Consider the following 144,179-nt stretch of genomic DNA (forward strand, 5'->3'; position numbering starts at 1 on the left):
TTTTGCTAATTTTATAGCACAATGTACAATGACAGAAGGTATATACTTGTTAAACGTGTAGTCCGCCAAACTCAGTTCACAGACTTTGCAAGCCAACCAATTCAGCTTCTTTGTACTAGAATCTTGGTCTTCAGAAGCTCCGTGCTTTTTCCATCTAATTCTATCCTGTGTAGTGACCGAGGGTCCACTAGGTTGATGACCAAGAAGGCCACGACTGGTAAAATAGTCCAGAAAGAAAGCTAGGGTAGGTGCAGCCAGTCTAAAATTGAGTCTAAGAAGAATAAGGCACTCAAGATTGCATAGTTGTTCCCTGGAAAAAGAGTTGCAGCAAAGTGAGAGAAGTTCTTTGATGCGAGGTGAACATACTTCAACCTGGAAAAACAAAATACAAAGATTCAAATAAGGCTGCAAACAGTATTTGGACACGTAGGCCTTGCTTAATGTCTGAATGTCATGGCTTTAGCTAACAAAATATCAAACCAAGAGAAATCTGAGCCATATTTGCAATGATTTTCAAGCAATTGGTGTCAATGGAATTTTTAGTGGGTGTATGAAGTCAGTTCCCCTCATGTTCACACAGGTGTCCTAGCAGAGTTACAACAGATCTAGTTCATCACAGTAATTATGGACATGTTCCACTAACACTCCAGGTGTCCAGGTACATTTTGTCTCTTCTGTCATTTTGAACACTCTATCTTTTATAGTCCAAAACTGATTTTTGTGACACATTTAGCTTGAGTCATGTGCTTATGCTATCTTTCTTTAAAATAAACACTACTTGGTTTGATATTTTGTGATCTAGTGCAACAACATTCATATTTTTAAGTGTGTCTTAATGTGTTCAAATACTACTAATGTACTGAAATTCACTGTCTATAGACTTGACAGGTCCTAATACTAATTTTCCAGACACAATTACCAGAAATTTTTCAAGTAAAATGTTTTTTTTGAAAGATTATTAAGAAGAATTACACTGAAACTGAATTAAATGAAACTGAGAAAAAGAAAGAGCTATTGCCTACTTGTTTTGTTGCGATCAGCAAAGATGTCACTCCCAGTAACTGGAAACAGTCGGCAGCAACTGAGGTTGTGATCAAAAAACGGTCCATGATATTAACGGCCAAACAGCATGATTCAAAGGATAGTTTGAGCTGTCTGTGTACAGCTATGAGCCAGCTGACCAGTCTGCTGCGAGCGTCTGCGGTGATCTGTAAGGATATACATGTTAAAATGAATAGACAAAATAGCACTACCACCAACAACAATAATGGCGATGAATGGATCATTGTCAGGAAACCGTGACATTTGTGGGTTTATCATTTCATTTGATAAGTTACTGTTGAACTTTCCAGAAATCATATTTCCCCACCTCTTCCCCATGTTCAGTGGGTAAATGCTTCACGCCGCATACGGATTCATTTGGAGTCATGGATTACTTTTATATAATTTTATTTCAGTGTGCTTGTGATGAATAGCGAGACAGCAGGTGTTTGAAGAAAACAGTAAAAAGGTAAATATCACTTTTTATTGGGCATCATTTCTAATCAAGCTGTAGTTTTACTAAATTGCATAAAATGTGTGAAAATACTATTACATTTTTGTGTATTTAGGATATATATATAAAATGTTAGACGAAATGGACTTGACAAGACAAACGATTTGGTCATTATTTTCCAAAGACTTTTAAATGTTCATTTCCACCTCAGAATTTTATTAAACAAAATGGAGAATTGGAGATGGAATTTACATGACTTTCAGAAGAAAATATATAAATAACAAGAATTACATAAATCTTCTCTATTGCATACACTGTTGGACGTTGCTAGTAAAATAAAATACCTATACGCCTCCAATACAAATGGCATTTTTTCCGGAGCAAGAACTTCCGGTTACAATAACACAAAGACTGTTTGATTGATGTATTCGAGGTGTGCATCATGGTCATCTCACCTGCGGTTGATTATCCAGACAGTTCTGCGCCAGAAACTGCTGCTCATTGTGTCTCTGAATGATGAAGCAGCACTCTTCATAATCGCACCCATCCCAGTCCAGTGTCAGTCTGATGCTATAATCTTCTGTCCACTTGACTGCCGGAGAACTCTGAAGGTCCTCTTCAAAGCCTGAGTCACTTAATGTTGACATCTCTGACAAATACAATTCTCTTCTCTATTAATTTGTCTTTTACTGCTCCAGATACGAATTTGAACTGCTTGGAGTGATGTTGTACTCAAAGACCTGTCCCACATTATCGGCATCCTACTGTAGTTTAATCGTAATGCTGACGTCGTCAGGTGAAGCGGGATTTTCCCCGGGTGTTTTAGCGCTCATTGTATGGCGCTATAGAGCCCGCGTACACGCGTTACCATGACAATTGTCCTTCGGGAGGCGCAGGTGTCACTTTTGTGTTTATAGCACTGCACGGGCAAAAGTCACCAATGTATTATTATTTTATATTTTTTTTTGTTGTGAAATATATAAAATATAGTGAACTTGGCGTACAAAAGTCACAACTTAAGGAAAATGTGCTTATTTTTTGGTCACAATTAAAGTGTTTTTTTTGTTGTTGTTTTTTAGTAATAAATTAAGATACTACAAATATTCACTTCAGAAAAGGGTTAACCATGTCCTGTTAATTTCAGTGACATTTGGCATTTCATAACATCAAGTATTCTATAAACAAATTAATCTCCATTGTGATTCAGTTAGTCAATGGGAGCACATTTTGAATATTTGTCATAACAAATCTAATCGCCCCACTTAAGAAAATCAATGTATTATATGGAGGGGCCTTTAATCCCTGCAGCAGGGGGTCTTTTTACCCTAAATATCTTTTCACTTCTTGGACCATTATAAAAAATGTTTTTTCACCTTAAACAAAACTGAAATGACAAATAAGTATTTTGGCTTAAAATAAATTTGAATTTCAGGGATTTTCATTAGCTACATAAAAAAAAAACATTTTATGTTAGATCAAATTACCTCAAAATCAAACTTTAGACACGTGTATAGATGTGTGCGGTGTATAGAGACAAACAGGTATTTAGTAAAGTACTGTGGTGGTTCTTGTCGCCGTTTAGTGTTTTGGGAGAAAATAAAATCAAGATTGCCTTTAGCCCTGTTGTATTGTGTTGTAGTTTTTCCCTGATTCATAAATAGTTTTGAGTTTCATAATCATTTTACCTGTTAAAAAACTCATCAAGCAAGAAACGTCCTCTCACTTTCAACTGCTTTTATTTTCAGCAACATTAACACGTTGATGAAAAATTTTGTTATTGTTAATTTTCACTTTTTATTTGATTAGTGATGCTACAGCCTGTCTAAATATCAAAACAATATATAATATAGGCTAGTCTCAGCTGGATAAAACTTTTTCCTTTTTGGAACTTGGTAAAAAATAAATGCTTTCAAAACAGCTTCCTGAATGCACAGTTACATTTGTTCAAAAGTTAGACAGTCCCGCCCCCAACTCACTCAATTGGTTTAGTAATGTTGTTGTGGCAGGTTTAAGTGGGTCACTCACAGGACTTTTTAAAGCACCACAGACACAGTTTTTTAGTTTGAGAAAATTAAAGGTGCTGCAAGTGATTTTTTTAATGGAAAGGTCCGCAAACAATTTTACTACTCCCTGAAAGATATTACATTAGTGTCCAGAGATATTTCCCTGCCTCTGTGACAGCTCTAGACTTCATAAACAGCAAACAAAATGTCAAACATTTTACATGTTCTAAGAATCTTGTAGTTGCAGCGAACTGAGACTTAATGCCATTGTCAGTTCAGGGTGCCATTTTGCTGCTGTTGTTTTTTAAAAAGAAATTCTGCATGATGTCAGTCTAAATAAAACTCATTTGTCATCTTTGGAGTTCAAGGTTATGGAAAAAGGGGGCCTGGCTAATCCAATGGCTCAGTTTGTGGAAATTCTAGAACGGCAAAAATCACTTAAACTTTAACAGCTCAAACTTTAGCCTATGAATGGCTTACTTAGTTGTCTCTGCATATTAAGATGGGATAGAATATTTGAACACTTAAAAAGATACATTCTTCAGCTAAGAATTAATGACCATTTACAGCATCTAAAATACACTCCCTAAGCACTGTATAAGGAACACTATATTCCTAATAAAATTCCAGACATGGTCTTCAGCTGTTGTAGCCCAACTGCCTCAAGGTACGAAGTGTTGTGCATTTAGATGCTATTCAGCTCATTATAATTGTACAGAGTGGATATCAGAGTTACCGTAGCCTTTCTGTCAGCTCAAACCAGCCTGGCCATTCTCCCTTGACCTCTCATATCAACAAGACGTTTCCATCAACAGATCTGCCACTCACTGGATGTTTTTGGCACCATTCTGAGTAAACTCTAGAGACTTTTTTGTGTGAAAATCCCAGGAGATCAGCAGTTACATTAATACTCAAACCAGCCCATCTGGTTCTAACAATCATGCCACAGCCCATTTTTTCCCCATTTTGATGGTGGACGTGAACATAAATTGAAGCTCCTGGCCCATATTTGGATGATTTTTTGCATTGCACTGCTGCCGCATGATTGGCTGATTAGATAATCGCATAAATAAGTAGGTATGCAGGTGTTCCCAATTAAGTGCTCAGTGAGTGTATATTATACATCATATAAATTATAACTTAACACCTTGAACTGAAAATGTTCATGGACATGTTCTTTGTCAACAATACCCAGATATATTTTATTTTTCCACATTTTATACGGTTAATTGAATCCATTAATTATTGTTCAAAACTGAGAAAACCACGTCTTAGAAGGTAGTTTGTCATCTTCATTTTGCCAATATCTGGAAGCAAACTGTATATAATAAGAGCTACGATGTAAACTGATGTTACACTGCTGCTATGTTGACTTCAGAATCAAAATTAAAATATATGAATATTCTCTCAAAATCCAAGAACACTGCTTACAGTATGTCAAAGCAATGGAAAACAGACAAAGTGCTGCCTCACATAAGCAAAATGCAAAACTGTAACAAAATGACTCTCAATTTTCAATGTTTCTCCCAATCTTAGGATAATTCAGACAAACCCATTGATAAGATCACAAGACAGATCATATTCTAAGAGACCTAATTTCAGTTGTTACTCAATTTTGACATTTGCAGTTACTGCATTATGCCATTGCACTGAAGAATAGATTGTTACTGCCACACAGGTCATAAGAAAATTAGAGCATTTAATTTAATAATGGGAAAAAATAATAACAACACCACACTTATGTATAACATAAGTTTATTTGTGCGTTAAACGACAGTCGACAGGATTTACATTGTTATGTACACATTATACTCATACTTAAAACACCAGATAACAAGTTGCATTTGATAAGTTGCATTTGAAAATTCTCTAAATGGCATCTCTTCCTGTGCTGTATTCTTTTCCACTACCATGGAAAGTGGTACATGCGGCAACATACTGTACAAAGATTTATGTCAATTATTCCTGGTCCACAATCCACCAAATGTGTGTGCAAAGTAACCAAGTGGAAGCAACTGCAAGGCTACTGTGTTGTACATCAAGGCCCTAGTTTTAAGAATGAGACATGTTACGACATTCACCAGGTTTTCACTTTTCAAGATAAGCCTCATTAGATCTCATTAACTGGGTTAACAAATATGAATGGGTGCCAGCTCAACTGGATGAAGTATAAAGTTCTCAGAAGAGAACAAAGCAATTTATTAAACTCCTTCAAACAAATATGGAGTTCTAATCTCTCCCTGAGATCTGCGTGAGATGGCTGTACAGGCACATGTTCAAGAGACACCATCAAACACAAAATATTCTTTAAAGGAATAGAAGTTAACCCTAAAATTAAAGTTCTGTCATTATTTCCTCACCCTCTTGTCGTTCAAAGCCTGCATGTTGTTATTTTTTTTTATTAATTATTTTCTAATATTTTTCTACAGAAAGAATATATCCTGTATAATGACATTTAAAATGTTTGGTTTTAATTAATTAAATTTTTTAAAAGCAAAATTCATCATTTTAGATTTTTATGAGGGAATTATATGCATTTTTTGAACCTCTATTGAAAGATATGAATCGCAAGCATGTTTCTTTTTCAGAAGTATCGGTGTATGTTGACGTGGCTGGAGGCAGCACAGGAGGTGATGCCCAAACATTCCACTAAACAGCAGTGTCTTTCTCAGTCTCCTATGTCTTACACTTCTTCAGGATGGATCTCTGAATCTTGGAGTGGATGTCCTGAAGGAGTAAAGCTTTAGGTGCAGTGACACATGCAGCAAGGTTCATATGTTGAAGCTTTCCCCACACCCACATGTTCCTTTGATGTTCGGATTGTTGAATACAAACTCGCTGGAAAGTTTCGTTTCAACAAAATCCATCTCTGTGCCCAGCAACGTCAGCTGTGCCTTCTTCTCAATGAAAACCCTCACACCTGTAAAAATATGCAACAACACTATAAGTAAACAGGTCTCCATGGTGATCTGGCAATAGATCACGACAGTCGGGTTACAGAAGTAAAACTCCCATTGATTTTCTTTTAGGCAAACTGATTTTTACCAATAACTTTAGAGACAGACCTACCGTGAGCTCCACGTTATTTTTTTTTTAAATAGAATGTTTAAAATTGAATCTTACCATGTTCTAGTTTTAATCTGGAGGATGAAAACTCTCTACTTTGTTTACATATATACAATTTTCTTAGACAATGACAATTTTCTAAAATGCCACTTCAAAATCCTGCCAGATTACCACATTCAATTCCTTTACAATATATACGCATTCACTCTTTATCTTCAGCCCGATTCGCTGAAAACTACTCTCTTAATGTTTTCACATTCACAATTATGAATGGCATACCAATCACGTACTGTCCGTGACATATTTTAAATTCAAAATGGCGAATTTTTGGTACAACATAACATAGTGGTCAAATATTGCATATTTATTTAGATACATCTCACATAACACAAACACTCTTAACCTGAACTGCTTGCTGATGCACGGCGCTGGAATAATCCATGAGGTTCCTGCTTAGCATCTTAAACTTGAGTCCTGCCTTCATCGATTTGATTGGCTATCTCAAAAGACATTGAGCGGTGTTATTCTTGCAGCAACTTAATTACATTTAGACAGCGGTGCATAATGGACTGCAGCAGAACAGCAACAAGGATATCAATTATTGGGGGGGGATAATCTGACAATATCGGATTATTGGGGGGGGGGTGGACTTGTCCCCCTCAAAGTATATTGTGGTTACGGCCCTGATTAGAACACTCAAGCCGTGTCACAACATCCCTCGTATCCATTTTAATAGCAAAGTTCCTTCTATAGAGATGTATACCTTCCGAATATTGAATATATGTGCAGTAAAGTATGAAATGCATTTTATGTCAATGCATGAAGCGTTATAGTGCAGGAATTAAGTTAAAATGTTGATTTATTAATTAGAGAAAAGGGTTTTTAGTTGAAGACCCAGCAATAATTAACCATGGTTTTACTACAGTAATATTGTAGTAACCATGACTGCTGTCACCATGGTTTTCTTTGCAGAAATCATGGCTTACAACAGTAATACTGTAATTTCTATAAAGTAACTATGATTATACTATATATTGTAAAAATGACAGTATCCATGTTGATTTTGTGGTTACAATTTTCTTCCTACAAGTACCCTTTTTTACCAAACCTGTTGAAGTGTGTTCCCAAAAAGAGTATTCTTACTTTGGATTTGTCAATAATATACTGTATATTTGTTTCTGTATATTACAAATACCGAAACAAAACCGTGACCCTAAAACCATGATACAAACTCAACCGTGAGAAACTTTCAAGACATACTAGGCCGATTTGTTGTCTGCTAAATCAAATAATTTAATGCTAATGTTGTCATGCACTCACGACATGCCTGTCACAGACTACCAAAAGTGACATTTATAACCTAACTATATTTTCCAGTAGCATGACAGTACCTCAGCTGTTTTCAAAATAAAGAACCAGTAGCTTTTTCAGTCAAAAACTAGTTTTTCCAACGAGTAGCTGTGCACTGTGACAAAATGCTGTTTTAAAGAGATAGTTAAACAATAATCCTTTACTCCCCCTCATGCAATCTTAGATGTGTATGACATTCATTCTTCTGCAGAACACACAAAAAGAATATATTTTTTTAGAAGAATATCTCAGCTATGTATGCCCATACAATGCAAGTGAATGGTAGCAGAAATTTAAAGGATCAAAAAGCACATACAGGCTGCAAAAAAGTAATACATAAGTGGACTCCAGTGGTTTAATCAATATCTTCTGAAGTGATCCAATCGGTTTGGGTGAGAATGGCGATCATGATTTCAAGCTCGATTACACTTCCTAGCATCATCTAGCACTCTGCGCATGGATGCGTCAAGCACAAGGAAGTGTAATAGAGATTTAAATAATGATCATGCCTTCAGACTGCAATGCAAGATGTAAAGTTAAATAGTTTATTTAGAAAGCGATATTTCAGTCTGTACTCACCCAAAACTGAAAGGATCACTTCAGAAGACATGGATTAAACCACTGGAGTTTTATGGATTACTTTTATGCTGCCATCATGTGTTTTATTTTGTTGTCGTTGTTTTTTTGGAGCTTCAATGTTTTGGTAAACATTTACTAGCATTGCGTGGACCTACAGATATGAGTTATTCTTCTTAAATTCTTTGTTTGTGTTCTGCAGAAGAAAGTCATACACATCTGGGAAGGTATGAGAATTTTCCTCTTTGGGTGAACTATCCCTTAAGATGCAATGTGTTCATTAATTTTCTTACTTACCATCTTGCAACACCTCCTCATCTGATTTGTCTTTCTCCTTAGTGTAGTCAAGAGTATAGGTGAGGCCATTACAACCTCTGGTTCGAACACCAACCTTGAGGCCAATCTATTTAAGATAAGAGGAATATTGTACAAAATGAATTAAAAGAATGCAAAGGAAAATATGTCATTAAGGCAAATAAAAAGACAGCAAGACTTTCACTGCTGATGATAAACTCAAATAAATACTCACATATTCTGTCTTATCCTGTAAAAGCTGTTTGACTTTATTCACAGCTGAAGGTGTCTGAGAATGAAGAAAACACAGTCAATTTGAATCTCCTGTAATTGATCCCAACAGCATTTTAATATTATGGTATGGTTGATTTAAAACCAAGTGTTTTTCTTTTTTAATGTGACTATATTTGTCAAGTTCCAAAAAAAGATAAAATAATAAATGAGGAAGTAGTTTTTATATTGACTGAAATATAATTAAAAAAATAAAAGACAAATGAACCAATTTTTACTGATTTTCAAGATAAATATTATTATATTGTGATGTATATCATAATTCATATGAAATCAAAGAACAAACAAATATTTTAATTAGGCTACAACAGGAATCATCTATGCTCAAATACTCAAGTGCCCATTTACTCATGTGCAATCTGCAGCGAAAGCCATTGACACATCTGCCCAAAGTCTGAATATTAACACTCTTTTATACACCCATTTTTGCAGTAGTATCAGTGTCATCATATATTACAATAACAGTGTAGCATGTTAGCACACTAGAATCATGATTTCAGAATCTAAACTGTACAAATTCATTTTCTACTGTATATACATAACTTTAAATCAACTACGAGTAGTTAAAACAGCTTATTTTACTGACCTCATGTGAATTATACTCATAGATTGAGGCATAAAGTAATTGATAACACATTTTAATGTCACATTAGAGAAGGTTTGTGGCGGGTGTCTGAATGCTCGCAAATAGTATACCGTTGCTCAGCTGCTCAAAACGTATTTTTACCCCTGAATGAAGAACTTTTCCGAAAGTATATCTGTGCCTTTAGGGATGTGTCATGGTGGTCAACTAATAACATTAATATTTTTAGTAGTGGTGGTTTCAATGTTAAATCTACTGCTGTGAGTAAAGTTCCCATATTTGTGAGGTGTTGTGGAGAGATTGAAGACTTGCTGATTCTTAAAAAATAGTTGCAGTAAAATATGTTTAAACTGCTCGATGTCATGAACTAGATAGATGTACCAGCGTTATCTTGCGGTCCTGCACTTTTTGTTTTGTTCTGCTCTCTACTGAAGCCTTTCTTATTTTATGTTTACTTTTTTACTATGACAGTTTTTTGCAATAAGATGTTATAGTTATTTAGCCTATATATTTGCTGAATATCTGTTAATTACCATGTTGAAGTGCTGCCCTTTGCGTCTGTATATACCTCTGAAATGTGTCTGATCGGGGTCACGTGATCGTAACGGAGCCTATATTATACATTATTTTCTTTAACACGACTACTCATTCAAAAAACCAACCAACAAGACTATTATGAAAATGGGGAGTTTTCATAAGTATGATACTAAATTATCCGTATCGTAATAGAAAGTTCTGATCATATCGCCCACCCCTGAAATACACTCAAATTAATCAGAATAACATAGAATGTTACAGCATAATTTAAATGAATAAAACCTGATTGAATACTGTTCACAAGACTCTAGACTGCCATTTATCAGTTAAACTTCTGCCTCTGGTAAGAAACCTCTACGTTTTTTCATTAAAACCTGTTTGGATGTAAAGAGTAGCATCTCTAGTTTCATTTGATATGCTGTCTTAAAAAATCTGTTCATTTTTCACGCATCAGTACACCGATAAACATGATGTCCACATATGTGGAAACTCGCACCGCATTTCCTCAAAAGTAGAAAAAATAGGTTAGTTATTTTGAACAACTTTCAACTCTAACACAACTTTGGGTCATTTTGCTTCATTTGAATATACATTTTGTTAGGTTTAATTTTGTTATCTCTGTGCAATACAGTTCTATTCATTAACATTAGTAAATGCATTCCTAATAAATATATATATATATGGTGCATTTTCACATTGAAATAATGGGTTCATCCAAAAGCTGAAATTTGTTTGCTCTCAGAGGCTTTATATGGAGTAATGCGGTGCATTTCAAACTGTTCTGAGACCAGTGCAGACCGACAGTCGTTCACTAAATAGTGAGCAAGGGAGTATCCTATAGCTGCATTTAATCCAAACTTCCTATTTAAAGTTCAGTTTCAGGCTGCAGATGATGTTTGGACCACTCAACATGTGTAGCAGACATGGGACAATGATAATCAGTACATAGATTCAGAATTTATATGGCTAAATTTTTATTTTAACATGATTGGCAGTGATTGGATGATGCCGGACATTACTTGGAATAATAATAATTTATTCAGCTTTAGAGGAAAATCAGCTTAATTATCTGTAATGTCTCAAAAACATGCATATCCAACACTCCTGGAAACAAACAATCATTTTAAAGAAGTGGTTTCGGTCACATCCCTACAAATATGAAAAAGGAACATTCTTGTAAGTTGCAACCCACTCGTGTTGTCATCATTGAGAGTCTCAAGTTTGTTTTTCTTACATAAATTTACCGTTTTAGCAAAGTAGAAACATTTCCTGTACACAAATAATTTAGCATTTACAATAACTACTCAAAAGTAAACATTTTCGTTACAGTTCCTGTGGAATGCTTCCATCTGTAGAGAGTTCAGGCTCATCTTTTCCAGCAAACCCAAATTAAAGTCCTCTTATCTGATCGGGAAAGTACGGATAAGTCATCCAAATCTTGATGTACTGACCTCACCCAGTCCATTCCAACGGAGTAGAGAGAAAAGCAAAATAATATAGATGAACAGATAGACAGACAGATAGATAGAACTACACAGTCCACAACGACTCAGCTCTAGAAGCTTCTTGATGCAAAAACTTAACCCATAAACATTGCCACAAAACTTATCCAAAATCTTGCTAACAGCTAACCTGCCCATCGACTGACCTTGATGTCACATTTATGTTGCTCAACACATCCACGATGTGAATCAAATCTGTTCTACTCGTAAATTAGAATAAACCTCTAAATGTTCCAGAACGCCAGACGTCTCTTTTTAGCAAGCTATTGATCAGATAACCGAGCTCTGAGTACAAGTAAACACATTTGACACATATGGAAGCTCGCGCTGAGGAGTATTTTAAAACGAACGAGTTGTTTATGTTCGCTATTGTGGGATTTGTTGAAAATAGTACTCACCATTGTTAGAGCGGCTCTTGAGGGCAAGAGCTTCCGTCTGTTAACCGCCCTTACTGTCGCCCGTGCTATGGAGGCTGACATGTTGAAGTTACTTAAGCACTTCGCGTTGATGTAAACATGAGAACACTGCTAACACAGGCGGAAAAAACAGATTTACAGAAAGCACAGGATTGGTTGGTTGTTTGAGTGACAGCCTTGGAAACCTATGAGCAGTCAATTCTGCGCGTGTGTTGTGTACGTGACGTGTACGCTATTACGCAACTAACGTAATGTCAGAGAACGCCTTGTGTTATAAAAGCTTATGAAAAATAACGGTGTATTTATTGGTAACGTGAACTAAACCTACAGTGGTGACTGTTAAACACTTAAAATAAGCACTAATAGATATTGTACACGCCTTTTAATTTGTCACTACATAACTGGGGTCCTATTTTAAGAGGGCAAGTGTTATGTGCAACGCAATGCCTTAAGTCATAAGTGCAAAGTCAATGGGCATGGCTATGAAGTTTTAGTATTTTCGTGCAAGCATGCACTAAGTTCAGGTGCAAAATGCTAGACCAAGAGCCATTTAATTCTGAGGTTCTTCTCCGGTTATTCCATCATCTGCATCATTCCCACAAGCTCCAACGATTTAAACAAAGACAGCACATTCATAAGATGTTGGTAGTGTAAATAGACTGTATGCAATGAATTCTCAGAACAGAAAATATGGACTTATGTAATTTTGTTCATTAACAGCATCCTTGTCGAATGTTTGGCATATTTCTATGACAGTGATTGCTTCTTTTATATGAATTTCCAAACTGCAAATGCAGGAACTGAATTTGGAATTTGCACTGAGATAAGATGTGATATTGAAACGTCTTAGCGCAAGGACCAAATTCTTAGGAAAATAGCAAATTGTGCTTGTGTCACTTCATTTACATCCAACACACCCACAGTTTGCGTGCCTACACACAAGTAGAGCAAACACTTCCACCCCTGCAATTTGCATTTTGCGCTGACATGAAAATTGGATAAGAAATTGCGCACGGTCATAGCACGTAGCACTGTTTTGATTTTCAATACTTTACACATTAAATATATTGAGATTGTGTGGTTCATAATTGCTGTAAAACCTAAAATACAAGCGGTTTCTTTCTACTTGCTTTGATCCCCGCAGGAATCTGAAACATTTGGAAAGCTATGGGGTGGGAATTTGATTTATAGTGCTGGCTTGAGTAAAAGCAGGGGAGTCATTACAATGATAAATAAACTTCTACACTTCAAATGTCTCAAACAGAGTAAAGATAAATTAGGACGAGTCATTATCTTTTTAGCTGAAATTCAGGGACAAAGTCTTATTTTGGAAAATATTTTTGCACCTACCATTGATGATCAGGGCTTTTTATAGATCTTGACTGGATGTTGCAAGCTGCTGGCACCCCTTATGATATAATATTGGGAGGAGATTTTAATCTTTTGATGGACTCAAGAGTCCTTGATCATAGTGAAGGAAAAGTGTGACAGCCCCCTAAATCAACAGTGACACTTCACAGGATGTCTAAAAGTCTTGGTCTAGACTTTTGAACCCCTCTGGTAGGGACTATAAATTATTTTCATCAGTCCACAAGATTTATAAGATCTAAGATATCTAAGTCCCTCATTTCATCTGCTGTTGATTACTCATTTGGAAAGATTTTAGTCTCAGATCATGTCCTGGTGTGTTTAGAGGTGTTGCCACATACAGAGAAAAAGAAATCGTATAGTTGGCACTTTATTGTATCTTGAATTCCAAAAAATGCTTATGGCTGAAATCAATGTCTATATGGAATACAACTGGTCCTCAGTATCCTCTGTAGGCGTTGCTTGGGAGGCACTTAAGATGGTTCTTAGGGGCCGGATAATAAAGTATGCCTCATTCACCAAATAACGCAAAGCACGAGAACTCGTGGAAATGGAAGGGAATATTAAAAGTGCCGAGGCAGAGCTAAAGCACCGAATGTTGTCTAATGGCCTTGAATTTACCCGATTGAAATACAGATATAATACTATTTCTACAAAGCAGGGAAGCTTTTTGCTAGAGTCTTTTTTTTCTACCATTCCTTCAGAGAAATCTGCTGGTGGTGAAATATTTACCTCGGCCATTGATACTAATAATGCTTTTACAGAATTCCATCTTGATCTCTATAGTTCCACGTCTTCATCTACTGATGAAGATATTAGAAACTTTGTGGAACCATTAGAACTTACTAAACTGATGGCTGAGCAAAAAAAAATATCTTGATTCAGAGATAACCTTGGAGGAGCTTGGCGAGGTAATTAAGGCCTTGCCTACAGGAAAGGCTCCGGGGCCAGATGGCTTTGCGGCTGAATTTTTTAGATCTTATGCTACAGAACTGGCTCCACTTTTGCTAGAAGATTATACGGAATGATTAAAGAATGGAAAGCTTCCGCCAACCATGACACAAGCCTGGATCAGTCCGATTCTTAAAAAGGACAAAGATGCAAACAAGTGTAAGAGTGTAGGGAATAAAGGAAATGCAACATTTAGAAGTGAACTTTAAATTGCCCTCATTCTCACACCATTATATTCAAGGATATCTGGTATGCTAAATTTAGAAGGGAATTTAGGGTCTCGAAATATGTGAGCTATGAACTCAGTTAAACTGTCCTTATTGTACCTTATTAGGTAACGAAATGTATAACTAAATTAGTCGCGTTCGACAACCATTATAAATTAGATAAAAGACAAATAATTTGATTATTTGTTTTAATAGATTCTCCACCATTCAAATTGTAACACAACGTTTCATTGTATCGGCTCACAATTTCTACTGTAAGGAATTAGCTTTAATAAGTGAATTATGATTAATTCAATTATTGGAGTGATATTATTAACATGGATTATTGAAAATAATATCACACGTATTTAGGTCCAGCTTTGAAGCTAAATCTTTTAGAAACGGGGATGAGATTATTTATCAAAATATACCACTGTCATGTCGTCTTCAAACACAGACAAACTTTACTATTCTAATCTAACACATATATAAAAAAGACAGGTTGGTGAAAAGTGACAGAATGTGAAATAAAATGATCAGTACAGGGAAAATGAACTTTATGGAGTCTGTTGACAATACCTTAAGAACCATTTATCCTTCTTTGAGTCTAAATCGATTTGCTATCGGATTACCCAAATTATTTAATTAATACACCAGCACTTTGAGCACAATATTGGAGATGTACTTGCTTGTCTTTGTGGTGTTTCCTTGTGTTCTTTGTGTTGCTTGGTTCTTGGCATTGCTCAAAAGTTCGTTCCGTCGATGTTTGTATGATCTAATTTACTGTCTGTATGAATGATGAGTTAGCTGTGAAGTGAGGCCTTCTCATTCTTTCTCGGGACGTCGAGTCCAGAGCTTCCTTGGGCCTCACATGGCATGGACCTGGCAGTCAGCGGAGCGACCAGCACGTGCAGGCAGAAGAGAGAAGAGCAAGAATGAGCCAAGAGAAGAGAGGATGAAGGAAAGAGCGCATGTTCTTCCTGTTTGGAAATATTTGAACTGAAATTGGCCGCATCCCCAAAGGTGTCCTGTGCCAATCAGAAGTAACTTTTCAGAGTCACATGGTCAACTGGGCTGTCTTTTCCAACAGTTGATTTATAGTTCTTTGTTCCAGAGTCTTAAAAATCTCCTGCTCAAAAACAGTGCATATTTAATCATGAGCATTTATATCTTGAGAATGGTACAAGAGACATGATATTCATTGTCATCAGCTTTCTCTGCATACACCAGTGAGCGCTTACATACTAAACATGACATTTTTTTTATGGATGTTATACGTGTAGGTAATAAAACATGAAAATCCCTGGTTACAAAATCATATTGGTTTTACACATCATTGTATTTTATCAAGTTAAGCCTTCTAGTTACCATTCCTAGTAGAATTAGTATGAATCATACAAAATTAAAGATTCTATTTATCAATTATAGGTGATCGCACATCTCTACTCACATTTTAAAGAGGTCCATCAGTCTATACTTTACTACAGTTCAAATCGATTTTCAGCATTATCTAGATTAAGGCTAGATTAAGATGAAATGTCTTAGGAGTTGTGCAAATCTGATGGTCCTTGTAACCTTACACAGAACAGCCTGGTTTAACTGTGTGGGGGTTCCGGCTGACGGCCTGTAATTTATGACATTGACACATTCCAAACTGAAAGGCTGGGTTTTTCCATAGATTCAAATCATGTTGCTGGAATTCTTCTGCATATATAATCTTACAAGAGTTACCATCCATTTTCCCTGATCCAGCTAGACGTTATGTATAATTTATCTCAAAAATAGATGGACCTCTGGGCAACAATGCCACCTAAAATGACACAATGGCCATAAAATTCAAAATGTTAGGGCAAAAATGCACCCGTAATATTTTATTCATCCTGTTTTTAACTGGTAACACCTGATATAATCTTAATATTCTATTCTAAGCCTCGTTATACTAGTTATCACATAAAATATGGTTTGATGTTGACTTAAATTTTATGGGCAGGAGTTAATAAATTCTCTATTTCTAATTATATCTAAATACAATGGCAAAGAAAAGTATGTGAACCCTTTGGAATTAGCTGTTTTTCCTGCATTATTGCTTATAAAGTGTGAAAACATCTTCAATAAAGTCCCAATAGACAAAGCACAATGTGCTTAACCTCCTCCAACATTACACATTTTGGATATCTCCCTAATCAAACACACCTGATTCTACTCATCAGCTCGTAAGAGGAGACTCCAAGACCTGAATTGGTTGTGTCAGAAAAAGGAGATATACAAAATGTGCAGTGTTAACAGGGTCTCCAGGAACAGGGTTGGGAACCACTGCCCTAGGCTAAAGGTGACAAAAAATAGATAGAGTCAGGAGTTGGCAAACCTAGCATCCAATTAATAAAACTAGATTTATGCATTTAATGCATCATATCCTGCAACATCCAGACAATGAATTTCACTTTTTTATTTGATATATTTAATACAATTTATAAATGTATCTGCATTTATGACAGAGTCTGAAGCCCTGGCTAGAAGTCATTATTTATGAGCAGGATTACTGCTTTAAAAAAAAAGTTGAAAAAAGTTCACAGAAAGGAAAAAACATCACAGGTCTACCAAAGACTTCAATTACTAACACAGAGGGAATGCATTTTGTTAAACGAGTTTATTGACATTGATGCAAATGCAATGTAGCCTGCCTGCAAAGAAACATACAACTCATTTAGCAAAATCAAAGCACAATTATAAAACAAAGTATAAAAACTAAAACCATGCCCAACCAAACAGAAAAAAGCACTACAAACAGAATTTGTTAACAGCTCTACTAAAACTTGCATTAATATTAGCACAAATGTAAATACACAGACCCCATCCAACATTTAATTATGTACATATTTATACAAAATAAAATGCTTCTAGGAACACACACAATATGCACAATGGTGCAAACTTTTGATTTACTAAAACAATTCAAGCTAATTCAAAACACACAGTAGGTAGGGCTGCAATCTAAATTACAAATTCAATCAACTGGACTATTATCATTAAAAATAAATAATAAAAACATAAAATGCGAAACTTCCATAGTTCATTCTATATATAAAAAAAAGAACAAAAAAAAATTAGACAACTTTAAAAAGGCACATTCATCAAGGTAATCTAACTTTGATTGAAGTTAATACTCAGCTTAGGTTGTTGTGGATTAAACATGGTTCACTGTTGCCTGTAATGGTTTACTGTTGAGGTTTTACTTGAAAGGGCTCTACTTCTGGACAGATTGATTTACAAATGTGTTCTGTTGGCAAGACTACCTACAACAGGATAGAGAAACACAATGGAATCAATCAAGATTATGTGATTAAGTTTGACATTTTTAAAGTCTATACTAATATACAGTATTATAATATATATATATATATATATATATATATATATATATATATATATATATATATATATATATATATATATCTCACAAAAGTGAGTACACCCCTCATATATATGTAAATATTTGATTATAACTTTTCATGTGACAACACTGAAGAAATTACACTTTGCTACAATGTAAAGTAGTGAGTGTACAGCTTGTATAACAGTGTAAATTTGCTGTCCCCTCAAAATAACTCAACACACAGCCATTAATGTCAAAACCGCTGGCAACAAAAGTGAGTACACCCCTAAGTGAAAATGTTATATACACACACACAGTGATGTGAAAATGTATTTGCCCCATTGCTATTTTTGGGAATTTATTACAGTAAATAGTTTTAGATCTTCATAACATAAAACAAAGGCTATCTGAATACAAAATACAGTTTTCAATTTTTTTATTTTAGCAATAAAGTAATCCAACACCTATATCACCCATGTGAAAAACGAAATGCCCCCTTAAACTTAATAGCGAGTTGTGCCACCTTTAGCAGCAACGTCAGTCTTTCACAATGCTGTAGTGGAATTTTGGCCCACTCTTCTTTGCAGAACTGCTTTAGTTTGACCACATTGGAGGGTCCTGCATAGCATCTTAATTAGGTTCAAGTCAGGACTTTTACTAGGTCACTTCAGAATTTTAATTTAGCTTCTTTTGATCCATTCAGAATTGGACTTACTACTTTGCTTTGGATCATTGTCTTGCTGCATAATCCAGTTGCGCTTGAGCTTCAACTCAAGGACTGATGACCAGACATTCTCCTTAAGGATTTTCTGGTAGAGAGCAGAATTCATGTTTCCCTCAATTACTGCATGTTGCCCTGGCCCTGAAGCAGGAAAGCATCCTGTAACATGGTTCAATGGAAAGGAGGTGGCGGGAACCGGATGAACCTTCAAAATAATGTTTAATGAAAACAAAAAGACACCAAACATAAACACACACAATGCAGCTGCACGTGGCTCTCTCTATCCCGAACTACTGCAGTCCCACTGCATTTATCCCTCTCCTCAGTTGATTAGCCTGATTGGGGGCAGGGTATGCATAGTCACGGCCCAGCCCTACCACCACCATGGTTGACCGTAGGTATGATGTTCTTTTTGTGGAATTCTGTGTTTGATTTACAACAGATATAACGGGACCCCTGTCTTCCAAACAGTTCCACTTTCGACTCATCAGTCCACAGAACATTCTCCCAAAAGGTTTGAGGATCATCAAGGTGTGTTTTGGCAAAATTCAGATGAGCCTTAATGTTCTTCTGGGTTAGCAGAGGTTTTCGCCTTGTCACTCTTCCATGGATGCCATTTTTGGCCAGTGTCTTTCTGATAGTTGAGTCATGAACAGTGACCTTTATTGATGTGAGATAGGCCTGCAGTTCCTTGAATTTTGTCCTTGACATTTTTGTGACTTCCTGGATGAGTCATCACTGTGCTCTTGGAGGAATTTTGGAAGGTCGGCCACTTCTGGGATGGTTCACTACTGTGCAAGTTTTTGGAGAAAATGGCTCTCACTGTGGTTCTTTGAAGTCCCAGAGCCTTTGAAATAGCTTTGTAACCCTCCCCTTCCTCATCATTTCTGGAATTTCTTTCGACCTTGGCATAGTGTGCAACAGGGCAAGTAAGACCTTTTAGCCAACTTCATGCTGCTGAAAAAGTTCAGTTTAGGTATTGATTTGATTGAACAGGGCTGGCAGTAATCAGGCCTGGGTGTGTCTAGTCCAGCTGAACCCCATTATGAATGCAGTTTCATAGATTCTGGGATTTAGTAACTAAGGGGGCAAATAATTTTTCACAAAGGCCCAGTGGGTATTGGATAACTTTTTTGCTTCAATAAATAACATTACCATTTAAAAACTGTATATTGTGTTTGCTCAGATTTCCTTTGTTTTATGTTAGATTTTATTTGAATGTTTGAAACAATTTAGTATGAGATATACAAAAGACCAGAAGAAATCATGATGGGGCAAATACATTTTCACAGCACTGTGCACACATAATCTATCTATCTATTTATCTATCTATCTATCTATCTATCTATCTATCTATCTATCTATCTATCTATCTATCTATCTATCTATCTATCTATCTCTATATATATATATATATATAGTAGAGAGAGAGACAGAGAGAGAGAGAGAGAGAGAGAGAGAGACAGCATAATTGTTGCAATTATGAATCCTTGTTTGGTGGAGCAAGAAAACATTTAACAATGTCAGATTTATACAATACCTATAGTTAAAAATGAAATTTTAATATTCATGTCCCTTCTTATTATCAGCTTAGATAAGTACACATATTGTAAACTGAAATGCGTAACATTTATAGACCGAATTGAAGGGTTAAACAAGTAGTTATTATATTAAGTGCCACATAAATCACCATACACTGAAGTACTGCGCTCACCTGCTTCAGGATCCAAAACCACTCTTTTTGCTTTCTGCTTCCTGTTCCTGTACTGCTGAGGACTGCCCTGTATAGTTCACACATATACACATGTTTAATTGTATGTGTATTAATAAGAAAAACAACACTATTTTTAAATAAGGATAATCGGAAAAACAAATAAAAAACAGATATACTTGTCTGTCTCTGTCTGAAGCAGGACTTCTTTGGTATGTGTGTGGGGAGGACTCTGCAAAGAGAAACATGCAGATGTTTGTATGATTCTTGACCAAAGCCTCAAACACCCAAAACATGTCTTTATTGTAAACATACTAGGGCCTGTATTCAGAAAGATTTTTATCTTACCACTAGGAGTTCTCCGAAGAGTTCCTAGCTAGGAGTTTTTCTTAAAACCTATTCACAAAACTGCAAAGAGCAAGTCTTTCTAAGGAAATCTTAAGATAAGAGTAAGAAATCTGGGACGTTTTTCCATTCCAAATGAAGGACTTTGCTATGCTATCATATTGCTTGAAATAAGAGAGGGGTACATCTATATGGAAAGACTGTAGCAGGTAGTTGAATTATGGAATAAAATTAATTTTAATAACATTAATTTTCAAAATCATACATAAATGTAACGAAGCCCACCTCCCACATCGCTCGAAAACCTTTTTTATTAAAAGGTCAAAATTGACTAACTAAATCACACATATTTGCTGAGAATAAAATACCCAAATACTTAATGCCCTGTTTGGGCCACTGGAAGGCACCTGGCTGAAAAGCCGTTACCCGGGCAATACGCTGTCAGAGCCAATTAACTCTGTATCCCGAGAACTTAGAAAAGGATTGAATAATTCTGTGTAGGCAAGGCATAGATCTAGTAGGGTCAGAGACGAATAATAAAATATAATCTGCGTAAAGCAAAAATGTATGCAGTACACCTCCCGCCATCACCGCTGGAAAATCATCTTCCTTTCTTATCGCGGCTGCTAATGGTTCCAGGGCAAGAGAGAACAATAATGGGGAAAGAGGGCAACCCCGCTGAGTGCCCCTATCCAGAGTAAAATAATCTGGAATGAATCCATTCATTTGTAAAAACCTGGTAAAAGGTATGGTACATGAGACTACCTACTATATAGTATGTCAAAACCAGTATGCCAATGGAGTAGTATGTCGAATACTCATTATTTATAAAACAGAAATCAAGAAATCCCCGGATGACCTACAACACTATTTCTGGCAAGATTTTGAAGTGCGGATCGACTGAACACTTAACAATCCCATAATACCTCTGGAGCTGAAGCCGCATACACACATGCAGTGACTTTATTGCTTGACGTTGCTAGTCTCTGTACTATGAAGTCCCTAGTAGTCATTCCTACTGCTGTTGCTCAAACATTATTATTGAACTTCACGTCTGTCCATATGTTTAGAAAATTTGATCACAGATGAAATGTATTGCTGGTAAAACTAAGATATCATTCTAATTGACAAGAAATAATTTCTACTGTCCCTAAAAATAAAACATTCTGCTGTGGAATGTTTTTATGTAAACCACAGCAATGCTCAATGCATTATATCATTAACAAGTCAAACAATCTGTTGTTCCTTAAGCTTAAATGGTGCTTGTTTAACAAAACAAGAGCGGATTATATCCGCGGTTGTTGTTATAATCTCATATAGTCGGGTCACAGGAAAATACCTACGTTCCCATATGAAGTATGTCTGAAAATTTTAATCGACTGACAGCCCTTCACACACACAATATAAACACATTATAAAGAAGACTGACACCCGCATTCTATAAACAAATTGACTGCCTTACATTTTCAGGATTTACAACTGCATTTTGAGAGAGTTTGGTAAACCCGTGCAGTGTGAATGGAACCACACTGGATGACTAGTTGTTGGCTACGTCAAGAATATTTGGAATGCAAAAAGCATTCAAAGCCACTGTTGGTTACAAAACATTTGATCGAAAAACCGGTGCCTCGATTTGGCTAATTAATTTAATGATGCCTTTTCAAATTCGACAAGACTTTCCTTTGTTGATATTTACTTAAGTCACTGTCGCTATGGTTACAGGCGTTATTTATGGATATCGTGATTATAGAAATAGGAATTGCCAATTCAAGAGTCACGTCTGTTAGTAAATAAGGATGTCAATCCCAACATATCTTAGGAAAATGTCCAAATCAAGCACAACTAAAAGGAAACAATGCAATGACCAGAGATGAAGAAATACCTAAAGAGTTAGACAGCAGGCAGTCTCTCTTTATGTGAGAATTGGAGCCACACAGAAAACAGCATCTCTCCTCCTTCTGACGCCATCTTCCATCCTTATAAGGGCTGCAGTCATTCATTGCCTTGTTGTACTTTGTGACGTCACGCCTACTGAGCAATCAATCAGTACTGTCACATCTCAATATACTGTCAATATACATTTTATATATACATTTTTATACATACATACATATATATAAATAAATATGAACAAAACTAACTAAAAAGCATCAAGAGTCTTCTTTAATTCTCTTTTGGCATCTGCAAAGGTGTAAGTGCTATGGATAATGTATTTATTTTCAAAGTCCTGTAAGTTGCGAGGTGGAGCCACCGTGGATCGGATATGTTGGTCCAGCACATCCCACAGATAGGATTTAGATCTGGGGAATTTGGAGGCCAGGGCGACCTTGAACTTATCATCCTGTTCCTCAAACCATTCCTGAACAATGTGTGCAGTGTGGCAGGGCACATTATCCTGCTGAAAGAGGCCACTGCCATCAGGGAACACCATTGCCATGAAGGAGCGTACCTGGTCTGCAACAATGTTTTGGTAGGTGGCACGTCAAATTGACGTCCACATGAAAGTCCGGACCAAGGGTTTCCAAGCAGAACATTGCCAAGAGCATCACACTCCCTCCATCTGCTTGTCGTCTTCCCACAGGGGGCACACAATATTAGGCAGGTGGTTTTAATGTTTTGGCAGATCGGATAAACCACACACACACACACATATACATATATATATATATATATATAGATACATACATACAGTATCTCACAAAAGTGAGTACACCCCTCACATTTTTGTAAATATTTGATTATATCTTTTCATGTGACAACACTGAAGAAATGACACTTTGCTACAATGTAAATTAGTGAGTGTACAGCTTGTATAACAGTGTAAATTTGCTGTCCCCTCAAACTAACTCAACACACAGCCATTAATGTCTAAACCGCTGGCAACAAAAGTGAGTACACCCCTAAGTGAAAATGTTCAAATTGGGCCCAATTTGCCATTTTCTCTCCCCGGTGTCATGTGACTCGTTAGTGTTACAAGGTATCAGGTATGAATGGGGAGCAGGTGTGTTAAATTTGGTGTCATCGCTCTCACACTCCCTCAAACTGGTCACTGGAAGTTCAACATGGCACAGAACTCTCTGAGGATCTGAAAAAAAGAATTGTTGCTCTACATAAAGATGGCCTAGGCTATAAGAAGATTGCCAAGACCCAGACACTGAGCTGCAGCACGGTGGCTAAGACCATACAGCGGTTTAACAGGACAGGTTCCACTCAGAACAGGCCTCGCCATGGTCAACCAAAGAAGTTGAGTGCACGTGCTCAGAATCATATCCAGAGGTTGTCATTGGGAAATAGACGTATGAGTGCTGCCAGCATTGCTGTAGAGGTTGAAGGGGTGGGGGTGGGGGTCAGCCTGTCAGTGCTCAGACCATACGCCGCACACTGCATCAAATTGGCCTGCATGGCTGTCAAGATGCCATGGCAAGATGATGCACAAGAAAGCCCGCAAACAGTTTGCTGAAGACAAGCAGACTAAGGACATGGATTATTGGAACCATGTCCTGTGGTCTGATGAGACCAAGATAAACTTATTTGGTTCAGATGGTGTCAAGCGTGTGTGGCGGAAACCCGGTGAGGTGTACAAAGACAAGTGTGTCTTGCCTACAGTCAAGCATGGTGGTGGGAGTGTCATGGTCTGGGTTGCCGGCACTGTGGAGCTATAGTTCATTGAGGGAACCATGAATGCCAACATGTACTCGACATACTGAAGCAGAGCATGATCCCCTCCATTCGGAGACTGGGCCGCAGGGCAGTATTCCAGCATGATAACGACCCCAAACACACCTCCAAGACAACCACTGCCTTGCTAAAGAAGCTGAGGGTGAAGATAATGGACTGGCCAAGCATGTCTCCAGACCTAAACCCTATTGAGCATCTGTGGGGCATCCTCAAACGGAAGGTGGAGTAGCACAAGGTCTCTAACATCCACCAGCTCCGTGATGTCATCATGGAGGAGTGGAAGAGGACTCCAGTGGCAACCTGTGAAGCTCTGGTGAACTCATGCCCAAGAGGGTTAAAGCAGTGCTGGAAAATAATGGTGGCCACAAAAAATATTGACACTTTGGGCCCAATATGGACATTTTCACTTAGGGGTGTACTCACTTTTGTTGCCAGCGGTTTAGACATTAATGGCTGTGTGTCGAGTTATTTTGTGGGGACAGCAAATTTACACTGTTAAACAAGCTGTACACTCACTACTGTACATTCTAGCAAAGTGTAATTTCTTCAGTGTTGTCACATGAAAAGATATAATAAAATATTTACAAACATTTGAGGGGTGTACTCACTTTTGAGAGATTCTGTATATATATAGGCTGTGGCTCAGTTGGTAGAGCGGGTCGGCCACTAATCGCAGGGTTGATGGTTCAAATCCCGGCCCACACGACTCCACATGCCGAAGTGTCCTTGGGCAAGACATTGAACCCCAAGTTGCTCCCAATGGCAGGCTAGCAGAGCTGCCATTGGTGTATGAATGTGTGTGTGAATGGGTGAATGAGTCACAGTGTAAAGCGCTTTGAATATCGTCAAGGTTAAAAAGGCGCTATATAAGTGCAGACCATCTACCATATTTATATATATTTTTATATATTTATATTTATATATATATATATATATATATATATATATTCACTGCCGGCCAAAAGTTTGGAATAATGTACATATTTTGCTCTTATGGAAAGTAATTGGTATTTTTTTTCACCAAAGTTAAATACAACTGACCACAATGTATAGGAATGACATTAATAAAGTGAAAAATCACTATTAAATAAAAAAAAAGAATTTCAGAACTTATAAAACTTTTGTGAGATACTGTATATAAAAAATAAATAAAAAAAATTATATATATATATATATATATATATATATATATATATATATATATATATATATATATATATATTTTATTACATAGTATATACAGTTTCCCCTATTTGTATTCAGGAGTGGCACTATTATCTATCGACATTTCACATGGTTCATTAATATCATGACGCAACATAACACTTGCCAGCGCCAGTCAGTTGCACACTCATACTGAGGGACACCCGTATGAAGCGAAAGGGACTTCACCATATACACGCATATATTCAGTGACATCATCGTATAGCAGCCCATCAAAGGCTGTTATTTACTGCGAGTGCGTACACATACATAACAGAGAAGGAGACCCGGCATGATACCTCTTCGAGAGGAATGCCAGCGCAGAGCAGTCTCACCCACGCAGTGCAAGTCATTATAAACAGCGCTGCATGAAGGATGGCGCGAGACGCGAACTCATTTAAATTTGGCTGTCGAAAAACCCTTTGAAAACCCTTAGTGTCTCTTGCCTTGGCGATTGAAATGAGTGTCAAACCATGTTTAATGGCACACCATTATAAACAACACTGACCAGAACATAAATTATAAGGCTGTCCAATCCACACATCACCACCCTAACAAAATTGTACCTTGGATTTACTATAGTAACACTTAATGGTATTTTGGCAGATGTGCAATGTGTTATATTCATACTAAATCATAGTCCTATTAAATACTTTTTTATAGTTTCTAAAAAAGCTTCTATTTTGTTTTTATAGTTTCTAAATGTATAGTTACTGTCATGTCATAACAAAAATGTCATAGTTTGTTTTGTTGAAGTTACTATCGTAGTAAGGAGCCATGTTTGCTTTTTACCAGAATTATTATGGACCAAGCAATCAGGTTTTATTCAGTGTAAAATCTGTTCTAAAATCTGCTCTTTGATTGTTGGAAAAAGTAACTGGCTTTGTTTGCCTCCAGAAGTTCAAAGAGATGACTTTACTTAATCAGTAGGATCACGCAGAATATTTCAATTTAGCCCTATATAAATAAGGTAGGCCTTTATAGCCACTAGTGTATAAATAAACCTTTTTACAGATGTTACTGTTGCATCAAGTCAAAATCAATGCTACAATAATATGAAATATATAATATAATCCTATAATATGTCACTATTTTTATTAGTTTCTATCATTAATTAGTATTATTTTATTTTAAACAAAAAATATTTCTTTTTCCACAGTTGCTACCAAATCAGGTGCTTGGTGCTACCATCTGTAGAACTTGGTGGCACCAGTGCCACTGCTCTCATATGTAGTCTGGAGCCCTGTGGTGACGTATATTCTGTTGGAGAGATTTATATTTTCTATTGGTGTTTCTGCTTCATAAAAATAGTGAAAGTAATTTTCTGAGCGCTTCCAGTGTCAAAAGCTCCCAGTAAATAATAAACAGACGCATTACAAGGCGAACATGAATAAACCATATATAATGATTCTAAGGTCATTTGAAGCTATTATTCCACAGACTTGTGTAAATACGGGTCCGGTCTTACAGGCTCGCGGACGCGTGTACATCCTTTACCCTTAATAACACCACATACATGTTTCAGGTAAGTGTTCTCAGGCTTTGGACACCCCTCTATTGGAATTTTTACACATTTCTCAAGCAAAAGCTTCCAGCTCATTGACATTCTTTGGTTTCTGTGCTGCCACTGCCACTGAATAATTGTGATTGCAATTGTATACATTCACTATATAAATGTCCATGACTTAATAGACAGTGTGGAGCTGGCATTGAATAGTAGATCACTAATACTATACAATCTTTAATATGCAAAACATTCACACTATAATATAAACATTACCAACCATTTTCGTGCCATTTCATAAAGATGATCAAATATTTGTAAAAACAAATTTAGCCGAATTACCTCTTTCTCATAGGACAGTCTTTCATGAAATGTCCAATCTTCCCACATATCCGGCAGCAGCGGTCACTGGGGACGAGTTGGCCCTCGGTGAGCACCTCTGGGTCAAAAAAGTACTCCTGACAAAAACAAATCTGACATTAGACAAAATCATTTGACTTGAAAGGCATCAAAGAGAATTTAGGTGGTCAAGATGAAGGACACAAACCATTTTATTTGAATACTCTGGAGGGTAAACTATGACAGGGTTGCCAAAGACTCTGCGTGCATTGATAAAGGCCTTCATGATGAAACTGGCCACTGAAAACAGAAAGGAAGACGAGACAAGTTATTGCAGTGTAGTGATCTAATCAACATTAAGTCAATAAATGTTCATATCTCTACATGAAGTCACTCAAGCCAAGTTAAGCTGACCTTGATCTGTTTTCAATGTGATTTAAACTTGTGGTCACCTTGTAGTCATCATATTCCAAAATGATGGGCAGAAATATGGATTTGGCCATACTATGCTTCCATAATAGATTTAGCTCTTTTATTCAGCTATGGCATTGGAATGGTATGGTGTGATAGCATGACATAGGACAACTAGTATACTGATAAGCTGTACTGAATGTACACTCGCCTAAAGGAGTATTAGGAACACCATACTATTACTGTGTTTGACCCCCTTTCGCCTTCAGAACTGCCTTAATTCTACGTGGCATTGATTCAACAAGGTGCTGAAAGCATTCTTTAGAAATGTTGGCCCATATTGATAGGATAGCATCTTGCAGTTGATGGAGATTTGTGGGATGCACATCCAGGGCACGAAGCTCCCGTTCCACCACATCCCAAAGATGCTCTATTGGGTTGAGATCTGGTGACTGTGGGGGCCATTTTAGTACAGTGAACTCATTGTCATGTTCAAGAAACCAATTTGAAATGATTCAAGCTTTGTGACATGGTGCATTATCCTGCTGGAAGTAGCCATCAGAGGATGGGTACATGGTGGCCATAAAGGGATGGACATGGTCAGAAACAATGCTCAGGTAAGCCATGGCATTTAAACGATGCCCAATTGGCACTAAGGGGCCTAAAGTGTTCCAAGAAAACATCCCCCACACCATTACACCACCACCACCAGCCTGCACAGTGGTAACAAGGCATGATGGATCCATGTTCTCATTCTGTTTACGCCAAATTCTGACTCTACCATCTGAATGTCTCAACAGAAATCGAGACTCATCAGACCAGGCAACATTTTTCCAGTCTTCAACTGTCCAATTTTGGTGAGCTCTTGCAAATTGTAGCCTCTTTTTCCTATTTGTAGTGGAGATGAGTGGTACCCGGTGGGGTCTTCTGCTGTTGTAGCCCATCCGCCTCAAGGTCGTGCGTGTTGTGGCTTCACAAATGCTTTGCTGCATACCTCGGTTGTAACGAGTGGTTATTTCAGTCAAAGTTGCTCTTCTAGCAGCTTGAATCAGTCGGCCCATTCTCCTCTGACCTCTAGCATCAACAAGGCATTTTCGCCCACAGGACTGCCGCATACTGGATGTTTTTCCCTTTTCACACCATTCTTTGTAAACCCTAGAAATGGTTGTGCGTGAAAATCCCAGTAACAGAGCAGATTGTGAAATACTCAGACCGGCCCGTCTGGCACCAACAACCATGCCACGCTCAAAATGGCTTAAATCACCTTTCTTTCCCATTCTGACATTCAGTTTGGAGTTCAGGAGATTGTCTTGACCAGAACCACACCCCTAAATGCATTGAAGCAACTGCCATGTGATTGGTTGATTAGATAATTGCATTAATGAGAAATTGAACAGGTGTTCCTAATAATCCTTTAGGTGAGTGTATATACTGAACAGTGTGTGCATAATGTTTTGATCATCCTTTAGTGAAACAAAGACGTTTGGCCCATACAATGACATTTTTTCCCCAGTACATTTGGTCCTCTGGCATCCCAGAAATATTTATGAGACAATAATAACAGTAGAATACTATTAACTGTGCATGTTGGAGTAGAGTAACAGCAAAAGGAAAAAAAAACATTACATACTTCTCCGCGAGAGACCAGCTCCAAGATTATGACTCAAATCAAAGGGATCTAAATCAACAAGAGAAAGACAATAAATACACAACTGATCAACCATGATATTACACCATATACTGTGTGTGTGTGTGTGTGTGTGTGTGTGTATATATATATATATATATATATATATATATATATATATAGCATTGATGAACACCACATGTTAAGGTCGGTTCACACCAAATCCGTGACGGTCTTGACAAACCTCTGACGGAAGGTCTATTCACACAGTGTCCGTTATAAGCATGAAATGAAAAACTATTTCACCCCAGTACAGTAGGCTGCACTGTTGTTATACCAGTCTCCTCCCCACACATTCAGCTGTTAGAGATTAGTATAATGAATAACAGTTTAGTATAAAATAGGATTGTATATATTAAAAATAATATAAAAGAAAATAAGGTCTCACTGCCTTTTCTTTCTTTATATTATTGCAATTCTTTGTTATATTATCCTTGCAATAAAAATAGCAGTGTGATTCTGCAATTCGTTTGTCTAAAACATTGCATATAACTAAACATTTTATGGGATTTTCCTAACAGCATAGTGCAAACGAATTGCTGAACCTCGCTGCTATTTTTAATGCCATGAGAATATATCAGGCACAGTGATAAACATATTAAATAATGAACATTTAAGGCAATAAAATCACAAGGAGACATTCAACAACAGACCGGGTTTATGTTTGTAGTACCAAGGGTTCATGAACTGCAACTATTTATTTTTAAGAACATCATTTCCGGGTGTGTATCAGCTGCACGTCTAATGCCGGTGTTTGCCAGTTGATTAGCACCACCGATGCGCTGGATTGAGCAACTGTAGCGACTGTCAAAAAACGATTTTCTTATTGGTCAGTCAGTTTTCATCGCAGTCCGAAGAAAAACAAATCGGAACACTCTCCGTAAAAAACCCTTCGGATTGTCGGAGGATAATTTGTCCGACTCGGTATTAATAGAATCCATTGTTACGTTCAAAATATTGGTACCGGTATAAATGGGTATTTACACTATTGTGTAACTTCTAATAAAAGAAAATATTTGGATTGCATTTTTGCAGTTTAACCCTTCCAGAACTCAATTATGCTCCAGGGATGGACGCACGCACACACGATCGATTCAATTTAAGATTCAATTTATTATTCAATACTGTATTATGATTTGTTTAACTGCATTTGTCAGGAAATTAAATAGAAAAGTAATGTTACGCATTTTAACAAATTATCTTTAATTAAAAATTAAAATTGCATAATTTTTGTAATTCTATCATGTAAGACATTATCCCCAACACTGCATATAATATATGGGTTCCTGGTCTGGTTCCTGCCACTTTTCTTATGCTCACCCTCAATAGCAAGATTTTTGGAGGTCCACTGCTTCTTAAAGGTGGTGAGAGGCTCCTTCCTGCGGATACAGATGACATTCTCCTTGAAATCAAATGTCTCAGTGTAAAACTGCAGAAGCCCGAGCCACAGTTCCCCCACGGACTCCTTATTCTTCTTGTACTCCGGCCAGTAATTACGCTGTGGAATAAACAATCCCTTATTACTCGGCAACAATTAAACCAGAAATCCAAGCCACATCTTTGTGCTGCCTGTTTAAAGGAATAGTTCACCCAAAAAATTACAATTCCGTCATCATTACTCACTCTCTCATGTACGTTACAAAACCTTATGACTTACTTTGTCATGGAATATAAAAGATGTTAAGCAGAATGTTAGAGACTGACAGCCTCAATCACCACTCACTTTTAATGTTTGAAAAAAAGATGCAATGAAAGTTAATGTTGACTGAGGCGAACTTTCTGCCTGGCGTCTTCTATTGTATATACGGATCAGAGCATGTGAGCGAAGCGGAGCGGTGTGACCCTCCGCTCAATAACCCGCTCCATGCGTGTGTGCTCCACTCAGCCACTCACGGCCAAGCCAACGCTGAGGTACCATTCACGCTCACCGGTAAAAAAGTGTTTGCTCAAATCCCGCACCGACATAAAATGTCTCTGTAGTATACTCGGTTCTAAGCACATTTTCGCGATGTCGAAGATGTTATTTGCAACCACTAATCTAGAGTCCGTTTTTTTATGTTTCACTTGTCGTTATGGTGTGGATTTAACTTTGGGAAACTGACCAGCAGCAGTTATGTGCCACTTTATCCAGAAGCAGAAATCGAAAGCAACAGGTGGTCGATTAAGTGAGATAATTCCGCTACGAAATTCTCTATGCGCGAGCGGAAATGAGGACACCCTGATCTGCAAGATTATACAATTTTATTGGTTTTGATTTTTTTGTGTGTTCGCTGGGATTCATGGAAAAATGCTTTAACAACTTAGAGTGTTATTAAGTTACGTATTCGATTGAGGGTGCTCTAACGTTTGCAACCCCGCAGAACCGGGCCTGCATCTAGCTGGCAGCTGCACTAACATGATGGCAAAACAATAAGATACCTTACTTATATATATATATATATTAATATATTATCGAATAGTAGTGTAGCCAACTAGCTCACTTCACTAAAAATAATGTTTGAGCTCCATGACCTCAGGCCTATTGCTTCTTTCACAGATTCCCAAACCAGCATATCACGAAGCGCATTCTGGGCTAAGCGAGTGGCACTCAGTGGCCTGAGCGAGCGGAGTGGAATGGAATCTTCGAAAAGGTGCTTTCCGCTCAGGTGGAATGATTACCTATTATGTATATAAACATAATAATATACTTTCATATCATTTTACTCATATGATGAACCATTAAATTCACTCACCAAATTCTTTAAATCCTTAAAGAAATGCACATCCCAGCCGTCTACAAAGAATACAGGTTTCTTCACCCCATTATATATCTATCAAAAAACAAATATATATTCTATTACAATTTACATTTAATCATTTCTGGCATTTGGATCAGTGTTAAAATGCTTTCTCAATTGTGCCTTCTCAAACTCGTATGACTTACTTTCTTCTGTGGAAGAAAACCAAACAAAGATATTTTGATGGAGATATTAGGTGAATATATCCAAACACTGCAAGTCAATGGTCTCCAAAAAGGACATAAAGGCAGCATAAAAGTAATCCATTTGACTCAAGTTGTTTAATACCATCAATTTCGAGTGAGAAACAGACCAAAATGTAACACATTTTTTACTATATCTTATCTACTGCAGTCTGCAGTACATGGATTACTTTCTTGACGCCCTTGTGTGCATTCTGGATCTTGGAAGTGTTGAACCCCATTGACTTGCATAGTATGGGCAAAAACACCTCACATCAAAATATCTTTCTATGTGTTCCGCAGAAGAAAGTGTTTGAGACAGCATAAGGATGAGAAAATGAAGAGAGAGTTCATATTTTTGAGTACAGTACAAAAAGTACTTATTAGTAACAAAAAGCACACCTCTTGGAGAACAGGGATAACAGGAGGGTCTCTTTGTTGAAGGTAGTACAGCACCATCAGTGTGTAGGCATAGGAAGATAAACTCCCACGAGATGCATCACCAATGTCACATATCTGAAGAAACAAGTATAATTTTATTCTTATGATCAAGATATTTAATCTACGAATTAAATGTAAACAAGTTTTATCTGGATCACTGGTCATTAATAAAAAAGCCACAGCTAAAATCATGATTGATGGTCACATCTAGATAATTCCATGGTTCTCCCCACTACTCCAAAAAACTATTAGGACATTTTCACCAAAACAAAACAAAATAAATAAAATACTTTCTTGACTCTCATAAACCAAGTTTGCAACTTAAGACACTACTGTGTACTGTGTTTCTATGACTGAGGCAATGATGGCACCACAATATGATATTTATCAATGTTTCAAACTTACTTTGGAAAACACTTTCATGACATAGCAGAGGATCTTCACACGAGCATCAATCGCAGCATATGATGCCAGTAGTTGTGTGTTGTGCAAAGCCTGAGGGGACAAAGTGAGAAATTTGACCTATACGTTTACAATTTTACAACACTTTTACATTACTTGTGTGAATTCATAACATATCCTGTATTTACCACAATTAAAAACTGAAGAGATACAATTCACCAACGTGAAGGTCCCAGCCACAATTATCCAAAATAAGTCAGCATTTCAATAATTCAAGTCGATTTTCAAAGCATTTACAATAAAAAAAATAATATTAGGGCTGTCAATCAATATTTTTTTTAAAATCAAATTAATTACATTGTGTGCCAACTAATTAATCGAATGAATCGCAATTAATATACATAGATTTGCTGAGAAAGCCCCTCAAATAACAATAATTCAATATATAATGATGAAATAATTGTAAATAGTTATATTTAAATAATTAACAATAATGTTGTCATAAACATATTTAGGTCACTCTGTCAAGTTAAACATAGTTTAATACTTAGAAAAACACCTCTTAAGATCCATACATTCAGATTTGTGCTCCATCAAGCTGTGTTTTGAACATGTCGCATGTCTGCTGAATGGTTGGTTTGTTCTCTGTATAAGCTGTGCATTGCCTATACAGCTGAAGTTGCGCTTACTGCCCCCTGGAGAAAACAGGTGGTACTTAAGCCTTATTTCTGCGAGACTGTGGCACTGATGCTCTGCTCTAACCTACTGTACAGTTTACATACACTTATGTTGAAGTCATTAAAACTAATTTCAGATTTCATATTAGCAAACTATAGTTTTGGCAAGTTGTTTAGGACATCAACTTTGTGCAAGACAGGATTACATTTTCCAAAAATTGTTTACAGAGAGATTGTTTAACTTTTAATTGACTATATCACAATTCCAGTGGGTCTGAAGTTTACATACACCAAGTTAACTGTGCCTTTAAGCAGCTTGGAAAATTCCAGAAAATTATGTCAAGCCTTTAATTAGTTTCTGTTAGGCTAATTGGAGTCAATTGGAGGTGTACCTGTGTATGTATTTTAAGGCCAACCTTCAGTCTCAGTGCTTGACATCATGGGAAAATCAAAAGAAATCAGCCAAGACTTCAGGAAAAAAAGGACCTCTACAAATTTGGTTCATTGTTGGGAGCAATTTCCAAACGCCTGAAGGTACATTCATCTGTACAAACAATAGTATGCAAGTATAAACACCATGGGATGTTTATACACAGTCATCATACCGCTCAGGAAGGAGACGCATTCTGTCTCCTATAGATGATGGTAGTTTGGTGCGAAAAGTGCAAAACAATCCCAGAAAAACAGCAAATGACCTTGTGGCGATGCTGTAGGACACAGGTAGACAAGTATCTATATCCACAGTCAAACGAGTCCTATATCAACATAACCTGAAAGGCTGCTCAGCAGGGAAGAAGACACTGCTCCAAAAAATAAAAAAGCCAGACTACAGTTTGCAAGTGCACATGGGGACAAAGATCTTACTTTTTGGAGAAATGTTGTCTTTTCTGATTAAACAAAAATGTAACTGTTTGGCCATAATGTCCATCGTTATGTTTGGAAGAAAAAGGGTGAGGCTTGCAAGCCGAAGAACACCATCCCAACTGTGAAGCATGGGGGTGGCAGCATCATCTTGTGGGGGTGTTTTGCAGCAGGAGGGACTGGTGCACTTCACAAAATAGATGGCATCACGAGAAAGGAACATTTTGTAGATATATTGAAGCAACATTTCAAGACATTCAAGAAGTTCAAGTTTGGTCGCAAATGGCATTTCCAAATGGACAATGACCACAAGCATACCTCCAAAGTTGTGGCAAAATGACTTAAGGACAACAAAGTCAGGGGCCTGGGTAGCTCAGAGTATTCACGCTCACTACAACCCCTTGAGTCACGAGTTCGAACCCAGTGTGTGCTGAGTGACTCCAGCCAGGTCTCCAAAGCAACCAAATTGGCTTGGTTGCTAGGGAGGGTAGAGACACATGGGGTAACCTCCTCGTGGTCGCAATTAGGGGTTCTCGTTCTCAGTGGGGCATATGGTAAGTTGTGCATGGATCACAGAGAGTAGCATGAGCCTCCACATGCTGGGATTCTCCGCAGTGTCATGCACATCGAGCCATGTGATAAGATGCACGGATTGACTGTCTCAGAAGCGGAGGCAACTGAGACTTGTCCTCCACCACCCGGATTGAGTTGAGTAACCGCGCCACCACGAGGACCTACTAAGTAGTGGGAATTGGGCATTCCAAATTGGGGAGAAAAGGGGATAAAACAATTTGTAAAAACAAAGTCAAGGTATTGGAGTGGCCTTCACAAAGCCACTGGGGTAGAAAATTTGAGGGCAGAACTGAAAAAGCATGTGCGAGCAAGGAGGCCTAAAAACCTGACTGAGTTACACCAGTTCTATCTGGAGGATTGGGCCAAATTTCCAGAAACTTATTGTGAGAAGCTTGTGGAAGGCTACCCAAAATATTTGACCCAAGTTAAACAATTTAAAGGCAATGCTACCACATAATGACATATGTAAACTTGCGACCCACTATGAATGTGATGAAAGAAATAAAAGCTGAAAGAAATAATTCTCTCTAATATTATTCTGATATTTCACATTCTTAAAATAAAGTACTGATCCGAACTGACCTAAGACAGGGAATGTTTTCTATGATTAAATGTCTGGAATTGTGATAAACTGAGTTTAAATGTATTTGGCTATGGTGTATGTAAACTTTTCTTCAACTGTATCTCTGGAGTGTGCATGTGTCAAAAGGTTTTTCCTTGATATCGCGGCACAGACCACAAAACTGATGCGACCCAACCGAATTCTAGTGAGAATTTAGTGGGCAAAGTGTTACGGTTAGTTTGTAAAACAAAGAAGTTATAATAAAAAAAGTATTTTGTGTACAATTTTATTTTCACACACATTAAATATTATTCAAAAGTAATCTGAAGAATTTACTCATCCGAATCACCTCAAAGTTATCAAGATGTTTACTTCCTTCCAACTGTGTATATATATCTATATATATACACACACACATACAATAGATTGGCAATTCTGTCTCTGCTGGAAGCTAATTCTTACATTTACAACACCCCTTGTACTCTTTAAATGGTACGTTTAAATGCAGTACTGAATAATATTAGGGCTGTCGCGTTAATTCAGTACATCATTCCAAATCTAAATCACACAACACTAATGTATCTTGTTTCAACAGTCATGATGAAGATGTTGCAGCGGCCAGTTAATGAAAAGAGGTCAGACAGAAATACAAATCCAGAAAAGGTTCAGAGATTTAGTGAAAAAGGGGGCATGAAGAAAGTTTTGTGTCACATGCACAGCTGTATGACTTGAATGGCAAGTGCATACTACTTTTTGTGAGAATGGAGAAGCTACAAAAAAAAACATTATTGTTCTATAGGAGACACATTGCAAAAATATGAAGAGTTTTTTTTCTAGTTAAATATTAGTAACATAAACCCTGAAATATGCTGCCTTTGGCCTGCACTTTCATTAAGCTAATGCTAAATTTCTGTCTATTTTAGACAAAAAGAATTAAATACAGTTATTTTCTCACCAGTGTATTGTAAAAGCTTATATCTCCCTCTAGTCCAGTTTTGATGTGGTAAAACTTCACAATCGGGACTTTGGCAGTAGTAATAGGCAGGATGTTTCTCACGCCTACAATGAACGGAGAAACAGACATGAGGAGAGGAAAAGAGAGAGAGAGAGAGAGAGAGAGAGAGAGAGAGAGAGAGAGAGAGAGGCAGCAGGGGTAAAACAAAATCTTACTTTTATTTTAACATCATACATCTAAATTGGAAGTAAATGGATGTTGCCTGAAGCATATTTAGTTATTACACTCAGAACACAGCTACTGAGAGCTTACCTTGGTGTTTGCGTAATGCTTTAGCCAAGCTCTCAATAATAGCAACAGAGTCCAAGCCCTGTCAAAGAGAATGTAAGTCATCAGAATTGAAAATTAATTGATTGCTATAGAATCGAGTGAGAAATAATCTGATGTGTAGAAGTGAAAAGTTCACAGTTGTATTTAATTCATGAACCAATGCTTTGATCCCAAAGGGGAAAATACAATTATATTAAATCAAATAAAAAAAGGGGGGGTCTTTGCACAATACCTCTGCTGTTTCCTGGCCTTCTAGAGTCATACAGATGTCCAAGTCACTCTGTTTAAAGCCAAAGCCATTTTTAGATGAACCAAACAGAACCAACTTGGCTCCTGTTGAACAAATATGAAGTAATCATCATCTGCAAAGTCCTTCCATTAAATAGAGTTGAAGTCAGAAGTTTACATACACATATGTTGAAGTCATTAAAACAAATTTTTAACCCCTCCACAGATTTCATATTAGCAAACTATAGTTTTGGCAGGTCTTTTAGGACATCTACTTTGTGCATGAAATTAGTAATTTTTCCAACAACTGTTTACAGACCGATTGTTTCACTTTTACAATTCCAGTGGGTCAGAAGTTTGCATACAATAAGTTAACTGTGCCTTTAAGTGCCTTTAAAATGATGTCAAGCCTTTAGGCAATTAGCTTCTGATTGGCTAATTGGTTAATTTGAGTCAATTGGAGGTGTACGTGTGGATGTATTTTAAGGCCTACCTTCAAACTCAGTGCCTCTTCACTTGGCATCATGGGAAAATCAAAATAAATCTGGTTCATCCTTTGGAGCAAATTTTCAAATGCCTGAAGGTTCCATGTTAATCTTAACAAACAATAGTACGCAAGTATAAACATCATGGGAAGGTGATGCATTTTGTCTCCTAGAGATGAACGTAGTTTGGTGCGACAAGTGCAAATCAATCCCAGAACAACAGCAAAGGACCTTGTAAAGATACTGGAGAAACAGGTAGATAAGTATCTATATCCACAGTCAAACGAGTCATCTACCGACATAACCTGAAAGGCTGCTCAGCAAGGAAGAAGCCACTGCTCCAAAATTGCCATAAAAAGCCAGATTACAGTTTGCAGGTGCAAATGGGGACAAAGATTTAACTTTTTGTAGAAATGTCCCATCATCCCATCCGTGAAGCATGGGGGTGGCAGTATCATGTGGTGGGGGTGCTTTGCTGCAGGAGCGACTGGTGCACTTCACAAAATAGATGGCATCATAAGGAAGGAAAATTATGTGGATATATTGAAGCAACATCTCATCAGCCAGGAAGTTAAAGCTCGGTCACAAATGGGTCTTCCAAATAAACAATGACCCCAAGCATACCTCCAAAGTTGTGGCAAAATGGCTAAAGGACATCAAAGTCAAGGTATTGGAGTGGCCTTCACAAAGCCCTAAACTCAATCCGATTTGTGGGCAGAACTGAAAAAGCATGTGCGAGCAAGGAGGCCTACAAACCTGACCCAGTTTTTCTATCAGTTTTTTAATCATCTTCTATGATTAAATGTCAGGAATTGTAAAGAATTAAGTTTAAATGTATTTGGCTAAGGTGTATGTAAACTTCTAACTTCAACTGTATATTTAAAACAGTTGGATTTCAATTAAAGTGACATTATTCTCATGACAATTAAGCACATTCAAACACAATTCTCAATTGACTACTATAATGTAAGAAAATATCATATTCAATACTGTATTGAGAGCAAAATTATTTAAATGATCACCTACATCTGTGAAGTATAATTGTACCGCAAGTAAGCCTCACGGTAGCATTTGCTGTACTAAAAATCATTTATCTGTGAGAAAATGTCCTACCTGGCACTTGACATCTCAAGAATCTCTCTATGTCCTGCAGGATACGCTCCCTGACTTGCTCCTCGACATCATCTGGTGCAAAGTCACCTAAAAGAAATGAAATAATTTTTATTGAAACAAGAATCACTGAAACAAAGCACAAGAAATGAGGTGTAGACAAGTAAAATGGCGCCTCCGAATGGAGCTCTCCGGTTCTTCTTGCCCTCTGGCCGGCGCTACAGAGCACTGAGCACCAGAACAGCCAGGCACAAGAACAGTTTTTTCCCTCAGGCCATCCACCTCATGAACCTTGATTCAATTCAATCCATCCATTCCTACTTATATCCATATTTCATTTATATTCTTTAACATATCCTACCTCTTCTTCAATACAGTATATCACATTATATCACAGAGGAGCCCTGTGTCAAGCCCGCTTACTCTATTTCTAAGGAGATGATAGAACACAAAATCTTAAAGGTCTTTCTTCATGTGAAACAAGGGCTCGTGGGTTAAATCGGAGAGCCTTATACTAACGTGAAAAGTGCTGAATTCTGGACAGAAATATTGTATTATTTAATTGAATATAATCTAATATCATACATATTCAGGTTGGCTGGGATTCAACAACATCTGTGTAAATGCAAAATGGACCAAGACTAATGTTGACCAAAAAGTGTGGCAGATATTTTAAGTAGGCCTATATTCAAATATTAAAAAAAATATTTTTATGTAATTATTATGTTTTTAAAGCCTTAAAGGAAATCATGTAATAGTTAAATATTAATAAATGACTTCTAAAGGTTTATGAAGCACACATACACTTATAACAAAAGTATGACCATTTCTATGACAATTAATCTTTCAATCGATTAATTAGTCTTAATCGTGAAACCCTAAAACAGACAATTAATCGTCATAATCACAATTATTTGTTTGACAATTAATCGGAAGCCAAATGTTATAATCGTCAGACAGTCCTAACTTGATGATTACACCACATGACATTTGTAAAATAAAAAATGCTATAAATGTTTTCCAAAAATATATGAAACCATATTGGACACAAAGATTACATTTCTATGAACTTGACACGTTTTAAACAAGATTTTTTAAATATTTCAAATTTTTATCACCTTGGACAACATTTTACATTACAATGTGTGTTATCAGCATACGATTGTTTTATAGTTTAACAAAAAAATGAACATGAATTTAAAAAGGTCTTTATATTTTGTATGCCCCCCTTTTGCTGTAATTACAGCGTGTACTTAAGCTGGCATGGACTCCCCAGGTTTGTGCACAACTTGATGATCCGTGTTAAACAGCATGATTTGAGAATGTTCTAAACAGCATCTTGTGTACATCAATGGAAACAAGAAAATCTGACCTTTTGAACAAAGGAGTTAACATGGTCAATATCCCATATTAACTTAAATTTGATTAGAAATAATCCTAGAAATTTTGAAATAATTATTAGAAATTATGATCAAGAAATACAGTAATATTAAATATTTCTTATTCTCAAAATCCTGAAACTTCATTTATCTCCAAGTTTAAACGAAAAATAAAAAATAAAAAAATCCCAGACTGTCAATGTGATTTAAAAATGATGGACTCAAGATGTAAACTCTAAAATATCAGTACTGTCCCAGCTACATTCTATTCTGCAAGATGCCTTAAATAAAAAAAGATTAATTTAAAATATATTCACAGTGTACTTACTGTAGCATTGCTCGCAGACATCATCGAGTATCTTGCGGAAATCTTGAGTCAATGGTGGAAGCTGTTCTAACTTCACTCGCTTAAAGTCTTCAGGACATTCCTGTTTTAAATGTCCATCACTCTTACAGAGGCTGCACACTAGAATATGGGACTAACAGAGAGGAAGAAGGTTAGATAGTGCCATTTGGTTTTGTTTTTTAATAAAACAGCTCATCTGATCTAATCCCTTTACTCAAAATGATAGAATAAGCAGGCAGAATGGCAATAAGCATAATAAAAGCTACACATGAAAAGGCAAGAACTTAAGAGCCTACATCTGGTTTCTGATTGGTCAAGGACGATAGGCCTAATGCTGCATTCAAGTCCACCAGTGAAAGTCCGTAATCACGAGGTCACAAGTCATATGTGATTAGTCAGAATGTAACCATTATGCTATTTTTTTCTCTCTTTTTCACTTCCTGACAAAGACAAGAAGCTTTTTCAGCACCAATCCAACAAAATGAAGAGCAAAGCCAAGCATTTGGAGTGTAAATGATGCGTTATCTATCTATTTTATTGGTAACACTTTACAATAAGGTTCATTTGTTCACATTAGTTAGTTATATTTGTTAACCAACTAACATTGAACAATACTTTTACAGCATTTATTAATCCTAGTTCGTTTTAATTTCAATTTTTAATACATTTTTTTAAATCAAAAGTTGTATATGCTAACATTAGTTTATGCACTATAAACATATATTAACCAACAATTATCAATTTTATTTTTATCAACTAACATTAAGAAATATTACTAAATGCTGTAAAAAATATATTGTTCATTGTTAGTTCATGATACTTAATGCATTAACTAATGTTACATAATGGAACAGTATTGTAAAGTGTTATTACCACATTTTATCATTACCACAAATGAATAGGGATGCACCAATATAATTGTTATATTATATTGGTTTATACCGATTTTAACAAAAAACTATAAGCCGATTTTTGCTAATTATTTGGTCATCACATCACGGTTTTAATTAGGGAAGCTTAAACAAATCTAAAAACAAAACTTTTTCCCACTGTTAAACAATTAATTTCCATTGAACATTGAATCTGTTGAACACATGACCAACATTTTTAAGAGAGCCACAGTGAAAGATATACACAAGATAAAATATATTTTTTAAATGACAAAATAGGATAACATGATGATTGATATGAAAAAAGGCTATTTCGTACTTCTGTTTTTGCAGTTTAAAACACAGCCTTTTAAGGTTTAGTAAGCGCACAAACCATTTTGCAATTTCACTCTTAATTCAATCAATCATGCAGCATTAATGGATATCATACCAATATCTCAGATGTCAAAGTCTGGGGGAGCGGGGTTGCATTAATGTGAGAACAAAATACTACATATTCTATACCGATATCTCAGAAGTCAAAGTCTGCTGGTTTCAAAGCATTTTGGATGGTTTTCCACATCATGTAGCTTAAAGCTAAGTGCAGCTTTCACAACTGACACGTCCATTTACGGTGTTTTTTTTTTTTTACATTTCTTGCATTAATGTAAGAATGTTCTTAGGAGAGCCAACACTTCTACATAGTGTGGCTATTACATTTTCTTGATTGTGCATTTGAGTTTTTACATAGTGTGTTACTAATTAATTCTAAATAAACCATCGGTTTCATATTTTTCATATTGCCGTTTTCATGCTTATCATCAATATTCTGATGGTTTTAATTTGATCAATAATTGACTGACAAATATCGGCAGGTGATGATACATCTGTGCATCCCTAGAAATGAAACGATCATTCTGACATGACTTAGATAATAAATAACAATTCCCCCATTTTAATTCCTTATTGTGCATTTTCAATTCAATGCCTATTAAAATTTTGCAGTGTCATTATTCATGTGTAAATTATGTATAGACTGCTGTTAAGTAAAACAGTTGCTCATGATTAATTGATAAGTGTTTGTTTCTGCTAAGCTGGATTTTCATTCACGATAGCTTACAAGTGGCTACAATAAGACCAAAAATGTCCCCAAATTTTAATGCGACAATGGAAGATTCGACTTTTTGAACCATCAATTGAGGAAGATAATATTAGCCATGTTTCCACTATCGGGCCAGATGGGGGCATGCTAGTGCATGCCAAGGCTAGTTGGGTTCCCAATGCCACTTCAGGGGCTTCATCGTGCCTCCTCTGGGCTTCCTTAGGGCCAAAGGTCAGGCCCATTTGGGCCACCGATTGAGGCGACTCAATTGGTACCCCAACTGTGGATTGAGGCGGGGTCAAAGGCTTTTAGTCAACAAAAAGTGTTTAGTAAACAAAACAGCAGCTTCAGTCTACGCCATGATTTTTTCAAGGGCTAGCTAGACTATTTCACAACTTGTGACGTTGGCACCAGGGCCGCATATTAAGGGTGGGTTTTAGGGCAACACTTCGGGGCTATTGGCACAATGGTGGATATTCATCAATTTTGGTCTTGCGGCTTGAGGTCTGAGGTATTGGTCCTGGCCCGATAGTGAAAACATGGCTATTGTGTCCCATTGGAAAGTAATTGGGTTTCAATATTTAATGCCCAATGTTCAAAATCCATTCTGAACAAACAGAGCCACAACACGTTCATTTACTGGCCTCATCTTTAGGCCAGTTGTGGTGAGAATGACCAAATTATACACTTAAATTCAATCTGATTAATTCACTGCACCTACCTTGCCATTACTTAACACTTGCTTGTTAAAGACATATTGAATGCCTTCAGTGTCTGACTGTGTTTGGACAGATGATTGAGATTTGGAAAGTGCTCTCTGCGATTTGTATTCCGTTGGGTCTGAATCTGAGCCCATCTCATCACTTATCTCCCGGTCAAAGGGGAAGATCTCATCACCCGAATGATCACCCCCGGATTCATCGGGCTCTATGTCATCATCTTCATCCTCATCATCTTCCTCGTTTTCAGCCTACAAGGTCAAAAAATTTCAACATTAAGTGTATCTGAGGGGAACACCTGAATGCAAGAACTGGGTATCCAGTATTTACTGAATCTCAAGCCGCAACATTTCGATTTTGCATTTTCAATGTAAGTTTGCTTTTCCATATTTTTCCTGGAAAACAACTAAATGTCCATAGAGTAAAACTGACATGGCATTTGCTCCCAATTTTACTTCTGTAATATGACATTTAACAAAAAGGCTATCAGGAATTTGAAAAACTAGAAAACGCTAACCAAACTAAAACTAAATTAACTAAAATAAATTAAAAGGACAATTTTTTAATAAAATTGCAACAGAAATGAAAATGAAATACAACTTTCAAAACAAAAAGACTGTTACGCTTATTTCATACCTCACTGTCAATGTCAGAGTCACATTCTTCCTCCTCATCCTTTTCCAGCTCTATCAGACAGTCGGAGTCTTCAAGATGTTCAGCTTGATCGAAGCTACATCTCGCATGTTTCCTGACCAAAGCTTCAGGGGTCACTTTTGTGCTCCTCAATGCTGAATCAACATGATTTGTGTCACTCTTAGACCGTTGCTTGACATGTACAGTGCTGTCGGTTTGCCTATTTGAACTGGTTTTGCCTGCTTGGGCTTTAGCAGGAGAAGCAAAGTACTTGTATGTTGTTTTGAGACAGTGCAAGAAGTAATCAAAAATCAGCTGGCTATGCAACGTCCGAGCCACATTCCTCTGGACGACAAACGGATCTAAAAAGAAAAAGATACATCTTGATTTGTTCCAATATGAAATCAAACAACAGTGCAAAGATGGTATTGTGAAATGTCATCAATACAAACCTTCTATTGCAATCCTTTTCTTGGGCCAGTCTTTAAAATCACGCCAAAGTTCGGCATTTGTTCGCACACTAATGACTTTCTCGGGTATTTGAAATTCTAGGGAATAATATCGTAATAACTCAAACCAAAGACTCCCCAATGGCACAGAAGGACTGTGGTCTTTGAAAACCAGTGGAGCCTATAGAGAGAAAAAAAACTTAATAGAAATACTGTAGTATTTTTGGCTTGACTGTATTTGCATTTTGGTATTTGCTGTACCAAACTTAAGAGTTATCAAAGAACATACTAACCTTTCCCTTCTTGATAACATTTGCACAAGATGAATCAGTGAAAGTTTGATCAAACTCCCAGAGCACATGCCCCTTTTCAACACCAGTTAAAGAGAAACCCTTCAGTTTACTCAAGGACAGACCCTAAAAAACAGGCACAACATCAGTCTCTGTCACCTTGTAGTTCACTTCAAAATGTTACACAGAAGATTCTAAAGATCACATTTTTATTGGATAAACCATAACAATGCTAAACCATTTTCTCATATATATATATATATATATATATATATATATATATATATATATATATATATATACACTCTCTGAAATACTTAATTCTATAATTTCCAACATATCTGTGTCAGTTGTCTCTCAAATAAATCTGCAGATTTTCATCTCATATATATATATATATAAAAAAAATTTAACATAAATAAATATATCTTGGCTATGTATGAATTTACCTGGAAAGTAGCCATGTTGTAATAAGAAAGATAATATATAATCAGCAGGTCATTACCACAAAATCACCCCCCTCATCACTCCTCTCACCATTTATTTTGAGCTAATAACCAGCTGCATGTACATTATCTTATTTTATTATTACTTTATGTATTAAAGTTGACTGACACACCACAGACTCGAGGTATGAAGGTAGGACAGGTTCTTTGCGTCGTTGCAGGAAACTGATCACCATTAGTGCAAAGCAATAGGATGGAAGACCACCTTCTTCCATCTGGTCCACATCACAAATCTATAAACAACAAACATATTACATATTTTTAAGATAGAAAAATAAACACACACTCTTTAAATTAGAGCTTTAATGTTTATACAATTTCATGATAAAATGTTGCCTATTTAACCCACGTATCATTGTTTTAACAACATATCTCTTGGACAACATTGAGTTGCTAGGTTAAAGGGGTCATATGTCATGAGGAATCAAATTTTCCTTGATATTTTGGCATATAAAAGGTCCTTTTACTATAAAAACATACTGCACATTTCAGAACTCGAGACTTAATTCCTAATGCAATGCAGTTATTGAAACCAAGCTGCCAAAACGCTGCATTCTGTACTTCCATGACTACATTACAACACTTGGACCCAATGCAAAACAGTAAGAAAACCATTTTATTCAAATTATTATTATTTATTTCAAATGTCATGACTGTTTGATAGTTTCTGGTGCGGAGTGTTAATAGTTGAGCTTAAGATAAGCAGTTTAATATATTCAAATGCACTGTGTTAGATGTGCGTTATGTGTAAAACCTGAAATGTAGTTTTATAATATTGTGGGGTTGTTCATTGTCTTACGATTGAGTTTAAAAATTGTCTGATTTCGAAGGACTGCACCCTGTTAGCCAATCATAACAGAGGAATTATGCTGAAGTTTTGAGGAGGCGCATAGGCCAAAACTGAGTGTTTCAGACAGAGGGCCAGAGACAGAATGGAAAATGGTCATATATTTCTAAATGATGACTGTTTTGATGCAAAAAACCTTAATAACATTACCAGTGGACTATATATATATATATATATATATATATATATATATATATAAATAAAGAGCATTCATGACCCCTTTAAGCTTGACAAGAAAAACAAAAGGACATGAAATAAAACTTTTGAGGGGAAAAAGCAATTTATCATGGGTGGTATTCAACTCGATATGCCATGAGTAGCATATATTTCTTTATTTCCAGACATTTCCACTGCCTGAGCACCCTTTGTGCAAACAAACTGACCAGTTAAACCTACGTATAATAACACACATGGCGCTGTACAAATGAGTGTTACCTTGGCCCAGTATCTGAAGCATATGGTCAGAGGGATGAGATGTGGTTCTAGACTCGCCAGCTCAGCCAGATATGCTGTTGTCAGGCATGCACTTTCATTGCCTGCACTGACTCTGCATATCAGACCACTTTGGAGAACAAAAAAAACAGCAATAAAGTTTAAATTGACATATCAGCATTCATGATAATATACAGTGCATTCGGAAAGTATTCAGACCCCTTAATTTTTTTCACATTTTATGTTGCATTCTTATGCTAAAATGCTTAAAAAAATAATAATAATTCACAACGGCAGGGCTGGGGGACTGGTCAGGGTTGAAGGAAAGCTGAATGCAGCAAAATACAGAGATATTCTTAATGAAAGCCTGGTCCAGAGCACTCAGGACCTCAGACTGGGCCGAAGGTTCACCTTTCAACAGGATAATGACAATAAGCACACAGCCAAGACAACGCAAGTGTGGCTTAGGGACAACTCTGATAATGTCCTTGAGTGGCCAAGCCATAGCCCGGACTTGAACCCAATCGAACATCTCTTTAGAGACCTGAAAATGGCTGTCCACTGATTGTCCCCATCAAACCTGACAGAGCTTGAGAGGATCTGCAGAGAAGAATGGCAGACAATCCCCAAAACCAGGAGCACAAAGCTTGTCACATCATACCCAAAAAGACTTGAGGCTGTAATCGCTGCCAAAGGTGCTTCAACTAAGTACTTTGTCATTATGGGTTATGGAGTGTAGATTGATGTGAAAATAATAATAATTTAAAGCATTTTAGCATAAGGCTGCAACAGAACAAAATGTGAAAACAAATGAAGGGGTCTGAATACTTTGAGTGCACTGTATAAAAGGCTTGTCAATATACAGTAATATGATTAATGGATAGCTTATAAATTACAGGATATGAATGGATATGAAATGAGTAATAGGAGAGGAAGCACAGACCTTGATTTCTCTTTGCAAACAACAACAGGCATCCTCTTATGAATGTCTCCCTCCACACTGATGAACAGATCTGTGGAATTACAACAAGTTAAGACTAGAAGAGGAAACTTCCCATTCTCTTGTGATAAATATATTTTTAATATACTTAAATTAAAATATATATATATATATATATATATATATATATATATAAAGATTATACCTATCAATATACATATTTTAAAATTCTACTTTTAATTAAATTTAAAAAATATTTTTTAGTGATGTATCCCTGACTTATGTTTAAATAAATACATAATAATCACCATTTAATTGAATTAAATAATAATAATAATAATTAAATACATTTAAAATAAAAAAAATAGCAGTCTGATACAATTAAACAAAATATTTAATAAAAATAATAATAATTGTAAGTACCTGTAATTAAAAAAGTATAGTAACTTACCACTTTTAGAGAGACGCTCTTGAGCTAGGAGGAAAACATCAGGGTGCTGCAACTATTGAGAGATTTGGTTTTCATTTATACAAATCATCAAAATTCAGCAGCAATAACAAATGTACTGTCCCCACAATCTCTACATCAACTATAGTAACACAATAAATATGCTGAGATTAATAATAATTAAGTAAAATAAAAAAGGTAATTAGAGGTAGGCCAATATATCGCTTTTATTTATATTATATATATATATATATATATATATATATATATATATACAGATTAATCGTGCCGATAGTTGCTGAATATTTTTTGTTTTTTATTCCTTCATGTTTCACTGTGGTCAGTGCTGGAGGTGGCTACAGATAGAACTGCTTTATTCTACAGTATGGCTTTTGAGGGGAATAAAAACAATTAAGTGGAAATTTTCTGTATCTAAATCTTTCATTATCAACAGTACAGGTGAAACTCGAAAAATTAGAATATCGTGCAAAAGTTCATTAATTTCAGTAATTCAACTTAAAAGGTGAAACTAATATATTATTTAGACGCATTACAAGCAAAGTAAGATATTTCAAGCCTTTATTTGATATAATTTTGATGATTATGACTTACAGCTTATGAAAACCCCAAATTCAGAATCTCAGAAAATTAGAATATTACATGAAATCAATAAAAAAAAAAGGATTTTAAATACAGAAATGTCGGCCCTCTGAAAAGTATAATCATGCATATGCACTCAGTACTTGGTTTGGGCCCCTTTTGCATTAATTACTGCCTCAATGCGGCGTGGCATGGATGCTATCAGCCTGTGGCACTGCTGAGGTGTTATGGAAGACCAAGATGCTTCAATAGCGGCCTTCAGCTCTTCTGCATTGTTTGGTCTCATGTCTCTCATCTTTCTCTTGGCAATGCCCCATAGATTCTCTATGGGGTTTAGGTCAGGCGAGTTTGCTGGCCAATCAAGCACAGTAATACCATGGCCATTGAACCAGGTTTTGGTACTTTTGGCAGTGTGGGCAGGTGCCAAGTCCTGCTGGAAAATGAAGTCAGCATCTCCATAAATCTTGTCTGCTGAAGGAAGCATGAAGTGCTCTAAAATGTCCCGGTAGATGGCTGCATTGACTCTGGACTTAATAAAGCACAGTGGACCAACACCAGCCGATGACATGGCTCCCCAAACCAACACAGACTGTGGAAACTTCACACTGGACTTCAAGCATCTTGGATTGTGTGCCTCTCCATTCTTCCTCCAGACTCTGGGACCTTGGTTTTCAAATGAGATGCAAAATTTGCTCTCATCAGAAAAGAGGACTTTGGACCACTGAGCAACAGACCAGTTCTTTTTTTCTTTAGCCCAGGTAAGACGTTTGACATTTGAAGCCCATGTCCAGGACCCGTCTGTGTGTGGTGGCTCTTGATGCAGTAACTCCAGCCTCAGTCCACTCCTTGTGAAGCTCCCCACACATTTGAATGGCCTTTTCCTGACAATCCTCTCCAGGCTACGGTCATCCCTGCTGCTTGTGCACCTTTTTCTTCCACACTTTTCCCTTCCACTTAACTTTCTATTAATGTGCTTTGATACAGCACTTTGAGAACATCCAACTTCTTTTGCAATTACCTTTTGAGGCTTTCCCTCCTTGTGGAGGGTGTCAATGATGGTTTTCTGCACAACTGTCAGGTCAGCAGTCTTCCCCATGATTGTGAATTCAACTGAACCAGACTGAGAGACCATTTAAAGGCTCAGGAACCCTTTGCAGGTGTTTAGCTGATTAGAGTGTGACACTTTGAGTCTACAATACTGAACCTTTTCACAATATTCTAATTTTCTGAGATTCTGAATTTGGGGTTTTCATAAGCTGTAAGCCATAATCATCAAAATTATATCAAATAAAGGCTTGAAATATCTTACTTTGCTTGTAATGAGTCTATATAATATATTAGTTTCACCTTTTAAGTTGAATTACTGAAATTAATGAACTTTTGCACGATATTCTAATTTTTCGAGTTTCACCTGTATTCATACATATTTTTATGCTCACTTCAATGCATATTTTGTTATTTTAATAATCAAGTGTTCTAAATTGCAGTGAGGGCATGGAAAGAAAAATTTACTATTTGAAAACGTGCCCCATCAGCACATACATCATGTACAGTGGGTACGGAAAGTATTCAGACCCCTTAAATTTTTCACTCTTTGTTATATTGCAGTCATTTGCTAAAATCATTTAAGTTTATTTTTTTCCTCATTATTGTACACACAGCACCCCATATTGACAGAAAAACACAGAATTGTTGACATTTTTGCACATTTATTAAAATAGAAAAACTGAAATATCACATGGTCCTAAGTATTCAGACCCTTTGTTCAGTACTTAGTAGAAGCACCCTTTTGATCTAATACAGCCATGAGTCTTTTTGGGAAAGATGGAACAAGTTTTTCACATCTGGATTTGGGTATCCTCTGCCATTCCTCCTCGCAGATCCTCTCCAGTTCTGTCAGGCTGGATGGTAAACGTTGGTGGACAGCCATTTTCAGGTCTCTCCAGAGATGCTCAATTGGGTTTAAGTCAGGGCTCTGGCTGGGCCATTCAAGAACAGTCACAGAGTTGTTGTGAAGCCACTCCTTCGTTATTTTAGTGGTGTGCTTAGGGTCACTGTCTTGTTGGAAGCTGAACCTTCGGCCCAGTCTGAGGTCCAGAGCACTCTGGAGAAGGTTTTCGTCCAGGATATCCCTGTACTTGGCCGCATTCATCTTTCCCTCGATTGCAACCAGTCGTCCTGTCCCTGCAGCTGAAAAATACCCCCACAGCATGATGCTGCCACCACCATGCTTCACTGTTGAGACTGTATTGGACAGGTGATGAGCAGTGCCTGGTTTTCTCCACACATACCGCTTAGAATTAAGGCCAAAAAGTTCTATCTTGGTCTCATCAGACCAGAGAATCTTATTTATCACCATCTTGGAGTCCTTCAGGTGATTTTTAGCAAACTCCATGCGGGCTTTCATGTGTCTTGCACTGAGGAGAGTCTTCCGTCGGGCCACTCTGCCATAAAGCCCCGACTGGTGGATGGCTGCAGTGATGGTTGACTTACTACAACTTTCTCCCATCTCCCGACTGCATCTCTGGAGCGCAGCCACAGTGATCTTTGGGTTCTTCTTTACCTCTCTCACCAAGGCTCTTCTCCCCCGATAGCTCTGTTTGGCCGGACGGCCAGCTCTAGGAAGGGTTCTGGTCATCCCAAACGTCTTCCATTTAAGGATTATGGAGGCCACTGTGCTCTTATGAACCTTAAGGGCAGCAGAAATTTTTTGTAACCATGGCCAGATCTGTGCCTTGCCGCAATTCTGTCTCTGATCTCTTCAGGCAGTTCCTTTGACCTCATGATTCTCATTTGCTCTGACATGCACTGTGAGCTGTAAGGTCTTATATAGACAGGTGTGTGGCTTTCCTAATCAAGTCCAATCAGTATAACAAAACACAGCTGGACTCAATTGAAGGTGTAGAACCATCTCAAGGATGATGAGAAGAAATGGACAGCACCTGAGTTAAATATATGAGTGTCACAGCAAAGGGTCTGAATACTTAGGACCATGTGATATTTCAGTTTTTCTTTTTTAATAAATGTGCAAAAATGTCAACAATTCTGTGTTTTTCTGTCAATATGGGGTGCTGTGTGTACAATAATGAGGAAAAAAATGAACTTAAATGATTTTAGCAAATGGCTGCAATATAACAAAGAGTGAAAAATTTAACGGGGTCTGAATACATTCCGTACCCACTGTATCTAACTTTATATCTTGTGAATGATAATTAACCTTATCTGGTGAATATAAAGGCTATAAAATATAGTCCTTATGTGTTTTGGGCTTATTTATAGTTAAAAGTCCCATGTTATGCACACTATCTTTTTTGGTTATTGTTGGGATTTTGGTTGCACAATAAACTGCATCTTGGATTTTATTTCTTTTGGACTCTTGTATCCTCTGTGCCAGTCACAGTAAGAAAGACTACTAATTCTTAAATGTTATCTGCCTTTTCCACCACCTTAGCTATCGGTATCGGCAAGTTTCTTCAAAACACAACACAGACACAATTCGATCCAAAATAAAGAAACAACCATTAAAAGTGGATTGATTCATATACTCACAATTGGCCAATCATTGAGCTAATAATATTTTGCATTATATTTGTCATTACAATTGTACACTTAAATATGTAAAAATCACTCATTTATATAGGCCTGAAGTTATTTATATATACATAGATATCCCATAAGCATGCTCTACTCACATGGGACGGAAACTTCACATCAATGTTTACATCCGAATCCTTGAAACCAAACTTGGTGCAAGAAGATCCATATAACCTGAACTGGCATTCTGCAAGATAAATAAAAACTATTTGAAGAACCACCCATTCAAGCATTCAAAAAGTCTTTGCTGTTACCTACCTGGATACATACCTGGAAGGACAGGTCGAAGGACTTCCACAATGAGAGTAAGAATATTCTGCCGTTGTTTCAAATCCTCATCACAGAAGCCAAATTTAGAGACAATACTCTCCATAGCAGAGCTGATAGAATTACATTGTGCTTTTCCAGGTGGTGGTATATTCAACAGCAGTGTCAAATTCTGCAGTTCCTGTATAGGGAGAACATATTTAAACTATTTAAAAAAGCAGAGCACTCTGCAACAGGTAACTATCTTTTATCTTGACCAGAGTTTCCCAACCTTAATTCTTGTATACCCTCACAGCATGATATTCTTCTCGCTACAATTGTGCAGAGCGTTTATCTGAGTTACCGTAGACTTTGTCAGTTTGAACCAGTCTGGCCATTTTCTGTTGAGCTCTCACATCAACAAGGCGTTCCCATACAGAGAACTGCCCCTCACTGGATGTTTTATGTTTTTGGCATCATTCGGAGTAAACTCTAGAGACTGTTGTGTGTGAAAATCCCAGGAGATCTTAAGAAATACTCATCTTAAGAAAAACCAGCCCATCTGGCACTAACAATCATGCCACAGTTCAATCATGCCACAGATCAAAAATGTTAACATTAACTGAAGCTCCTGACCTGTATCTGCATGATTGTATGCACTGCTGCCACATGATTTGCTGATTAGATAATCACATGGATGATTGTTGGTGCTAGATGGGATGGATTGAGTTTTTCTGTAACTGCTGATCTCCTGGGATTTTCACACACAACAGTCTGAGCAATTCTGAGATGCGGGTTGGCGCTGGTTTGATTTTAATGATGTGGCTGATAGGTGTGTTAGTAATTACATTTACATTTATGCATTTGGCAGACGCTTTTATCCAAAGCGACTTACAGTGCACTTATTACACGGACAATCCCCCCGGAGCAACCTGGAGTTAAGTGCCTTACTCAAGGACACAATGGTGGTGGCTGTGGGGTTCGAACCAGTGTCCTTCTGATTACCAGTTATGTGCTTAGACCACTACATCACAAATATTTTGTAAGTCGCAATTTCTGTTTTATAGGTTTCTCAGAGCAAAACCAAAATCTTTCCATGGGGTATGCATACTACTTCATATATAATAATAATAATATATAATAATAATAATAATAAAAAAGTAATTCGTTCAAAAAGAGGTCTATTTTTGAGATGTTCCTATTGACGTAGCCTTTTGAATTCATCAGACTTTAAACAACAGACTAACGACAACATTTTTGACTTTTCAAATTCTCAAATTTTTTTTTAAGGTGTTGTTTAGTAATGATTGGTTTCTCACCTTGGCTTTCCTTCTGTGGGATCTTTCTCTGATGTGGTTGAGAGCTGATGAGATGTCTTCAAAGGAAATCTTACATTTATCACACTTAAACTTGAGACTGATGCTTGACTTCTAATCAGAATACATAAATAGAAAAAAAGTCTGAAAATGTCAACAAATATGGTAATTGTGTTACTCTACCAGTCAAACGTGTGAACACACCAAATCATTATTATTACTGTACCATTTAAATATATATATATATATATATATATATATATATATATATATATATATAGCTAAGTCATCAGAACTATAAAATAACACAAAGTAGGGGACTGAGGAAGTATGGAAATTATACATATACTTTTCCTACACCAAGTCATCCATTTCCAAGTCAGCCACAATTAATATTAGACGCTTTTAAGCATGATCCTTGAGCTCAAAAAGGAAAAGATTATGAGATACAAATTCAGTCAAAGATGTCCAAACTTTTGACAGGTAAATTATGCATGTCAATTATCATATGTAGGACCAATGTCAACAAACTAGAATATAGATAAGCAAGGTCTCCATAAGTTCCCTTTGACCAAGGAAACATAATTAAATAATTCAAGCGCAAGACATTATGGGTATTCCCCATACTCGACTCTACTCGCTTTACTTTTCTGAGCTTGCTTTTCCACTGCAGTTTAGTGCTGCCTCAACGTGGGTGGGATTATAGGCTGATCGTCATAGTTGCGCCGCTTCTACTGCCGTGACATCATCTTAAACGTGACACAAACAATAATAAACAATAACTGTTAGCTGCTAGCTCATTGTGCTGCATAAAGCAGTTGTTGCATGGTGATTTTACACAAGTTTGACAGTTAAATTGGCCTGGTTGTTTTAGAAGCAAGTTTCTAGTAGCTGGTCAACTAAATAAAACAACGCTTTCAAGCAGAATATAGAGTTAACGTTGCAAAACGTGGACTCCATCGTGGATTCCAGTCGTGGCTGAGTCCAAGGCACTCTCCCTACCATTGCTCGCCGGTCTAGAACACGTCCATTTGGTTAAACCACTTCCACTTTTCCTTGATGGTTCTGTAGTCACTTTTACGTTTTTGTTTTTACATTTCCCTACACTGTTGGTAGGTCAGGTGGTAGCCGTGTGCGTCCAACAGCTGAGGCACTTCCTGAAAGACTTTTTTGTTTCGTTCGTCGGTAACGAGTGGACCGTCTGCACCTCGTTTATTGACCATGGCGTGGCTTTGCACACCGCCATTTCTTTTTACAATTTGAAAGTCGCGTGAACAAATGATACTGCTATCGCTGTAGCTAACTTTAAAACTAGCGGGTTGATGTCCCATGTCAGAAATCCAGTGATGCTGGTAGTGACGATTCTCTCTGACCAATCAGTGATCTGCAGTGTCTTGACGTCACATTTAGTATCGGCTCGGCTCGCTTGGAACCTCGACCAAGGTGGTACTAAAAAAAGTACCAGGTACTATCCACAGTGGAAAACCACAAAAAGCGAGCAGAGTCGAGTCGAGTTGTACCGTGCAGTGTAAAAGCCCTTCGTTTTTTGCCATTAGTCCATCATTTCCTTACCTCTTTGTTCTGAACAAAACTGTCACAATCACTGCCATCTACTTCCAAACAGAGCTGTGAAACATCCCGTCTCGTGAGGCACCTTTCAATTGGCACGATTCTGCTCCTCTCCCTCCAACTCTGCATGCTATCTGAAAGATCGACAGACAGATTTTAGTTACGTTTTTAACATCATGATCTCCACACATTGTCATATTTTCTCTATTTGTTTTACCAAGCATGTCTTGTTTCTGTCCATCTCGTGGTCGCTGTCTCCAGTTCTTACGGTTGGCAGGTGACCCCCTCTGGCTTCGGTCTTTGTGAGATGGACTCTGTCTGAGGGCTTTTCCATCAGGAGAGCTGTATGACAATGAGGTTTTAAATCTTCTTTTCCCATCACTCTCACAGTCTCGACTGTCAGATTTAGGACTGTAGCTGTGCTCATATCTCGTATTCTCTCGTCCGGACGGGCTCCTCCAGCTCTCCGCTTCATCCGCCTCCTGTCTTCTGTATCGCGGAGAGAACTTCCTGTTTCCCTTGTCACTCATTTTCTTTGCTGTCTGGATTTATAGATGAAAAATTAGGTGATGATGAGAACAAAAGATATACCTTGTTTGCAATTCCCAGTTTAATTCCGTGTTAATCCAAATATTCCCATTATGGTCACAAAATTAAATGTATTATAAACTGTCTTAAGCAGTAGTTCTCAACAGTGGTCTAGAAAGCATGTATAAAAAATGCGAAATGCCAATAATAAAATTATATTTTTTCTTTTGTGCTGATGTCAAAGACCATTGGTGCAGTAATTAATACATTACTCCAGTGCAAAAATAATTCGGTAATATGGTGTGGCAGCGGGGGCGTGGTCAAGCGCCCGTCCGGGAGAGAGAAGCGGTAAGGGCGCTCACACCTGGGCCAAATTATGACTAACACCTGTCTCTAATTGCAGTAGAGTGAGGAGAGCGGTGAAAAAGCCAGCGGCCGCAGAGCAGAGGGAGACGACGGTGCAAGCCAACCCAGTGCGCTTGTGTCTTTGTGTGTATTATTGTGAGACATACGGCAATAAAAGCCTTACCTTTTTTGTTGAAACCTTCGTTTCCTGTCCTGCTTCCCGTGAGAGTTTCACATATGGTTATTACCAGTGCTGGGTTGTAACGGATTGCGTGTAATCTGAATTACATAATCAGATTACAAAAATCAAATACTTGTATTTTAACATACTTGTAATTGGACTACAGTTTTACATGTTTTCCACAGATAACATAATTACATATTAACAAGGCAGTTAATTATTAATAATTTATTGATCATTTTCATATCATTATCATACCCCGGAGCTCAACAGTCTCACAGATGAACCTTTTGAGCATGTGCTCCTTTTACATTACAACAGTAAGATATGCACTTCAGCTAAGGAACCGAGTAGGGTTGCCCCAGTTGTGCTTAAGTTCTCACGTAAATTGGGACGTAAAGTTCACACTAAGGGCTTAGTAACTACTAGTTAGTTTGTAACTAAGTCAGTGCTTAAGGCAAGACTTAAATAGTAGGTCGTAAGCTCTCTGTAAAGTAATGCGTAGTCGCATTATATGACATTTACCTGAAATGATCCAATAAGCAGCCTTGAAATTTGTACACATAAATGTTAAACAGTTGTGAATTTCAGTTTGAGCTTGTCCAAACCTTGTTTACTCACATAACTGTCAGCTTCAATAAATTATATCCCCATAGAAATACGAAATATGTGATAGATATGTAATAAAACACTTTTCATTAATGGTACATCCTGTATGTAAATAACAATATTCAATAACTGTATCTAAAATGAATAAGGGACAATAAATAAATAAATGCTAATACAACAGGCTGGAAAAACAGACATTTATTCATTATAATAACTATTTTATATATGTTGAAACTTGGCACCGGGCGGCATACACAGGAAAGTGCACCGTTAGATCGGTTTCATGCTGAAGAGGTACGTTTTTTACATAATGTTTTCTCTCGTAAATGTAAAAGCGTGTAAATGTCAACATCATCACATATGTCCAAAGGACTGAAACCTGTCAACCAAAATATGAGCTCATTGAGTCTTCTTTTTTTATTCCAACCATTAGTCCTGGTCTTAGTGCCCATTTAAGCCACAACTAGGCAAGTTGTAACTTGCGTATAGCTGGTGCAACCGGCCCCAGGTGATGGACTATTACTAAGTAGTGTTAAAAGTATGTCAGAGTTTTGAGCAGTTAGCTTTGACCTCGTAATGTCATTACTGTTGATATCTGGTTCATACATGTTTGTTCATGTAATGTTTTACTGTTTTATGCACTTAAAATTAACTAGATGTTTATTTTTTTTATATTATTTTGTACTACCTTACCAATGATGTGCAGCTCACTCAATTGCTCCAAAGGATCTAGTTGATGCCATCTCTAAGGTTCCTGTCCACAGGGTTCACAATATCTCAACGGCAAAATGTGAAGCAATATGGAACAACGCCCTTCGCTCTACTGTTGCTTTTGATGCAGTGGAGTCAGCTGCATAATACTTGACACAACTGTTCCTTGTGTGACTCAGTGAAACTCATCTGTTTTAAAATATATTTTTTTTATATTCTTGCCATTCAAATTATAATATCTTGCACCTCAGTTTTGGAATCTGTGATGGACTATCAGTATGCAGAAAGGGTTAAAAGTGTTTCGGTGTTTTTAGATGAAAGCTTGGACCTAGGCAACGTCATTGCTGTTGATTATATGTTCATTCATTTTCGTTCCTTTTATGATCGATTTATGTTGATTTTATGTTCATTAACGTTCGTAATGCTGCTACTGTTTTATGCACTTAAAATGAACTTGATGTCTTGAATTGTAAACTTTGCCCATGCACTGTCACTGCTGTTAGATTTAATGTATGTAACACATTGAGTAAATTTTTTGTTTTAAATATCATAAGGAGCTCTTTTCATGAGACTCTTTTTGTCAGTAATAAAGAAGGGAATACATTTTCTTCCTCTTTGTATTTTTATGTTAAAATTATTATCCTACTCAAATGCATGTGACATAAAATTAAATAGAATTAGGTTGAAAGTAATTGGATTAGATTATCCCAAAATGTAATCTATGAGATTACATTACTGATTGCATTTTTCGTCATGTAATTTCCTGATTACAATCCACAAATAATCCACCCAGCACTGGTTATTACTAAAACAATATTTAACCCACTATTTGATTCAGCTGTTAGGCTGGTAAATCACACATCTGCTGTTGCTACATTTATAATATTGGCAATTGTGCATACCGTTGGGCCTACGCATTTCTTGGACATTTTCATAAATTCCAACGTTTGATTAAAGGACATTTTTGTTGACATTGTTCACTATTTTGGGTCACCACTTGACCAATATAAAATCTGGGTTCTGAGGAGATCCCATATTATTATTAGTGGTGCTTGCAAAGCATCACTATTGTAATCTCACATACTTATTAGTGGTGCTTGCAAAGCATCACTATTGTAATCTCACATACTTATTAGTGGTGGTGCTTGCAAAGCATCACTATTGTAATCTCACATACTTATTTTTATTTTATTATACTTTTTATTATTCTATCTCCGTAACAAAACTTCGGCACCTAACTCGTCCCAGCACCGCTTGGCGTGAGACCCACGAATGAGGTGTCAAATCGAACGGCCTATTGAGGACACGTGTGCTATGACTTTTATAAGCGTATCGGGTACGGTAATTGCCCCAGGGGCAAAAAAGCGCCTAAAAATCCCATAGACTTAACATTGCGACAAACTTTGACGCGCCACAGCTCCGAGCGAGGATTTCGCAGAAACGTGTGATTTGCCACATTTGAAGAGGCTGGCAGGCTCTGTAAGAGCATACCTCAAAATGGGGTAAAAGTTGCACCCCTGGGGGCAGGAGCTGCCCAAAAATGCCCCAATTGACTTACAATGGTGTAGGACGGCCCATGAAATGAAATGGCATTGGGATTTGTATTCAACATAGCTCTGGATCACAGTGTCATAGAGACAATGGGGTGGGCTCATTTTACTCAGACGACCAATCAGTATCTCAGGATCATTTTGAATCTATCAAGCCACGCCCTAGCAACAATTTAGAGCACCTTAGCAACAAGTCCCATAGACTTCTAATGAAAGACATCAAAGGGATATCTCCGGATAGAAGTGTCATAGAAACACAAGGGTGGTCTCGCTTCACTCGGGACAGCAAACAGCCAATCATGAATCACCTCAACACTTCCTAGCCCCTCCCTAGCAACCATTGTCGAAAGCACCTTAGCAACCAAAATCCATAGAGGGATATCTTCCATTCTGAATGTCACAGAGGCATGGGAGTTGGTTTATATCATTCATACTGACAAGCAGCCTTTGGAGATTCATGATTGGCAGCTGCCAAGCCACTCCCTAGCAACTAAACAGAGTACCCTAGCAACCGCTTTAGCAGTAACTATATCTCTGCACCAGAAAATCAGAGAGACTTCTGGGTTGATTTATTTCAATCAGGATGGCAAGGAGACTTCATTAGTATCACTATGGTAACTGCCTAGCAACCAGATGGGGTTACCCTAGCAACCGAAGTAACAAATCACATATCTCTGCATCAGAAAAACGTAGAGACTTCCGGGTTGACTTATTTCAATCAGGATGGCAAGGACACTTGATTACTATCACTATGATTACTGCCTAGCAACCAGATGGGGTTACCCTAGCAACCGAGTAACAAATCACATATCTCTGCACCAGAAAATAGTACTGACTTCCGGGTTGATTTATTTCACTCAGGATGGCAAGGACACTTGATTACTATCACTATGGTAACTGCCTAGCAACCAGATGGGGTTACCCTAGCAACCGAGAAACAAATCACATATCTCGGCACCAGAAAAGAGTACAGACTTCCAGGTTGATTTATTTCAACCAGGATGGCAAGGACACTTCATTAGTATCAATATGGTAACTGCCTAGCAACCACATGGGTTTACCCTAGCAACCGAGTAACAAATCACATATCTCTGCATCAGAAAAACGTAGATACTTCTGGGTTGACTTATTTCAATCAGGATGGCAAGGACACTTGATTACTATCACTATGGTAACTGCCTAGCAACCAGATGGGGTTACCCTAGCAACCGAGTAACAAATCACATATCTCTGCACCAGAAAATAGTACTGACTTCCGGGTTGATTTATTTCACTCAGGATCGCAAGGACACTTGATTACTATCACTATGGTAACTGCCTAGCAACCAGATGGGGTTACCCTAGCAACCGAGAAACAAATCACATATCTCGGCACCAGAAAAGAGTACAGACTTCCGGGTTGATTTATTTCAACCAGGATGGCAAGGACACTTCATTAGTATCACTATGGTAACTGCCTAGCAACCAGATGGGGTTACCCTAGCAACCGAGTAACAAATCACATATCTCTGCACCAGAAAACACTACAGACTTCCGGGTTGACTTATTTCAATCAGGATGGCAAGGAGACTTCATTAGTATCACTATGGTAACTGCCTAGCAACCATATGGGGTTACCCTAGCAACCGAGTAACAAATCACATATCTCTGCATCAGAAAAACGTAGAGACTTCCGGGTTGACTTATTTCAATCAGGATGGCAAGGACACTTGATTAGTATCACTATGGTAACTGCCTAGCAACCAGATGGGGTTACCCTAGCAACCGAGTAACAAATCACATATCTCTGCATCAGAAAACGTAGAGACTTCCGGGTTGACTTATTTCAATCAGGATGGCAAGGAGACTTGATTAGTATCACTATGGTAACTGCCTAGCAACCAGATGGGGTTACCCTAGCAACCGAGTAACAAATCACATATCTCTGCACCAGAAAACACGTACAGACTTCCGGGTTGACTTATTTCACTCAGGATGGAAAGGAGCCATGTATTGTATTACCTTGGTAACTGCATAGCAACCACATGGGCTTACCCTAGCAACCGAGTAACAAATCACATATTTCTGCACCAGAAAATCATACAGACTTCTGGGTTGATTTATTTATGACCATAATTTTTGTTCTTTTCAAGTTATAACATGCTGTTTGACGTAGTTTTGCCACGGCAAGCACCACTCACATTTTCTTCAGGAAATGTACCTATCTAGTTATACTTTTTATTTTTATTTTTATATCTCTTAACAAAACTTCGCACCTAACTCGCCCCACGACCGCTTGGCGTAGACCCACCTAATGAGGTGTCAAATCGAACGGCCTATTGATCGACACGCGGTGCTATGACTTTTATAGTTTATCGGGTACGGTATTTGCCCCAGGGGCAAAAAAGCGCCTAAAAATCCCATAGACTTAACATTGCGACAAACTTTGACGCGTCACAGCTCCGAGCTAGGATTTCGCGAGAAACGCAGTGATTTGCCACATTTGAAGAGGCTGGCAGGCTCTGTAAGAGCATACCTCAATATGGGGTACAAGTTGCACCCCTGGGGGCAGGAGCTGCCCAAAAATGCCCCAATTGACTTATAATGGTGTAGGACGGCCCATGAAATGAAAAGGCATAGGGATTTGTATTGAACATAGCTCTGGATCACAGTGTCATAGAGACGAGGGGTGGGCTCATTTTACTCAGACGACCAATCAGTCTCTCAGGATCATTGTGAAGCTATCAAGCCACGCCCTAGCAACCATTAAGAGCACCTTAGCAACAAGTCCCATAGACTTCTATTGAAACAGATCAAAGGGATATCTCCGGATAGAAGTGTCATAGAAACACAAGGGTGGTCTCGCTTTGACTCGGACAGCAAACAGCCAATCATGCATCAAATCAACACTTCCTAGCCCCTCCCTAGCAACCATTGTCGAAGCACCTTAACAACCAAAATCCATAGAGGGATATCTTCCATTCTGAATGTCACAGAGGCATGGGAGTTGGTTTATATCATTCATACTGACAAGCAGCCTTTGGAGATTCATGATTGGCAGCTGCCAAGCCACTCCCTAGCAACTACACAGAGTACCCTAGCAACCGCTTAGCAGTAACTATATCTCTGCACCAGAAAATCAGAGAGACTTCTGGGTTGATTTATTTCAATCAGGATGGCAAGGAGACTTGATTAGTATCACTATGGTAACTGCCTAGCAACCAGATGGGGTTACCCTAGCAACCGAGTAACAAATCACATATCTCTGCACTAGAAAACAGTACAGACTTCCGGGTTGACTTATTTTACTCAGGATGGCAAGGAGACTTCATTAGTATCACTATGGTAACTGCCTAGCAACCATATGGGGTTACCCTAGCAACCAAGTAACAAATCACATATCTCTGCATCAGAAAACGTAGAGACTTCTGGGTTGGTTTATTTCAATCAGGATGGCAAGGACACTTGATTAGTATCACTATGGTAACTGCCTAACAACCACATGGGGTTACCCTAGCAACCTAATAACAAATCACATATCTCTGCATCAGAAAAACGTACAGACTTCTGGGTTGATTTATTTCAATCAGGATGGCAAGGACACTTGATAAGTATCACTATGGTAACTGCCTAGCAACCAGATGGGGTTACCCTAGCAACCGAAGCAACAAATCACATATCTCTGCACCAGAAAACACTACAGACTTCCGGGTTGACTTATTTCACTCAGGATGGAAAGGAGCCATTTATTGTATTACCTTGGTAACTGCATAGCAACCACATGGGCTTACCCTAGCAACCGAGTAACAAATCACATATTTCTGCACCAGAAAATCGTACAGACTTCTGGGTTGATTTATTTATGACCATAATTTTTGTTCTTTTCAAGTTACAACATGCTGTTTCACGAAGTTTTGCCACTGCAAGCACCACTCACATTTTCTTCAGGAAATGTACCTATCTAGTTAGTGGTGCTTGCAAAGCATCACTATTGTAATCTCACATACTTATTTTATTCTTCTTTTTATTATTATTCTATCTCCTAACAAAACTTCGCACCTAACTCGCCCCAAGACCGCTTGGCGTAGACCCACAAATGAGGTGTCAAATCGAACGGCCTATTGAGGACACGTGTGCTATGACTTTTATAGTTTATCGGGTACGGTATTTGCCCCAGGGGCAAAAAAGCGGCCTAAAAATCCCATAGACTTAACATTGTGACAAACTTTGAGCGCCACAGCTCCAAGCTGAGGATTTCACAGAAACGCAGTGATTTGCCACATTTGAAGAGGCTGGCAGGCTCTGTAAGAGCATACCTCAATATGGGGTAAAAGTTGCACCCCTGGGGGCAGGAGCTGCCCAAAAATGCCCCAATTGACTTATAATGGTGTAGGACGGCCCATGAAATGAAAAAGGCATAGGGATTTGTATTGAACATAGCTCTGGATCACAGTGTCATAGAGACGAGGGGTGGGCTCATTTTACTCAGACGACCAATCAGTCTCTCAGGATCATTGTGAAGCTATCAAGCCACGCCCTAGCAACCATTAAGAGCACCTTAGCAACAAGTCCCATAGACTTCTATTGAAACAGATCAAAGGGATATCTCCGGATAGAAGTGTCATAGAAACACAAGGGTGGTCTCGCTTGACTCGGGACAGCAAACAGCCAATCATGCATCAAATCAACACTTCCTAGCCCCTCCCTAGCAACCATTGTCGAAAGCACCTTAACAACCAAAATCCATAGAGGGATATCTTCCATTCTGAATGTCACAGAGGCATGGGAGTTGGTTTATATCATTCATACTGACAAGCAGCCTTTGGAGATTCATGATTGGCAGCTGCCAAGCCACTCCCTAGCAACTAAACAGAGTACCCTAGCAACCGCTTAGCAGTAACTATATCTCTGCACCACAAAATCAGAGAGACTTCTGGGTTGATTTATTTCAATCAGGATGGCAAGGAGACTTGATTAGTATCACTATGGTAACTGCCTAGCAACCAGATGGGGTTACCCTAGCAACCGAAAGTAACAAATCACATATCTCTGCATCAGAAAAACGTAGAGACTTCCGGGTTGACTTATTTCAATCAGGATGGAAAGGACACTTCATTAGTATCACTATGGTAACTGCCTAGCAACCAGATGGGCTTACCCTAGCAACCGAGTAACAAATCACATATCTCTGCATCACAAAAACATAGAGACTTCCGGGTTGACTTATTTCAATCAGGATGGCAAGGACACTTCATTAGTATCACTATGGTAACTGCCTAGCAACCAGATGAGCTTACCCTAGCAACCGAAGTAACAAATCACATATCTCTGCATCACAAAAACATAGAGACTTCCGGGTTGACTTATTTCAATCAGGATGGCAAGGACACTTGATAAGTATCACTATGTTAACTGCCTAGCAACCAGATGGGGTTACCCTAGCAACCGAGTAACAAATCACATATCTCTGCATCAGAAAAACGTAGAGACTTCCGGGTTGACTTATTTCAATCAGGATGGCAAGGACACTTCATTAGTATCACTATGGTAACTGCCTAGCAACCACATGAGCTTACCCTAGCAACCGAGTAACAAATCACATATCTCTGCATCAGAAAAACGTACAGACTTCCGGGTTGACTTATTTCAATCAGGATGGCAAGGACACTTGATTAGTATCACTATGATTACTGCCTAGCAACCAGATGGGGTTACCCTAGCAACCGAGTAACAAATCACATATCTCTGCACCAGAAAATAGTACTGACTTCCGGGTTGATTTATTTCACTCAGGATGGCAAGGACACTTCATTACTATCACTATGGTAACTGCCTAGCAACCAGATGGGGTTACCCTAGCAACCGAGAAACAAATCACATATCTCGGCACCAGAAAAGAGTACAGACTTCCAGGTTGATTTATTTCAACCAGGATGGCAAGGACACTTCATTAGTATCAATATGGTAACTGCCTAGCAACCACATGGGGTTACCCTAGCAACCGAGTAACAAATCACATATCTCTGCATCAGAAAAACGTAGATACTTCTGGGTTGACTTATTTCAATCAGGATGGCAAGGACACTTGATTACTATCACTATGGTAACTGCCTAGCAACCAGATGGGGTTACCCTAGCAACCGAAGTAACAAATCACATATCTCTGCACCACAAAATAGTACTGACTTCCGGGTTGATTTATTTCACTCAGGATCGCAAGGACACTTGATTACTATCACTATGGTAACTGCCTAGCAACCAGATGGGGTTACCCTAGCAACCGAGAAACAAATCACATATCTCGGCACCAGAAAAGAGTACAGACTTCCGGGTTGATTTATTTCACTCAGGATCGCAAGGACACTTGATTACTATCACTATGGTAACTGCCTAGCAACCAGATGGGGTTACCCTAGCAACCGAGAAACAAATCACATATCTCGGCACCAGAAAAGAGTACAGACTTCCGGGTTGATTTATTTCAACCAGGATGGCAAGGACACTTCATTAGTATCAATATGGTAACTGCCTAGCAACCAGATGGGGTTACCCTAGCAACCGAGTAACAAATCACATATCTCTGCACCAGAAAACACTACAGACTTCCGGGTTGACTTATTTCACTCAGGATGGAAAGGAGCCATGTATTGTATTACCTTGGTAACTGCATAGCAACCACATGGGCTTACCCTAGCAACCGAGTAACAAATCACATATTTCTGCACCAGAAAATCGTACAGACTTCTGGGCTGATTTATTTATGACCATAATTTTTTTCTTTTCCAGTTACAACATGCTGTTTGATCGAGTTTTGCCACGGCAAGCACCACTCACATTTTCTTCAGGAAATGTACCTATCTAGTTATGTTTCACATATTTTATATTTTATTTTATTTTTATATCTCGTATAAAACTTCGGCACTTAACTCGTCCCGCGACCGCTTGGCGTAGACCCACCTAATGAGGTGTCAAATCGAACGGCCTATTGAGGACACGTGTGCTATGACTTTTATAAGCGATCGGGGGTACAGTGTTTGCCCCAGGGGCAAAAAAGCGCCCGAAAAATCCCATAGACTTAACATTGCGACAAACTTTGACGTGTCACAGCTCCGATCGAGGATTTCGCAGAAACGTCTGATTTGCCACATTTGAAGAGGCTGGCAGGCTCTGTAAGAGCATACCTCAATATGGGGTAAAAGTTGCACCCCTGGGGGGCAGGAGCTGCCCAAAGTTGCCCCCATTGACTTACAATGATCTAGGACGGCCCATGAAATGAAATTGCATAGGGATTTTGTATTGAACATAGGTCTGGATCACAGTGTCATAGAGACAAGGGGGCAGGCTCATTTTACTCAGACGACCAATCAGTCTCTCGGGATCATTGTAAAGCTATCAAGCCACGCCCTAGCAACAATTTAAAGCACCTTAGCAACAACTCCCATAGACTTCTAATGAAAGACATCAAAGGGATATCTCCGGATAGAAGTGTTATTTAAACACAAGGGTGGTCTCCTTTGACTCGGGGCAGCAAACAGCCAATCATGAATCACCTCAACACTTCCTAACCCCTCCCTAGCAGCCATTGTCGAGCACCTTAGCAACCAAAATCCATAGAGGGATATCTTCCATTTTGAATGCCACAGAGGCATGGGAGTTGGTTTATATCATTCATACTGACAAGCAGCCTTTGGAGTTTCATGATTGGCAGCTGTCAAGCCACTCCCTAGCAACTAAACAGAGTACCCTAGCAACCGTTTAGCAATAACTATATCTCTGCACCAGAAAATCAGAGAGACTTCTGGGTTGATTTATTTCAACCAGGATGGCAAGGAGACTTGATAAGTATCACTATGGTAACTGCCTAGCAACCACATGGGGTTACCCTAACAACCGAGTAACAAATCACATATCTCTGCATCAGAAAAACGTAGAGACTTCTGGGTTGATTTATTTCAATCAGGATGGCAAAGACACTTCATTACAATCACTATGGTAACTGCCTAGCAACAAGGACGGGTTACCCTAGCAACCAAGTAACAAATCACATATCTCTGGATCAGAAAATCGTAGAGACTTCTGGGTTGATTTATTTCAAGCAGGATGGCAAGGACACTTGATTACAATCACTATGGTAACTGCCTAGCAACAAGGACGGGTTACCCTAGCAACCAAGTAACAAATCACATATCTCTGGATCAGAAAATCGTAGAGACTTCTGGGTTGATTTATTTCAATCAGGATGGCAAGGACACTTGATAAGTATCAGTATGGTAACTGCCTAGCAACCGAGTAACAAATCACATATCTCTGCATCAGAAAAATGTAGAGACTTCTAGGTTGGTTTATTTCAATCAGGATGGCAAGGACACTTGATAAGTATCACTATGGTAACTGCCTAGCAACCACATGGGGTTACCCTAGCAACCGAGTAACAAATCACATATCTCTGCACCAGAAAATCTAAGAGACTTCTGGGTTGATTTATTTTAATCAGGATGGCAAGGTGACTTGATAGGTATCACTATGGTAACTGCCTAGCAACCAGATGGGGTTACCCTAGCAACAGAGTAACAAATCACATATCTCTGGATCAGAAAATCGTAGAGATTTCTGGGTTGATTTATTTCAATCAGGATGGCAAGGACACTTGATAAGTATCAGTATGGTAACTGCCTAGCAACCGAGTAAAAAAATCACATATCTCTGCATCAGAAAAACGTAGAGACTTCCAGGTTGACTTATTTCAATCAGGATGGCAAGGAGACTTGATTAGTATCACTATGGTAATTGCCTAGCAACCAGATGGGGTTACCCTAGCAACCGAGTAACAAATCACATATCTCTGCCCCAGAAAATAGTACAGACTTCCGGGTTGACTTATTTCACTCAGGATGGAAAGGAGCCATGTATTGTATTACCTTGCTAACTGCATAGCAACCACATGGGCTTACCCTAGCAACCTAGTAACAAATCACATATTTCTGCACCAGAAAATCATACAGACTTCCGAGTTGATTTATTTACGACCGTGATTTTTGTTCTTTTCCAGTTACAGCATGCTGTTTGACGAGTTTTGCCACGGCAAGCACCACTCACAATTTCTTCAGGAAATGTACCCATCTAGTTAATTCATATTAGCCTAATATGGGACCGGCTCAATCAGTGTAAAAAGCTTTCCGAATCTTTGTCATTTTATTTAATCTTTAAATTAGTATTTTTTGATGACAGTGGTTTGACTGTAACAATAATTACAGAAGCTTTGGTAGTATGGAAAATATTACCATGACGGTACATTTTTGAAAGGGCAATGATGACATGAAACGTATATAATTATAGATAATAATAGTAAAAAATAAATAACTAAAAAAGCTTAGAACATGACTAAAAAAAATGTAAGTACTATTTAAAGATTTTGAGCAAATGTGCTTTATTTCTTATGCTTAGCTTGTCGAAATTATATATATTGTATCATGTTTGATGTTGTTATGTATCGTCTGAAAATATAATCAAATCGTAAAGTAATAAATGAGAAGTTTCTATGTAACAATTTAACTGCCGAGGACAAAGAGCAACTTATTAATGGCAGGACTTCTCATGAGTCAAACTAACAGAAAAACCAAGAACAGTCCGTTTAATGAGGAGAATCCGCACTCATAAACTACGTATTAATATTAATCTTGCCTTCCAAATGAGATCATCTTTGATTCCCGCAAGCTTTCAAACAAACATACATGCAGGTGTTTGATTAACATTCACCAGCCTTATCCTGATCAATCATTTCATATTTCAAACATAATTTTAAATAATAGATGCATACACGTGAATGTAGTTCTTAATTACGCATAAATGAAGTATGCATTCAACATCTTACTTTAAGGGCATGTCCTGACAGCTCACATTATGATCGCTGTTGCCTTCTCAAATGCTGTGTAATTGTTGGGTCTTTCCACTTCCTGTTTCTTCATGACGTCAAAATATAGGTCATTTCCTGTTGGCCACCTAAAAATCGCTGCTTCACAATCAAGACAGTACTTTACCTAAATATATTAATTTTACAATTATCCACAAATACAAAGCCCACACACATAATATTATTTCATTTACTTCCAAAATGAACTTTGATTTGGTTTGTTAGCAAGTGCTAAATTAGTCACTTGGGTGTAGATACTGTATAGACCTGGCTACCCTTACAAAAATACTGTGGTGATACCATAGTAAAGTAATGGTAATACCAGAGTAATATATACACCACAGTACTGAAAAGGCATACAGATTAAACTACAGGATTCCAATTTATTGAACCCACAGCATACCAATGTAAAGTGTGTCGTTTTGGAACAATTCAGATCTCAGTAAAGCCACTCATCGTGGGTTCTTGGTAGGCCCTATGCCCCGACATTTACATATTAAATTTAGTAGACATTAAGTTTTAGCAGACACGTTTATATCCAACGCAACTTACAAATGAGGAAGTTGGCAAGTAATGTGTCATACAAAAGTCAACAATATCTGCAGTTTGGCACTGCCAAGTATGGAAGCTAGCATAGAAGAAAGAGACATTTTAGTAGTGTTTTATTTTATTTTGCTTATATCACAGCATTCCGTCCATTCATTCACTAATAACATATACACATTTTCAACAGTAAAACATGGAATGTTTTAGAATTACAGTGTTAACGCATTAAGGCACACTAGACTTGACAATGACAACCATTAGTAATTCAAATGAAAGAGTAAAGGATAAGATTTCCTATTATATTTAGTTTCACTGCAACAACTTGTTGCAATAATTTCCAGATAGCTGTTAGTATCATTTTAGCCTAATGAGGTCACAATTGAGAAACCCTTCCAAGTAAAAACTACTACAAGCTTACAACCTTCAGGCTATTGGTGATCCCTTAGGAATTCTTCCATATATGTGGCGAGAGCCTTCACATCTGCAACAGTCACTGCATTGTACAAGGAAGCTCTGATACCCCCCACAGACCTGCAAAATAATAATAATAAAATAAATCATGATCATAAAAAGACATAAAAAGCTGTGAAAGCAAGGCAAGGACTTGTAGTTTCATATATGGTGACATTACACTAGATTCAACACTGTGTATGGATAAATTATGTGTAATCAGGGGTTATTCTTTGTAGTTTGTGCAATATTTAAAGTCACCAAAAATGTTCATCAGGCATTAACTTTAAAATATATACCTAGAAGCATAAATTACAAAAACACTTATGCAAAGTTTTTACACCTGTGTCCTTTCAGTGAGATCATTCCAAGTTTTGAGGCACCATCCAGAAATAACTTTTCAAGGCTTTCATCTCCTTCCTTCTTTCTGATGCGGAAGGGAATGTTCATACGGCTTCGACAAGCCTCATCAACAGGGCATCTGAAATCAATAGTCAACGAAGGGGGTGTAAAATGGTGTAAAAATGTCATTTTGACAAAAACAATAGTGCTTGTGAAAACATTACAACCAGACATTAAATTAAAATGTATCTTCTATAATTGTAAGATGTGAAATCAGGAGATTATAATATATGCAAAAGCATCATTAGTTTATTTTTATTTCAACTAAATTCTAATTTTTGTAATGATTTATATTATTAAACAATGATACAGATACGAATTTACTGCAAAATACATCTTAAAAGGTAACATTTCATTTAAAATCTTTAAATGTTAGCGTTGAGGTCATCTATAGGCAATAAAATGATCTCTAGAACGAGAATGTCCCTCCACGTTATCCCACAATGTAGCAAATCATGATTCATGGCTATGAAGTAAACAGAAGACTATTGGCTATATATAAAAACTATTTTTTTTTTTAAAAGTTCTTCAATGTTCCTTCCAAACCTCCAGTTTCAATAAAAAACACTGGAAATAAAACTGGCCTTACAAATGTCCAAAACTGGACTAACACGTTATGATAGTCAAATAATCTCACTGACGTGTAGAATCCATTGGAGCTGTTGATGATGTCATAGATCATGGCAGATTTCTGTTTACTTAGTAGTTCCATGGCATTTGCCCCTCCATTGTTCCTAATCCACTCCAGTACCAAACCCATGATGTAAATACTGTAACAAACATAAACGTGGTTAGAGGTTACTAGATATTGATATAAATTTGTATATTTTGATGCCAAGGAGTCGGTTCAATTCAATGCAGTGAAAACAAGTCCACACTTGTTTAGAAATAGGTCTATATAATAAAGGTTATAATATGTTTTAAAAGGCAAGTATATCATGTACAGATTTCCCCCAACTTTCTCACATCCCTGTAATACATTTATTGAAAACATTTTTACAGTAAAAAGCCTAAAACCTCACAAACAGTGGTACAAACATTATGCACAGCATGAAGTGGCTTATTGTTGTATAACATTTATTTTGCTACAGTTTTCTAAAAGAAACTGGTTTTTAATAAGTTACATTTGTGGGTAATAATCACAATAATAATTGTTGTGCCAAGTAATGTGGTTCATTTACTATAGGCCGTTTATTGTTGCCTGTAGCAACATATTTATATTAATATTAATTAATATTACTGGCTATTTCTTGAACAATCATTACAATTTCAAAATTAACTGCCAGTAAGCATTTGTAAATACCTAGTCAAAGTAATGCAGAATTGACAATTTACATACATTTCCACAATATACAGGTACCACATACACACCAGTTAAACACAAATACAAAGTATCAAATACACCAGTGACACTTCAAGCTACTTTGAAACTGCAGCTTCCAAATCTACAAGCTAATCATATCTTAAAGTACAGTTAAGTTACTCCTTTAAAAAAGTAGTTTGCTACACTACAAGCTACTAAATAAAGTTTCAAAAGCTATTTAAAGAACAAAAGACTTCTAGACATATACCAATTGGATGATTTTAATTAATTCTGCATTCAGTTCTGATTGCATGAGTCAATAATATTACCTGATAGTTATGCATTTACTGTAATTAGGGTGACATTCCCATAAGACAAATAAGAAGTGTGGTAGTAACTACAGTCATGGTTACAAATATTACTATATTAAACATCACTGTTGTAACATTGGTTCCCTGAAAGGAGGGAACCAGATGCTGGATCAGAAGCTGACACTATAGGATCTCCTCCCAGGAGTGACGATCTCTGAAGCCCGCAAGGAGTCATGCCGGTCTCATTGGCGGATGCCGCTTGATGCTCTACCCCGCATGTTTGCGTTATCGCTAACATATAAACTGGAGCACAGCACCATTTCATCAGGATTTTTTTATCTCTAGTCTCTTAACAGTGAGAAATCTGTACTGCGGCATGTGTACGCAGCATCTCGTTCCCTCAAATCAGATGCCTCCAGTGCATACTAGGAGTCACATGGAAAGACAAAATCCCCCACACGGACATCCTACAGCGCACCAACTCCAGCAGCATGGAGGCAATCCTTGCTAGGCGGCAACTGCGATGGGTTGGACATGTTATCCGCATGCCCTCCCACCACCTACCCCGGCAAGTCCTCTATGGCCAGATATACGCAGCCAACAGGAGACCTGGGGGTCAGAAGCGTCGCTACAAGTATCACCTCAAGGAGACCCTGAAAAGCTGTGGCATCAACCCTGGAGTCCTGGAAACAACAGCTGCCTACCGTCAGGCATGGAGTTCTGCATGCGATCTGGGGGCCCAACAGATCGAATTACAGCACGTTCAACACAGAACTGAGCTGCATCAGTGCAGACACCAACGCGTACAGCCACAACTATATCCATACCCAGACTCAGCATTCACATGTCCCTACTGCGGCAGGACATGTGGCTTCACAGCCACCTTCAAATGGCACTGCCGACAGCAGCGGTTGCCTCAACATTCCAACAATGCATCCTAGAAATTACATCATCTTCGAAATCGATGGACTGCATAAGAAGAGCTGACTCTATAGGAATTGTATACCACAATGCCAACACACCCTTAGCCCAAGCCCAGGAGGAGGCCCTGCTCATGCTGTTAAGAGCTTTAACACCCATGGGGCACTCTATGCCTTAAAAGTCATAAGAGAGCACAATGACATCAAAAACCCAGTGAGAAAATCTTTACTTGGAGACGTACAACCATTTTGAAAGGCTTTCAAGGCAGACAAAGAGCTGAGCTAATAGCCTGAATTGACTTGTTCGGGCAATACACATGCATAATGCCCTCACAGGACAGAGCATGCGCAGTCTCTTAGCCTCGTCTGACTCGAACCAAGGAGGAGAGAACGCTTGTAATATGACAACCTGAGCCCTAAACAGAGTGACCAATACATTAAAGCCATTCTCAAGCCTAGCGAAGATTATGTGCCTAGACAAGCCAGGTCCAAACTCAAAGCAAGAGTCTTTGACCATCAAGGCTTGAAGGTCCCCAACACATTTGAATGAAGCCAAAGCATATAGCAGACTTTAAGAAGAGTATGCTACCTAATGGCTCAAACGGGAAACCAGTCAGCAAAAAGGCAGCAATTTAGAGTGAAGAGCCACCTAGTCGAGGGAGTTCTAGTCTGTAGTATGGTGGTGCACTGGCTGTAACAGCCCCAAGTGTCAGACGAGCCCCATTCAATAAACAGTAAATTGCTGTCTGTAACTGAACAAAACATGCTCAAATGTCACAAGGTTGAACCGATAGAGATTAGCATGCTTAAAAACAATCTCTCTTTGTGTAGCTATGTTGGTCAAGGTCAGCATGTTCCGGAGAGAAAACCGAGGCAGAGAACAGTGTCTTATCAGAAGACACAGCAAAAGGGTGAAAAACATCTTATTATGGGATGTACCGAGAAAGATTAGTGTGGATGAAGATGTGTGTATTAATAACAGGAACATGTCTTTGTAAGGTGAAGGAAGATAGGAGGCTCTATTGTAATCACTTTTGTATTAAACCAATCAGTTAATTGAGTCTTTGTTTTCTGAAAAATGAATATGTACGATTGTGTAAAATAAGTACTCTGTATTTTGGAACTGACCCTTGTAGCTCTCTGAGGTATACTCTGGTAGTAGTGAATGCTACCAGGGCTCGTGAGTAAGAAGAATAAATAAGCTTTACCACTTGAGTGGCCGGATTCATTCAGAACTAGAGACTCAGGAGTGCTTTGCTTTGTGTGCCATTGCGTGAGCGAACCAGCTGTACTACAACACCACCTTGCCACAGCAAAACGTGGTTGTGTGCAACCAAATTCTTCTTGGCTGATTAGAATTTCTTGGTGAAAGCAATGGGGTCACCAAAGATTCCCTGCTGTGACACCACAGCTAAGAAAAGAAAGACCTTGTCATGCATCTCTGATATGTTCAACTAGAGATGCCGATCAAAAGGACACCAGACTTCCAATTACACCATACAAGTATGGTGTGGTGGAAAGCTATCCCAAGCTTGGGCTAGCTTTAACACTGCAACATTTCAATGCAGCTCCCTGAAAGACTCAGGGCCAGGGTCCCTTTTGTCCATGTCGCACAGACTTGGTAAAAACCGTTCATCTAGTCAAGAACACTTAGGCTCATAGGCATGGGGCATTCAAGCTTGAATTTCTTAAGCACGCATGGAGTGATAACCTCCATAAACTCGGCATCGTAAACCTTGCTCGCTCGGTTTTTCGGCCCAGTGAACGAGATCATACCATGTGCACCAATGGTGGGTTGAAGATTGCCACATGTGAACCAAATAGAGAAAGCGAAATTACATAGGAGAGGAGAGACGCGACGCCTGAACCGACGAAGGGAGCTGTCATGTATTGTGTAGAGAAGGGACTGGCGAGCCGAGCCGAGAGCGAAGCATCTTGAGTTCCATGTGCTCATAGTGAATGCTGTCAGTCTCAACGAGCACAGCAACACATGCACTTGACAAGGCAGACAATGCAGAACTTGTGCCCGTTGGAAAAAGGGATATATTGCTCACATGGAGGGAAAAATTTGCGAACTGCCATCTCTATGAAGATGTTGTTAAGCAAAAGGCTATTTTAGTTTAATTTCAATGAAAGAAACACACAAAGCAACACAATGCAATCAATATCATACACAGAAGTGTAAAGGATACGCTGATCGTTGGAAGCACAACAAGGAGAAGAAAATAATCCACTCACTGTTCAGGTGTGCCGGCTCAGATGACAAAGCGATGAATCAGGCTTAGTAGAGCACAAGATATTGCGAACCCTGAAGAGAAAAATTCTAACGAAATGGTGCTGCACTCCAGTCTATATGCTCGGGATGATGAGCGTCAAAAACCATCTGCCAATAAGATTCATCCAAGGGAGTGGGCTCTCACAATTCTGCCCAAAAACACTGCCATGAATAAAGAACGTCCTGCAAGAGTGGCGAGTGGACAAGCAGAAGCCCACAAATTGTGATCAACTCCTTGCCTTATTAGTGCTCGAATGGATAGCCATCAGTCAGGATTTGGCCCTGAAGCTGATATTCAGCAAGCCAGAGTGAATTGCAGAGGTTATGAACAAGAGTACTGTAAATATTGATTCTTTGCATATATTGAATGTTTTTGCCAATAAAAGTCTTTAAAACTCATGAAATGCTTATCATTGTTTTCCAGTTTACCATAGAAACATGTGAAAAAATAAATCTACAAATACTGAAACAGCAAACTTTGCAAAACAAATGTCACTGCCAATACTTTTGGCCACAGCTATACTACCCAACAATGAGATACACATTTTGATGAACAAACAATAAATACCTGAAGCATGGTGGAGTGTTGTAGAGGGAGTCATTGCTGGCCTGTACCTGGTAGTCCAGTGTTATTGGGCATTCCTTCAAAGCTTTGCCCAACAAATCCTCTCTTACAATCACAACTGTCACACCAGCACAACCAACATTCTTCTGTGCACCAGCAAATATCAAACCAAACTGTGGAAATGGACAAAAGCACAAACTTAAAAATCAGCCAATTATGATAATTCATTTTTTTGAGAACATTCTGAACTCCCTGTAACACTACAATTTTTCTTTTTATTAGCAAGTTTTTCTCTTATTTATTTAGTTTTCTGTTATAGGGGAAATATCAAATATTTTTATAATTTCCTTTTAAACTGCTAAGATCTTACTTAAATTACCAGAGACCGTTTTAAAAATAAACTTCAGCTACTTGTTTCTAATGGGATCCTTAAGGTTATGCCAATAAAAGCTCAATGTTAACAAACTTTCCCTCATTTTACTTTTATTATTAGTGAATCTGGAATTTAGGAATAGTAGCATCTATTCTGCTTTTTCCGCTATTACCTCACAATGACTAGGTGGGTCAAGCTTCAGAATAGGCATAGTAATTTGGGCAGTCATGTGCTCAAGTGTTCACATGTATTTATTTGTGTGATTGTAGAAAGTTGGGAAAGGTCAGAACGAGCAGTTTAGTATAATTTTTTCATAGTACAATGAACTCTAAAAAGTTAAAGGAAAATTAATTCCTCATGATATGACCCCCTTTAAATTACTATTATGATAAAGATACTAAAATACAAAAATGAATGTTAGCTAGAGAACTTTCACCAACCTTTGAGACATCTACTGGTCGTGAGAGGAAGTTGGATGACATATCACAGATGAGAACCACTCCTTTAGTGTCAGGGATGAAGTTAAACTCAACACCATGCACAGTTTCATTGCAGCAGTAGTAGAAGTATGATGCTGAAGGATTCAATGACCAAGTGCTAGTGTCAGGAATCTCTGAGTAAAGAAGGTTTGGATTAACAGTCATTAGAGGATAAGAGCAATGTCATCAGATTGATGCATTTGGATACAATGACTACGTTTACAGACACCAGAAAGCTGCTTATTGCGATAAAGCGGTTTATTTTGAGAGAGGCATTCCCGTTTACATGCACTGTATAAGCAGCATATTTTTTTACTACCGAATACATGTGGCTCGGTCAGTAATCAGCTTTCTCCACAGCAATGTAATTTCTCCGCAAAGCTTGAGTAAAAAACAAACATGGCATCCGAGGAAGACTTTGCGATTTTATTCTCCGTTGCTACACTTTATTTTCAGATATTCCAGAGTTGTTGCCATGTTTGCTTTCTAAACTTTCTATCACAATTTGCAGCGGAAATGCGCTGCAATAGTGGGGCTTCCCTCTTAGGTAAAACTCTGGGATTCCCCAATGTACTTGTGCGTATATACGTGAATGTGAGGGACAGTAAATATTTTACATTGGTGTGTCTAAATGGGTATGGGTTTTTCCTACTGTGCTCCCAGAAATATAGACCTTCAACAACACAACATACAGCATTACAATGAAAAGAGACTTTTTTCATTCTATATTTAATGGCTGATGCCAACATCTAAAGAGCATGGTGGCTGATGGCCGATATATAATACAATTTAATGATAGGAAATAAGATGAACTGAAATTTAAACTAATCCAACACTTATTTTACACAAAATTTAGTCAAAATTCACAAACATTATTTTTAAAAAGAACATGCACTCATTTCAAATCGCAAAATATTAGTGAAAAAATTTGCCAAATTTCATCCGATTATCATCAGTTTATCAAAAATATCAAAACTTTCTTACCATGCAAATTTATCTTGTTTAATGTTCAAAAATCAGAATCAGTTCAGACCGGGTTGTATGTCAAGAACAGAATTAAAAAACCTGATCAGTCAACTACTGTATGAAAGCACAGTTAACAAAAACTCAAATTGTTGTAATAAGATTATTTCCTATAGATCATAGACTGCATAAAATGGTGTGACAAATTAAATTTTATTTCCTGTGTTTATATATTTTCTATTGAAAGTTGGAGCTTTTTATTAGACAAAAATGAATATACATCTCTGTGAACATGTGATTACTATTTTAAGTTATCCATCAAGAGTAAAACTGTACAATTTATAAACATTATTTTTCATAAAAGTTAATTCTGTCAGAGTACACTAGCATAAAGATTACCTCAAAGCTAACAGACATGAGGTAAAAGCCAAAAAAAAAAAAAAACCTTCCATTTTGATTTCATGGGATCTCTAAAACTATTATTCCCTTTAAAGAAATGTCACGGGGGGCCTGGGTAGCTCAGCGAGTAAAGACTCTGAATACCACCCCTGGAGTCGGGAGTTCAAATCCAGGGTGTGCTGAGTGACTCCAGCCAGGTCTCCCAAGCAACTAATTTGACCCGGTTGCTAGGGAGGGTAAAGTCACATGGGGTAACCTCCTCGTGGTTGCTATAATGTGCTTCTTGCTCTTGGTGGGGCACATGGTAAGTTGTGCATGGATGCCGCAGAGAATAGCGTGAAGCCTCCACACCTGCTATGTCTCCACGGTAACGCGCTCAACAAGCCACGTGATAAGATGCATGGATTGACGGTCTCAGATGCGGAGGCAACTGAGATTCGTTTGAGGTGTCACTGCGCCGGAGAAAAAAAAATAAAAAATAAATAAATAAATGTCAACTCATTTTCTGTATCCATATCCTGTATTCTTATTTGTGTCATCTAAAATCAGTAAAGGCACCTCTCAGGCATTAAAAAAATAAAAATGTACAATATGCTGATGACTCACTGGTATAACTATCCAGTTTTGGATGGATCACGTTAACTTTTCCATACTTCTCTGCCTCTATGGCTGCCTTTGCGGACCAAGCACCCGTCACCAGATAATCAGCACACCTGTCCTCATTCAGGCCAATCAGATTTAGAGGAACTGCGCTGAACTGTCCTGAGCCACCACCTTGCAAGAACAGTATCTTATAGTTTTCAGGTACATTCCTGTACAGAGTGAACAAAAATAAGAAATATGCAAGCCAAAAAAACATGTCCATTGACCTTTAAGAAAGGTCTGTTTCACAAAACTTGAATACTCACAAAAGTTCACGCAGAAGATTTTCAGCAGCTTTCAAAATCTTGGTGAAATCGGACGATCTGTGGCTCATCTCTGGGTAAGACGTGAAAAATGTAGGATTACCACCCAAAATCTTGGGATTACCCATAACCAATTTAAATTTCAAAATGCAGATCCTTACCAAGAATGCTTATTCCAATGCCACTGTAATCCAGCAGCTCTTTTTGTGCTTTGAATAAAACCTAAGAATGAAACAAATGCATTAAAAAAAAAAAAAAAAGCCTGAGTGAAAGAATACAACTTCAAACCTCCAAACATGACATCCATTGTTCAGGACCCCAAACACAATGATAAAAGGATGGGCATGCTGTTGGACAAATCGTATCATGATCAGTTTAATAAATTAAATGAAACTGTGTAATCATTATCAATTTACAAAAGGACACAATGGAAAAATGAAATCTGACTGAATTTGCAACTAAAGCCCCCATGGATTAAGTAATGTAAGGCAACACACCAATCACACGAGAGAAAATAGATCAGTTGGTTTTGTTTGTTATCTAATGAGAATGGCAAGCAACTGATTACTGGGTACATCAAATAAAGCATAAAAACATATCCAGATACTCCCAGAACTCAATGTGTTACAACGATCAAAACAAATCACGACCTGTCAAACCTTCTGGTTATGCTGTATCTTCTCACACAATGGTTGTTAAGTTTTGAACTGTGGGAAAGTCATGCACAATGCAAAATTAGAAAACAACATTTTAATGTATATGGCATGGATGGTTTAACTAATTAAAAACAATTATATATTTGAACGTAGAAGGTGCAAGCCATAATCTATTTATCAGTAGCATGGGGGGCATCTGAATACCAAGTTGTGGCTGATGCAACATCACACATACAAAAATCACACATCTCTGGAGACCAGCGAAACTCGGTATTCCCAGAGATTTGCTGTGGTTTTACAGCCTGCATCCCAAATAATAAACATACTTTGCCAACTATATTGGCACAAATATTTTTGCATGCATACTGATGGATGATGCAATCGTTCACTATGACGCATTACTATTTGCGCGACTGAACTGAATCAAATATGGTTAACGTTTCCGTGAACACAAACGCAATTGTAACGTTCAACCAATGTTGGAGAAGCACTTACCGACTCTGGAAGTTTCGCCGGTCCCGCTCCAAAATTAATAGTCTGTTTCTTATTCATGATTGAAATGATATCGTTGCCTACGATGTTTTTACGTAATAAACTTTTCTGAAGTTCCTTCTCTTCTCCTGTTTTCCTGTATCTGATCGGATCCGCAGAGCTGCACTATTATTCCCTTTACACATGATGACACCTAATGTTCGACTCTTCTACTGGTTTTGATTGGCTCTCGGTTTCCAGAATGTCTTTGTTTTGTTGTTTGATTGGATACTAGCAGAACCTTCTACACAGGGGAGCCTACAAGCTAAATTATTTTGGAGAAATAAAAATAGAAGCAAACGAGGCAACTCTATAAAAAAAAAAAAAAAAAAAAAAATGGATAATAATAATATTTTGGAAGAATTTGTTGAGTTCTTATTTAAGGGTAATTGACAAATAGGGTAATTGTAAATAATAAGGTACAGGCTGTGTCTCATTTTGAAGGATGCGTCATCCGGAGGTCGCGTTTGTCTCGTTTAATTTTCATGTCATTTTATTTGATTTTTTATTGTGAATGCAAAAAAGGTTAACAATTGTATACATTTAAGTGCATATACATTAAAGAAATTGACAATAGAAAAAAAAAAAAAAATGAAATGAACCGAGACATCCTTCAAAACGAGCCACAGTAATTGAAAACGTGTTCATTATAGAGGATGAGTATTCCAGTAAAAAAGTAAAAAATAATAATTGTGAATTGCATTTATAATGTATATTTTTTTATATATAATTTAATAGACCTGGACAAAGAAAAAATTATAATAATTTAGCATCATTGACACCTAAATCTCTGACTTTTCATCGCAGACTATCCTGACAGATCTGAGTACAGTCTTAAACATGCCAGTTCTTGATGAGGCACTTGCAAGATACTGTGGTAGGGAGTAGGGAGACTTAAAGGTGCACTTTTTCCTTTTGCTTGACTTGCTTAACTCTCCAATACTGAAATAGTAGAATAGTATTTTTTGAAAATGATGTTAAAGTTAATGTACATTCACATGATATTAACACTCAAGTAGTCAATCTTACAGAAAAAAATCTGGTGCCGTTTGCATACCCAAGAGCACCGCCATGTTAAGATCACATGATCAGCCAAACTACTTCATAATTAATTTAGCGTTATCTCAATAATCCCCTGTAATTTGGCACTTTCACTTTCAGACTAACTTAATCATGGCTGACTATGAATAGCACATTTCTACAATGGCATCAGTAAATGAGAACATCTGTTTTTGTTCAGTACTGCAATTACACCACTTTTGGGAAAGAAAATACCTGTTCATTTTTTCTTTTGGCTGCTCCTGTTAGGGGTCACAACAGCAGACCATCCATGATCCACATATTTGACTTGGCAAAGCTTTTACACCAGATGGCTTTCCTGATACAACCCCCAGCGGCTGGGGGACACTCACTCATACCTTTGGCAATTTAGTCTTGTTTTGAATCTACAATTCATTCAACCTGCATGTTTTTGAACTTGTGGAGAACATGAAAACTCCATACAGAAAGGCCCAATTGAGCAGGACTTGAACCCAGGACCTTCTTGCTGTTAGGCTAACCACTGAACCACCATAAAATGCCTGTTAAATTATTAAATGGTCTGCCTTTGTATCAAATACTCACAGTAAAAAGAACAGATTTGTCTCTTTTAGAGATTTGATATTTGTCCCTTAGAATGGATGAGCTTCCAAGTACCATTCTGTTACTTTAAGAAGAAAACTGCTTGGAAAGTTAAAGTGTAAACCATAACCATATATGCTGCTCATGAATGGATTTGTGTGATGTGTTTGGGGACTGTGCTTAAAGGTGCACTCAGACACTTTTGTCTTTGTGTCGTCATGGACTTACACTGACACCTAGCGGTTTGAATGCAGCATCTTTAAATTCAACAGTTTTCAGTTTCAGATGCCATTGTAGAAATGTAGTATTGACAGTCAGTCATGATTATTATTTTATTTTAACATGATTGGCAGTGATTGGATGATGCTGGATATTACTTGGAATAATAATTATGTATTCATCTTTACTGAAAATCAGCTAAAATATCTGTAACGGCTCTCCTATCCAACACTCCTGTAAACAATAAACAATTTGATGAAAAAAAAATCGGACTTTCTATAGCTTAGTGTTATTTAAAATTTCACAGCGTAGTCTCAACAAAGAATTAATTAGTTTTTTTTTATTTTGCTTGTTTATTAGGTGCTTACTAGTTACAAATCAAAACGGGAAATGGAAAATGCACACAGCAGTCACACGGGGGTCTCAGGAGGTTAAAATTAACTTTTTTTTGTCAAAAATAAACTTTTACTAATAATTAACGGGTCAACAATGAAATTCATTAACTGACCCTCATGTTGTTTCAAACTCATATTACTTTTTTCTTTAGTGGAAAACTAATTTTCCAAAAACGTAATTTTGTATTATTTGTTGAAGTTGTTTTCCTAATGGGGACCGACAAATTGTCCAAAGTCAAAAAGTTTGTGTTTTACTATCCTAATGGGGATATCTGGTCCCCACAAAGTGATAAATACACACACACACACACACACACACACACACACACACACACACACACACACACACGTTGGTCTACCTATCATTATGAGGACTTTCCATAGACATAATGATTTTTATACTGTACAAACTATATATTCTATCCCCTAAACCTAACACAACCCTCACAAAAAACGTTCTGCATTTTTACATTTTCAATAAAACATTGTTTTTTAAGCTATTTAAATTATGGGGACACTAGAAATGTCCTCATAAACCACATTTATAGCATAATACCCTTGTGATTACCAGTTTGTAACCTAAAAAAATTGTCCTCGTAAACCACATAAACATGCCCACACACACACACAAAATATGTTAGGCAGAATGTTAGGTACTGACAGCCTCAGTCACCATTTACCTTCATTGTATGGATGGATGGTCATCCATCCATCCATCCATCCATCCATCTCAAGTAACAGTACTTGCATCAGAGGGCAGTATTTACTTCCTAAGTATTTGGTGCGACTATGAATTTGACCCATGTTCTTCCTGCATGTCACAATATTAAAGCGCAAGTGACCAATTACAGTATACACATTGTGTTTTCAATGGCAAGAATAAGACACAAATGTTTGTACTGCAGACTGCAACTCAGAATCATTCATGGTGCACATGGCTACCTAAAAGCTCATTGGCAACAAGAACGTGGCAGAAAAAGCTCAATATTTAATATTAAGTATTATTATACTTCCACACATAATTCAGTTTAATTCAAATTATTTTCATTTTGAAAAACAGGTATCAAGAGTATCAAAATGTACACATATAATTTTTACACAAATGCATTCAGAAACTCATATTTCTTTAGTTCAAAAGAAACATAAGATGCCATTAAGTCATTCTATAATATAAATTAAGTCATATATAATAATGTAAAGTGCAACATGACACTGTATGTCTGTTTTTGTTACAACAAACTCTCGCCAACAATAACAACATTCATATTTACAGTATTTCTCCAGTTCCTCAAAGTAAAAAAAAAAAAAGGTAATTGCCAAGGTTCAGAACTGCTTTGAATGGTCTTATTAAAAATCCTTCTGCTGAATTAAGTGAGGGCTACTATTATTCATAACACTTTTATACAAACTTACACATGCAGACTACACAAACTACACAAATCAAGTGCAGTATGAGTAACCTTTGAAAACTCTACAAGTGTGTTGTTTATGAAGAGGGAATTCTGTTTCTGGCTGCTATAAGCAGTAATTTATCCCTGCAATACAGTACTAACTGTGAATACCAAAACTGTGCATGGGAGGGTACAGCACTTATTTGTTGGATGGAAAGTAGCAGTATTGTGCTCTCCGATCCTGTTTCAGAGCTGTTTCCCTCTGGCTGTACTCCCCCTTTGGTCTTTCCCTTTTTTACATTTCAGTAGATGTCGGTCCGGTCCTAACCGTGTCGTTGCACATATCATGAAGTGGGATGATGAAACATTTTCTTGAGATGGATTCCTCTATTTGCTTTTGGCTCAGCTAACACCAGGTGCTGCATCTAAAATCTTTAACAAATCCAAGATTCTTTATGCTAGTATACAAGCACCATTATTATCTACCACATGGTGTTGTTTTGACAGAAGCACACATCATTCCAGCAGTGGCATAAAAACCATACCTTGCTGATTGCTGGCCTTTTAAGCTGGTCTAACTGGTCTCCCAACTGGTCTAGCTAAAAGGTTCCCAACAGCTCTCAAAAACCAGCCAACAGACCAGTCTGAGAGATCAGCTGAGACCAGCAAACCAGCTTAGGTTGGTTTAAGATGTATTTTAAGCAGGGTTTGGTTTAGTGTACTTGAAGGACCACACAGATTTTGACACATCTCTGATTTTTGTCCTGTCCCTGACTGTGTTTACACCCATGCGTCATGTTATAAGTGGATTATGAAAGTACATGGATTTGCCCACCACTGTCTAGTAGGTTCGCACCGTTATTGTCGCACTGATCACTGTGGTTCAGTTGAGTAACGTAGTTTCGTCCCTCTTTTGGAGCATTTGGCTTCACCCAGAGCTCTAGTTCCGGAAGTAATAATCACATTAATTACATGAATAATTTGTAACTTTTAAACCTTTACAGACTACCATGATCCTGCTGATAAGATCCACAAATCAGAGAGGCCAACAAAGCGCGCCAAAAGAGCACTGTAGTGAACGCCCACTTCCGTGACACACTGTGAATGATGCAAACTACTTACTGTAAATATATATATCTGTATATATATATGAATATTTTGCAGTACACTTTAAATATATTGTTTCTATTCTTATAATCAACAACTTTAAATCAATAGTTTAATATTTTCCATTGTTTTTAATTCGATTAAATCATTCGCAATGCCTCAAGGGATTGTCGGTCATTCCATCATGAAAGACATTAAAGGTGCACAAAAGTTTTACTTCTATAGACATGAATTGTAATTTTGAAGCCAATATCTAAAATCATGACCACTCACATGAGTTGAAGACTCCAGTCATATGAGTAATTGGTTGACTGTATAATTGCAACAAATGAGAACTGTTTTATGGCATGGCGCTGTATGCTTGAGATTTATCTAGATGTGTCTTTCTGTCAGACAACATTAGTGAGTGAGCCACCAGAACGCAAAGCAGCATAGTTTTTTTTCTGCGAGTGTAAAAGGGGAGTCTGCGTGTTAGCATCACGGAAGGTATTGCTGCTGAGAGAGCGAAAGTATCGTTGTGTCCATCCGTATACCAGGCAGTTCAACAGACCTTGAGATGCAGAGGTTAAAGCCTAGAGAGACAGAGAACAACAAATATGTCCACTTGCAAGTAGGATAAAAGCAACTATTTTGTTGGACTGAACAGTGTGCACATATATTAGCATGTAGTAATAGCATGTTTTTATGTATTTCTGCTAACCTGCAAGATGTAGAGGATGACTCCAAATCTTCCTTCTATGATGTCAGGCTTCACCAGCATCATGGTGGCCAAAAAAATTGCTAGTAAACAAAAAAAAAATCATAAAAAACTTAATGAAAAGTGTGGCAAAAATTCTTAGGATTTGTTTTTTATGCTGTAAATTTGTTTGCTATATGAATTTGTCAGGAGATTAAAATATTGAATATTCGGTTCATAGTTATGGATCCAGCATATCAGGGTTGTCATGGAACATAAATGATAAGGAATGCATTTAGAACCCACGACAAGCACTATTTGCACTTAATTAATAACCTAATTAAATACTAGAATTCAGTACAGGGGCATCACTGCAATGTGTTTATTGTGTTTATTTAGAGTTCCACAGACACCCTACACCAACCACTACCCCTGAACCTAGCCCTAACCTTCCCTTACAAAACCGAACAATGGTTTTACTACCGTAAACATAATATCATGTATTTTGTAGTAAAATCATAAACATAAAATTAAACATGGTTACTATATTAAGGCAATATTACTGTAGTATCACCATGGTTAATTTTACCCAGTTCAAACCTTTCAGCTGCCCTACCTTCACCGTGACCAAATCACTGCAAGGAAATTAACATTTAAATACACTTTTAACATATTAACATTGGAGACAGGAAACAGGATGGGAAAAAGATGCTAAAAGATGGAATCGAAACCGGGTTATCCACATGAAAAACGCACATCCACACAGTAGCCACTGCAGCGACACTGGGGGTGCAAATAAGTACTCAGTCATTTATTCCTCATTAATAAACTCCTAAAGACATAAATTGCAATTTTGCAATATATGTAGGAAATCATGAGCACTCACATTCAAATGAAGACTCCAGTCATATTCAGTAACCTTATAAAAGCTGTTTTATTCTACATGGAGACGGTCCACACATGGGGGCTGCCATGTTAGAATCACATGACCAGCTGAATACTACTTGCTAAATCTCAGTAACCGTCCTGTTATTTGACACTTTCACTCATTGATTAAAGTAATCATGACTGACTGTGAATACAAAATTTCTATAATGGCATCTGAAACTGAAAACTGTTGATTTTAAATGATGCTGCATCCAAGCCACTAGGTGTCAGTGTAAGTATAAGATGACACAAAGACTAAAGTTACCGAGTGCCCCTTTAACTTTTACACAACTCAGTTCTATCTGATTTTGATTTATGAAAAAAAATATTGTTGTTAAGAAGGTTTGTTCTTCATCATTTACTGAAAAAAGTATCCATTTATCGTTTGTGTGTGAGTGTGTATAGAAATCAGGCACCTGAGCTGATGCTCGTATTCCAACCAGTCTTTAACATGTAATATTGGGGACATGTGTTAAACAGCATTAAATATATTTAATTAGCATAATTAAGCTCATAGGTTATCATCCTAACCTTTTCTGCACTAGGCAAATAATGTGTGCTTACCTGGACTCCAGCAGAAGAAGAAGGCTGAGGGATAGAGCAGCATACGTCGTTCTAGGATATGCAGGGTTTCCCAATGATGGTCACCAAAAAAACCCTGAGACGTGACAACACGCTTGTAAAGGGACCGAGCTTTACACATGAGAGTCTGAAAAGAAAAGGTGAAATACGATGACACAATGAATGTGCCACACAGAATGGAAGAACTGTATATTCATATATCTTAAAATACATTGCATTCAACATTTCATCTTTGCATTCAACATGTTTTGGCATGCAGTCACGCTTCTAGTTAAATAAAGATAATTGGAATTGATAACCTTTATAAAATTGAGTAAGTGTTGAAATCTCAGCACAGGTAGTTTCATTAAATTAGTTAATCACTAAAACACTTATTATTAAAGTCATACATTCCTAAGCTGTTCATTAATGAGACATGATAAAGGCAGCTAACCGTGATGCCAATGAAGGTGAAAAAGAAGGTGGTAAGGAAGATGGCCATACAGTAGATTTGGATGATGCTACATGATGTGACCTCTATTTTTGTAGATGAAGTGAGATACACAGCACCTGTGTGCATCAGCAAACATCTGTCAAAAGAGATTGTTTTAACAACATATTATTCTCTCAAGAATAATCTAGGTCTCTCTAGGATACTTGATTCTGATTGGTCAATCGTGGCATTATGCAGTCAAATATATATGCCATTGTAGAAAATCCCTATGCACAGTAAACCCAGATTAATTGAATCCATGAAAGTGTCCAATAACAGGGCGGTTACTGAGATTAAGTGAGTAGTATTCAGCTGGTCATGTGATTCTAACATGGCAGCCCCCATGTGCGGACCCTCTCCATGTAGAATAAAACAGCTTTTATAATGTTACTGATATGACTGGAGTCTTCAACTCACATGAGTGCTCATAATTTTTTACATATAAGAATTACTTTTCATTTATTTAGAAGTAAAACGTTTTAAATTAGGGGGAAAAAAATACTGAGTGAACCTTTAAATTGATCGTTGTCCCAGGCAACGAATCATTATTCAGGAATATTTAATAGCTGAATGCCATGATTGACTAATCAGAATCAAGTATTCCTGAGTGTAATGAAGTTGTTTATTTACTTAGTGTCAATGTGGAAATACTGACTGACCTGTAGGGCTGGGTGAAGTTTGTGAAACACTGAAACACATTTCCTGCCACAAAGACGGGCACTGTCAGCACTAAAGGTAAAAGACTGAATGGAGAGATCAGAACACAGAATCAGAGGACCAAAATGCCATACATCCTTGCTAATGCTAACATCTTGTGATTCTGCACACCTAGCACATTATCAGGCTAATCAAGCCTCAGAGAGAGATAAAGGCTGACTGCGGATGGTGGTGTGACAGAGAGAGAGCGTTTACGGGCAGCTGTCCATCATATGTGTGTGTTTGTGTCTTTTGGTTTAAGTTCTTAATTAAAAATAATTTATATTGTCAAGTCGTTTCTCGCCACCTTTCCATTAATCCCATAAGTGCCCTCCGCCCTGTCACTTTAACCAATAGTGTCATAAAAGGGAATGTGAGATGAAAAACGCAATTGCTGAAGGAACCCCCGTCATTTTGTTGTGTTTCTGCGACACTTTCAGCTCACGTGTCTACTCTTGTGTGCTCTTCAGGACTCATACCCCATTCCTTTGCATCGGTTGAGCTACCGCTCAATTTGATCATGCACAAACAAGCTTGTAAATTTAGTTGGTTATGTAATGCAACATATCAAATGTATCATCTACAATCATGCGCTATGTTAAAAGTGTTTTAATGTCATTAGATAGCATTGTGTGAAGAAAGTGAAAAGTGAACAGTAAGAGTTTATGAACTGATAATCTGCTTTTTTCCTTATTATTTGTGTTAAAGCGAATCAAATTAGTTTTTGTAGTGCCTGTAGTGTTCATTTCACCAGGAAAATTATTTATGAGATCAGGTTGAGCAAAGTACACTTTCAGTGAAATTTCAGTGTGCAGTAGAAGGATGGAAATTGGAATATAGTCCTTTTCTCATGTTCTATACAATTAAAGCACATGTGGCTACACTTTATGCAAAAGAGGTTTATAAGGGAAAAGCAGAGGATGAGTGTAAATTCTCATTTTATTTTTGATAAAAACGTATAAAACATCAAATAAATAAATAACTTACAATTTGTTCTAAAAACTAGCTAGTAAAGATGATCAAATTGTTTTTATTTCAGTGATGATGTACTTACCATGACAGTACTGGCACCAAACATCTGCATTTTCTTGCTTGTCCTGGATGCTGAAATGAACAGGCTGCCAGTATTAGTAATTAATACTGCCAGTGACATCAAATAGACAATTTTGTGATCTATTGCTATTTACTAAGGAGCCCTTTAGCTGATAGGGTTACGTACTTATTGCGAGGGCACGCAAAACTTATTGCGAGGGCACACAAAACTATTACAAGTGCATGCAAAAATGATTGCAAGGGAATGCAAAACTATTGCAAGGGCACACAAAACTTGCACCGAGGGAAAGCAACACTTAATGCGAGGGCACGCTAAACTTATTGCGAGGGAACGCAAAATGCAAAACTATTGCAAGGGCACGCAAAACTTGCACCGAGGGAAAGCAACACTTATTTTCGAGGGCACGCTAAACTTATTGTGAGGGAACGCAAAACTTGCACAGAGGGAAAGCAAAACTTATTTCGAGGGCACGCTAAACTTATTGCGAGGGAAAACAAAACTATTGAGAGGGCACCCAAACCTTATTGCAAGTGAATGCAAAACTATTGCGAGGGCACACAAAACCTATTGAGAGGGAACACAAAACTTTTGCGAGGGCACACAAAACCTATTGAGAGGGAACACAAAACTATTGCGAGGGCATGTAAAACGTATTGCAAAGAAAAGAAAAACTATTGAGAGGGAACAAAAATTATTACGAGGGCATGCAAAAATATTTCTGAAAAAATACAATTACCGCCCTGTCCTCTAGGGGCTCCATAGTTATCAGCTTGTTTAGAAAGATACATTTATTACCTCAGCTGGGAAACCATTCAGTCTCCTGTAATACTGCCTGCTCAGTCCAGTGTACAGCACCCAAACATAGTGCAGCGTGTAAAAGAAAGATGCCATATACAGCATCTGAAGAGTGTTAAAATGAAAACAAAAGAGAAGAACTTAGTTAGGAACTTAGGAGTTAAGTCAAAATTAGAAGTCAATGTTACAATGTGAAAAGTGGTAATCTGTATCTGTTACCGTAAAGGAATATTCAATACAAGTTACGCTCAATCATCAGCATTTGAGGCATAATGTTAATTACCACATACTTGTTTAGTTGGTGTAACTTTATGTATTCAGGTTGATTAGCAATGTTTCTGATTTTAATAAAACCAGTTAATTTAGATGTTATCACATGAAGCACGTTTTTAGGTTAACATTTTTTAAGTGTACTCTGTATTGACACTATATTTTATATAGGGGAGACCGGGGTTCATCTTCAGCCTGTTGTCACACTATATTGTGTAAGTTGTCACAATGTAACCTTACCAAAGATCTAACAGTCTACTATAGGCTTCTCAGCTAAATCTAAACAGTAAAGCAAAAATATAAAACATGAACATAAAACCTGCAAACTTAATATAAAACAATTGTTTTGATCAACAAATATTGTAATTAATAAATTGTACAAGTTTAAATGTAGAACACACTTACCCCAATAAAAATGTGACAACCTGCCCCATGATAAACCTGACATTTATGAAAAATACCCTTATCCTGAGAACACAGTTCATCCTCTTGGTTACAATCTACCTTCAGTATATAGTTGAGTATATTGGAATAGTTATTCTTATTTTAGAGGGTTTCAAACTTGTGTTTGTGTTGGTGTAAAAACTTGGTCTTTGAAACCACTACTGAAGAAAAAGCATTTATTGGACTATATATTGGACTTTCAAATCAAAACCTTATGGTTACTAAGAAATGGCCCTTGTGACAAATTCCCCATGTGACACCTAGCCCAGGTGTACCATCTGGTTTACTTTTACATTCTGATCTTTGAAAAAGTTTAACCATGTTGTCTCAACATTATAACTATGACTCCCCCATTCGTTCCTAGTTTGTCTTATGATTTTTATTGGCACTCATGCCAAAGCATTTCGAAGACATTAAAATACATTCAGGAGTGTTGAGTCAGTTCTTTATGACAAAAGATCATATCTTTCATCAAATAAAACCAAAATGGTTTTCCTTTCTGATTTGCATTTTGCAAATGATTGAAAAAGGAGGATATATACAGTAGTTGTTAGTTACATTTGATCATGGTGTTTATTGCCTATTTAACTTGCCTGATTCTAATGCACAGCAAAAATGCATAGAATCCATAGAAATCCATAAAACTCATGCTAACTCATGCTCATGCTGTCAAGCTCCAAAAAAGCACCTAAAAAATTCTGAAAAACATATACTGTATTAATCCAAGTTCTCTGAAGCCATATTGAGGGCACAAATGTAATATATGGTCATAAATATGGTCATTAAAGTAGTCAGGTTTGTCAATAGCAATTGTTCACGTCCTCATCTGGGGCGAGAGGGATTATGACTTTCAACATTTTGGCTTTATATTGCCTTGTTTTTCTCAGGAGACTAACCCATACGGAAATTGACCATACGACCATGGTTTTACTATAGTAAATTTAGGACCAAAAGTTATTTGGGGCCTTTATTACATATAGGACCTATAGTTATTACATTTAAGGCCTTTATTACATTTAGGACCAAATGTTATTTTGGACCATTATTAAGTTTAGGACCAATTGTTATTACATTTAGGGCCTTTATTATGTTAAGGACCAATAGTTATTATATTTGTGCCCTTTACAAGCTATACGATAGCTTTGTATGAGGAACAGATTGAAATTACTGAAAAGTTCTCTCAAAGCTTTCAAAAATCCTTCACATTTGCATATATTAAAGTATGACCGCTGCATACCCATTCCATCAACACTGTATAAACATTGTATTCATTAACAGTTGTAATGTTTAATATGCAGTGGTGGAAAGAGTACTGAAAAAGCATACTCAAGTAAAAGTACTGTTACTTGTCAAAAAATGTAGTGAGAGTAGAGTAAAAGTACCTGTCCTAAATACTACTCAAAGTAGGAGTAAAAAGTAGCCCTTTTAAAAGTACTCAAGAGTAGTGAGTAGTGAGTATTATGCTATGAATGTTAGTCCACCTTATACCCTGCAAATTGAAAATGTAGCTTACTCTTTTATCACAGATTCATAGAAAAAGAAAAAAGAAACAGTATTTCAATATTTCTCCAACAGTTTTATTTTTGACTGCTAGCACTAAAAATACAGCCATGTAATATTTGATAAAGCAACCAATAATCTGGTAACATTTATGACAACCATTCTGTAGAGGTTTTCTTGCAGGTTAATTGAAAAAGGTTGCAAAGCGTTGTACATTAACAATTTTACATAAAAGGTGAGCCGGTAGCACAAATTGGATTAATAAAGTGAATATAACATGCAATAACTGACAAAGTCTCTCAACATGAACGCAGACTTGCAGCGATTTTAATGTAGGGATCAACAAGGAGCTTAAATTTTGAATTTGTTGTTCAGTTTTACAATGAGCTGATTCTCAAAATTTGTACTGTCCAGCCTTGCTCGTCTAGCTGACGCATCCACCACCACTCTTCCTCCCTCCGGCTCTTCCTCCATGATTAAAATAAATTGGCGCCAGGTGTCTCGAAGTCTGTTGATGCTGGTTTGATGCAAAGTTTTCCGCATGCGATTTGATTTGACGGGAATCACACATGGAGTCACATGACTTATTATAAAAATAATAAATATTAATATAAATGTAGCGACGGCAGGTTCAGGGAAAATAGCGCAGTAAAAGTACCGATACAGCACTTAAAATGTACTCAAGTAAAAGTAAAAGTACACTGTTTTTAAACTACTTAAAAAAGTACAATTCCTAAAAAAAACTACTCAATTACAGTAACGAGAGTATTTGTAATTCGTTACTTTACACCACTGTTAATATGTATGTTCATGTTTATTCTGTTGGTTCATGTTTTCATGTCTTTTATTTTGAAAAGTCTAGTTCTTGGTTCTTGTCATGTGATTTCAGGTTTCCCTCCATGTTCATATGTCTTGTTTTCCTTGGTTCATTGTTTGAACTTTGTTATTAGTTGTAGTATGTCATTGGTTTTAGGTTATTAGTCTTGTTTAGTGTTCTGTTTGATCATTGGTTTATGTTCCCCATGTCATGTATTTAAGCCCTCAAGTTTACCATTGTCCTTTGTCTAGTATTGTTTGTAAGTGTAACTTTGTTGTTTTGTTTAAACATGCCAAATCTAGTTTATGTCAAGCCACGTTTTAGTCATGTTCATGTTTATGTCTAGTTTAGTTTAGCTAATTTATAGCTAGGGTTTTGGTTTCACGTTTATTTAATAAAACTGCACTTGAGTTCTTCACTCCTTCATTACCGTCTTCATCCTTGCCAGCAACGTTACGACAGTGTTAGTAAAGCACATTCAAAAAACACTGTTTTATAAACAAACAAAAAAAGGTGTTTCTTCAAAGGTTCTTTACTGACCTTAATAGTTCTATTTAGAACCATAGTGTGACGAGGAGGAGGGCGGGGCTGTGACTATGCACGCCCATCCCCCAATCAGTCTAATCAACCAGGGAGAGGGATAAGTGCAGCGAATGCAGCAGTTCGGGAGAGAGAGAGAGAGAGAGAGAGAGAGAGAGAGAGAGAGAGAGAGAGAGAGAGAGCTACATGCAGCTGCCATATGTGTTTATGTTGGCTTTTTGTTTCATTAAATATTATTTTGATGGTTCATCCAGTTCCCGCCTCTTCCTTTCCATCCTTAACCTTGTTACATATATCTTCCTGAAGAACACTTTGTGCTCAAATGGTTCTTTGCATTGGGCATTAGGGGTTCTTTATTCCCGCCCTTTTGTTTTTTTTATATAACTGTCAAAAAATTATTTCAAAGCCACCGTGTCATTGGTTAACTCGCAGCACCAGAGTCCTGGCAGCTCAACCAACCAATTTATAGACTGTCAACACTCTCCACAAGTAAACCTGATAACTTTTTTATTACCATTATTATTTTTTCTCCCATTTTCTCCCTAATTTGGAATGCCCAATTCCAATAAGCTCTAGGTCCTCATGGTGGCATAGCGACATGCCTTAATCCGGGTGGCGGAAGACAAATCTCAGGCCGTCAAACCATGCATCTTATCACATGGCTTATTGAGCGCGTTACCGCGGTGACATAGTGCATGTGGAGGCTTCACGCTATTCTCCGCGGCATCCAAACACAACTCACCACGTGCCCCACTATGAACGAGAACCACATTATAGCGACCACAAGGAGGTTACCCCATGTGACTCTACCCTCCCTAGAAACCAGACCAATTTGGTTGCTCAGGATACCTGGCTGGAGTCACACAGCACGCCCTGGATTTGAACTCGTTAGTCAGTGTCTTTACTCGCTGAGGAACCTAGGCCCCCTTTATATCTTTCTTTTTAATATTTACCCATTAGCAGTTTCAGCAAGGGAGAACAAATCCCATTAGCCCAGTTACATGGGAGTGAGCATTTGCTTATTTTGTCTTTGAAAGTGAATCCATGGTGAATTTTAAGATTACATTTCATCATAAATGTGCTGTTTGGGAGCAAGAGGTTGGACAAATTTGAAGTCCTGATTTTTAACACTTTTGTAACCACTGTGGCTGTTCGTGTTGGGGAGATCAGCTCATTCACGTCCTAAAAATTCAAGACGAATATGCAGCCAAGCTGTAACTATTTTAAGCATTAACAGTGACTAATTGCGTAAACTAAAAACATTTCTTGTTGCAACTTTATCCTCTACGTATTCAATAATTAAACATTATTTTACTCAGAGCTTCTTAACCTTTAGATTTAGAAATGTTAGCCACAATGTCCAAAAAAAAAACAGCATCCAGTTATATTTTGCAAATACATTTAATAATCCTGAATACAATTTGTGAAGATAGAACCAAGAGCTCATGACATCTGTTTTTCTCTCCCTGTAGGGCATGAGACTGATGGACTAACTTTAGTGCTTATAAGTTATAACCTCTAAAAAATAAGCACAGAATGAATGAAACTATGTCTGTTATTAAACAACAGACAATTTTGTCACTGCTTGATAAAGGCAGCACAGCACATGGGTAAGTTTTTGCAAAATGTTGATCAAGTTCAGCATATTAAGTGCTTTAAATTTTAACCTTTATAAATGTAAAACTTTCAGTAACTGGTGGTTTCCTAGCCATAAGATTGTCCTTTTTTATTTTACAGATCTCTACCAGAACATGCAACTGGTGAGCTGTCATTTTGTTTAAAATACTGGCATTATGTTCTGAAAAAAGGAGGTCATTTTGGATTTGTGTTTTCAGGTATCCATCCCACTGAGATGTCTGCTCTAATAACAGTTTATGGCTGCCTTAAAGCTATCAGATTATGTGAGTTTTAAGTAGTCCTTTTTATTTCTCTTTCTTTTTCATATCTATTTTTGCCATTCATTAATACACTGTAATTAATACAATGTAGTTTCTTTGGGTCAAAAGTTTACAGTTAAAAGCAGCTACAGTACGTCTTCCAGCTGTATTCGGTGAGGATACTTATCTTCGCTTTTCCACTAAGGACGTGAGTGATAAAGACTGAATTTGTGATTCATATAGAATTTTGGAATGTTTCAATTATTTACTTAGGTTTATGCATAAACCTTTTGCCCAGTCACAAAATAAACAAACTTGCCCTTCAAGTGAGATATGACTCATCAGGAAGTATGCCAAATGAGCAAACACTGGGCTTTCCAGTAAGGCGTTTTCTCTGCCTGAAGGGAAGCTGGAGAGATCTAGGAATAGAATTTCCAAAGGTTTTACCGAACCCAGGTTTAAGCAGTGACTGCCAATTTCGAATGCATTTTTACTAATGTCCCATGTTCTGTTAATAAACTTAAATTTAATAAACAAATTATTATGTACTACACAAATATACACTTGATTTTGAAGTCCGGATACAGCATAGGGTTCGGAAATCAAATTGCATTAATGCATTTTCAGTTCGATAAATGACATAAGAATGATCAAATGGAGCAAAAACATGCAGGGCAAACTGTGGTACCCCATTAACAAACAACAAAGGGAACCGTCTTTTATACAGGCACATGTAGACTTCAAAAGTGGGGCAGAACTTATTATATCTGGTCAAACAATATGAACCAGATTTGCTGCTCCACTTCCTTTTCAGACTCGTCCAAGTTCTCTGTTTGTTATGTGCCATGCGGGACACACTGTTTATAATGGCTGAGCTGGGAACAGTTCAGTTTTGAAGTGAAACTGCCCGAGCACTAGTGGATTTCTTAGTGATTTCCCGATGTTGTTTCTCAGCTAAATGAGACCAAAACATGTTTGGATAACAAAGAACACATGTTTGAGCCTGCAGTGGACTGGCACACAACTGGAATGCATTGCAGATAAAATGTTAACATGGCTGCCCTCTTATGTGACTCATCCTTTTTCGAAATGCTATGGAATTTTTAGAAAGTATAGTATGGCAGGGCGGAGGGCGGGGCTGGGTCGTGATCCAACACACCCGGTCCCGCCCTCCGCCCTGCCACATATAGTTATACCTCCTATTCTGTTTGTGGTCTGAGACATCCCAAAGCCCCTTTTAATATCTCAAAATATATACTTAACAATGCAGCATCTTACTAGAGTTTTCCTACTTGATAACATTCATCATCATGAAAAATGATTTGCAAGTTTCCAGCATGTATTGCAACATGAATAAATTATGCGGTTAGTGTTACAGGCTTACTTTTTGCTGTTTATTGACTTTATTTATGCTGTTATTGCAGTTTTTTTATTGCCACTGTTAGTCAATTGTTATGTGGTGATGTTAGGAGCTCATCTTTTACTTTATTTTTTACTAGGTTTGTTGATTGTCACCGTTAATGAGGTTGAGGTTTGTGTGTTAAGGGTTGAGGTCTATTGTGTTCAAAAGTCCCATTCACACCGCCAGCGACATCACATGAGAAAGTGTCCTAATGCCATTCATTTTCAATGAGAGCATAGTGACTTCAGCCAACACAAGCTGCCATGGCCATTGGCGACAGAGATCGCCGTGGAGAGCGATAAGACAAGCTGAGAAATTTAAACTTTATGCAAATGGCGAGTGACATTTCATTATTTTATTCATGTAAAAATAATTGAAATGTCACAAAACGAAAGTTTTCGTATTGTGAATTGATAGTTGGCTGAACAAGAAATGAGTAGTTCTCAACAAGAATTTTAGCATTTAGTGAACAAATTCACATTGACTATACAAAGCAATGTTACTGGGGACAATTATTTAACTTTATTATCTTAACTTACTGCATCGTGTTGCCTCAACAATCATTTTTTTTACAGTGTGGCTTTAATTGTGGAAGTGCAAATACCATGTAGTGAAAGTGTTTCTTCTTTCCCAATTTTAGACCTAATATCAGCATGATATTGATTTTTGTACCTGTTCCACTATGTGTAGGTTATAGCAGGTGGCATAGGATTTACATGACTGGGTGAAGAGAAGACCCCCACACATCCAACTCAAAGATAACAGTAGATCTGTTAAACTTAGCAAGAATAGTGGCAACACCTGAAACAGAGAAAAGAAACTGGTATTCATCATTCTTGCAGGATGTGCTGCTCCTAACAACCATTTAGGGTCAGTTGAATGTCCCTGGGTTTGATGATAAACATAATCACTAATACACTCAAAACTAATAGCTCTTTGTCTGAACTTGATTCAATTGTGGACAGTGTTTCTACATGTTTAGAAATTAGTTTTCTTAACTTAAAATTACTATGTAATCTCAACACAAACAGAATAAACCTAGTTGTTATAAAACCTAGATATTATTGAGAAAAAGTGTCGTAGACCTAGAGTACTATTTAGTATCATCAGTTCTGTTATTAATTCTTCTAATGTGGTTGGCCCTGATGTATCAGTACAAATTTTCTCAGATTTTTTGTTACTAAGGTTGTTAATATTCACAAAAGGTTGTTCAGAGCACATCATAGCACATAATCTGCAATTAATTCTTAATTATGTTTTCTTAACTGTGGACTCAGGGGATTCTGCAATTTTGGTGCTGATAGATCTTAATGTGGCATTTGAAACCATAGACCATGATATGCTTATAGCCTGACTTGTACAGTCTGTAGGGATCCAAGGAACTGTCCTTAATTGGTTCAAGTCATTTTTAATTAATAGAAGCTTTGCAGTTACTTTGAGTGAATATTCATCTTCCACAGCCCCTCTTACTTGTGGGATCCCGCAAGGCTCTATTTTGGGACCAATTTTGTTTTCAATATATATTCCAATTGGGTTAGTTTTAAACAAACATGGAATCGCTTTTCATTGTTATGCAGATGATACTCAAATATATCTGCCAATGAAAAAGAAAAGTAATTCATTAGAACCTCTTTTAGCTTGCTTAAAGAATTTAAAATAATGGCTGTCTTTGAATTTTTTACATTTACATTATTTTAAAATAGAAATTGTTGTGTTTGGGCCCCCTGATGTTCCGGGGTACTCTTATTTTAATCTAGGTCCTCTAGGTACATATTGTAAACCGATGGTGAAGAATTTATGGGTACTTTTTTAAAGTTTGCTTAAATTTGACAAACAGATTAATATTGTTGTCAAATCAAGTTTTTTTTTTCACTTAAGAATACTGGCTAGTGTTGAGTCTTTTCTTTCATTTCATGATTTTGGGAAGGTGATGCATGCATTCGTTTCATCACATCTTGACTATTGTAACTCAATGTACGCAGGTGTTAGTCAGTCCTCCTTGTCACGACTGCAAATTGTCCAGAACGCTGCTGCTACACTCTTGACAGGTACTCGCAATCGTGATCATATTACCCCAATATTGGCCTCTGCACTGGCTGCCAGTCTGTTATATCTGGACAGTCTGGATATATTTTAAGATTTATTTATTTTTTTTAAATCTTTAAATGGTCTTGCACCTTCTTATCTTTCAGGACTTTTGCACTTGCACATGCCATCTAGATCCCTCAGGTCCTCAGATCAGAAAAACTTGACTGTTCCTAGGTCCAGACTTAAGCTGAGGGGTGACCATGCCTTTGCAGTTGTGGCCCCAAAGATCTGGAATAGTTTGCCTCTGCACATCTTTTATGTATCTTTTAAATCTCAAACCCATGTTTTCTCCCAGGGTTTTAACTAAACCATGATTGAAGATATGTTGGCACCCTTGTGAATTATGTTGATTTTAGTAGAGTTTTTTATGTTCGTTGTTATGTACTTGTTTTACTAATGTACAGCATGGTCAACTACCTGTTGTTTTTAATTGAGTTTTATAAATAAATTTCTTTACCTTGACTAGCTGAACGTTTTCTTATTTTTTTCTTATTTGACACTATATATCTTTGGGTGTAAATAAGGTGGCTCCGGAAAGCTTTTGTTTTGTTCCCAATCATGTCAACCGTATCTGAGAAAAATGTTGTGTTGATACGACAAATCAATCAAAAGTTATAGCATTACAAAAATGATGTATCATAGTGTCTGAAAATGTCTTCAAGTGTCCACAAGCCTCTCCAAACAAATAAAACATAATAATTGTGCATCAGAACTAATTGCACATGCAAACACAACAATGACCAAAGGTTTGCATAGAATGCAGGCTTGATTTTAGTAATGAGATTTCACAGAATGAGTGCCTTTTGACTAAATTAGTTATTTACCTCTGGCGGGCACAGCTGAGCTTAAAGGGTTAACTAACTAGTGTAAGTGCATGTTAGCATGCTGAATAGATGTTGCCTGGGAGCACTTTAGAAGAGTTTAGTAATTGTGCTATACAACAAAACATGTGATTCATTTAATGTGTGACATCTATTTGTTCTCAACATTAGATCAAGCTCCTCCACAATTCACCATAATGGTAACCCCCAAAATCTCCCCCAAAATAACGCTCAACATAAAACAACATGAAAAACTAACAATTAATCCCATTTATATTCATCTTGCACAAAAACGCATTCCAAAGTTACTTAACATTTACTCTCCCTATCAAGACATGAAAAAGCATGCTGGGAAATGGAAATCCCCTGACTGGTTCCATCAATGCTACATCAACACCACAAAAAGTATTCATGTTGTCCAAACTAAAATGGATTAAGAAAACTTCCATTTTAAAAATGTAAATGGTCAGACCACAATGAAATCAAGTTGTGTCAAAACTAGAATTGTGTTGCTTTAGATATCCTTTTTTTTTTTTTGAGTGTTGCTTTAGTGTGGCCTACAAACTTTCTGACTGATTTTGTCAAAATTACATGTTTGCATGTTTAACATAACAAATAATGAATTGCTGATGGAGGCTTACCTCTGGTTTTCTTACTAGTCTTTGAAAAATGGCATATATGATTATGGAGCCAGCACCAAAGATGCTGAAGGAATAGGGAGACAAATAATTTGTACATATAAATGTGTACACAATATATAAACATTTATTGTTAGTGTCTGATTATTAAATAACTACGAAACTAAATCACGATTAAACAGTGGTCACCTTAGTACAGCCATGATCATTTGAATCCATCGAACTGCTGAGTATACCTAGATCAGAAAAGGAAAGAAAAAAAAATTGTGTCAGACTATTTTCCTCTGTGGAACATTAAACGAAATTTATTTTCTGATTTTATGACACGCATGACCCAGATATAAAGTGTCTGGATAAATGCACTGCATAGCCTACGCAAATTATACAGAAGGGGTTATTTTACACACCGAATAAAAACAATACAACATTTAATTATTATTCAAGAATGATCCCTTCCACATGTATTAAATTCTTAGAATTATTTGTTATTTAAAGCAAATCTATCTTGAGTACAAAGCACGCCAACTGTGCACGTGACATGTAAACATAAGAGATGCGTTAGTTTTCAGCTACTTACATATGTCAAGTTTTCAGTCGGAGTGGTGGTGTTTATCGCTGAAATATTTTGGTCAAAATCGTCCATATTATAATAAATATTCAGTGATCAATTTAACTTAAGAAATAACAACAGCAACAACAATAATACTAATAATAAACAATCCACGCAGATTACTTATAAAGAGACTTAAGAGTCTTTATTCTGGAATTAGGTCTGGAATAAATTATTTGCAACCAGAACATGAGCGAATAATAAGCATATAAGCACTATATACCAGTACAGATGAACAAAATGCTTTCGATTTCGAGCACTGTAAATAATAACCGCGCGCTCCACCTATATAGTCACACAAACTCTCATAGGATAAGATCTGATTACAACACAACTACGTCATGCTTCTGTGTCGGTGCTCAAATGAGTGCTTTCTTGATAGTACTGTTGCTTAATCGTTGTTTTGCTTTGTGCTTTGGGTCGCCATTATGCTGAAGTTTTGCCAACCGTCCCGTCTGATTGTTTTGTCTGTTGTGTGTCGTATAAATGAAATGCCATGCAAACTTTTCCATTACCGTTGTTTCTATCGGCTGAGCATGAGTATAAATGCACGTTTAAATAAATAAACGTTTTGTAAACCGTCTCAACGCCTGATTCATATACCACACTTGTGGTGACAAACATGTAAATAAGCTAGTGTACTTAGTGTATTTACTAAGTATTTATAACATAAGTTAAAATACTCACTATTTAGTTTTGCATTATTCATGTTATTAGAATTGCATATTAGTGACTTATAATGCATTTGTAATTTACTTATTAGTTATTAACAAACCACTTTATATGCCCTTAACAAAGAGAACATTAATGTAAAGTGTTACTGAAAAGTTCTCTTTTGCTGTGCAAAAAAAAAAGTAGTTCATAATGGGAAAAGTCCATACCTTTTAAATCTGAAAATACAAATTTTCTTTTTGTATGCGTTTGTCTGGTTTTGCCTACATTGAAAAAAACCTGAAATCATCTTTTGTACATTGTGGGGAGCAGCCAGTCCAACGCAGAAAATGGCACAAAAAACATACTTAATTTCTAAAATCTAAAAATGAATAAAATTTAACAGGGTTTGCAAATAGAAAATAAAATTAGCTCATTTTATAAACAACAGAAGTCCATGGAAATTTCCATCCATGGTAGAAAAACAAACATGTGTGAAAGATTTATGTAACATATTAAAAAAAGTATGTATTTACATTCATATAATAGCATCTCCAAACTGCCACAGTATTCCACTCCCTGTTCCATATTTGGGTGGTAGAAAGTTGGCAACCACATGTATACAACATACATGTCCTATGTATGTTGCTCAGAATATGTCTAATGTAGCAACTGCATGTTGAAATTTTTACAGGCTATACTGTATACAGTATACTGCAACTGAGTGCACATTGCATTGTATGTACACTGATGAGCCAAAATATTCTGACCACTTACAAAGTGATGTGAATAACATAACATCTCCTAACAAGGCCACGTCAAGCTCTGGGTAAATTAGATGGTAAGCGAACAATTAGTTATCGTAGTCAACGTGTTGAATGCAGGAGAAATGGGCAGGAGTAAAGAAAGACCTGAGCGACTTTGACAAGGGCCAAATTGTTATGGCTAGATGATCGGGTCAGAGCATCTCTGTAATGGCCAGGCATGTGGGTGCTCCTTGTCTGCAGTGGTGAGTACCTAAAGACAGTGGTCCGAGGAGGGACAAACCACAAACAGGTGACAGGGTGTTGGGTACCTAAGTGCCCATGATAACCCCTGTCTACCATTGCCTACAATGGGCGCACAAGCGACGGAAATGGACCTTGGAGCAGTGGTAGAAGATCGCCTGGTCCGATAAGACCCATATTCTTTTACATCACGTGGATGGCCGTGTACATGTGAGCCGTTTACCTGGGGAAGTGATGGCACCAGGATGCACTTAGAGAAGACGACAAGCTGGTGGAGGGAGTGTGATGCTCTAGACAATGTTCTGCTGGAAAACCCTTGGTCCAGCCATTCATGTGGACATCAGTTTGACATGACACCTACCTAAACATCGTTGCAGACCAGGTACACCCCATCATGGCATTCCCTGATGGCAGTGGCCTATTTTTTTGCAGGATAATGCACCCTGCAACACTACACACGTTTTTCAGGAGTAGTTTAAGGAACATGATGAAGAGTTCAAGGTATTACCCTAGCCTCCAAATTCCCCAGCTCTCAATCCGATTGAACATCTGTGGGATGTGCTGAACCAGCAAGTGTGATCCACAGTGGCTCCACCTCGCAACTTACAGGACTTGAAGGATTTGCTGCTGAAGTTCTACTTTATATTAACAAGGTTTTAACTATCATAAATTCGACACTTTTTTTATTGTTCATTGTCTACTAAATGTAGTTTTTGTTTTTTGTTGTTGTGAATTGTTGTGTATCTATTCCTTATTTTCGCACTGCCTGTACTTGTACCGTTATGTTTAATATCTTGCTTGCATGAAAGATCAAAGTAACTAAGAATTCCATTGTAGGTGTACATATGGCAAAAAAGTATTGTACTCCCTCTATTCTAAAAAAATGTGATTATCATCTCCATCTATGTGTTATGCGCTTCCCTGTCAGTTTACATCACCATCAAAGTGCCACACCATTCATCCACTTGTCTTGTTTCATTAATGACACAGAGTGTGGGAACAATGAACACAAGAGTAAACAGCATACAAATCCCCATCTACCACAGGTAATGACATTGCTTCACTGTCAGTCCAGGAGGGCCATCTGAAGTTTTTAGGTTGGGGCTCAAGGAAAATGCAATGCATCATGGCCTCTAATATATGTTTGTAAGTAAAAAAGCCACTCTAGTGGGACCGGTGGCAGCAGTAGTGCACATACTTATGACAGGTTGCGGTTGTACTGGGGTTGTTCAGTTGAGACTCAGGTTTGAATCAAGACTGCGTCATCACAGTCCCCCCTCCTTCTTCAACTAAATTCCTCTCTCTGTTCACTGTCCTGTCAATTAAAAGGCACAAAAAGCCCATAATATCCCCCTCTTTTTCATTTTAGCATTTCAACTTTGATCTTGCATTTGCAGTTTGGAAACAAAAGAGCAAAATAGACTAAATAAATGAGAGAAATGAAACGCTTCAATAACAGAATTTAAACATTTGGAAATTTTCAACAAAGGCCACAATTTGTATGAAACAACATCTCTCACATGGGTCACTGCTCAGCCACAACAGTCTGCTTTCAGTCTTGATTTTCAGTTCTATGAGCATATCGTTCACACAAAAATGAAAAGACATATAATCAAAGTCACCCATGTTGTTCCATCCCAAATGAGTTTCTTTTTTTCTGTGGAATACTAAAGGAGATGTTTAGGAATGTTGGGGACAGCCTCAGCCACCATTCACTTTCATTGGCAGGCAAAAAGGATGAAATGAAAGTGAATGGTGACTGAAGCATTCTGCCTAAATATCTCCCTTTGTGTTCAACAGATAAAAGTGGCTTCAATCACAAGTCATATTGTATAGTTTTATTAAACATCCAAAGCAGTGTCTAAGTGATTAGATCCTCCACATCTTGATAAATGAATCAATACCAGCTCCTTATTGTCACAGTGAATTTTTTTTGTATTTAGACCCTTTTCATAACTTATGCATTTAACTACAAACCAAACTACCTTCCTATCTACTGACTGACCAACCTAGTACCTACCTAGTTATCTATCTATCTATAGCACCTACCTACCATCTATTATCTAGATATGTTGTAACATATATACCACATTGAAACACACAAATGTATTATTACTCGTACTGCTTGGAAATAACAGAGAGATAAATTGCAATGTCCATCCATCCATCCATCCATACTTTTGTAAAGGTGCAATATTTTGAACCTGTATTATGCAGGTTTAAAATGCACTTGTCAAACAGGCGTAGGTTTAATTGATGCAATAAACTAACATTTCTGCAAAAGAACACACAATATCAACATTTAATTTCTTGATATGATTGTGATATGACACACAACTGCTTTGTTTGGCTACAGGCAAGGGGTATTATTTCAAAGTTTCAAACTGAAAACAAACTGATGATGTAAAATAGAAGTAAATACCCCATATCTCTGTTCCCCTTTCACTTTCCACTGAAACAAGTGTGCTTATGGAGTGGCACAAAACACAGCTTACATTGCTGTAGCCGACACCACTACATTTTACAGTTTGGGACTGCTGTGTCTTCAAATGCATGTAGAAATATTTTAAATGCATTATGTGGTTACACTATATGGAATTGTTAGTCTTTGGAAAAATACATAATGTAAGCAATGCAGTTTATTGGATGACTTTAATCAATGTTTTACTCTTCTCAAATTCAGATCAAATTTTCTTAAGTTTTCAATTTGCATGTATTAATAGCATATACGAAGCGGTACTTGTTTTGTGAAGTTAACTATATTGACGTGTATAATGTGATATGGAAATAAATGTGACCTTCCACCACGCCAACCAAATACTAGGTTAAATAATATTTGAAATATAAGGTGTTTGTGTATCTTTACCCCAGGAAGACATTACAAATGTAACTGTGTTAAGGCAGCAAGCATTCGATTCATGAACAGGCAAATCTCTCATATACCAACAGGTCAAACTTTCAGCCACTTTCAAGCCAGACATGGAATATTTGAACAATGTACAGAGTATGTGACTAGAATAAAATACGAAATAAGGAAGCAATGCAAGCCCTTCAATTTAACAACCCTATTGTGACATCTCAAATACTCACTGAACGAGCATGAGAATTTCCACTTGTATGAAAATGCTGAAGTACGACATTCCAATGTCTAAAAAAACCCTTTCTTTTTATAGCTTATTATTTCACAAAACCCACACCAGAAAAGTTCAAGGTGGCTTAAGACATAAATAAGGTATTTCTTTTACATTCTACACTGAAATAAACAGCTTATTGATCACATGTAAAACATGAAGTTACACAAAAGGAGATGTTAGACAGTGTGACATCCTCAGTCACCATTCATTTTCACTGTATGTAAAAAAAAAAAGATGCTATGAAAGCGAATCGTGACTGCGACTGTTATTCTGCTTAAAATCTCCTATTGTGTTCCATGCACAGAAGAAAGTCGGGTGAGTTTTGGCTAACCTACCCAATTAAGACACAAGTACAATGAAAATGCACTTTTTTGAATTTGAATCCAAGAACATTTATTTGTCTTGTGTAAAACCAAGGTAGTTCACCTTAAAAAGGGCCCTGAAGAAAGTAGAGCACAATTAGCAGCTCAGACTTTACAGTTTCTAAAGAGCTAATACAAAGGGACTTTGTTGATTTAAGATGAACAGGCACAAATGAATGTGTTACGAGCATATTACAATTTTTTCCCAAATTAAATGTTGACCTAAGGCATGGACCTTGACACACACTCCAGAATGGCACAGCACTATGCTTAATATGCAAGGAACACTTTCAATGCAATGTAACCTAATGTTCAATGCAATGCAATATTACAATATTACACAGACCACAAGCAGGACGTCCTGCTTTCAAACACTCATCGTTGTTGAGTGACGTGCCGATAGCCGTAAACAAGAAAATGAAAAGACACAAAGCTTAATGCTAAAATAAAAATGAAAGGGGCATATTGATCGATTAAATAATTTAATGATTATTTACATTTTTTTACGTTTCTTTTTTTATTGCCGATTTCATTATGCATGTTATCAAGTCATTTAGATTTGTATAGCGCTTTTCATGCTGTAAAGTCTTAAACTCTTTTATTAAGTCCTAATTAATTTAAATATTTAATTTCAAGTAATTTGGCCCTCCATATATTTAGCACTGGGAACTCCAGTTAATTTTATTATTTTTTTTTTTGGAGGCGGTAACAAGCTGAAGAGTCAACATAAAGTTTAATGGACAACATAAACTAAAACCAACATAAAACATAAGGACACACGCGGCCACGTGCGTGTCTCTCTCTCTCTCTCTCGAACCGGTGCCTCCGGCTACCCCTAATCTCGCTCTCCCACTGATCACCTGATTCAGCACCGGCGTGCACCATCATGGTCTGGCCACGCCCTCCTCCTCATCACAGAGTTCTGAAGCTTTCACGTGACTAAGCCGTTGAATTAATCACGCCCCCTTATTCCAAAACCCCGCCCTCCAATTATAATTTTGAGACAAAAACCAAGCAAAGAGGAGCATTGATTGTTCCTGTGGCTGTCAAATTCAACAGTGGCACAATAGCATCCCAAATTGACAAACATTATGAATCATAGTCTCAATGATCCGCTTCAACTACAACACTAGGAGTACGAGCAAAATGATGGACAGGTGAAAAGCGTCAATGTCCGTGGACACACTTTTGTTTGCTGTTTACAAAGTCTACAGCTGTCACAGAGTGAGATATCTCATGACACTTATATCATTAATATCTTTAAGGGAGTAGGAATATGTTTTGCAAATTTTTCCATGAACAAAATCACTTACAACACCTTTAAGCCCCACGCAGCCTTAATGGGACTTTGCCAGAAAACATTTTTGATTGCTGCTTTTATCACTATACTCCGACTCTATAGTTATATTATTGGTGTTTTCTATTTAATTAGTTTATCTTTAGTATTTAATATTTAGTTTATATTTACAGTAATTACCTTTATATGTTGAATTTAATGTTGATGCCCCATCTGTTTAATGTCAACCCAATTAAATATCATCTGGTTGATCTACGTTTAAAAAAAATTCTTTTTTGTAAAATAGCTCAAATGTAGTTTATTTACTTTTTGTTTAACTTGTGGTGTAGCTAACTACTACTTATGCGAAGCTTGTATCTACAGTTTCAAAGTCGCTTCCCCAATGCTGTGAAATGTATGAATTTCATTGCATTAGATAAACCAAGTGGCACTTACAAACTAATGATGCTAGAGCTTTATCAGAACTAATAGTTCATCACCTTGACTGTGGGCATGTTCCACTAATGTTTAACATGCAGAAAATGTCAAAATAACTTCATTTTGAAAAGTACATTTACAACCTCAAATATTTCTGTGTGAAATGTTTTGATTGAAAAAAATGTCCCTGTGCCATCTTGGTTTCATATTTGTTATCTAATGCAATGACAATCATATATTTTAAGCAAGGTCAGAATTTTTTTTGGGGCCTGTGGGACTTTTCTGCCATCTTCTGGCAGTTTATTGCATAACATCCCAACAGCATCACTCTAAATGCTCTCCTCTTTAATTTTCCAACTCTTAATAAAATAACAGACAACACAAAATCCCCCAGTTAATATATCAAGACTCACAGTTCCATATCAATAATTTCTTAAAGTGGTATTAACCCCCTTGTTTCCTTCTCATACAAATCTGGAATGTCTCCGACAGTTGAAGGTATCATATTAACTGTATTTGTTCCGCGTAAGTTACACTCGTACTCGATTAGCTGCATCCAAAACCCGCTGTTTGGTCTCACTATCGGTCTCTGAGATTTGACCAACTCGTACGCCTCCACTAGTGTCATATCACAGTGTTTCATCAGGTATGCCAAGCAGAGTGTGGCTGAGCGACTCACGCCAGCGTTGCAGTGCACCAGGACGCGTCCGTGCTGTTCATTAACGTGGTGTATTTTATCTGCAACCGCATCAAAATAGTCAATGAGTCTGGATTCAGGGTCATCAGAGACAGGCACATGGATATAATCAATTGTGGGAAGGCTGGTGTTGTTTGGGTCCTGAGTGGCGGTAATAATGCATGTAATATTGAGAGAGGATATGACTGAGGTGTCCTTTGCTGCTTTGCTGTTGCCAATGCAAAGACAGTCCGTTATATGAGCAAACCCGCCGAGTCCACCTGCTTTCCCCGGCATGGCGCACCCACTAGGAATCCACTGTAAAAGAATGCACAAATATTAATACTGCAAACATCACAACAACTAAGAAAGGAAAGGTTGTCAAGACAAAAACATTTTAAATAACCACACACACACACACACACACACACACACACACACAAAATGTGATGTTAACATATTAACTGTATTATTCCCCTATTAATTTTCACTCGTACGAACTCATATAAATAATATCATACAAAGCTATCATATCTATTCTATATGTCCAGATTTAGCAATGCATATTCGAAGCAACACCATTGTGGAGTGTTTGTTAGCTAAAAGTTTCGCTAAATTAGCGTAGTTATCAATCATACGTGCAGCATTATGGCCGTGATAATTTTACATTTAAGTGAAGCGCTTATTAGTAGGCTATAACTCCAAATAAAGCTTTAAATGTAAGTATAATAAGAATTATCACCTGTGTGTAGCAGTCAACTGAAAAATTCCTCTTCTTCGACTAAATACGGGTTGGACGCTGTAAGCGAATGCCGCCATCTACCGTTATCATGAGTGCTTTACGGCAAATACACTGGTGAGAGGAATGTTGTTATAGCGAATAACTGCTGTTTCTTATTTAAGAAATGTGTAGGTTCCTGGTGGGTTCTAACATGGGATGCTTGGTGGCAGCGGCGTAACAGGTGTGCACATTTTCTGTATCAGAGGCACTGAGGTTTTATTTATAGCAAGCTTTATTTCTATTATATCAACAAACCTAATTTCTTCACAAATCTGTATTTGTTCACAAACCACATACCAAGTAGTTTTTAATGCATGCGCCAGTCAACTGGTTTGGAGCAACCCTTCTCGCTCCCTAAGATGGACTCTGACTAGGTAAAATCAGCTAGCACATTTAAGAATTACCAAACAAATTAGCAGCAAGTTCACTAAACTGCAACCAACCAGACTTTATTTAGCATTTGTCAATCTTAATGAAGAAGGTGTGTCAGTAACAATACCTTAAATACAACAAAACTTGACAAGAATAAGAATAACAAGAATAAGATCTGTATGATGTACGATTCTTATGCCAGAAGCCAGGTAGACACGTCAGTGAGCTAACACAGTTGCTAACTGGTTAAGTTACACGTGAGCTGACCAAATATCTTGATTTATCATTATCCGTTGATAATTTGTAGTAGGAATGTATATGGTTACCTTTTTTTTCTCCATTCGGTTAACCACAAGGTTTCACAAATGGTTATTCAGGTTTTTCAGGAGGTGGAATAAAGAGTTTATTGCAATGGAATATCATCACAGTGAGCTATGAGCCTAAATGGCATGATACACAGGTTTTAAAATGATTAAATCTCACATTAAAGTCTAACAAAAGTGATCCAAAAATTGGCTTACATTTCCATGTCATGTGCGTGGAGTAACAGTGCTGCATTTAGATAGCCTCTTTGGAGTGCCTTGATTTTTAAATAGTTTAAAATCACATGGCATTTAACTTAATTATTGTATTTAAGTCTGCACACCAGAGCAAAATGAAAACAAAAAAACTGATGTGCATTGAACAAGCACTACACAGAGGACTTTAACAGTTGCGCACTGTTGCCATATCAACAACCGCATCTCCCACTGAAAGCGTTTAAGTGCGATCCTCTCGCTGGGCCCCTGGCCTCATCCCGTAGAAGCCTGTGCGTTAATGCGCCCCTGGGAGGATATAATCATATATAGAATTGGAATTAGGAGTAAAGAAATCCTTGGTCTTTTGGCGCATCACCACAGAGTTTTTATTAGTTTCTGAACACTGCATCGGTTATGTATGAAATTGAATTTATTCAGGAGAAAAACTAGACAGACTTTCACGCAGTCCCTCTTGGCGTTGGTGATGCTTACCGTGCGTTTACACCTGAGGCGGCGAGAGCGTCAAATCGACCAGAAGTCATTCATTTTCAATGACAGCCAGCGTCTCTCGGCGGCGAGAAGCGGCACGGCGAGTCTTGGGCGGTGTGGGCGTCAGATGAAAGTTCAAGTGCAGTCAACGTTATGGTAATGAGCTGTGATGCTGTTCAGCGGCAACCTATTGGAATATAGAAGTGCTCCGCTCTAGCGAAGTCTAGAGAACACAACAGTGTAAACTTTGGTTCCCACCAAACATTAGTTCCGAAGATAAAATGGAGGAGAAACTAATTATTGCCGTGGCGGGTTTCCCAGTAATATATGATCTGTCCCTGTTTGCTTACAGGGATATAAAACAACCAAGACCACAGTTATTATTACAAATGTATTTTATTTTGATAACAAACAACTATAATTTTAATTACTTTCTGCGGAGTTCATGAGGATATACGCTACTTGTGATAGGTCGGAAAAAAGTAAATGGTCGACATGTCTGGATGTTTAAATTGTGGCCACTTTAAATATAGTTCACAAAACAAAGCATTCTGAACAAACGTTGCCGCCTATTTCAACTACTTCAGAGCGTCCTCGAGCGTTGAAGGCAGGGCAGCCAGAGCGAATTTTGACGCTCTCGCTGCTTCTGGTGTGAACGCACGGTTAGTCTGCTTATTTTTTGTGTTTTGCTCTTTAAACAATACTTTACCTGAGGGGATATTACCACATACAATGTCTTGAAATGGAGCTATATAATTCACAGCAGTTCAAATTTTGCATCACTTGAGTGTGAGTCAATGATAATTTTCACATGCAAATGATATTTGCTGCAAACTTTTGGCAAATTGTCCATTGTTGCCAAAGGTTAGAGGAGAGTCACCACTACAGGCAAAGAGCTGCAAATTTCAGGAAAACATTTGCAGTGAATCAAAACCTAATTTGCATGTTACGAGTGGCAAGTTTGCGGCTAGTTTAGAGTTTTTGTAAGGGTGGAATGGAGTTGCTTGCTAAAGGGTAAAGGCCATGCCTTCTCATGAATAATATTGAGAACACCTATGATGTAGATTCATTTATATTCAATGGAAAGCTAAACCAGGTACGTCACGACCGGTGACGTTGACTCGATGTTAATTTCAATCCCGGAAGATGAAAATAGTCTGAAAAATCCCTAAATTAATCCTTTTCCTCTTAAAATTAAAAATAACCAATGTTAACATTTTCTTTCCTTGTGTGTAAATCCTGAGAGTGGCGGGGCATGTGCCTGCTGACAATTTTTTCTGCAGAAAGTACAGAACTGAAGCAATCTGGCAGTTAACTGGATCTGCATTATGTGCACTGCACCATCTTTCAAAGACAACCCATTTATTGGCGTAACTTCTTCTATTAGAGGGAGCCCTAGCACTTAGAATGGTCTCGATAAATTCAGGTGAAAGCCCAGTGTCCCTCAGTTGGTACCCTTCAGGGGCCAAACATGAAGGTTCCACAACTGGGGCCAGGGATGAAATATTGTCAAATATTGGATGAGACAGGCGCAGGTTTATCAGTCATTCTTTTTGTTATTTTTTTTATAGAAAAGAGAAAGAGAAAGGTTTCTGCGCACTGCCTAACAATTCTAACTCCTAACAGTGGAAAGTAGAAAGTTCTGACAGTCAAGAAGCACAACACACACACAGAATGATCTGAAGACAAAAGATCTGACGATGCACCTGTGATGCATCTATTTATAGCCCTGCTACAGGTGCATCCAATGATGTCACAAGCAGAGGCTATAAGTTCTGGTAAATTTAATTTACGTGTTGCACACATATTCACAGCTGGTTACACCTAAAGTTGTTCCCAAAGCGCGAAATCAGCGCAGCATCAAAGTATAGCTTTTTGACAGGGAACTGGGCAAATAGAAGATAAAACAGACTAAAGCCTATTTTGCTTGTGAATAGATGCCAAACTAACAATTTTTGGTTTCCAGAACATTCTGGGGAAAGGTAGGTTTTGGTTTCCAGAACGTTCTCAGACCAGAGCTTTAAGGTAAGTTTTTTGAAGTTCCAGGAAAGTTTTGTTGAAGGCTACAGGATGGGTCCCCTAACCTCTTCATTACCAGAACCTTTCTCCAACTTTATGCTGTAACCTTAATTAACAGGCAAGCCATCGATAGATTCATTATTTATTATAATTAATTATAACTTTTATATACTCATTAAAATAATTTACAAAACCATTTGGGAAGACTAATATCCTTTTTGCAACCCTGCTGTACCTGTAAAACCACACTGAAAACTGAGCCTTTTCCCCTCCTAAATACTGTACCTCAGCACTGTGGACATTAATATGTAGATATTGAATAATTATTTTGCACTTTGTCATAGTGTAGTAGTTGAAATGGAACATTCAGGTTTAATGCCATCTTCAGACCAGTGTTGGGGAAGCTGTAAGCTACTCATAAATAAAGTAGTTACTTTATTATAAAGTAGTAGCTACAGTCAAGCTACCCTTTTGAAAACGTATTTAGCATACTACAAGTTACTATCTTGAAGCTATTTAAAGGGATAGTGCACCCAAACATAAAAATAATTTACTCACCGTCATGCCATCCCAAATGTGTATGACTTTCTTTCTCTGCAGAACACAAACGAAAATGTTTTAAATAATATCTTAGCTCTGTAGTGAATGGTGATTCAGAATGTCTTCTGAAGTGATCCAGTTGCTTTTAGGTGAGAACAGACCAAAATATAATTCCTTTTTCACTGTACATATTGCCATTGCAGTCTCCAGGCACAATCATGATTTTAAGCTCGATTACACTTCCTAGCACTTGACACATGCGCAGAGGACTAGATGGTGCTATAGGAAGTCTAATCAAGCTTGAAATCATGATCACCAAGGAGACTGTTGTCAAGATATATAGTGAAAAAGGAGACCCAAAACTAACTGCTTCTCTTCAGAAGACAGTGATTTAACCACTGAAATCTTGTGGATTACTTTTATACTGACTTTATCTCCTTTTTGGAGCCTTTGGATTTATGGTCACATTCACTTGCATTGTATGGACCAACAAAGCTGAGATATTCTTCTAAAATCTTTGTTTGTGTTCAGCAGAAGAAAGAAAGTCATACACATCTGGGACGGCAAGAGGTTAAATGAATGAGATAATTTTTGGGTCAACTCTCCCTTTAATGTGGCAATATGTTTTTTCATTTTGTTTTTCAAAATCACTATCAGACTACAAATAACTGTATGATTGTTTTAATTTAGTTTTAAAAGTAGACTTTTTGGGAATTAAAAAATCAATGCAATACAATTATGATTTTAAAGAGTTTTTGTTTTGTAAACTATCTAAAGATACACACAGTACTCTAAATATATATCAAACAGACTCAGTATGCCAAAGTGTGATATTGCAACAAGTTTTTTAGTTTTTTTTAACCACAAAAATGTTGTTCACAAATCATTGCAAGAACCAAATTCATGTAACTTCAGTTGTACTCTTCAAACTTGAGCAAAAGCACCTGTTAATTTGAGACAGGAAAGTTTTCTCAAAATTACTCTCTGAGAGACGGTTGTGTTTCGGCAGGAATATGTCTTTTCCAACACTAAACAATCACTCACTGGCAGGGATACCAGTATTGCCCTGAAGACTCTCTTCATTTTCGCTAGGTGCTGTCAGATGAGGTTGTAGTATACTGTCCACTTCATCCAAAACATTCTCCTACCATATGGAGAAGAAGAGATATATTTGACCAGAAAAGTAACTGAATCTTGTCTTTACACCAATGAGGATGACTTCAGCTTATGGCCCACAATATTGGATGTTTCTTTGCTCAATTGATTGCTACTTTTCAACAAAAATGTTAATTGTAGGGATCAATACTCCCAGGTATAAATACAGGAGGAAAATTGCAGGATCCATAATTCATATTGATTGACTTTCCAATTTTTCACAAACATCATGGAGCTCTTGTTGCAAATTTTCAGAATATCCATGATAGATTTTTTTATTTTTAAAAGTAAAGGTAAATATGCTGAAGTGTCTGAAGCATTCTTTGTTTCATAGAATAGAATGGTGTTAATTAATTGAGGTATTATGATTTTCAGACCCACCCCCTGTGTCTTATAAAAGTAAACAAACTGTGGTTGGACGCTTGCATAAACATCAGACAGAGCCGTAGCTCCCTGATTAACAGTAGATGGCGGCAATGCACTATTTTAGTTTGTGATCTGCTGTTACAAAAGAAGAAGTATAAAGATGCTACCTGATTCTGAGCAGCAGCCAGAATATGCTGCAAGTTCATCAGACGTTTTGCTGGTAGAAGTGTGGCTTTTACGCAATAAAGATGATTTATAATTGGAATAAAACGTGATGTACTGTAGTGTTAGTTCGTGCTGCACCGCTACTTGCTGGAAAAATAGTTCGCTTCTGGAAAAGCTACACTGTTTTAAAAGCAGCTGGGCTATTGTCAAACTACTGAAAGTTGTTAAGTTAGTAGCATCACTACTTGTAGTTAGCTACTTCCCAACACTGCTTCAGATTCATAATAGTTGTCAGCTGAGGGTGCTATTTTGCTACTGTTGTGTTTGACAACCACAAGGTTACAGTCTCAATGCTATCTTTGGAGAGTGGTGTTTTGGTAAGATGGTGCAATGTCCAATTCAATGGCTTACACCATGTCCTAACCAGACGTGACATGTTAAGGTTCCAGCGACAAGCAATCTGTCTGTCCACACTAGATACAACACAGCGATATTCATACACAAAATATACTTTATTTCTGCAATGCAAATTAAAATTGTGATGTCCTAGTGTGATGCATAAACCACAATAGGCTGAGATTTAATTAAACAAATAAACGGTTGTCAGGCATGAGTAACATGACCCAGAAGTGGAACTGAAAAATAAAAAGGAAACAAAAAGCAATAAAAGTCCTGGGCAAACCCACAAGGGCAATCAAGGTAGAGGACTAGGCAAGCTCAGAGACGGGAGGTCAGACAGGTGTTACGCATTAAGTCATAACTCTATCCAAAATAGAACAAAACCATCCATAACAATTAACAGGGATCTGATCAACAAGATCCCTGGAGTTCCCCGCTCTCACTCCCAAGGCTTCCAAAACACCAAAAACACTTTAAAGTGATAAAAAAAAGTGAATTTATTAAACATAAGTCAATAAGGAATAACATAAAGCTTCAGGAGGGGAAACAGCCAAAACAAATAATAAAACAAAACTAACTAATTTAAAGATACTAACCTAGAAATCAGATAAGAAACAAAAATACAAAAGCTTCCCTCCCTAACTATAATAAACAAGAGAAAATGAATAAATCAAAAAGGCATCCACCTCCCTACCGTAGCTCCAGTTAGATAAGGGTTAGGATGTTAAGTTTAAAATTTAACATAACAAATCACAACTTACATAAGGTTGTGATTCACATCAAATGTCTTTAACATGCACTAAGAGATCACAATAACACAACTCTTCGTCAAGGAAGCCATGAGAGCGGGGACCCTGGATCCATGACTCAGGAGACTCAAATACAGCGCCAAACACTCTCGTCACCAATCAGGTCACTCGTTAGCAGCTCCACCTGTGAATCATTACAGTGAGAGAGAAAAGAGAGAGAACACACCAAGGAAAACTAGACCAATACACTGTTTTCCCCAACAACACAAAGCAAATACACTCCCACGTAACACCTCCCCACCAAAAAGATGCTAACAGGAAGTTTGTATCTACTACACTACACAACAACAATTATCTTACTCTTCAGCACCATAGACTCGGGACAACGCATCCGCAACAGTATTCTGCGAACCCTTTTGATGTCGAATATCCAAATTAAACTCCTGAATTATCAATGCCCAACGCATTAAGCGTTGATTCGAATTGGACATACGAGCCAAAAAAACGAGTGGGTTGTGGTCGGTATACACCACAATTGGAAATGAACTTCCACCTAAATACACCTCGAAATGTTGCAACGCTAATAGCAACGCAAGGGCCTCTTTTTCGATGGTACTATACCTGCGTTGACATAACGTGAACTTTTTCGAGAAGTAACAAACTGGGTGATCAACATCCAACTCGCTCTCTTGGAGTAAAACTGCACCAGCCCCAGTAGCAGACGCATCCACTTCCAGCTTGAAAGAGCGCGTAAACTCTGGCGCTGCCAAAACAGGAGCATTACATAGCAAATCTTTAGCTGCACAAAAAGCTTGCTCACAAGCAGGAGACCACACAAATACTCTAGCAGTGCTGAGGAGATTGGTTAATGGTGATACAACACTGGCAAAGTTACGACAGAACCCTCTGTAGTATCCTGCCATTCCCGAAAATCGACGTAGTTCTCTCTTATTCACTGGTACTGGAAACTTCACAACTGATGCAATCTTCGCATCAACCGGGCATACTTGACCCTGACCCACTCTTTTCCCCAAGTAAACCACTGTTGCCTTGGCGAACTCACATTTGGCTAGGTTTACCGTCAGAGATGCATCACAAAAACGTGAAAACACTTCACGCAAAGAACTCAAATGGTCTTCCCAACTAGAAGAATATATTATAATATCGTCTAGATAGGCATCACACTTCTGTACTCCACTTAGTACAATACGCATTAAGCGCTGAAATGTGGATCGGTGCGTTTAGCATTCCAAATGCCATAACAGAGTACTGCATAAAATCGTCAGGGGTCACAAACGCTGAAATCTCTGAGGCCCGAGGAGTAAGAGGAACCTGCCAATATCCCTTAAGAAGATCTAATTTCGTAACAAACTTTGCGGGACCAACACGATCGATACAGTCTTCCATACGTGGAAGTGGGAAAGCGTCAGGTTTAGTTACTGCATTGACTTTTCGATAGTCAGTGCAGAACCGAACCGACGAATCAGCCTTGGGAACTAACAAACAAGGCGAACTCCACGCACTCAGACTGGGACTCGCAAAGTTATTCTGATGTAAATTCTCGACCTCAGCTTTCATTAACTCACGCTTTTTCGGATTAAGCCGGAAAGGATGCTGTTTTATGGGCTGCGCATTTCCCACATCGATATCATGCTGAATTACTGTAGTCTGCGAAGGAATATCACAAAAGAGTGAATAATGACTTTCAATTAACTCGACGATATCTTTCCTTTGATCCGGAGCTAGATAATTTAAGTGAGACTCCAACTCACTTAAAATTACGGAATTCGCCAAACGACCACAAGGTACAGAAAAATCCTGTTCCACCTCATTTACTACAGACGATACGATGGCACTCGACTTGACAACAAGGGTAGATTCGTCTGTCACATAAGACTTTAACATGTTAACATGAACCATCCGCGACTTCCTCCGACGTTCAGGCGTGCAAATCAGATAATTCAGTATCACTCAACTTTTTAATCACCTTATAGGGACCTGAAAATCTTGGTTGCAGAGCAGACCCTGGCACTGACATTAACAACAAAACAGATTCACCAGGCTGAAAAGTACGAGCGACACTTTTACGGTCGTAACGCTCCTTCATCTCAGTCTGTGTTTCATCCAAATTTTTCTTTGCCATCTCACAAGCCCTGCGAACACGTTCATGAATAGAACTAACATACTCGGATACAAGAACAAGCGGTGTTTTATCAATAACAAGTTGCTCGCGTAATAGCTTTAAAGGGCCCCGAACCGTATGTCCAAAAATGAGCTCCGCAGGACTAAACCCCAATGATTCTTGAACGGTTTCCCTTATCGCAAATAAAAGCAAAGGGAGATCATCAGCCCAGTCCTTACCGGCTTCTACACAGTGCGCCCGCATCATTGATTTGAGCGTCTGGTGAAATCTCTCTAGAGCTCCCTGCGACTGCGGATGATACACACTCGACACTACGTGATTAACGGAAATTCCCTTTAACACTTGCTCAAACACTTTAGATTTAAAATTTGTTCCCTGATCAGTCTGGATCACACGAGGTAACCCAAACGTTGAACAAAATTTAATCAGCTCTTTTACAATGGTTTTCGCTTTGATATTACGCAATGGTATTGCCTCTGGAAAACGAGTCGTCGCACACATCAGTGTCAAAATATACTGATAACCCGCTTCGATTTCGGTAGGGGGCCGACACAGTCTAGAATGAGTCGCTCAAATGGTTCTCCCATCATTGGAATCGGCTGCAAAGGAGCCGGACGAATTATTTGATTAGGTTTACCAGCGAGTTGACACACGTGACATGAACGACAATGCTTTGACACAGCAGATCTTAAACCAGGCCAATAAAAATATTTCGCCACTCGCATAAATGTTTTAGTACTGCCTAAATGACCAGACAATGGGTGGTCATGAGCAAGTTTAAGCACAGCCTTTCGATAACCAGAGGGTAATACAATCTGATAGTCTGGACTTAACCCAGCCTCTTTCGCATTGCAAGACAGCCACTCACGCATTAAGACGCCTCGGTCCCAGAAATACTGTACTCCATCAACATTACCTCCTTTCACTTTATCCTCCACGGCCTCAACACAGCGCGTTAGAGAAGGGTCAGACTTCTGGGCTTTACCAAGTTGTTCTCTCCCCATCGTCAGGGAAGCTTCTTGATCAGGTTGCTCATCTGTGTTACCCACACTGGAATCCACAGATAACCTTAGCTCAGACAGAGAATCTGGAGAAACCATAAAAGTGTCAGATAGATCAATCACATCCTCATTTTTGCGTACTTGTGCACGAGTGACAGCACAAGCTGAAAATGTTGAAGGGAATCGACTGGCAAGCTCCCCATCACAAAGCGGATTCTTCGCTACAATTGGGTGAGAAAAAACTTTAGCACCGGCCAGGTCATTTCCCAAGATTAAACTTACGCCCTCTACAGGCAGTCTTGAGCGTACCCCCACTTTTACAGGACCTGAAACAAGATCACAGGTCAAAACACAATATGAAGAGGAACTTTAACACAATTCAATTCGATTCCACGAACCAACACATCAGTCCCAGTGTACGTCACATCTGAAAATGGTAATGCACTTTCCAATATAAACGATTGAGCTGACCCCGTATCCCTCAAAATCGTGATTGAATTCACAGTACCATCCAGAGAAACTGACACACTACCTTTAAACACAAAGGGAGTAAATACAGAACTGTCTGAAAAATTCTCAGCACCAGACATTGACTCAAGAACAACATTAGCTACACTTTTAGGCTTGAAAGAAGAATTCTTAATCTTCCAGGCTTTACAATCAACAATACGATGATTTGGGTCCAAGCAATAAAAGCAAACTCTTTTATTCTCAACACTCTTGCTCTCTTCCTTACCCTGGGCTGTAGAACGCACCATAGGTTTCATTGAGCGAGTGTACATCAAGGGTTTCTGCACACATGGAAACATCGAAGTACCAGGATTCGGACTAGCAGCAGAAGAAAAACAGTTTTATGTGTCAGGATATATTCATCCGCCAACACTGCAGCAGCTGAGAGGGACTTAACCTTTTGTTCATTTAAGTAAACCACTAAATTATCTGGAAAACAATTTTTAAAATCCTCCAACAGAATCAGATCTTGAAATTGCTCAAACGTAGTAGTTTTAGAAGCGCGCACCACTTCTCTAACAGAACTCTCTTATCACGTGCAAACTGCACAAACGTTTGTTTAGCCGATTTATTATAGTTACTGAAACTTCTGCCTGTACGCTTCAGGCACAAGCTCGTAAACTCGCAAAACAGCAGCTTTCACCAAATCATAATCAAGCGACTCCTCAATGGGCAAAGCAGAACATACTTCTTGAGCTTTACCTACTAAACTACATTGTAACATTAACCCCCACATATCTTTAGGCCAGTTTAGTTTAGCAGCAATGCGCTCAAATGCGATAAAATATGCATCGGCCTCTGACTCTCGAAAAGGAGGAACGAGCTTAATGTATCTACTTGGATCAAACAAGTTACCAGCAGCAGGCTGAACAGATGAAGGGACTGGAGTCACAACAGGTGAAACAGCATTAAACGCACACTCCCTTTCCTTTTCCTCATGCACCAACTCTAGCTCACGTAAATGTACCAAACGATTTTCATGTTCCTGTCGTTTTATTTGTAACTCCACTTCTTTTACTCTCAACAAGAGCAAAGGATCTGATTGAGATGTCAAATCAGTTTTAGCAGTATCTAAAATATCACTCTTCCCAATTTCGCTCTCCATATCAACAGAAAAAAAACCTTGTTCAACCAGTTTAGCATAAACTTCAGCTTTAACTACCTGTTTAGGTGCAGAGCTCAATACAGAAACCTCTAAAATTTCAGCTATCTGTAATAGATCTTTCTTTCGAAATGCATCAAACTGCTGTATAGTAGGTTTTGATATAAAAGATCTGACATCTAACTCCATTACTAATGATCGTTACTGCTTTACACTTTATATCAGCAAGACAAAAATAGGAGTACATTTTACCACGTGTTCATTACTCATACAATTGACAAGCGGCCACTTCCACTTGTTAAATCAAAACATGAAACATTCGTTAAATCAATACAAAAAACAAGCGGACGAGCCCCCATTTGTTACGCATTAAGTCATAACTCTATCCAAAGTAGAACAAAACCATCCATAACAATTAACAGGGATCTGATCAACAAGATCCCTGGAGTTCCCCGCTCTCACTCCCAAGGCTTCCAAAACACCAAAAACACTTTAAAGTGATAAAAAAAGTGAATTTATTAAACATAAGTCAATAAGGAATAACATAAAGCTTCAGGAGGGGAAACAGCCAAAACAAATAATAAAACAAAACTAACTAATTTAAAGATACTAACCTAGAAATCAGATAAGAAACAAAAATACAAAAGCTTCCCTCCCTAACTATAATAAACAAGAGAAAATGAATAAATCAAAAAGGCATCCACCTCCCTACCGTAGCTCCAGTTAGATAAGGGTTAGGATGTTAAGTTTAAAATTTAACATAACAAATCACAACTTACATAAGGTTGTGATTCACATCAAATGTCTTTAACATGCACTAAGAGATCACAATAACACAACTCTTCGTCAAGGAAGCCATGAGAGCGGGGACCCTGGATCCATGACTCAGGAGACTCAAATACAGTGCCAAACACTCTTGTCACCAATCAGGTCACTCGTTAGCAGCTCCACCTGTGAATCATTACAGTGAGAGAGAAAAGAGAGAGAACACACCAAGGAAAACTAGACCAATACACTGTTTTCCCCAACAACACAAAGCAAATACACTCCCACGTAACACAGGAAGTAAAGAACCAGGCAGATAGGATCATGGGGATATACAGGAGTGGGCTGCCGATCTGCGCGGGAGGTGCAGACCAAAACTTGGCAGAATACTGAAGGTAACAAGGCAAAAAAGACAAGAATGGAGAGCTAGAGTTGACAAGGTAATAGCACAAGACAATCTGGCAAAGGATGACAGATAGAGAGAGGATAAATAGGGGAGAAAATCAAGAGGGTGAGGTGGAACAGGTGTGAGCTATCGCAATGATTACGAACAGCAAATCAGCTGGAAAACTGTGATCCCTATGAGATTTTTTTTTTAAATTTAGCACAAAGACAGAGGAGAAAGCAATATGAAAAAAGGAATCCAATCAGAGACCACATCCGCCAGAAGACCATGGATCCAGAAGATGTAGTCTACCACTACCAGTGCCGTCTCCTTAGCATAAGGAATTTTGTGGAGGGGAATGAAGTGGACCACTTTGGAAAATTGTGAGAAACACAGTATTGACACTAGATGGAGGAAACCCTGTGACGGAGTCCAGGGTAATATGTGACCAGGGGCAGGAAGGGATGGGTATGGGGTGGAGCAGACCAACAGAGGTGGACTTGTTCTAAACACAGACTGAGCAGGCCCCCACGAACTGACGGACTTCCCCTGCCATGGCCTGACAATTGGAAGCCAGCATCCTTCTAACTACTGGGTGGTAGATGAACCTGGAGGAGTGGCCCCATCGGAGGACTGCTGATAGGACTGAACAAATAACAGGCCTGCTGTGCATCTCCTGGGCACCTCGACCTGGGCATGCAGCCCTATTAACCGCCATTCGATGCCCCAGACTACAGCCGAGCAGAAGCAGGTTTTGAGATGGTCAAAGGCCTACTGAGCCAAGGAAGACCACTGGAATGGAGGTGAGTGCCGTCAGAGGTGCAGCTACCTGACCAAAATTCCTAATAAAATGTATTTGCGAAATAAACAAAGCCCAGAAATCTTTGGAGGGCTTTGCATGAGTCAGGAGCTGGCCGGTCAGAAACAGCACTCACTTTAGCATGAACCATACAAATACCCTCGGTAATACATCGCTGAAATGATGGATCCCAGGAACGGAACAGAATGGACATGGAAAGAACACTTCTCCGCCTTGACGTACAGCTGATTCTACAGCAGCCGTTGTAACACCTGCCTGACATGCTGGGTGTGCACCTGCAGGGAATGAGAAAAAATAAGAATGTTATCCAGGTACACAAAAACAAAGTTGTTGATCATATCCCTCAGCACATCATTAACGAGTGTCTGGAAGAAGGCCAGAGCATTGGACAACCCAAAGGGCATGACCAAGTACTCAAAATGCTGTCTTCCACTCATCGCCCTCCCTAATCCTAACCAAATGGTAGGTGTTGCACAGTTCCTACTTTGTGAAGTACCTTGCTCCTTGCAGGATCTTGAAGGCTGACAACATAAGAGCAGGGGGTACCTGTTCTTAATGGTTATGCATTAAGCCCACGATAATCAGTGCAGGGATGCAAGGAGGCATCCTTCTTTTTCACAAAGAAGAACCCCACACCCGCACAGGGAAGAGGAAGGGCGAATGAGACCGGTGGCTTGAGAATTTGCTAAATACTTCTCAATGGCCAGGCGTTCAGGACTGGAGAGAGCAAACAAACACCACAGTGGAGGAGAAGTGCCTGGGAGGAGATAGATGGCACAGTCATATGGTCGATGGGGAGGGAGAGATGCGGCACGTGACTGACTAAAGACCGGCCGAAGATTGTGGTACTCCAGTGGAACTCTGGACATATCACTTGCTTCCTCCTGAAACACAAAAGACAGGGGGGCGGGTGGTCCATGGGGATTTACCCGGCGAAACTGCGCCCGCCAAACTCCCGCGCCTTTTGGGTGCGGCTGGAGTGGCATTTCCTTTAAGGAAGGAAAGCCGTGACCGCAACATTGCCATGGTCACACTCTAGCTATGAGAACATGAACCATTCATAAACGCTGCCTCAGTGTGATCGCAGCCCATACATGTGAGGCAGCATATATGACCGTAAAAACGGAGAGATATCTATCCAGGAACTACACAAAGGCGGAAAGGTATCTTGAAAAAGATCTGTCTTTTAAAATACATTCAACGTCAATGTATTTACTCTTTTAGAGGAAATAAACTCTTTTAGGAAATGCTGTTGAAGCGCCCAGGGGCCTGGACTGCATTGGAGGGAGAAAGAGAAAGTGCAGAGAAGGGAGAAAGCCGCTGGTAATGTACCGCAGGATCCAACAGCAATGCTCTTAGAGGTGAGTGGAACAGTAGTGAGTTTCTCAGCTCGCTAATCACACAACTGCTCGGCTCCGAAGAAAGAATCTGACTAAACAGATGTTCGATCCCCGCCTTTTATACCCGTATGTCCGGGGGCGGGACATGCAAATTCTGTTTGCCAATTTTTTATTGGCCTTTTTCATATTCAGAGGTATCTGAGGCTCCCAAAAGAAGCCCCTTGTGTCACTACAATCAAAACAATGTCGAGTGAGTGACAGAAGAGGAATGACCATTACTAACATGCGAAAATGGACAGGCTTGTCAGAATGATAACCGTTCCAGTTAAAACGGCATATGCTTTAAAGCTAACTTGCAATTTGTAATCAGAGCTGCCCATACACTTAATGGTAAATAATGGAAATTGCAAATATTTGCACAATATAACTTTAAATATCTTTTTTATCCTCCATGTTTATATTTTTTCACTTAAATGGGGGCACAGCTTGCTCTTACCCTAGAACTGCTGAAAATGTGAGATGTAATCCCACAAGGATACTGCAGGGCTATTTATTTAAAGGGCAGTTGGATGCCATTGTGTTCCAGGGCCCCATGATTACAGTTATTAAGATGCCCCCATTAACACCACAGGGAACCAACTACATGCAGAGAACTATTTTCACCAGGTACTGTAACTGTAGAGAAACTTTGCTCTGATGAATATGGAGCCATTTTATAGTGTTGTTATTTTGCCTCATATGCACAAGTGACTTTAATCACATTTAATTTTCCTACACAATTTATCCCCTAAATCTTCTGTTTGCCAATTAAAAATATCCCTTTTAGTGAATTATATTTGTGGCAATTAGTCATAAATAGTGAAAAGGTTTGTTTAATTTTTGTATAATAAAAAAAAGGATAATTGTCTATTTTTGTATTTAAGAAATTGATACTACTGTTAATCAAGGTAGCAATTAATTGATCAAACATACATAAAAAAAACATTAATGTTTCAAATTATTATTTCTGTTTGAAATAGCCATTATAATTCAATCTTCCCCTGTAATGGCAATGTCCCATTTTCTGCAGCAATTACTCAAGTCTTCAAGGAAAGCACTGGGTTACATCATCCTTAAGTAATCATTCTAATGTTATAATTTAAAACTAGACAAACATTTCTTATTATCTTAGTTGATAATATCTTATCACAGTTTCAGTCCGATCTAATAATGACTCAAAAAAGAGATGCTAATGTAGTTCAGTCATGTCAAATCTTGAAAACATTTAGCATGTGAATGTGGATATAAAATATTGGTATTTGTCTTGGCTTACTAAATCTGCTATGCTGCTGCAGAGAAAGTACGGAGACAAGCAACTGCTAGAAAATATACATATATACTGAGTTAGAATGTGGACATGCTGCTGCACAATGAGACAAAGTGCAAGACTGTATCGAGCATGTTACATGCTGCTGCACAAATAAACATAAACGATTCCCCATGTGGCAGATCTGGTGGAAGCTGCGGTGGCGGTGGGTTTCAGAGAAATACTCTCGCAGCACGCTGCAGAGAAACCAGCGTAACTGCAAAACTGAGCCTTTTAAAAGTTAGATCAGAGAGAGACGCAAATTCATTGGCTACCCGATGACAATCAGAGGACCAAACAAATGACTTAACAGATAACTAGTCAAAGAACCTATCAGCTTGCGCTACATAGTTGGATGGCTGAACTTTGGTCATTTCTGAATGTCTGTGTGCACTTTCATGCAGCTCTGCTATGCGGCACAGTTAAACTTTTCGATCCTAACCCTAACCCTAACTGAAGGAAGCTAATGCATTTTGAAATTCCATTTGCACTACATTTGTAATTGGTGGTCAATGTACACATTCCCCCTTCTTTTCTATCAGTGTTCCACCTTATAAGAACTGATATTAAAGGTGTTTTTAACATTCGCTAGATTACTTTTTTGATTATTATTCAGCAGATATGAAGTTTAAGATGCAATGCATGTGCTGATGGGGCACATTTCCATTTACTCGCTTTTTCTGTGCATGCCCTAGTTTCAATTTAGAACACGATTTAAAACATGATAATGATCTAATAAAAAATAAAAACATTTATAAAGTAAAAATGGATAAACATTGTCAGTGAAGACAGATTTAGACACAGCAAATCCCCACGAGGTGTCAGTGTTAAATCTCACCTCCAGAGATTGCGGTTGTACTCCAGAACCTTCCAACAGTGGCCACAGGGAAAATAATGTCAGCAAACTATCTGCATTACTTTCTACAGAAAATGGATAGTTCCAAAAGTTGCTATAGGCAGTTATTAATCGGCAAAACCGCTATATCAGTCAATCTCTGGCCTTGACTATACCCACATTTAGTTTCATTCTGTTGCACACCATCTAGCATCCTGAATGAACAGCCACTATTGCAGCATTGGGCTCAGATATATGTAATCGCACTGAGGCAGACTTGTCATGATTCACTGTTGTTTGCCTTGTGTTTCACCCCTGTCATCTGTTCCTCCCAGACTACACTTCCCATAATTCCCTGCCCTCATCACTGCCTGCTGTCTTCGATTGTTTTCACCTGTCTTTCATTGACTTATTACCCATTGTGTATATAATGCCCTGTTGTTTGCTTAGTCTTTGCCAGTTGTTATGTATTTTGACCTCCTGTTTACCCTGTTATCCTGTACTTTGTTTATTTTATTGAAGACTGTTTCGCTGCACCTAGATCCAGCTCTCGTGACTTCCTTCCACATGTTACAAAAGTCCATCTCAAATGTAGATGAACTTTTGTAGGCTGTAATTACATACAGTAGGTCTTATGCTTTCCCATTTTTTGACATTTCTTAATTTTTTAATAAAACAATAATTTTGAAAAATATATTTTAAAGTGAGGGGAAGTAAATGTATGTGTGGTAGTTTTGATTTGTGTTTCTTCATTTAGACACAACAAATTATCACTTTGTACACACTGACCACTCTCCCATGCTGGCCAAACTCCCTTTCACCACTCATAGCCAGATAGCAGATAATTGGCTGTAATGTGAACAGCGTTATTCCTGAGCTGCCAATGTGAGTGATGGACAGTAATTAAAAGTTAACTAATAACCTTTCCCAACCTGACATTTCAGCTGGGGTGTTGGTCACCAATATCTACATATAGATTAAAAGCTGTAACTGGGACGGAGATAGGATTAGGAGAAAAAAATGGAGGGGAATAAACAATCCTAGCTGTCATCAAGCTATTAGGCTGGAGTTTCAGACTGACATTGTGATATCTGTGCATGGTTTAATGTAATGAGGATGGGGCCAAGCTAAAGCACTGAATGGATAGAGGTTATTTTGGCAGGCTTATTAATAGGGCAAACATTGGCCATAGAAAATAGCCTTAATTTAGCTGTAATCGCTTCGTAGATGTGGAGTTGAGACAATTTAGTCTTTAGATAATTGCATTATTTTAAACGAGGTAGAGGCTGAAGTGTCTTCAGTGAAAAAGTTGCATAGCTCAAAAGGTGAAACATCACCTAACTGTGGTAAAACTTCTTACAAGCATATGCTAAAGTACATTTTTGAACTGCAAAGATGCCTGTTGAAGAAGTTATAAGACATTTTTCAATCTAGAATTTGGTATTGAAGACACTCAAATTCTCATTCAGTACAACTCATGATAGGTTAACAGTTAGAAAACTTGATCTGGTCACTAATACACATCATGAACAGAACATATAATCCATCAGTCTCTCCACTGTATTATAAGACTGTTCAGTGATGCAGGAGCACACAGTTGTTCATAAGTGCAGTCTTCCTACTTGACGTTTAGGTCAGCACCTTTCAGCTCACTGAGTTCGTAGACCAAAGATCATGCCATTTAGATATAAAAACAATCACTGGGCAGGAAAAGATTGCAAAGAGGGAACAACCCATGTCTTCCTTCCATTAAGGTCTAGAAGGTCATGAGATTAAGGCATTAGCCGCTGAAAAGCACATACACACATTCCAGAGATAGCCCTTGTGTAGAAATACAGAGAGTGTGTGTGAGAGAGAGAGAGAGAGAGGGCTCTATTTCCATATCTGCATTAGAAGCAGAGCTTCTGTTACAACCGTTACATCTCATCCAATTTTCGTGAAAGAGCCTAAGTAAGGGGCCTTAGTGCTGTTTTCATGCCTAGGCAACATACAACTGGCCATGGAGGGGAGTGTTCACGCTATCTGTGTGCGTATGGGCTGAAATGGTGTATTGGCAAAAATATATGGGAGGACCATTTAAAGAAGTGGACCATTTATGCACATAGGCGAATCTACCAACTTGGAGGAATACACAGCATCAGTGACCATCTACATCAATAAGTGCATGATGATGTCACCTTCTCCAAGACCATCACCACACGCTCCAACCAGCAAAATTTTGGAAGAAACCGTACAGCACCTTAAAACATCAACCTGCGCCCTTGATGCACTTCCCACATCTTTTTTCAAAATTGTGTTCATCTGTTTAGAAGCAGATCTCCTAGAAGTGATAAACTCCTCACTTCTCTCTGGGAGTTTTCCAAACTCCCTGAAAACTGCAGTTGTCAAGACCCTCTTGAAAAAGAGCAATCTGGATAAGACCATATTAAGCAACTATAGGCCGATCTCAAATCTTCCTTTCATAGGCAAGATCATTGAAAAAGTTGTCTTCAATCAGCTGAACAAATTCTTGAACTCAAATGGATACTTTGACAATTTTCAATCTGGTTTCCGATCGCATCACAGCACAGAGACAGCGCTCATAAAGATAATAAACGATATTCGCTTAAATACTGATACAGGCAAATTATCAGTACTGGTACTACTCGACCTCAGTGCTGCATTTGACACTGTCGATCACAACATACTGGGTGGAAAACTGGGTGGGGCTTTCTGAGATGGTCCTAAAATGGTTCAGATCATACTTAGAAGGGAGAGGTTATTATGTGAGTATAGGAGACCATAAGTCTGAGTGGACGTCCATGACATGCAGAGTCCCTCAAGGCTCAATTCTTGCGCCACTCCTGTTCAACCTGTATATGCTCCCAATGAGCCAAATAATGAAAAAGAACCAAATTGCTTACCACAGCTATTCAGACGACACACAGATCTAATTAGCCCTATCACCTAACGATTACACCCCCATTGACTCCCTGTGCCAATGCATTGATGTAGTAAACAGTTGGATGTGCCAAAACTTTCTTCAGTTAAACAAAGACAAAAATGAAGTCATTGCATTTGGAAACAAAGATGAAGTCCTCAAGGTGAATGCATACCTTGATGCTAGGGGTCAAACAACAAAAAATCAAGTCAGGAATCTTGGTGTGTCTCTAGAATCAGACCTTAGTTTCAGTAGTCATGTCAAAGCAATAACTAAATCAGCTTACTATCATCTGAAAAATATTGCAAGAATTAGATGCTTTGTTTCCAGTCAAGACCTAGAGAAACTTGTGCATGCTTTCAGCACCAGCAGGGTGGATTATTGTAATAGACTCCTCACTGGCCTTCCCAAAAATACCATAAGACAGTTGCAGCTCATACAGAACGCTGCTGCCAGGATTCTGAGCAGAACCAGAAAATATGAACATATCACACCAGTCCTCAGGTCTTTACACTGGCTCCCAGTTACATTTCGGATTGATTTTAAAGTATTATTACTGGTATATAAATCACTCAATGGGCTAGGACCTCAATATATTGCAAATATGCTCACATCAGCTAGAAATACCAAGGGTTCACTCTAAGCAAGGAGAGTCTGCTTTTAGCTATTATGCCAGCCACAGCTGGAACCAGCTTCCAGAAGAGATCAGATGTGCTCCTACAGTAGTCACATTCAAATCCAGACTCAAAACACATCTGTTTAGCTGTGCATTTACTGAATGAGCACTGTGCCACTGTGTGTCCGACTGTTTGTACCGTATTTTATTTTATTTTATATTCTAAACTGTTTCAATTATTCTTTTTTTTATTCTTATTTTAATATCATCTATGTAAAGCACTTTGAATTACCATTGTGTATGAAATGTGCTATATAAATAAACTTGCCTTGCCTTCCAGGACAGCGGCGACACACGGCGCATGTGGCAGGGCATCCAGGCCATCACCAACTACTGGACAACATCAGTTGCCTGTGACAAAGATGCCTCCCTTCCAGATGCACTGAATGACTTCTACGCTGGGTTTGAAGCACAGAACGACGTGGTGCCGAGGAAGACCACCCCTCCTCCCAATGACCAGGTGCTCTGTCTTACCACTGATGTGAGGAAAACTCTACGTAGAGTCAACCCACGTAAGGCTGCTGGACCAGACAACATTCCTGGCAGAGTGCTCAGAGGATGTGCAGACCAGCTGGCAGATGTTCTTACTGACATCTTCAACATCTCTCTGAGCAGCGTCATCGTTCCAACGTGCTTCAAGGCCACCACCATTGTCCCCATGCCAAAGTCTTCAGTGTCCTGCCTCAGTGACTACCGTCCCGTCACACTCACACCCATCATCATCAAGTGCTTCGAGAGGCTCGTCATGAGGCACATTAACACCAAATTCCTTGGTGTTCACCTGGCGGAGAACCTCACCTGGTCCCTCAACACCAGCTCTATTACAAAGAAAGCCCAGCAGCGTCTCTACTTTCTTCGAAGGCTGAGGAAAGCACATCTCCCACCCCCCATCCTCACTACATTCTATAGAGGGGCTATTGAGAGCCTCCTGAGCAGCTGCATAACTGCCTGGTTTGGGACTTGCACCGTTTCAGACAGCAAAGCCCTGCAGAGGATAATGAGGACAGCTGAGAAGATCATCGGGGTCTCTCTTCCCTCCATCAAAGACATTTACAAAAAACACTGCATCCGCAAAGCAATCAGCATTCCCCACACACCCCTCACACAAACTCTTCACCCTCCTGCCATCTGGCAAAAGGTACCGAAGCATTCAGGCCCTCACGGCCAGACTGTGTAACAGCTTCTTCCCCCAAGCCATCAGAATTCTAAATACTCAGAGACTGGACTGACACACACACACACGTGTTCTGAGTTACACTTTAATTATTGTCACTTTATACCTGGCTGCTACCTCAATAACTGCTATGTGCATAGAACACTTTCTCATAGTATGTTATGTTTACATTTGGCATGTTTAGAAACTGTCATCTTTTTGCACTACTGTGTACTGGTCGGCACTGCACTGTCTCTCACTGTGCCCATTGTCCTGTTAATTATTTGTAATTTATTGTACTGTCCCGTACGTTTTACACACGTTTGCAAGTGCACTTTATATAGGTATGTTATTTAGTCTGTGTAGTCTCATGTGGTTCTGTGTTTGTCCTATGTTTTTTTATGTAGCACCATGGTCCTGCAGGAACGTTGTCCCGTTTCACTGTGTACTGTACTAACTGTATATGCTTGAACGACAATAAAAACCACTTGACTTGCACTGCTCTTACACTTTAGTTTAGAGTGGCACGAACGCAAGCAGAGTGATAAACACACAGTGAAGTGTCAGAGTGCTGATGGTGTCAGACCATCAGTGCTCATGGAACATCTCCCGTCCAAACAGATTCGAGGACCGGAATTAACTGTTGTATATATGTATATATTGTGTATTCTATATATACTATATATATATATATTATTTTGTATTATTATTATCTCTGTCTTGTTGCTCTATTGTATTGTTTTGCACTGGAAGCTCCAGTCACCAAGACAAATTCCTTGTATGTGTAAGCATACCTGGCACTAAAACTAATTCTGGGATCAGTTTGAGTAAAAACTGTGTGAATAACCTGATAATTATGATATAATCATGATCCTGCATGTGAATTTTCACAGAGCATCTTGTGAAAGAGCTTTAATGAAAGAAAATATTTATACTTTTGTACAAAATTTTTTGGTTACTGATCATGAATTTGTGTGGAATCTTAAATATTTACTATATTATGTCATACAGTTTTCAAAATCACACAGAGGGGCTGAGTTGGGGCATAACAGAATACATGTGTGGCAGCGGGGGCGTGGTCAAGCGCCCGTCCGGGAGAGAAAAGCGGTAAGGGCGCTTACACCTGAGCTAGATTATGTCTAACACCTGTCTCTAATTTCAGTGAGCACAGGGAGAGCGGCATAAAAGGCAGCCAGAGGGCCTCCATGAGAGAGAGAGAAGGAGGGCTCGTCCGCCCTCGGGATCGCCGCCAGATGGTACTCCGCAAGGCGAACGGCTTCCTCCAGCGACGCCGGCGGTGGCACTGGACCCACTCCGCTGTTTTCCGGGGCAGCCGTTGGCCAAATTGCTCCAGTACCACCTGATCGATAACTCCCTCGACGTCGCAGTCCCCCGCAAGCAGTCACCTCCGACAGGCCTCCCGGAGCCGTTGGTCAAACGCGAATGGGCGATCAGATTTTTCCAACTTCATGCCCCGGAAGAGCTGATGATTCTCTTCCAGGCTCCGACCGACCCATTGCAAAATGGCTCTTTTTAGGTCTGCGTAGGCCAAGAGGTTAGTTGCCGGCAGTTGTTGAGCCGCGAGTTGAGCTTCCCCGGACAGGAGAGGAACTAGGCGGGCTGCCCATTGTTCCTGCGGCCAGCCCCAGATTTCTGCCGTTCGCTCAAACAAATCAAGGAAGGCCTCAGGATCATCTGCTGCCCCCATCTTCTGTAACGCGGGTGGGGGCAGCGTGGAGCGGGGGTCCGGGGTCGCGGCTGTGGCCGGCGTGGCCTCCTGGCTGAGGAGGCTCCGGATGGCGTGCCGGTCCTCTGCCTGAGCCCGCATGATCTCAAAAAACCGGCGATCCTGGTCCTGCCGGAGCTCAAGCAGGGACTGTTGGTGGCTCTGGTGTAGTGTCGCGAGGGACTGGAGGACCTCCGTCAGCTGGGAGGACTCTACGGGGCAACCCATCTCCATACTTGGACGAACAATTCCCGGGTTTTGGCACCAGTGTAAGGATCTCCTCCAAGGGATGACACTTGACGCAGTGGCTCAGAGGTGAGGTTTCTTTATTAAATATCACAACGTGCACAGAGCACTTTTAAACAGCGAGCTTTTTCACACACAAACACAGTAAATCTTATGTCACTCTCTCTCATGGAGGCCCTCTGGCTGCCTTTTATGCTGCTCTCCCCGTGCTCACTGAAATTAGAGACAGGTGTTAGACATAATCTAGCTCAGGTGTAATCACCCTTACCGCTTTTCTCTCCCGGACGGGCGCTTGACCACGCCCCTGCTGCCACAACATGTTATGGGATTTCATATTTAAAATACAAGTTACTGTACTGTACTGTACTACAGTTACAGTTTAAATAGTCAGTAGTCAGAATACAGTTACATTCAAAAGGTATTTTGATGAATGAAAAGATTACTTTGCATTTTACTGTCATTTCTACTGTTCAGTTGGAAAACATTTATCTATATAAATTATTCAAATGATTCAAAGAACATTTGAACAGTGAAACACTTTCTTAAGATGTGTTACATTCATACAAGCTGACAAAAAAGTAAGTTTGGAGCAGCAGAAATAAAAATACACCTTGTGTAAATTGTCATGTGAACATTTAGCTTTATGCTAAGCTAAAAGGCTATTTCTAACCATTTTACATGCACCAAGCATGATTATATATATTTTTGTTTAATCAAGAAAATCCACTTTAGATCATAATGTTTCTTTCTGTAGTTAGACCATTGATATTAGGGCAAAAATCTTATTCCTGATGAGAATTTTTGTAATTGTTTTTCTGTAAAAATAGAATGTATTTTTAACATGTCTATTTTGTCTTACTGCAATGGCAGATTTTTTAAGTCAAAACAAGTGAAAAAAAGTCTACCAGTGCTAAAGAAGTAATCCAAAGTATTTAGATTATGTTACTGATCTTGAGTAATCTAACGGAGTAATCTAACGTAACAAATTCAATTTTACAGCATGTATTCTGATATCTGTAGTGAAATACATGTTAAAAGTAACCCTCCCAACCCTGCAGAGTGGTAATCACTAGCACACAACCAAAAGCGAGAAGAGGAGGAGGCTTTATATTACGTTTTTTGCAACTGCATTCCAATCTACTGAGAGGGTACACAGCAATAGTGGTCGAGAACTGTCGAGGGGAAACACAGGGTTAACCTAAGGGGAAACAGAACATTAGAAACACATCATACGGGATTACCGAGGGGGGAATCTCCATGTACGGAGCACTGAGCCCAAGCCATGGGCTCACCTGAAAAGGGGGCATACCACCAGTACTGGGCCTGGCGATCGTTACTCCACCGAGTTCATCACCGAATAGTGCTTAAGAAATGAAAGAGGAGGCCAGTGTTCACTGTGACAAGATAGCGTGCAGTATCACCTTGAAAGGGGAAAGGGGCAAATGCAAGCGATAAACCCAACCAGCTGCCCGGCCTACGTGCTGTTACCCCATAACACTTGGGTCGAAACTGGATCTATGCGGAGGTTGTAGATCCTCACAAAGTATTGGGTGTAGCTCAACCCACTGCTCTGCATATGTCTGTTAGAGAGGCACCCCTCGCCAGTGCTCAGGAGGACACAACACCTCTAGTGGAGTGGTGGTGGTGTAGTGGTCTAAGCACATAACTGGTAATCTGGTAATCAGAAGGATGCTGGTTCGAGCCCCACTGCCACCACCATTGTGTCCTTGAGCAAGGCACTTAACTCCAGGTTGCTCCAGGGGGATTGTCCCTGTAATAAGGGCTCTGTAAGTCGCTTTGGATAAAAGCGTCTGCCAAATGCATAAATGTAAATGTAAATGTTGTGGAGTGTGCAAGGACTTCCAAGGGGCACGGCAGGCCTTGTAATTGGTAAGCCAATGTGTGCGGTCCAGATAGATGTGCAGGGCATGAACTGGACACAGCAACGACAAGGCCGGGTCTTTCTCCTCTGAAGGGGGCACTTGCAGGTTCACCACCTGATCCCGAAAGGGAGTGGTGGGAACTTTGGGCATGTAACCAATCCGGGGTCTCAAGATCATGTGAGAGTGTGCCGGCCCGAAATCCAGGCATTCACTGTTGACAGAGACTGCTGCAGGTCCTCAACCCTCTTGATAGAAGTGAGCGCCACCAGGAGGTCTTCAGAGACAAAGTGCTGAGATCAGCCTGCTCACAAATGGGCTGTCTGTAAGGCAGGTAGGACCACAGAGAGATCCCAAGAGGGAATCAGGCACGGCAATCTCCTTGCGCCCTTGGATGGTCTCCCATCCCGTGTATCATGATATGCCGTTATAGCAGCCACATACACCTTCCCTCCTGTAGGAAGGACAACACGGACCCGACCGCACATCTCTGTGGAGCTTCCCCACGGAAGAACACCAATTTGCAAAGAGACGCCACTTCAGTGCATACAGTCGCCTCATGAGGGGGCTCTGGCCTGAGTGATTGTGTCTATCACTGCCGACGGAAGGTCTGCTAGGTGCAACGAGGCTCACTGGGGGAAACTCATACTAGTGCAGCCTACAAGGCGTGCTGTGCACCAAGGCATCCATACCAAGGGGAGCCTCAGACAGGGAGTACCAAAGAGGGCCTGGTCTCCCCGCCACTAGAGTACCACCTGCATCTCCCCGAATCTCTCCCAAATCAGCTGGACTGCATAGGGGTTGAGTCTCCACTCAACAACGGAGTGTTACCTGTCATGAGAATGTATCTGCTGCACGTTTGAGGACACCTGGGAGGTGAGTGGCTCGCAGAGACTACAACGTCTGCTGACTCAAAAGGAGGTGGTTGGGGGCGAGTTGCAATATGCATCTTGAGCGTATGCTGCCCTGGCGGTTCATGTACGCCACGGTCGTTTGTTGTCTGTTCTGGACCAACACGTGCTTGCCCTGAATCAACAGCCGAAGCCTCCGCAGGGCAAACGATACTGCCAGCAAATCCAGGCAGTTGATGTGCCATTGCGGGCCCTGTCCAGAGCCCTGATACTGCCTCCACTTTGTACACAGCGCCTCAGCCCGAATCCTAGACATCCGTTTTGACCACGTCGCACCTTGAGACCTGCTTTAATGGAACCTCTGGCCGTAGAAATTCCAGATCTGACCAAGGGCTGAAAGTATGGTGGCACCGTGGCATGATAGTCACGCGCTGGGTGCCGTAGCGCCATGCCCACCTCGGGAATCGAGTCTATAGCCAGTGCTGAAGTGGTCTCATATGCATCAACTTGAGTGGGAGTACAGCCGCCAAGGATGCAATATGCCCCAGGAGCCCCTGAAATTGTTGCAGTGGCACCGCTACCCTCCGCCTGAATGACGGCACCAACTGCGCACGCTCGCTCGTAAGGCGTGCCATCATAATGACGAGTCCAATTCCATACCAAGAAAAAAGATGCTCTACATCGGGGAGAGCTTGCTCTTTTCCAGTTGACCTGAAGCCCCATTCGGTCGAGGTGCTGAAGCACGATGTCTCTGTGCGCCCACAATAGAACTCACGAGTGAGCTAGGATCAGCCGGTCCATGAGATAATTGAGGAAACAAGTTCCCTTCTCCCTTAGTGGGGTCAGGGTAGCCTCTGCGACTTTGCTACAGAGGCATGTAGACAGGGAAAGACTGATGGGGTGGACCTTGTACTGGTATGCTCATCCCTCAAAGGAAATCCGAAGAAATGGTCTGTGTCAAGGAAAGATCGATACATGAAAGTATGTTTCCTTCAGGTCAATGCCCATGAACCAAACCTGATGTCGTACTGATGCCAGGATGCACTTCTGTATCAACATCTTGAACAAAAGCCTGAAAAGTCTTTGTTCAAGGCACGCTGATCCCGAATTCGGCGCAACCCACCCCCTCTCTTGGGCATGATAAAATAGGGCTTTAAAAGCCCTTGTGCGTCTCGGCTAAGGGGACGGGCTCTGTCGCCACTGAACCTGGGTGGCCTTCTGGCGAACTAGATCGCTAGCTCACAAGCTAACCAGTTAGCCCATATATATACAAATGTAGATGGCTCATTCTCGCTGGTTCCGATATGTGAACCGCGGTGCCATCTTGGAATGGTCAACAAGGAGAGCTGTTTGAATGTAAGTGAATGGAGGAGAAGCCGCTGCATAAACTGCTTTTGTGTGGAAACAGTTAATCCTGTAATTAACTGACTGACTGGGTGCTAGTTTTCAGAGTATTTGCCATGATATATTCAGTTGTGGATAACTTTTAACTAGGGCTGTCGATTTAACGTGTTAATAACGTGTGATTAATTTTACAAAAAAAATTCAAGCTTGTAGTACCATCTGTTTACTTCAGAGGGCAGTAAGTGAAATTTCAGCTGTGTGAGCAACACACAGTTTATTTCAGTGAACAAAACATTAACAACTCTTCAGCGGACACACACACACAAATCAAATCAAATCACTTTATTGTCACACTACTATGTACACAAGTGCAACAGTAGCTGAAATTCTTGTGTGCAGTTCCGAGCAACATAGCAGTCATGACAGTGACGAGACATATATTAATTTACAATAAAAAACATATTTACACAACACAATTTACTTATCAAATGTACACATACTTACACAACACAATAATTATATACAATTTACAGTAAACAATACACACAATATAGAATACACATACAATAAAAAAATTAAATAAAGAGTATATAAAAAATATATATACAGTAGTTGTATTGAGGAGAATATATTTGACAGTCCAGTGTGAGATATATGATTAATAAAATGCTGTGCTGATTACTGATCATGAGAGATCAAATATTCAAAAGTCTAATTGCTTGGGGGAAGAAGCTGTCATGTAGTCGGCTGGTGCGGGTTCTAATACTGCGATACTGCCTGCCTGATGGTGGCAGTGAGAGCAGCCCATGACTCGGGTGGCTGGAGCTCCTCCGAGCTTTTTTCCCACACCACCTGTTATTTATGTCCTGGAGGGAGGGAAGCTCACCTCCGATGATGTGTCTGGCAGTTCGCACCACCCTTTGCAGGGCTTTGAGGTTGTGGGCGGTGCTATTGCCGTACCAGGCATGATGCAGCGTGTCAGAGTGTGCACCTCCTCTCTTTATGCTGTTTCATCATTATCAGTAATCAGACCTACCATCGTCGAATCATCAACAAACTTAATGATGGCATTGGAGCTATGTGTTGCCACACAGTCATGGGTGTATAGGGAATACAGGAGTGGGCTGAGAACACAGCCCTGTGGGGCTCCAGTGTTGAGGGTCAGTGATGAGGAGATGTTGCTGCCCATTCTAACCACCTGACGTCTGCCTAACAGGGAGTCCAAGATCCAGCTGCACAGCGAGCTGTTTAAGCCCAGAGCCCGGAGTTTCTCATCAAGCTTGGAGGGCATTATGGTTTTGAATGCTGAGCTGTAGTCTACAAACAGCATTCTCACATATGTGTTCCTTTTTTCCAGGTGGGGGAGAGCAGTGTGTATTGTAGATGCAGTGGCATCATCAGTGGAGCGGTTCTTGCGGTAGGCAAACTGCAATGGGTCCAAAGACGTGGACAGCACAGAACATTAGCCTCTCAAAGCATTTGCTGATGATGGGGGTCAGAGCAACTGGGTGCCAGTCATTTAAGCAAGTGATTTTGGCTTGCTTCGGTACAGGCACAATGGTTGATGTTTTGAAGCATGTGGGGACTACAGACAGGGAGAGGGACAGGTTGAAAATATCCATAAAAACACCAGCCAGTTGATTTGCGCACGCTCTGAAGACGTGGCCCGGAATGCCGTCTGGACCCGCGGCTTTACGGATGTTCACCCGTCGGAAGGATCAGGTTACATCTGCAACAGAGACGGAGAGTGAACCATGTAGCGTCAGCCGCGAGTGCTCTCTCTGCGAGGGCGGTGTTATTGTCCTCGAAACGAGCATAAAATGTATTAAGCTCATCCGGGAGAGAGGCAGCGGTGTTCACGGCTGAGTTTTTATTCCCTTTATAGTCTGTGATGATGTTAATTTCCTGCCACATACTTATAGAGTCGGTGGTGTCGAACTGTCCTTCAATTTTGTGCCTGTACTGGCATTTGGCTGCACTGACAGAGTTACGGAGGGCATAACTGGCTTGCTTATGCTCCTCCGCGTTTCCAGAATTAAAAGCGGAGGGCCGCGCAATAAGATCCGTGCGAACATCGCCGTTAACCCATGGTTTCTGGTTGGGATTGATCCGTATTGTTTTGGTTGGCACAACGTCCTCTACGCACTTCCTGATGAAACACGTTACATTATCAGCGTAAGCCTCGATGTCGTCATCAGAGGCGGACAAGAACATCTCCCAGTCCACGTGATCAAAACAGTCTTGTAGTGCAGAGTCTGATTGGTCCGACCAGCACTGGATCGTTCTGAGGGTGGGTGCTTCCCGTTCCAGTTTCTGCCTGTAAGAGTGGTCTGATTTACCAAATGGTGGGTGGGGGAGGGATTTGTAGCCATCCCAGAAAGGAGAATAGCAATGGTTCAAAACCCGGTAACCCTTGTGTGTTGAAGCTGATGTGTTGGTGGTATTTTGGTGCGATTGTTTTAAAATTGGCTTTGTTAAAGTCCCCGGTAACAATGAACGCGGCCTCAGGGTGTGTGGTTTCCTGCTCACTTAAACTCCCATACAGTTCCTTGAGTGCCGGTCTGTGTTGGCTTGTGGGGGGATGTACACAGCTGTGATAATGACCGCTGTGAATTCCCTCGGTAGCCAGAATGGTCGACACAGAAGCATGAGATATTCCAGATCAGGGGAGCAGAAAGACTTGATAAAATGTACGTTCCTGTGATCACACCATGATTTGTTGATCATAAAACATACACCACCACCTCTGCTTTTACCTGAGAGGTCTTTCGCTCTGTCCGCTTGGTGCACAGAGAACCCCGCAGGTTCGATGGCTGAGTCTGGAATCTCCGCAGCCAACCAGGTTTCTGTGAGGCAATTAACGCAGCAGTCCCTCGTCTCTTGTTGGAAAGAGATCCGCACTCTCAGCTCTGTTGTCCAGAGACTGAACATTTGCCAGTAGTATACTGGGTAGCGGGGGTCGATTTGCACGACGTCTTACTCTGATGAGAACGCCGGCTCTTTTTCCCCTATTCCTTCTGCGTTTCCATGGCCGGGCAGCCCAGACAAAGGGCTCCGCTGGCGTGTTTGTAAACAGCGGGTCAGCATTGAGGAATTTGAAGTCCGGTTTACTGTGTAATTGTAGAACCAATGTCCAAAAGTGTTTTTCTGTCGTATACAATAAGGCAGACAACATCCAAGACAAAAAAAAAAAAAACTGTAAACTAAACAAAACAAACAATAAACTGCAGTGTTGTGTCGGAGCTCGCAACGCAGCAGCCATACTGGGCGCCATCTTGAGTCACAAACGTGCGTTACGTTCTTGCGTTCAAAACACTTGAAGGAGCGCAAATGCGAACCAAGGGATCTCAAGATGTGTTTAAAATTTGAGTATTAAACTATATTTAACTTGACACAGTGACCTAAACATTTTATTTTTATGACGCAACACATCCGAGACGCGACACAAGCATGTCTGACGCAGGTCGTATGGTCTTTACCTCACAAATATTTAATTAACAACAAGGTTATGGAGGTGTCCTTTAAAATGTTACACTGTTTTTACCCAGTCAATCTTTTTTTGAGAAACATGCTCCCTGAAATAGATCCACTTTGCTCCTTCTGTAATGCTGTAGATGAATCTGCCCCTCAACTGTTTTTGGGAATGTGTCCACGCTGTAGTATTTTGGAGAAAATTTTGTTTGTTTGTACGTACTTCTATTTGAACTAGTTTTTCTTTGCTTTATAAAGATGTTTTATTTGGTTTTTACAGTTACGTTTTTTTCAGATTAATCTGTTTATTTTTCTTGCCAAGTTTTTTATACATAAGTGTAAATGTATGTCTATAAAGCCCCTATTTGCACTTTTTTGTAAAGACTTGAAATATTATTTAAATACTCTTTGTACCACAACTCCAAAGCATTGAAAACCATTGCACTATGTAATAAATATAATGTATTGGCATTATTTTAAAATATATCTGTAGTATTATGTACTATGTATACCCCTGGCTTGTTTCTAAAAAAAAAAAATATCTGACACAGGTGTACATTGATGGGTCCTTAAACAAGCCCTCATAATAAATCTCCAACTGATTGACAAATTCACTTGTGAAATGGATTGCTGTGAACTGTATGCCAATTTTTGACTTATGATCAATAATATGGTAGTAAACAATACATTGAATTCTAAAGCCGCTTTTTGAATGGTCAATGATGAACTCTTCTGCCACAAGAATGTAATGCATTTTAATTATCAGATTTTTTTTTATTTTATATATATATATATATATATATATATATATATATATATATATATATATATATAAAAAATTGTGACGTTAGTGTCGATGTAGTAACACTAGGTATCTCTCTTGAGAGCCTCGGTTACCTCTTATCTTTGAGAAAGTGAGAACATGACCATGGCAACGATGTGGTCCCTTAGGGCCGGCGTGGCTGGCGCTGGAGGCTATTTGGGAATTTAACAGGCACGGTTTCCCATTCCCCAGCACGCTCGTTTGCCACCGTCCGGTTCCAAGATGAGACCGGCTCGCCTTACGGCCACAGTCTGATGTCTCTTTCGGAGCCTCCGAGCTGGATGAGAGTTTTGCCGCTGCATTGAAGAGCATCTTGGTGGACTCCGATGCTGAGGACTCGACTGAGCTAGCTCCTGCTCCCTGCTGTATAAGGCAGTTGCTGTGCACCTGTGCCCGCAAAACGGCACCACCTGGCGGGATCGACCATCACTCCCCTCCAAGGCCTGTAGGTTGACGTCGTCTCTGGCGACCAAGGCCTACAGTGCCGCTGGACAGGCCGCCTCCGCCCTGCACGCCATGGCCCTCCTGCAAGTCCACCAGACCAAGGCGCTAAGAGATCTGCACTTGGGTAGTCCAGTAGTCCTGTGCTGCTGGAACTGCGCTCGGTGACCGACCTCGCCTTCTGGGCCACGAAGGTAACGGCGCATGCACTCAACAGGCGATGGCCACCCTCGTGGCTGGTCGAGAGGTGGGACCCCAACAAGGCTTGCTTTCTCAACACCAGATCGGCCTATTCGGCGACACCGTAGAGGTCTTTGCCCAGCAGTTCTCGATGTTGAAGAAACAGACAGAATCCATTCAACACATCTTGCTCCGCCGCGGTAAAACCCCAGGTAGCTCCACCCCAGCCTGGACCCAGCTCTCAGCCCCAGCGTAGAGCTCCCCGCTTGAAGTGGACGCCCCCTGTCTCACGAACCACCTCTCGAACCCAGAGGGCTTTCGACAGTTGCTCTTTGTGAACAGGGACCTGGTGCTCACACACCTCAGCTGTTCAGGGCTTCGGGTCAACTAAGAAAAGTGCAAGCTCTCCCCGGTTCAGAGCAGCTATTTTTTGAGTTAGACTCAGTCTCAATGACAGCGCACCTCACAAGCGAGCGTGCACAGTCAGTGCTGAACTGCCTGAGCTCGTTCAGACCGGCACAGTGGTTCCACTGAAACAATTTCAGAGTCGTGCCGCTCGGTTGATGCATATGAGACCGCTTCAGCACTGGCTTCAGACTCAAGTCCCAAGATGGGCACGGCGCCACAGCACATACTCCCCTGAGGTGAAGACGTGCACTCTACTCCCCCAGTCGAGACCACAAGTCACGGACACTGTGTGTCCTTCCTCCCTAGCCCTCTGGCTCCGAACTCAGCGGAGGACGTTCGCAGCCAGACCCACCGCAGGCACTGACTTGCCAGCGCTGGAATAGGTGCTCTACAAGTTCTGATTATTCCAATATCTCCTGTGATGTATTTTCTTTTAAGTTGCTGTAGGCTATAGTTAACAATTTTACAAACTTTAAATTTTTTTATTTAGGTTTTTGGGTTCCTGTAAGACTCCAAATAAACACAGAGTATAAATGTGACATCCAACTGTTGCAAGACTCACACATTTAGCTGGTTATTTGAAGGGGGGTGTAAGTTTTTGTGGGCGTTTCTTGTAGTAGTCTTGTAGGATGAAGACCCCTGTTTTAGGACTGGCCCCATTCACTCCATTGTAAGTTCAATTATTGTGAAAATGAAAATAATACCATAAATACTGTCAATTGAACTTAACTTCTATTTAACCTGGAATATTTGGTTAAGTGGTCAAAAAAGCTGTAATCCACCGCTGGACCACTTGGTGTCTCTCATGTTACAATCTTGGAGCTGTCAAGCTCTCTCTTTAGCTGCCTCTCTCTCTCTCTCTCTCTCTCTCTCTCTCTCTCTCTGCCCAGTCCCTGTCTCAGTAGACACCACAGCTCATCCATCACCTCCATTCACCCTACTCCATCAAACCTTTCTGAATAAGCACCGTCTCTCTGATTTTCTATTTTGTAACTCAAGTTCTATGCTATCACTCTATTGTTTACTCAAAAAGGAGAGTGGGCTGCTAACACATGTTCTAAATATAAAACAGGATTACTGTCCCATTCCCAGTCCCTCCCCAAAATATCTCCCCCATGGGCCCTGTTCATTCTCCTCACTCCATCGTGCCTTTACCTACCTCCTTCACCTGACGGATTAGATGTGCCATTAATCTAAATTATGTCACCGGCAATGAGCAATCGGCTTAATCTGTCCTAAATATGACTGGGAGTTCGAGTGCTGTTGACACTCAGGTGAAACTTCCTCCTGTCATTTGGGCTGTCAGACCCCCTAAAGAGTGATAAGCCAAAGACACCCCACATGGTGGGGTGTGATGGGAGTAAAAATCCCCGCGAGAGAGATGGAAACCTGCATTCTCTTTAATAA

General features: G+C 38.7%; 6 protein-coding genes across 8 annotated transcripts in view; all 6 read right to left on the reverse strand.

The window, feature by feature from the left end:
• Positions 1 to 2,142, reverse strand: part of LOC127621814 (cyclin-O protein B-like) — a 2,337-nt gene extending 195 nt beyond the window's left edge. The window contains exons 1-3 of the mRNA XM_052095561.1: positions 1,951 to 2,142; positions 1,023 to 1,208; positions 1 to 372 (exon numbers count right to left, since the gene is read on the reverse strand). The exon at positions 1 to 372 is cut by the window's left edge and continues 195 nt beyond it. Coding sequence (XP_051951521.1) covers positions 1 to 372; positions 1,023 to 1,208; positions 1,951 to 2,142 — 750 coding nt within the window. The remainder of the gene's footprint in view (positions 373 to 1,022; positions 1,209 to 1,950) is intronic.
• A 3,115-nt stretch (positions 2,143 to 5,257) lies between these two features.
• Positions 5,258 to 12,234, reverse strand: LOC127621479 (iron-sulfur cluster assembly 1 homolog, mitochondrial-like). The gene is made up of 4 exons (XM_052095112.1): positions 12,096 to 12,234; positions 9,020 to 9,073; positions 8,788 to 8,893; positions 5,258 to 6,418 (listed from the first exon to the last, which is right to left on the reverse strand). Exons 1-4 carry the CDS (start codon positions 12,174 to 12,176, stop codon positions 6,270 to 6,272), a joined length of 390 nt encoding a protein of 129 aa, XP_051951072.1. The 5' UTR covers positions 12,177 to 12,234; the 3' UTR covers positions 5,258 to 6,269.
• A 4,900-nt stretch (positions 12,235 to 17,134) lies between these two features.
• LOC127621419 (terminal uridylyltransferase 7-like) lies at positions 17,135 to 69,345 on the reverse strand. Of its 3 annotated transcripts, none has more exons than XM_052095018.1 (31): positions 69,253 to 69,317; positions 56,536 to 56,630; positions 55,696 to 56,020; positions 55,482 to 55,612; positions 53,913 to 54,023; positions 52,618 to 52,795; positions 52,446 to 52,534; positions 48,157 to 48,208; positions 47,709 to 47,778; positions 46,769 to 46,895; positions 45,600 to 45,719; positions 44,984 to 45,106; positions 44,694 to 44,871; positions 44,245 to 44,603; positions 43,611 to 43,859; positions 40,901 to 41,051; positions 39,197 to 39,283; positions 37,603 to 37,703; positions 37,353 to 37,410; positions 37,041 to 37,144; positions 33,416 to 33,505; positions 32,972 to 33,085; positions 32,343 to 32,420; positions 30,931 to 31,108; positions 29,554 to 29,601; positions 27,721 to 27,812; positions 27,516 to 27,631; positions 22,671 to 22,816; positions 20,623 to 20,675; positions 20,447 to 20,513; positions 17,135 to 17,931 (listed from the first exon to the last, which is right to left on the reverse strand). In XM_052095018.1, the coding sequence occupies exons 3-31, from the start codon at positions 56,006 to 56,008 to the stop codon at positions 17,903 to 17,905; spliced, it is 3,612 nt and encodes a 1,203-aa protein (XP_051950978.1). In that variant the 5' UTR covers positions 56,009 to 56,020; positions 56,536 to 56,630; positions 69,253 to 69,317; the 3' UTR covers positions 17,135 to 17,902. The 3 variants fall into 3 exon arrangements, with proteins under 3 accessions (XP_051950978.1, XP_051950961.1, XP_051950969.1); XM_052095001.1 differs by having other exon boundaries at positions 17,136 to 17,931; positions 22,671 to 22,819; XM_052095009.1 differs by lacking the exon at positions 56,536 to 56,630 and having other exon boundaries at positions 17,136 to 17,931; positions 22,671 to 22,819; positions 69,253 to 69,345.
• A 606-nt stretch (positions 69,346 to 69,951) lies between these two features.
• On the reverse strand, positions 69,952 to 80,522 carry LOC127621465 (phosphoserine aminotransferase-like). Its single transcript, XM_052095070.1, has 9 exons — positions 80,334 to 80,522; positions 79,344 to 79,404; positions 79,186 to 79,255; positions 78,884 to 79,089; positions 76,877 to 77,049; positions 76,067 to 76,236; positions 71,331 to 71,459; positions 70,631 to 70,768; positions 69,952 to 70,368 (listed from the first exon to the last, which is right to left on the reverse strand). The coding sequence occupies exons 1-9, from the start codon at positions 80,388 to 80,390 to the stop codon at positions 70,266 to 70,268; spliced, it is 1,107 nt and encodes a 368-aa protein (XP_051951030.1). The 5' UTR covers positions 80,391 to 80,522; the 3' UTR covers positions 69,952 to 70,265.
• Positions 80,523 to 83,618: 3,096 nt separating this feature from the next.
• Positions 83,619 to 101,535, reverse strand: LOC127621467 (transmembrane protein 116-like). The gene is made up of 11 exons (XM_052095086.1): positions 101,278 to 101,535; positions 100,890 to 100,936; positions 100,704 to 100,767; positions 97,826 to 97,954; positions 90,304 to 90,408; positions 89,509 to 89,558; positions 88,418 to 88,501; positions 87,720 to 87,855; positions 87,269 to 87,413; positions 85,802 to 85,881; positions 83,619 to 85,673 (listed from the first exon to the last, which is right to left on the reverse strand). The coding sequence occupies exons 1-11, from the start codon at positions 101,341 to 101,343 to the stop codon at positions 85,491 to 85,493; spliced, it is 1,089 nt and encodes a 362-aa protein (XP_051951046.1). The 5' UTR covers positions 101,344 to 101,535; the 3' UTR covers positions 83,619 to 85,490.
• Positions 101,536 to 105,780: 4,245 nt separating this feature from the next.
• On the reverse strand, positions 105,781 to 109,646 carry LOC127621471 (dual specificity protein phosphatase 14-like). The gene is made up of 2 exons (XM_052095099.1): positions 109,597 to 109,646; positions 105,781 to 109,172 (listed from the first exon to the last, which is right to left on the reverse strand). Exon 2 carries the CDS (start codon positions 109,149 to 109,151, stop codon positions 108,612 to 108,614), a length of 540 nt encoding a protein of 179 aa, XP_051951059.1. The 5' UTR covers positions 109,152 to 109,172; positions 109,597 to 109,646; the 3' UTR covers positions 105,781 to 108,611.
• Between the last annotated feature and the right edge of the window lie 34,533 nt (positions 109,647 to 144,179).

This window comes from Xyrauchen texanus, chromosome 3 (assembly GCF_025860055.1).
Source record: "Xyrauchen texanus isolate HMW12.3.18 chromosome 3, RBS_HiC_50CHRs, whole genome shotgun sequence".
NCBI classification, from domain to species: Eukaryota; Metazoa; Chordata; class Actinopteri; order Cypriniformes; family Catostomidae; genus Xyrauchen; species Xyrauchen texanus.

Coding starts and splice junctions, on each gene's coding strand:
- LOC127621479 (XM_052095112.1), bottom strand. CDS start 12,176: ATGTCAGCCTCCATAGCACGGGCGACAGTAAGGGCGGTTAACAGACGG. Junction 9,074..12,095: donor CAAGAGCCGCTCTAACAATG/GTGAGTACTATT, acceptor CTTCATTCTCAG/ACACCTTCAGCTGTGAATAA. Junction 8,894..9,019: donor TACAGGATAAGACAGAATAT/GTGAGTATTTAT, acceptor TATCTTAAATAG/ATTGGCCTCAAGGTTGGTGT.
- LOC127621467 (XM_052095086.1), bottom strand. CDS start 101,343: ATGGACGATTTTGACCAAAATATTTCAGCGATAAACACCACCACTCCG. Junction 100,937..101,277: donor CGACTGAAAACTTGACATAT/GTAAGTAGCTGA, acceptor TTTCTGATCTAG/GTATACTCAGCAGTTCGATG. Junction 87,414..87,719: donor TCACCTTCATTGGCATCACG/GTTAGCTGCCTT, acceptor TTTTCTTTTCAG/ACTCTCATGTGTAAAGCTCG.
- LOC127621419 (XM_052095009.1), bottom strand. CDS start 56,008: ATGAGTGACAAGGGAAACAGGAAGTTCTCTCCGCGATACAGAAGACAG. Junction 55,613..55,695: donor ACAGAAACAAGACATGCTTG/GTAAAACAAATA, acceptor TCGATCTTTCAG/ATAGCATGCAGAGTTGGAGG. Junction 45,107..45,599: donor CTTCATACCTCGAGTCTGTG/GTGTGTCAGTCA, acceptor CCTGTTTTTTAG/GGTCTGTCCTTGAGTAAACT.
- LOC127621465 (XM_052095070.1), bottom strand. CDS start 80,390: ATGAATAAGAAACAGACTATTAATTTTGGAGCGGGACCGGCGAAACTT. Junction 76,237..76,876: donor GACCAGTAGATGTCTCAAAG/GTTGGTGAAAGT, acceptor CCATTTCCACAG/TTTGGTTTGATATTTGCTGG. Junction 70,369..70,630: donor ATCTCACTGAAAGGACACAG/GTGTAAAAACTT, acceptor ATTATTTTGCAG/GTCTGTGGGGGGTATCAGAG.
- LOC127621471 (XM_052095099.1), bottom strand. CDS start 109,151: ATGCCGGGGAAAGCAGGTGGACTCGGCGGGTTTGCTCATATAACGGAC.